General features: G+C 41.7%; 5 protein-coding genes across 5 annotated transcripts; 3 read left to right on the top strand and 2 right to left on the bottom strand.

Moving 5' to 3' along the window:
• Window positions 1-1616: 1616 nt before the first annotated feature.
• Window positions 1617-5984, top strand: LOC307263482 (medium-chain acyl-CoA ligase ACSF2, mitochondrial-like; the record flags this gene model as incomplete). The annotated part of the gene is made up of 16 exons (XM_080044629.1): window positions 1617-1639; window positions 2590-2785; window positions 3029-3157; window positions 3300-3353; window positions 3513-3631; window positions 3729-3891; window positions 4014-4109; window positions 4195-4346; window positions 4447-4538; window positions 4631-4707; window positions 4821-4928; window positions 5002-5153; window positions 5252-5393; window positions 5553-5663; window positions 5752-5820; window positions 5934-5984. The coding sequence occupies 16 exons, from the start codon at window positions 1617-1619 to the stop codon at window positions 5982-5984; spliced, it is 1734 nt and encodes a 577-aa protein (XP_079900755.1).
• Window positions 5985-8240: 2256 nt separating this feature from the next.
• ndel1b (nudE neurodevelopment protein 1-like 1b) lies at window positions 8241-19886 on the bottom strand. The gene is made up of 9 exons (XM_080043372.1): window positions 19750-19886; window positions 16704-16800; window positions 12791-12944; window positions 9885-10033; window positions 9447-9583; window positions 9172-9342; window positions 8989-9080; window positions 8754-8899; window positions 8241-8604 (listed from the first exon to the last, which is right to left on the bottom strand). The coding sequence occupies exons 2-9, from the start codon at window positions 16787-16789 to the stop codon at window positions 8514-8516; spliced, it is 1026 nt and encodes a 341-aa protein (XP_079899498.1). The 5' UTR covers window positions 16790-16800; window positions 19750-19886; the 3' UTR covers window positions 8241-8513.
• A 4008-nt stretch (window positions 19887-23894) lies between these two features.
• On the top strand, window positions 23895-25145 carry LOC307263332 (RING finger protein 222). Its single transcript, XM_080044465.1, has one exon. It carries the CDS (start codon window positions 23999-24001, stop codon window positions 24626-24628), a length of 630 nt encoding a protein of 209 aa, XP_079900591.1. The 5' UTR covers window positions 23895-23998; the 3' UTR covers window positions 24629-25145.
• A 4059-nt stretch (window positions 25146-29204) lies between these two features.
• arhgap44a (Rho GTPase activating protein 44a) lies at window positions 29205-66044 on the bottom strand. Its single transcript, XM_080044542.1, has 22 exons — window positions 65973-66044; window positions 49300-49339; window positions 48540-48659; window positions 48335-48411; window positions 48033-48144; window positions 47753-47829; window positions 47101-47215; window positions 46619-46687; window positions 46371-46452; window positions 45737-45864; window positions 45058-45169; window positions 44501-44582; window positions 44281-44361; window positions 42671-42784; window positions 42475-42566; window positions 41810-41993; window positions 36680-36697; window positions 36383-36574; window positions 33914-34429; window positions 31837-31982; window positions 31348-31749; window positions 29205-29590 (listed from the first exon to the last, which is right to left on the bottom strand). The coding sequence occupies exons 1-22, from the start codon at window positions 66023-66025 to the stop codon at window positions 29436-29438; spliced, it is 2967 nt and encodes a 988-aa protein (XP_079900668.1). The 5' UTR covers window positions 66026-66044; the 3' UTR covers window positions 29205-29435.
• A 15762-nt stretch (window positions 66045-81806) lies between these two features.
• hs3st3b1a (heparan sulfate (glucosamine) 3-O-sulfotransferase 3B1a) lies at window positions 81807-98601 on the top strand. Its single transcript, XM_080043732.1, has 2 exons — window positions 81807-82551; window positions 97013-98601. Exons 1-2 carry the CDS (start codon window positions 82067-82069, stop codon window positions 97629-97631), a joined length of 1104 nt encoding a protein of 367 aa, XP_079899858.1. The 5' UTR covers window positions 81807-82066; the 3' UTR covers window positions 97632-98601.
• The last annotated feature ends 23978 nt before the right edge of the window (window positions 98602-122579 follow it).

Raw genomic sequence — 122579 nt, 5'->3', positions numbered from 1 at the left:
AGTAATTGACCTCTGCTTGAGTTTAGTCCCGCAAATATTTCACAACTGAAGCAGAAACAATGTGTAACCATTAACTAGCCTATACCGAGGCACAATTAAAGGAATGTTGAATACAGTTTGAAGAGTTCATTTACTTTAAGAAATGTGATCAATCTAAGGTAAACTTTAAGTATAGTTTACCACAAGAGTACCTTCCTGGGAATTTAAGATTCTTTTATTATAACGTTTTTTTTTAAATATTATGTAGAGCCCATAAATGTATGTTTTTTCCTAACTAAAATTCAAACAGGAGAAAATTACAGCAACATTTCCGTTTCTGGATTCACTTTAAAGTCAGAATTGATTTTTAAGGGTATTTCTGCTATCTGTCCTCATAACATCTGGGACTAATACTTGTGTTATTTTGCTTGACGTTGAAATATGCATGAAAAACAATGTTACCGGGTCAAGCTCCAACAAAAAAAAAATCCAATAAATATGTTTTATATATATATTTATATATTTATATTTAAACTCTTTATGTTGCTGTGTGAAAAGGCCACATGGCAACGATACTCTTATCCCTTAGCCAATAACGGTGTGTGGAAGCAAATATACTCGTGCTTCCCGTCCAATGAGGGTGAGTGGAAGTTAAAAATTACACATTCAGTTATAAAACTCAACTAACCTAAAGATAAGCCAATGAAAGGCAGGTAAAAAAGCAGCCCGTTTGTTGTCACGACCGAGTATCTTCAAACCAGATATGCAGACAGTATTTAGTTCCATTTAAAACAGACTGTGATACTTTAGACCAATGTCAGCTCTGCTTTCTTCCTCACTACTGAAGTCCTGTACTCACCGCTTCAGATCTTTGGAGGGACTCAAACAGAGCACAACCTGGAAATTATGCAGCACAAGTTTTCTCCAGTGGTGTCGGTAAGTTTGTGTTTATTGGAGATTAAAAGTCTAAAATGGTTGACTGTATTTAGGGGAAGAAAAACTAAACAAAGGTGAGCTAGCAGTTCTTTGTGAGTTATCTAAATATTTATTTGGTTTTCAGTCAATGATTTACAAAACAAGGTTATTGTAAAATGTCAACATCTTAACATTCAACGTGCCAGTGAATGCCATCGTTTCTCATTTGTTGTATGTTGGGAACTTAATATCCAGTTACTATGATGGTCTCAGAAAGATTTACTTTACTGGACCTATTTAGGATTGCACATTTTTTAACCGAGTTAGACTCACAATGGACCAAGTGCACACACTCTGGTTCTTTGTCAACGCCTCGTGCCTACATTCCCCACAGTGTAACTAGGCCTCTGACATGTAACATCACAGGAGGATTGAGGCAATTGTTTCAGCAAAGTCACAACGTTTAGTCGATTTGATTGTGCAGAATACTACCTAAGACCTGAAAAGAGACATTGATGGGTAATGCACTTAATTACGGTGAAAACACACTGCAAAGTTTGCTGAGTAAAACATTTAAAATATAAAAAACGAGAGAGACAAAAATGAGCTCACAATCAAGAAATTACATTTCTAATATTCCAGATGACACAACAATTTTGGTGTTGTTTGGATTAAGGGTCACTGGAAGATTGTTATGATGCTTTTCCCAAGATGACTCTAACATGTTGAAACTCAGGAAGACAAAGTAATTTCTTAATTATGCTTTATTCAGAACGCTTCTGCTCGAGTCCTCACTAGGACCAAAAAAGTGGATCACATTACCCCAGTTCTGAGGTCTTTACACTGGCTTCCTGTCACTCAAAGAATTGATTTCAAAATACTGATGTTGGTTTATAAAGCACTAAATGGTTTAGCGCCAAAATACATTACTGATCTGCTGATACGTTATGAACCGTCCAGAGCCCTTAGGTCGTCTGGGACAGGTTTACTTACAGTCCCAAGAGTTAGGACTAAACGAGGAGAAGCAGCTTTTAGTTTTTATGCACCAAATATCTGGAACAAACTCCCAGAAAACTTGAGGTCTGCTGCAACCCTCAGTTCTTTTAAATCGAGTCTGAAGACTTTTCTGTTTCCATTTTAACCTGTACTTTTTATTTAATTTAAATGTTGTACTTCTTTTCATTCGCTTTTAAATGTCTTCTAATGTGTTTTATGTATTTTAATCTTGCCCCTGTAAAGCACTTTGAGTGGCCTTGTGTTTGAATTGTGCTATATAAATAAACTTGCCTTGCCTTTAATGCATACTTGAGTATTGAGCCAATTTACACTGCAGACTCTACAGTGACTGAAGGGCAGCTTGAGAGTTCATATTCACTCGTCCATGCTGCCTTAGCCGCTAAGGCTTAGCGTATTCTCGTCTGGTTGGATTCTATTCTTGCAGTCCAGCTGACGTTCTGCCATCTAAAAGGAATTCCTTAGCAGACAGATTCTTGAGGCCCTGGTTCACTTGATATTGCTATTCTGAGTATTCTAACATGTGACACTTGCTGTAAGCCTATTTCAGCAGAGCAAAGTGCTCATATAGAACTTACATAAATAATCATCGTATCAAACATGCTTTTAATTTGAACGTAGTCCATACCATTATGATGTTTGACCTCGTGCTTTCCCCTGAATCTTGATTTTCTATGCCAGGTCACTCCACGTGGACAGTCCCCCTCAAGACCCCTCTCTGACCAGCAGCTATGTCCATGGCACCTCCTCCATCTCTCTGCTCCCCCTGACTGTAGGCCAGACCCTGGACTCCGCAGTCCAGCGCTGGCCTGACCGCGAGGCGGTGGTCTTCCTGCAGGACGGCATCCGGAAAACCTTTGCACAGTTTCACCAAGATGTGTGTGTCTAGATGTTGTGCATTTATTCATAAATCAACTCTGTACCTGCTATACCAATAAGTCTCCTATTTAGGTAACAAACACTGTGAGACCATTTGTTGGAGATAAGTGTCAACTTGTTAAATCACTGCTTGATGTAACTTGTCATGCATAGAAAGCTAGAAAACTATATTGTCAAATGCCATAATTTATACTATTGGTAGAGAATAGAGAATTATCTAAGAATAATATTTTTGGTGCAGGTTGACAAGATTGCTGCAGGTCTGCTTGCTTTGGGCCTGAAGCGAGGCGACCGGCTGGGAGTATGGGGACCCAACACGTACGAGTGGATCCTCTTCCAGTTTGCTTCGGCTAAGGCTGGAATCATACTGGTCAGTTTGGGAGTTGTTTATGTATTTTAAAGTCGAATCTTGTGGTCAGACCGACAGTCATGCAGCTGGATGACTGGACAAAACATGTACTGATAGCAGCTGCTACATTGCCTTTAGCCTCAAACTGTCATTATCTTGGCAGGTGTCATTGAACCCGGCCTACACGGTGAAGGAAGTGGAGTTTACTCTAAAGAAGGTATGATGAGTTTGATTAAAGGGTTCTAGTCTATTCACGTACCCCTACATCCTGTACCACTGAGCCAAAGTTAAATAAGAAAGCATTTGTAGTGAAATGAATCCTTACACACAACAATTTAAACATACGAAACCAAAATAACTAATCTTTGGTGTGTAGGTCCAATGTAAAGCTGTGGTGTGCCCTACCCACTTTAAAAGCCAACATTTCTGTGAGATGCTGAAAGAGATCTGCCCAGAGATCACCAGGACACCAGTTGGCACGATGAAAAGCTCCAGGTTTGACAGAGCCAATGTCAGATTGAGTAAACATTCCTTCTCTGTTGTCCTCCCGGGAGTAAGAGACAGTAAATATGTCATGCTGTGGGTCTGCCAGGGTGCCAGACCTGCGTTTTGTGGTTGTGACAGACAGCAGACAGCCAGGGATGCTCCATGTGGACGATGTGATGCAAGCAGGGGAGAGTCGGCACCAACGAGAGCTGATGGATCTGCAGAGCAAGCTGTCCTGCGATGAACCCATCAACATTCAGTTCACCTCGGTAACCTTCAATACTGCAGCTTTCACGCTGACACACATATTTTGTCACTTAGACTTGCCGACAACATAGATAGAATTAACAACAATTGAGATCAAGTCATGCTTCTTGTCTATTTGTTTCAGGGAACAACAGGGAGTCCAAAGGGAGCCACTCTGTCCCACCACAACATTGTAAATAATGCTTACTTTGCTGGTCTGCGAATCGGTTATGGATGGAGAGTAAGTACACATTTCTTGATTTGAAGAAAAACAAAAAACCCTATTATAATGAAGAACGTAATCTTATTTTCCGTATCCCCATCAGCCTCGAGTGCGAGTGTGTGTGCCCGTACCATTGTTCCACTGCTTTGGCTCTGTGCTTGCAGGCATCAGTATGGCAGTGCACGGTATCACACTGGTCTTCCCTTCACCCGGCTACGACAGCCGAGCCAACCTAGAGGCCATTCAGAGTGAAAAGTGTGGCACCCTGCTCTTCACCACACAAGTCATTTTTTGAAATATACAACATTGTGCACTTTAATAATCGATTGCCATTTTTTTCTATTTCCACTAAAAGGTGCAACGTGGCCTATGGCACCCCTACAATGTTCACCGACATGCTAAGCCAACAAGATTTACTCAAGTATGATTTATCGTCGCTTGAAACTGGTAAGACATTTGAAGGCTAAAGACATGATTCATATGTTGTACTGAACTTGGTGAGAGCAAACATCTGAGGCGTCCCTGTCTGTGTTGTCCAGGTATCATGGCAGGTGCTCCGTGCCCTTCTGAGATTATGAGAAAACTGAAAACCAACATGAACATGAAAGATATGACAGTGAGTGCTTCTGTCTTCTATCCTTGCGTTTTCAAATAATGCTGCATACAACTCATACACATGTATAGCTTCTCCAGAATATAACAACATGTGTACACCATGTTTTTCAACAGATAGCTTATGGAACCACTGAGAATAGCCCAGTGACATTTATGGGATTCCCACAAGACAACGAGGAGCTGAAGACAAATACTGTTGGATGTATCATGAGCCACACTGAGGTATGTCCTATTCTTTGCACAAATCTTATCTCTATTTCACCGTATCAACACTGCATGTGTGTATTTACAATAGGCTAAAGTGGTGGACCCTAATACTAGGGAGATCGTCCCTCTGGGGGCCACGGGAGAGCTGATGATCAGAGGAAACTGTGTGATGCACGGATACTGGGAGGATCCAGAGAAAACCGAACAGGCTATCTGTCAGGCCGGCTGGTACAGCACTGGGTAAGATACCATGTGTGGAATGAATGCTGAATGTTTGTCTAAAATAGAAAAAATACAGAGGCATGTATTTCACGCGTTACATGTTTCTTTCTATACAGTGACACGGCCAGTCTGAACAGCCTTGGATACTGCTGCATCGAAGGACGCATAAAAGACATCATCATACGAGGAGGGGAGAACATCTACCCCGCTGAGATAGAGCAGTTTCTCTTCACACACCCCAAAGTACAGGAGGTGCAGGTGAGACTCACAACCACTGGAGGGCGGCACACATCAGAATCAGTCTCCAGGCTGTTGACAACTAATTGTGATCGTCATTTTTGTTGTTGAACAAAAACAAAATCATGAAAATATATGACATAATGAGCTGAGTTGTTAAATGTACACACTGTTTTCCAGGTGGTTGGAGTGAAAGATGAGAGGCTGGGTGAGCAGGTGTGTGCCTGCATCAGGCTGAGGGAGGGCCAGACCTCCAGTGCAGAGGAGATAAGAGCTTTCTGCAAAGGCCAGGTGAGAGTAGATGATAAATACACCTGCCAAGAGCTCCACATACTCAATAGTTTGTACTAGACTGGTATTTGTTTTCTGTCCCCTCTAGATTTCTCACTTCAAGATACCACACTACGTGTTCTTCGTAGACAGCTACCCTCTGACAGTTTCTGGAAAGGTACCAGACTTACGCTCTAACAGTGACATTCCTAAACTATCAAGATGGCAGGGATGATTCACGGGTTGATTAATAGAATGAGACTGACATGGCTGCTACTCTGTTTTTTCTAGATCAAGAAGAACGTATTAAAGGAGGAGATGGAGATGAAATTAGGCCTTTAAAGTTGTGGACCCTGATGGACCCTGTTGGATTGGACCACCTGGGAACATTCTGAATTCCAATCCTCAATACTTTGTTGTTTAAATGTTAATATAAAAGAGTACATTGAACTTATATCATATTTGAGCTGCAAGCTTCATTATTGACCTTATGAATAGCAGTTTAAATGAAATATATTAGCACAAGGTCCATCATCTGGTAATACAGTTTTATACAATACCCCGTCTAAGGCCACTAGAAGTGACTGAAAGCTTTGGAAATTGTTCAGGAATGGGACCTTGTGATGCAACATTTACGGCTGTTAGCCCTGTTAGCTAAGTGGTTACTCCATATCCCTTACAATGCAGATGTTGCCATCATTCCCACCTTTCTCCCCATGTTTCCTAGCCTGGCACCGCCCGCCTACGTACTTCCGCTCAATTGTAATTTCCCTTCAGTATCAGTCTGGGTCTGCGGTATATTCGTGGGTTTTCACTGCCGGATTTGTTGGCGGTCCAATCAGCGAACAGAGGGAGTGGCTGAGAACAATGACGTTGAGTTTCAGTCAGAACATATGACATATGTCACGACCAAACGTTATGGTAGATCCTGAGTGGCACTGGGCAGATCCAATAGTTTCAAACGTCAACAGACACTCGCCTTCAAGTGAGTTAACGTTTGTCAACTGAGCGATTCCAGACCCTCTGTACAAATGAAATGTAGTATGATGGTCTGGTAGGACCAAGCATTCCAGACCCTCTGTAGTACGATGGTCTGGTAGGACCAAGCAGGCTACATGTTTCCTGTCCACTGACAACACAAACGTCAACGGTACGAGTAAAGGTATAAAAAAAAACCTGATTATATACAAGACCAACAACCAACATTTCAGTCTTTGCAATCTTTATTTACTTAAACAATTTTGACACACATTTTGATGTCATAATACAATGGCTTAACCCATTAATTATCTGAACATGCTATACAGAATCTGAAATAAATAGGACCTTAATGCCAAATGTCACTATGTACAAATGTGATAGGCAAAATTGCCATCCTTACGAGCTATATACTGTCTGTAGAACAGGCTTCAGTAACAGGCCCATTGAGTGCCTGACATTACATCTCATATTATCAAATAATCATAGAACACTAAAGGCTTTAAATGTATGCTTGAACATGTCAACATGGTGACAGAGATATATGACAGGGAGAAATATGAGGGCAAAATAGAATCTGTTGACAGAAGGATGTAATATGAATGCCAATTGCCAATATCCAACCTGTTAAAAAAAAGAAAAAGTCCTAGAATCAAGTCAAACTAACATTTGGTTAACACAATAACAGATCCATCTCCAAAATGTGCTGCATGACACAAAATGCCACGATGGACCAATTGAATTCACGTACACCAGCCAACGTTCACAGATGGTATCAAAAAGGATCCTTGGGTCAGTTATGTTTTTGAGTGTCCTTTTGCGAGAGTTTCATGAAGCCAAATTCACCTACTCCTATAAACGAATCCAACGCTGATAATTGCCATGACATTGGTATGAGGTAAATAAGCCTGTCTCAAGATAAACAAAAAAGCTATACATTTAAAAAAAAAGGCAAAAACTGTGCACTCCAAAATGTCAAAGGAGGTCCATATAGGAAAACACTCAAACCTGTGAGGAGCAGTTTGTTTTAAGTGCAGGTTTAACCAGAGGACAGAACCAGCTGATATATATCCCGAGCTTCAACGTGGAGTAACAAGTAGCCAGTAACAAGAGGAACCACTGAGCTAATGGCTACATGGCTTTGAACGGTCAACATTCACTTCAGTCACGAACACGGGGGTCTCACTTTACCTCTCCAACCCCCACATAAGATATGCACACATGCAAGAAATATTGCATTTTAAAGCATTCTGTGAGATAAATTAGTTAATAACATAAACATATCCCTTTTTAAATATAATACATTCTAAATCGAAACAAGTTAAACTGTGCAAAAAAAAGAGGAAAATATAAGAAGAAAAAATAGGGTTAAGATGAAGCTGTGGTCTGTTTAGGACCTTTTGTCAGGGGGAGTCGTTTTCAGATGAGTAGTGGAACTAATAATATAACGTCTCCACTTCAGAGTAGACATCTAGAGAGCAACAGATTTGCAGAGACATTCATACGAGCGCAGTACAGTACGGCTGTAGGCACATGCAACTATGTGGTAGGAACTAATGCACACACCACGGTGCGCCTACTCACAGACGCATTGAGAGCTCCAAACTGGAGACAAGTTCATTGTATAGTCCAGCCTCGCTTCCACACGTTCAAAAAAAAGCGCAATCCCACATAGGCAAACACACACACACACACACACACACACACACACACACACACACACACACACACACACACACACACACACATATCACGCTTCTTTTCAAACTGTTCTCTTTCTCACACACATACACACAATGTAATGGTCTTTTCAAGTGTCCTCTGTGTTCCCACATCACATGAGGTGGACTGAAGCTTCAGCAGAGGTTAAAGTGGGGTGTGTGGGGGCACGCCTCACACACTCACAGGCAGCATGCCTGGTGGAGACACACCTCTGGATGTTGCCATGGAGGTCAAGGAGCTGGGGTCCAATCCATTAACGGTCCTGCAGTTGCAGACATGGACATGTACGATAAAAAACAAGCACGGACACAAGTAAAGGGCAAAAACAAACATACTTAAAACCAGATATAATACACAGAGTATTCTCTGCACACTCTGGGAAGAAACAAAGCCACTTGTTTAAAGACTCACGTTTTTTCAAAGTAAGTTGTGTGTAGAGAATGAGAGAACTTGGAGGCGTTGCTGTTGATGAGCGTGCCGTTGTCTTTGGAATAGTTTTTTCTTGCTGCCTGGTCTTTGGCTAAGTTCCTACAGGCGGCCAGTTTGGACTCCAACGCCTGGTTATAGAAACAACAAGTGTTTAGAGGACACAGAACAAACACTTCATACACTTACTTAATGTGTTGAAAACGGGAATAACACCTACCCCGACTTTCCTCAAGAGGTCACCAACAATATTAAGGGCCGAGATTCTAGCAGACGGAGTGAGGGACGAGCTGCCACAGCCATTGGTCAATGCTGCACAAGAAGAGAAGCCAATAATAGATTACATAACAGTGCATTTCCTATTTCAGATGTGCAGTAAAGAAGAATATGAATTAAACCTGACCTTTTGGGCTGATATTAAATGGGTGCTCCATGTTTTTTCCCACCGGCGTGGCTGGGAGGGATAAAGAGGCCTGCACTGCGGAATCCATCTTGTCCATGTCTAAGGTGGGTGAGCTGGGTGCTGACATCCTGTCTGTAGTGCGCTCCCGTACTGCTAGCTCCTGCCTCAGGTCTGCAGAAGATAAAATCAAACCAATGAATTACTCCCTGCATTAAGCCTTTCACACATGACTTACTGTGCAAAAAAGGGCAGAACTTATTGTGCTGTGCTTTTACCTCGCGCCTCATCTTTCAGCCGCTGCACAGACACCAGGAGAGACTCTTTCTCGTCCAGTTCACTTTCCAGGAAAGCGTTTCTCTCAATGGCCTGGTTTAAACGGCCCTCAAAGTCCTCAAGAGACACTATGGTTGCCCTGCACATAGATGTTGTGAAGCACAGCTGTTAAATGACCAGAAAATCTAAATATATTCAGCATCTCTTCACCACAAAATAATTGAACTAGGCACATGCCCATCAAGCTTTACAAAAAATGTAGTCTTACTGTGGCATCTTGTTTAGTTATTCTTTCAAAATCAACGTTGTAAAAAAAAAGGGGGAGCTGCCACAACATCCCTCGGCTGTGTTACAAACCAATCTAAGCATACTACCTTTACTGTTGTTCTAAAGTGTTTTATAATAATGCTATCGCCCTAAATAAGCAGTGTCAGACCAACCTTTTGGCTCTCTCCAGGTCATCATTAGCCTGCTCGAGCTCTCGGACATATTTGTTGAGCTGCTCCTTGATGCTGCGTGTCTGGCCCAGGTCATCCTCCAGCATAGAAATCTCTTTATAACTCTGAGAATACTGCTGCTCCAGCTTCTCCTGTTAAGACACGTGAGTAGAGAGTGAAGACCAGAAAAGAGCTTAGGAGTGAGTGTGTGTGTATGGAAACAAAGACATCAAACAGTCCTATCGTTCCAGAGAAAAATCCACTTTCATTTCCTTTTGCTGAGGTGTGCAGTGTGAAGGTACCATGTTTATAAACTCTACTACTGTATGTCTTTAACAACATAACCTCTATTGTTGTTTTACACAACCAGCTGAATCATAAGACGGTTAGTAACGACTCCCACGTCATTTCACTTTCAAACAGCCTCTTTATGTACTGGGAGGCCCCCTGTGGTCTTCACAATACAGTTAGTGGAAGGGCAGCAGGTCTGTACTGTGGCACCAGGGCACACAGATATCTATGGTTCATTAACATGGTAAGTCTTTAGCCTTCGCTACAGCAAGCAAAGCATGTTCACATGTTAAGACCATTTGAAAATCACAAAACTTTTCTAAGAGGTTACGGTAATTATCCTGAATACATAGTATTCACAGTATACACAGTCATTTGTTCACCTATAGACAAGACATGACCATCTAACTACCACTCATGCTGTGTTTAGGAAGCAGGTTTCTCCTTGCAGTTTTATACTGCCTCCTTATCCCGTCATCCAATTAAGGATTGCCAGATTACCTAAGGGTGCTTTATCAAGACCTAACATACAATTAAGACATTGGACCTTGGCCTCTGGAATCAAGAGAACTCAGATAACCTTTTAAGTAACCACAAGTTAATGTATTGGTGTCTTAAAGCTTCTGGACACCTGGTCTAAGAATAGTATAACATCCATATATGATATCAACGTTGGGGATCTTAATAATCTTTTACGGAAAAATCTGATTGAAAATAAATGTTCATAGATATACTGTCTAGAGCAGACCTGGGCGTTGTGTGGCCAGCGGGCCACATCCGGCCCGGGTCTTTGACTGGCCCGCGTGAGGTCAATGGAAAATTAAGAATCAAACGTAAATAAGTTTAAATCATGCATGGAATACAACGGCATTGCTTTTATTTTGAAGGCGAGTTTATATTTTGCGCGAGCGTATGCAGCTTACTCTTCACTGGTTGTATGTCGCAATTCAAAAACAGGAGAAGAACCTTGTATGTGCGCGGTTTAAGTGCGCTGCCGTGAGCTGCGCGCTGAAACAAAGTGACTCAGAGCAAGCTACACAGTCAACCTCCGCACTCGGTGAAGGGGGGGGCGATAATATCAGACAGACAACCTGCTTGTACGTTCACTTGTCTGATATTATCACCCCCCCCCCCTTCCCACTCCCCGAGCGCCGATTCCCAACGAGTGTGGAGGTAGGCTGTGTGTGTGTCTCTCCCCTCGCCTACGTGTGTGTGGAGGTGTGGATGTAGGCTACGAGAGGGGTGCGCGATTGTAACGAGCGAACAAACAGGTCACGCAGGACACACCCCTTTATATTTTATATTTTAGTGCCTAATTTATCTATATTCATATTTCTGTAGAAAATCCAGCTCCCAGAAGGCTAAATGATGTCAGCCATTATCTCCAAATTATAGACTACAAGACATGCAGCACACACAGGAGACAGTTCTTTACAGAGCACAAAAATAATCAGATTTAAACTTTCTCTCATAGTTTACCAGATTAAGACATTTAACCTTAAAATGTAAATAATAGCCCAATAATAATAATAATAATAATAATAATAATAATAATAATCAAAATTTAATGGGGGGGTGTGGGGTAGGATCTGCTCGGTGGATAGTTTTATCCTGTACAGAGGATCTACAAGTAATAGATAATAATGAACAAAAATTGTGTTGCAGTGTAGGATACTTATTTTTATTTAATTATTATTTTCAAAGTTTATTTTAAAGTCACTATGATGCAGGAAACAATGGCTTTGAAGCTCAAATTTCCTGGGGGTGAACCCCCAAACCCCTCACTTTGGTTTTGGAATAACAGGTCTCTGTCATCTCTATGTTGGGAAGTATGGCCAAGGTTCCCCTGCTTCTTGCACGTTTTGTTCACAATTGCTATGGTAAATGTTGATTGAATGTTGAAGTGGTATAATGTTGGCATTTTCATGGCTTTTCATGGCTTTGTCTTTGCCATAACATTTACTGCAGCTTATCAAAACCATATACTTTACTTCTTTTTATAAAAAGATACAACTAATATTGACCAGAATTGAGTTGAGCCTTTTGGTCCGGCCCTCCACAACAGTCCCTGATTCTGATGTGGCATGTGGCCCTTTGGGGAAATTAATTGCCCACCCCTGGTCTAGAGTCTATGACAGGACTGAGAGGGCGTGGCCGTATCAAACAGCCTCCATGGCAACAGTCAATGTTGTTTTAGAAAGCTCTGGCAGAGAACTGCCGTGACTGGTTGAAAATACTGAACCATAAGAACCATACTAACCCGCCTCGATGAATGTGACAAACTCTTTTCAGATGCTTTACCCAAACCGTTCATGCTGTTTTGAGGAATTTAATGTACAAATGTATGTGTCGACTTCTAGAGTCAAAAAACAAACTAATAATTGCACTCACTGACACTAAACAGAGTGATACAAGGTTCTCCTATGGGTTGTGGAAACATTGGAATCGATGCTTGTATGTATTTTAATTTGTGTTGTCATGTATTTGTGTTGTCTTATAAATAAAGTATTCATTCATTCATGCAACTATCTCCCCAAATAACATAGTTGGAAGGATTTTGTGGATCTGGGTTTAATCCAGGGAGACAAAAGCATCTCAAATAAGCAGGCCCCAGTTACCTTGAGGTTGTCTCCATCGTTCTTTAACCTCTGGTTTTCTGTCTGGAGGTCTCGAAGGCGGTGCTCGGCCTGGCCCAGCTGCGCCTCCAGCTCTGCCTCCAGCTCGCGGCTCCCTTCCTGGAACTCCTGCAGCTCATCCTGGGCCTCAAAGCAACTGGATGGTACACACGGGGACACAGACAGTGAGAGACAGAAATACAGAAACAATCAAATACCAGCTACGCACTGTTCACCGTCCACCATTCAATTCTATCCAGCTGACTGGCTGAATGACAGCAGGCCTGAGCTCTAGAAAACACTGACTGGCCTATTGTCCTGTAAGATGGGCCAGGCTACAGGCACGTTCTAGAAGCTTTATCACCAATGGTCAGAAATAAACCTGCATGAAAAGCAAGTCAGACATTTGTACATTTTTTTTAACCTTCAGTCCTCCCTCTGCCAAACAGGAAAAAACACTGGCAAGTTAAGCACTCTAAATATACAGGTCTAGAGAGACAGTTGAACTGTGACAGTAGGTGGTTGAGAATAGCTCAGGAAACAACAGGCCTGCTTTCCTCCATCCTCAGCTGTGAGGAAGGTTAAGAAGTCAGAGGTGAAGAGCAAACGAGAGGGCACGGAGATAGGATGTGTGTGTACTGGTCAGAGATGACCCCATGTAGAGAATCTACAAACACACACAATAACTCATTATGTAGTTTGTACTAGTAAGCATTTCAACATGGAACAGGAAAGAAAAATACAACATGTGTTGTTGTTTTTGTCATTTGTTGAGAGTGTGCATACACATGACAACACCATAGTTAACACTGTTTTTGTGCTGGGGTTGATCCACACATACCAACGCCACAGTGGCTGCTTCATCAGCAAGCTAGGCCCTGTAACCTCCCTGTTTAACTGACAGACTGGTCACGCTCTCCATGGTTTAAAAGGACCAACGGTGTATGGCTGATGTAGAACGGTAATGAATAACACACAATGTGTGGATGCAGGAGGTAAAGGTGCATTTCACATTTTAAATCACGTAGTGATATTGATAAACTGTGACGTCCAAGTAGCCAGTCAAAGTTTAAAAATATCACTTCATGGAATGAACTGTTCAATAGGTTAATAACAAACATTCAATGCTGCCACTTTAAAAGTCCTCCATGAAAGAACGTAAGCACAAAAACATTCATCCACATCCACAATATACTTGGTGTTATTTCTTCCTCCCCGTGTACCCACAGCAGGGATTTCTTAGAAAACCACCCGGAACTTTAACCCTCTCTGTGCTGCGTTCTACACTTCCTCTGAAAGCATGATGGGCCCCAACTCGCCACCCCCACTGCCTTCACCAACATCATTAAGACAGAGTCATTTCCTCCTTAGCGAGCCACAGCTGTTCGTGGGCACAGATTTCTAAAAGAAAAAAAGCTTGTCTGGTCATTTTTCCTTAGATAGTTCTAAGAAGGTAATGAGGATCTTTCATGAATACAGACACAACCACACATTCAGCAAATTAGCATCTGTCTGCAACTCTTGAGAGTTTTTTCTTGTTTTGCTGATATAGTGTGTGTGACATTGTATTATTATTTGTTTTAATTGTGGCTTTCTGTGTGGACCCCAGGAAGACTAGCAACCACTTTATGGAAGCTAATGGGGATCCCAATAAAGAATAAACTCCAACTTCTCAGACAGTCTACTTACTGCTTTTTGATGCGTTAGAGTTTTTCCTCCGGGTAATTATTTAATTTAATTTGATTTGGTGAAACGCTGCCATCTGATATTTGGCATATTTACAGGGCAGACCATTAAATAAAATATGAGACATTGTCACATAACCCAGTTTCCAAGAATGATCTTAGTAGGCAAACAGTAATACTCTCCAAAAAGCTGGGACCACACCAGAGCATGTCTCCTACTATAGTCATACATTATGTGATAACAAAATGATGGATACAGATTTTATTCACAGGTCAGTGCACACACAGCAAACAAATTCAGTCTTTAAAAACACACACACACACACACACACACACACACACTAGGGCTGCACGATATTGCCCAAAATGATTATCACGATTATTTTGGTCAATATTGATATCACGATATTTTACCACGATTATTCAGTAATTGTAGTGAGTAAAATATTTGTATTGGATTGTCACGTAAACATAACAGCGCTTTCATATCCATGTGATCGGCTATGCAATATTACTGATAATGTACATATATTTGCATAAATATAATAAATATTTACCTGAAGTCAATGCATTTCCACAAAGAAAATATAAATCAAAATATTGCACCAAAACTTTACTCAAAATCAAATCAACAGAGCACTGCTTTAACTTTTCCTTGTGCTACATTTCTGTTGAATAACACATCTTTGTTTCCTCACCTGACCTCATTGCATCTCCTAAAAGCAAAAATATAAAATATTTTACTCCATTCATTGTACCTGCATGATGGATGTGTATAAAACTTGATTTTGAACTAAATAAAATTGTGCCCACAATGTATAACTAAAATAAGTATATTATGAGCTGCGCCCTGTCAAAATAAATCACAACCTATATGGCTCTACTATGTCGGAATTTAATTTGAAAGGACGGAGACGGGAAGTGGCAGGTAACACTCAGCAACACGTTAGTTAAATGTTGCTGCCTCTCATGCCTTTACTCCCAACGCGAGGTTTCATCTTCGCTTCAGGTCGTGTGTACGCTGAGGCACTGACTGTATGGAGTTATTAGCAACCCTGGGAGCTTGTCTAATAACTGGAATAGTCATTGCAAACCCACTAGGTTCTTATGTAATGAAAACGTAGTTCAATACGCCAGCAAATAGGAACGACCAAGGATACGAACTAGCAACGGTGGAATAGTCTACTCGCCCAGCTAGACTGCTTCAGCTGACTGAAGGCTCCGGCTCAGCTGTTAGCCAACATGCTTAACCAGAGCTCCATCTAGCTAACAAAGCATTATTCCCCAAAATCTATAACAATTCACGGAGAAAATGACTGCCGAACATTTACATGGCGGGCTGCAGCCTGAAGCAAAACGTACTCACGTCGTCTTGCTGGATTCCTGTCGGACATTAACCATGACTCCTGTGTTCCCTGCTCTCCTGATACATGCAAAGACGTGTTGAAAAAGTATTCCATTGTTTTCTGAACGAGTAGCCCTGTTTGTGGACGTCTATCCATCAAAACTATGACGTAGGTCCTTAGGTGACCCGTTCGCTATACATTATACTCTTGACAGCGGTCTGTCTGGCTGGATAACAGACCTGGCAAAGTGTCATGTAATAATGGGTTATAAATCCGGTCCCACACAAAAAAAGAGACTAACAAGGGGATGTATGTGATTTCACAAGCGCAGATGTCTGCTCTCGCTCGCGCGATAAGCAGCAGCAGCTTGCTTCTTCGCGCGGCTCTTGGAGTGCTTTCTGTCTATGCGGGCAGAAAATTGTTCACACTTTGGGGGCGGAGCCACTGGACTTTGATTGACAGCTCTCGGGGAACCTGGGGTTGCCAGGTTGGAGCATGAACAGGCACATGATCAGCGAGTGGTTTGGGGAGGGATTGATTTGCTTCGCAGCTGAGCACACATTTAAAATATCGCACATTCATGTACACGTCATCGTGGGAAGCCAATATCGTCATCGCGATGAAAATTCGATATATTGTGCAGCCCTAACACACACACACACACACACACACACACACACACACACACACACACACACACACACACACACACACACACACACACACACACACACACACACACACACACACACACACACACACACACACACACACACACACACACACACACACACACACACACACACACACACACACACACACACACACACACACACACACACACACACACACACACACACACACACACACACACACACAGCCTACCTTTTCTTATATTTCAGGGCTAGGGACTTCCAGTAATCAACTTCCTCATCCTTTGACGAAAATTTGGGAATCATCTCTGTTTCCATGTCAGGGCAACCTGTAGATTTAAGATAGATGATATGTATATGTCTCATAGCTGTTTCCATTATCTTACAGTACATATGAAAGTGATGCGAGACATAGTGATCGTGAGGTCAAAATAAGGATAAGAAGTTAAATAGTAAAATAGAAAGATAGCAACAAACATGTGACTTTGAACAAACTATTTGCATGGGCATGTAGAGTCAGGCACAGAGCATTCCCTTCTTATCTTCAAACTGAACAACCAAATCAAGACTTTAAAAAAATGTCCGCTCATTCCTGGCGGGCAAAGAAGAGAAGAGATATCTCTTTACTCAAACAAGGCCGGAGCAGCCTGGCTGTGTCATCCTGCCATTCTGAGTTCATGTCAACTACTCATTAATAACCAATGAATCTATGGGGGCGAGGGGGGGGGACTCAAAATATTGAAAAAGTTTGACAAAATGACTTAGTGGTCGACGTGGCAAAGCCTTTCTATGAGCCTGGAAGATAATGTATGTCTAATAATGCATTTATTTTGTAAGCACCTTTTCAAGTCACCCAAGGACACTTTACATACACAGATAACATAGACACAACATTAAATAATACAACAGAACAGATTTGGGTTTCTCAATTCATAAATAAAGAAATACTATGTAGAGGTCTTTAAAATGCACTTTCTGCATTTTTTTAATGATTTTTTTGTTCAGACCTTTTATTTATACTACAATGATTAAATACATTATGAAAGAAAAATATTTAGAAATCTCAAAACGGACCAGTGCTTGAAAAAGGCTGTTTTTGCCTGCAATGTCTCGCGTAAGTTTTCTAACCTTACAGCTCCACTGACATACGATGTCAACATTACTAATTCATTAACCACAATCCCTGTTAATTAAGTGTGTATAATGCCACACATTTCAACACTGTCTGTTGCAGCTAGTGCTGAAGTTTTGGCCAAGTCTTAAAGGGTTTCCTCTTCCGTCCTGGCTGCGGAAATGACTTTGTACTAGAGGGTTGTTCCTCTTTTCTGGATAGCTGGAGCAAATCAACTATTGTGATCTATGAGGACCAACAAGGCAGGTTTCAGGAAGTGATTAAACACATCTGGAGTACTGTTGTGTGTGTGTGTGTGTGTGTGTGTGTGTGTGTGTGTGTGTGAGAGTGCGTGCGAATATGAGATAATAAGGATTTCATGCAGATAGGTCAGACGACCAGTGCATGTAGCACAGAAAAGCACTCGGCTGGACTTAAGGTCAAGCATTATACGATCAATAGTGTTAAGCAGTTATTTATTGTCGCTTACTGTAGCCATTATAAATATTATTATCATCATACTATGACTAGACTAGCCAGGCTTAGGCAAGGAGCAGGATCATAGACTGTAGCAGGATGTGTTATTGTCCTTGCCAAGAAGACAATGGTCTAGACTCCGAGGCCGTATACCGACCGATTTCCCCCTTTTAAACATTCTTTCGAGATGGCGTCATCAAAAATGTACTCGCAGCAGCAGACGGCCCCTCTCGTGTCAGCACACTACTTTGGAAATAACCAAGGAAACTGAAGAGCAAAACACTGCAAGGGTGGAGAGAGGAAAATGTTGCCAAAGCTGCTAGTGACTGACGTAGCACTCTTACATCATATGACCAATGAGAGCCTTCAAATCGTATCCCAATTTTTTTTTTCCTCTGACGATATACAGAAATATACAAACACAGCAGTTATCTCCATTTGTTATGATGCTGCTGAATGGGCCTTAATGGGATTCCAGTGAGTTCTGTTGATCCCTACGGGTCACCGAGAGCATAAGCCACAGTAAAACTGTTTCCATGGTAATTCCGATCAAAGCAGCATGATCAGTATAATCCTCACCCCCTGAAAAAAACAATGGCTATTTTGAGGTTATTTTACCTTAAACAAATGTAAGTCACCCATGTCACGTAACAGGCCATTCTACCAGAGCTGTTATCTCTCATGTCAGCCTTCTTTGGGAGCAGTGTCAGCTTGACCCCTGGATCCTATTTGTCTGTTGCAACAATACCATACAGTAGACAGGCATGGTAAAATGGCCAGGAAAGGTGGCGACGGGGACACTCCACTTATTGTAGAGCCATCTGGAAATTACATACAAGGGGGAGGTAGTGAAAGGAAGTTTCCTCTTCCACATTTTTGTCTCTTCATCCTCTCCTGTTGCGGATGACTCAGTGCTTACTAAGAGTTTGAGTGCTGACAATGAGGTAGTCACATTTAGTAGCCTATATGGGGGGCCTGAAAGAGGGGTGAGACGGATCACACAAATGCTTTTTTCAAATAGCTTTCTGTAGGTCTTGTTGATTAGATCTATTGTGGAAAATGATCGGAGCTACAGCTTTACAAGGTGTGGTGGTGGTGTTCCCCCTAACCTGTGCCCATTGCATGGACCCTTGTGTAGCCTATACGAATTAAAGGCATGAGTATACACAATGTATAGGTTCAAAATAATCGCAATGTTTGTCGAAGGGATCATGAACAACCAACAACAAGTGGCTCTACTAAGGCTACATGACAACTGGTTTGCATCATCATAACTGTCATGTACAGCCAACATGTGTGTAGGCCTATTAATCATAATCTGAAGCGGTCCTTACAATGAAAATAATGACATTTATGCGATCAGGTTATTTAAATAGCTTAGCTTATAACCGCTGCTGTCAATGTGTAGGCTATATCTGATACTGCGTGGTTTAACAAACAGTACAGACGCTTAGCTTAATGCCAAACAACACACTTCATGGTTTTAAAAGAGAACAGAACAGGCCTACTTGAAAGTGAATAAATAAGTGAATGGCGTTAGAAGTGAACATTAAAGCGATAACCTGTCGACGTTTAAAACCGAGCTCGAGCTGTCATCCCGAAGCCGCGGCTGAACACGACAGCGCGAGACCCAAACAGGTCAAACGTTAAACACGTCATAAATTAATATTTTTCAGAATTAATTCGGTACCTGCTCATGTCAAAACGGTGTCCAGATATCCTATATTTCGGGAGGTCGTCTCTCAGACGCTGTTACATCCAACAAACACGACACACATAAAGCTTTCCCCCTGACCCGGCCTCGGATGATACTGAAGTGACTGAGCTGTGTTTAGGAAATTGCCAACGCGACTCCCGGAACCGACGTAAATCCTGACATGGACGTACGCACTGACGTAATTCACGTCGACGCCAGAACTGGGCAGGTCTGTATCTGTCCTAGAATCATTTGCGTCTCTTTTTTCTTTCTTCCAGTGACCACAGAGTGGCATACGATTGCCAGAGAATAAAATACATGGACAAGAAACATGCAGACAAAATACCATAACGTTCCTGACTAGATGGTGATAGGCCCAATGTTAAGGGTTAGGATTTGTCTATATAGGCCTAATTAGATTAGGTTACCTTTTGCTTTGTGTAGGCCAGGGGTTCTCAACCTTCTGCAAGCTGGGCCCCCCCAAAGCTGGGTCATTGCAGTTGGGCCCCCCCACCGACCCTGACAACCCCCCCCCCCCCCCCCACACACACACACACACACACACACACCACCCTACACAGATAGATAGATAGATAGATAGATAGATAGATAGATAAATAGATAGATAGATAGATAGATAGATAGATAGATAGATAGATAGATAGATAGATAGATAGATAGATAGATAGATAGATAGATAGATAGATAGATAGATAGATAGATAGATAGATAGATAGATAGATTTATAGATAGATAGATAGATAGATAGATAGATAGATAGATAGATAGATAGATAGATAGATAGATAGATAGATAGATAGATAGATAGATAGATAGATAGATAGATAGATAGATAGATAGATAGATAGATAGATAGATAGATAGATAGATAGATAGATAGATAGATAATCTATTATTGTTATTATCACAAGGGCTAGGCCAGTGGCGCACCTTTGAGTTGAACATTGGGTTTAGGGTTGGGGTCCGGAAATTTCTTATATTTTAACGTTAAATTCTGGTGCACTTTAAAAGCTAATTATGAGATTGTATCAATGAGACACTGAGGAAATGTTTTTTTTTTTTTTTTAAATCTCCTTAGAAGAGAAGAAAATAGTAGCCTAAATAGAACATACACAGAATAAATTCTACAATAGGTATAGCTGTTATGAAAAAGCTTCACAAAACAAAGTCTATGATCAATGGGAAACACTGCTGTCTGACAACCCAGTTCAGAGAATGTTTCAACTATTGAGTCTTGGATTTGGGAAGTGGCCAGATTTAGCTCAAAATGCTACCTGCGATTAATGTGCTGTGCAGCCTGAACGCGGAGTTGTGTGTGTCTCAGTGGCGATTCCAGGAAATTTTGACTGGGGGTGGCCAAGGTGGGCCACAGAGCTAGAGTGGGGTGACCATCGCACCCCTGAATGAATAGCATGTGATATGCTGTACAACCAATTCAAAGATGATTTATAATCCCAAATGCCCAAATCATGTTAGTATCCATTGTAATGTTTGTCAGAAAACTAAACCCCTGAAGGGGGGTCTGGGGGCATCCCCCCCAGAAGATTTTTTTGTGTTTTTAACATGTAATCTAAGCATTCTTGTGCATTCTGGCGAAGATAATAAAGGAAAAAGTCAGTATTTATTTCAGTTCAGATGAATAGTAAAATTAGCAAGACAACATAACTTGCTAGCAGCCAGATGCCTAACAACTGGACAGAGGGACGGATGACCACTAGCTTTTGACCAAATTTCTTGCTAAAAAAATAAACCTTTATTTATGAAATTCTGCCCTAAGAACATGTTACACTTGCTAACTACAAACTTAAATTTTTTTATTCAGATTTCAAAAATCTGCTGGGACACGTGCCCATACACATGCATGGGTGGCACGCATGTCACAAGCACACTTATGCTGTTTTCAAGACCTTTGCTGACCAGAGACCAGTTCTAGTGGCCACAGTCCTACCATTAATTCAGTACTTGAAAATTGGATTGGATTGGAGTGTTTGTGTGATGAACTTGGCAACTACCTATCAAAAAAAGTTAAGAAAGAAAAAAAATAATATCATCTCTGAACTAGGCTACATATCAGGAAAAAAATTGAAATTACAAAAAAAAAAAATAGATTTTTATTTCAATTTTTTTTTCCATCCCCCTCGCGCCCCCCCCCCCCCCCCCCGGTAGAGTGTCCGCGCCCCCCCGGGGGGGCGCGCCCCACCGGTTGAGAACCACTGGTGTAGGCCTATCTGTTTGTGACCAATGTTTCCTGTAGCCTACATTTTGCCATTGATAAATCAAGTGTTCTATTTTGTTGTTGTTGTCTAACAGCTTAATTAGGCTATAGCCTACTAGGCCTAGGCCTACTATTAGGCTATTATTTATATATTGTAATGTTATTGGAATCCGACCATATCTAGCCTACCTATGTATAATCAATACAATTAAATACACTGATCAAACCGAGTAACATACTAGAATTTAAGCTATTGCCACTATCGAATAAATATGACTCACAGAAGAGCATTGTCCAAAATTCAATAATTAATTGTATAGTTGTCAATGTAGACCTACTCAATTTGATATTAAAATTAAACACCGAGGAAACATTTGACAACCCCCTTTTTTGTTGAGGTTTAGCAAACGTCTTGATATTTTAATTTGGAGAAACTTGACAATAGTCAGCATCTGTGAGACTAAAAATGGATTCATTGTTTAAAAAAGAAGATAAATAAATAAAGTCAGCATATTAATGACATCAGATGGGATTCAGTTGAGCAGAATTAAGAGATTTTGTTGTTGTTGGATTGCACCTAATTGTAAACATTTTAAAATATTAAGAACAACTCTGCTTGAGTAAAACATATAGTCCTAGTCCTATTTGAATAGGAACTGATCTGCATTCCACACTAAGGATGTTTGAAATAATGTTGTAATCAGGAAGTGAATAGGCCTATAGCCTACTTGGTGCAGTTGGTGGCACTGCAGACTACAAAACATGGTAACACTTTACAATAAGGTACACAAAAAAGAGTAGCTACTCTTCCAAAAAAGAGTAGTTACTCTTCCAAAAAGAGAAGTTACCGTTTAAAAAAGTGACATGCAGGAGATGCACAAAATATAGCAGAGTTGTTGTTCAGATGCGGTTGTGAGGGACTGATTAAGCTCTAAGTCAGTGAGGCAATCAGGTTTTGCAGCGAAATTTATATTAGTAGTTATATACAGTACTATACAGGTATGGTTGTTGTGACCCATCATAATGTGTGACCCTAGAGGGCGCTGTTCTTATTGATCAACCCAGTCTCATAGTGAAATATAGGTTATGTAAAATCGTTGGTCCATAGCGCAACTCGTAGTAGTTTCACAAAGTTGGCACTGAAAATTAAGATTGTGTCTTTTTTTGTTTAAATGTGAATAACCAACCCAGTGAAATGAGTAGGCTAATAAATACGTTTTCCACTGCGCAATCATTTACATTTTAATCAGAAAACCAAAACCCCATAATCTCACTATTGCAGGGCTATTTTTGTGAAACTAATACGTTTTGAGCTGTGGACCAACGTAAATATTATAAAAAACATTAGTGTAAAAAACATTTCACTGTGAGACTGGGTTGTTATAGGCCTACAGTCTATTGACATCAGTTAATGAAAAGAACAGCGCCCTATAGGGTCACACATTCTGATGGGTCACTGCCATGACTTAACAGTGATACATTCAAATCTGCAATTAAAGGAAGCCTAGGCTATATGTTTTTGATGATATTTTATTTTGTTTCTAAAATATACACTTTATAAGAAAAATAATATCTAATTGTTCCACTCAAACAAACTCAAAAATATCGAAGCTTATCTAGGCCTACATATTTTAACAATCTCCGTGAAGAACTATGTATTGTGCTTTTTCATGACTACATTCAACTAACACCTTGAAACATATCACAAATAAAACAGATGTGCTAGTTTAGCATAAAGAAAGTCATCATCAAAGTCAGTGAGCAAAAAAAAAGCATTATGAAATGTGAACCAGCTTAGCAACTTGAACTGTCATACATGCCTCCAGGGGACCCTGTCAGTCTAGTCACCGCAGTCACAGGTGGCAGGCCCGGTTTTACAAGGCGCAGTTCTCGCCAACACACACAGGGGAAAAGGCAAGTTCTGCGCTGAGAGAAAGACAGCTTGGAGACACATTTAAAAGCGAATCTACTTTTTGCCTCTCGCTACTGTGATTATTTTTTACTTCCATGGAATTTAACAAGCAAGAAAGCCAGGAGGACGCACGAGAGTGTCCAGTGTGCTATGAGTATCTATCCGGCACAGAGCGGACTCTGAGCTGCGGACATGTCTTCTGCCACGACTGTCTGGTCAAAACGCTGGTCAGCATAAACTGCGGTGGAAAGATCAAAGACACTATTGCGTGCCCTGTTTGCCGACATCTGACATTCATCAAGAAACAACATGACACGCTGGTGTCCCTCGCGGAGAACAAGGATCCAGATGAAGGACAGACACTGGAAGTACCTCTCCCTCTGCCGCTTGGACAGCTCCAGAGCGCACGGCGCGCGTCCAGGGACAGTTTACCGCTAGAAGTCCATTGGGTTGTTCAAGGCTTTAGGTGGATATCTGAACGAGTTCGCCGACAGAGGTTGATCAGCCCCAGCCATAATGCCTCTCAGATCTTTATTATTAGTGGTGAAGGGCGCCCCATGGCCGAAGAAGACACGATCAGCGTTGTGATGACTGTGGTTCAACAACCGCAGCGCAGGCGAAGGCGCAGGATTTGCACAACCGCACGATGCCTAATCGTTTTGCTGTCGGCATTTACTTTACTTGCACTGGTGGCTGCAACTCTACCATGGATTTTGTTGGCATAGCCAAGGGACATGGATGCCTGGATTATCAAGTGCCAATAAAGAATCATGAGGTGACAAGACAACATCATCTCAGCCACGAAATCAAGTAGTTTATCTATCTATGCAATGAAGTGTGCGAAGCAGTTTATTGATCCGAATAATCTGGTGCATTCCAATGAACAATGAATGTACTCAAATGTATCTACCCACGTTTAGTCAATTAATTGAGATGTGCTCTATAGTTTGCAACATGATCAGGTATTTTCATTCCTTTCCCGATTTAAAATGAAGGAACGCTCTGGAAGTTTATGGGCATGCCCATGTCCTTCATGTGTATTGCCAAGCAACAGTCTTAGGCTAAAGTTTAGGAAAGTCTTGACAGCAAAGCATTTAGTTTTGTACGTGTTCGACCGGTTCTATAAGCACACATGCAGTCATTTTTAAAACAATTTCAAATCACATTCAAAGGTGTGTAAATGCAATGGGAGTGGGCACTTTAATATTATAAGTTCAACAACCAGAAAAAGGTTTGAGGAACGAATGCAATAAAAAACATTTCAACCCTAAGTTACCTATTACCCTGTTGTCGATACACTGTTTCCAAGCAACTTGTGGGCAAAAACTGTAAACTGCAGATCAACACAATTGATTTAAAATGAAGGAACAAATTGTGATCGAATGGAAAAAAGTTTGCAATGCAGATACTTAGAGGGAGTTAGTGGTTTTATTAGAACCCTCAGTAACATCCTATACATTGTAAACAGAGCCGCCTTTAACACCTTGAGTTAGAAATAATTGATGCACCCACTGGAAGTCTGAAGGAGATAAACCAGCAGGTAGTGATGAGCTGTGTCTGGCTAGTTGCTGTAAGGAGATACACTGCTGGACTGTAGGATTAGATTACCACTGACTTTAAGAGTCCACATTCGGAGACCTGCGTTGGTTGCCTTGGGTGGAGATTCCAATTTTTTTTTACAATAGTTTCCGAATGAGCCTTGTCAGTATCACCACAGTCCTGACAAACGTGTACACTCCTCCTGCGGTAAGCCTTCAGCCATCCTGCTCGGCCAGTCCTACAGGTTATGCACACACACACACACCAAGAGGCTCCTGCTGTTTAAGACATACCTGCTTGGCTCAAATGTTAGGAGGGGACAACAACGGTTTAATTTAATTAGATGAATCAGACTTCTTTAGGTTATTCCTAGTCTCACATCCATTACTTGACTGTAACAGTAAATTAACCAGTAATATTCCAAAAATATTCCAGGTAAAGTCCTATACTGTAACATATACCTGAAACAGTTATTTAAATTATTATTAAAAACTGATAAACGAGGGGATATGTCTCTTTGGTGGAACTATAACAACTCACAAACATATAAAAACAAAATGTTGTATTTTATAAGATTATCATTATTATTATTATTTTTTTAAATATCAATATCAATTCTTAATCTGAAAAGGTAATAGTAACTATAACTGTCAGATACATGTCAAATGTATTATGAAATGTCCCTCTACAATATAGTGGAGTAGCAGTATAAACCAGCAGAATAAATACTCAATACCTCAAAATTGTACCAACTTGAGTAAATGTAATAAGTTACTGGACATGACCCACTAAAATGGTGAAAATGTATGGACAGAGGGACGTTTCACATTATAGTTCTAGCATCAGGAATAATCAACTGTTTGACTTTCAAACATATATTTTTATCCAAAATTATAATGTAATGAATACTGCAATAAAACCCACACGAACCAGTTGAGATTATTAAAAATGTAGAGTTTTATATATATATATTTATTTCTGACATTCTGATAAGGATTGCAGGTACGTAGGCATCACAGTACACACTGTGTATTCCACATGATATGCTAAGCAGAGAGGAGGAAGGGGTGGGCATGGTGGAGCTTGATAAGCGGCAGGGTTTCCTTTGTACACTAGTGAAAGCAGAAGGAGGCAGTACATCCACAGGCAACATCCACTCCTCTACCGTATTGCTCAAACCCTCCCCCAAAAAAGGACCATTTATTAAAATCCACATTCTCGTGAGTCCATCTTCACATTGTACCCCTCTTACAATCCCTAAAAAGACAGTGATTGACACAAAACCTGGATTATCAAAAGTCTATCTAAGCGCATGCATGACACTTTTTCAGACCCCTCCTCCCCACATTTAAAATCCCCCCACACAAAATGTAAACAAATTGAGCTTTGCTTTAGACCAACATACTCGGTGGTGAGGTGAGTTTGGACATGTACGTAGGTCTACAGTAGTTGATCAAACTATGTAACAGTGGCGTGAAAGGTGGCTCCTATGAATATGCTCTGGATCACGGCTGTGAAGTTACTTCACGGACTGAAATGAGATATGTGAGGAAATTCTAACTATTTTTTTTTCGGGGAAGGTACAGATGTTTTTAGGTTTTTTCTTTTGAGCAGCATAATAATCACACCTATGAAAATGAATGCATGCTTTATGGTGGCTTGAGGTTCCAGTTATGATGCTTTACATTAATACTACCCTGTACTGATAATAATACATGCCAACAGGCCCTAATAAGCCTTCAACCAAATACAGGCTCATATGTCATTATGTAATCCGGTAGCCGTTCTGAGACACATTCAGTGAGAGATACCCATGCCTCCTCGTATAAATGCATGGATCCAGCACAGAAACCTCTAGTATTAATTATGCCTATAGTTCCAAAATAACAACCAGTGTGAGGGCACTTGTCATGTTGTCATACAGTAGAATCACCACAATATAAATATCAACATCACCAGAATCTTCATAAACGTAGTCATTTGAGAACACACACTGAGGTGTACCATAGATCACTTTTGGAGAGAGATCTAGAATTGACCTTGTCAGAAGTAAAATTCACACATAATACTAACTTTAAAAAAAAACTTAATTGCATGGCAATAAAATGAATGGCTTTCTTTCTGTAGGTTTGGGTGAAGGTGACTTTGAACACTTTTTGGACTGAGGTGGAGCAGTAAACACTGTAATTGCACTTTAGTCGACAAAATTATTGTCCAAAGACATTTTTGTATGGAATTAAAAAAGTGACACTGCAGCATCGGTGTGTCTGATGAATTTGAAATACCTCTTATTAATCATCTGCGGTGAGAATAACTACAAAGGACAACATTTTTTGTTTAACTTTAGCATTAGCCTTTCTTACCGAATGAGCACTTGTTTTTTGACTTAGCTAAAGTGGGTCCAACAATATAGTCTTAAGACTACATTTATCCTCATTATGAATGAATTAAAATGGTCCAAGTTATCTAAGCAATCACATTATTTACACAGGAACCTATTAAATAACAGATTAAAAGAAAAAGAAGAAAAAAGTTAGGGCGTCGGGGTGAAAGTCATTAGTGCTATCGCATGTTTTAAAGTTGTAGCTCAGGAGACAGAATTACAACGACCACAATTGATTTCTCGCAAAAATAACATTCTGCACATCTTCAGCAGCATTGTTGTTACCTATAGTGCTAAAGAGAAACATAATCAATCTACAGTAAACCTGTTTCATTCTGTGCAGGGACAAAAATAACATCAAAACTTTAATTATTATATTTTCGACACAATAAATATAAGCACATATATTATTATTATTATATATATTCAAGATATGCATTTTACATATAATTTTCCTCTCAGATTTATATACATACACGTATGTACAGTCTTTGTATTTACACTATGGGGGTCAAAGGTCACCGAACCTGAAGCACTTAGAAACAAGGTTAAGGGAGGGAATCATAAGAACCTAAAGGCAGTGTAGTCATCCATCCAACATCATCCAACCACACCAAACAACACACAGCGGGTCATCTTAATTTACTCTCTGACGACAACAACAGAAACGCCCACACAAAAACAAAACACTGCCATTCTGAGACCCCTTGACTCCAATCTCAAGTTTGTTCATATTGGCTTGTCATGCAAACATGTCAGGGTGCTTTCCTTCAAAACTGAATAAGAGATGCATGTTCAAAACATTACATTTTTGAGTAACATTCTTCTAATACTGTGCTGGTATAAAGTGAGCTAAAGTGAGTTTACCTGTATGGAGGGGAAGGTCCAATAAAGAACGACTGTCGTGATAGGTGATAGAGCAGAGGGAGAAATAAAGCTTGTGCGCGACAATAAGAAATAAACTGCATCACGTGTTTAATCCTGCTCTCCAATCCTGTCTCTGGGGCTCAGCATGCTCTCCTAATGTGCATAAAGAATTGAATACCCTGTGAGCAACATAACCAGACTGCTCTCTTACTCTGATTCACCCTGAGGATGGGCTTTGGCTCCTAACCATGTCAGGCTCTGAGTTTCCCTAACCAAAAATATATTTGCACAACCTACAGTATATTGATTGCATGTTCTAATAAGGCAAAAAAATACAAATTAAAACCAAATAAAAACTCACAGAAATACAGACCACTGCATCAAATAACAAAGATGAACAAAGCAAAGCGAATAAATAAATAAATAAAAGATACTTTTAAGGTAATCTTCATCAGTATTCCAGTCTTTCCTCCTAAAGGCAACTGTTCGTCCACTATGGCATTTTGGTGCTTTTTTTATGTACTGTATTTTTGAAGTCACATTTCTGTACTATAGCGAAGCAACTGCAAAGGGATCAGTTTCTTTGCAGCCTGTAGCAGATGTGTTTGGACGTTCTGGTTTCAGGTGGGCATTGATGAGGCCAATGTTGGGTTTGCATCAGGCCTTGGGTGGCGACAGTTAAAAGTATATGTACAGCCATATGGGGTGCTGGTAAGCTGTGGTGCCTTAGAGAGGGTGATAGGTCATAGAGTGGTGCTCTGGGGCTCCTCCTCAGGCACAGCTTCCCTCTCTGGAGAGTCTGTCACTGCCCGGGACCTCCTGCAATGGCCACCGCTGAACTCATGGATGAGGCTGTCCAGATTGACATTGATGGAGGGGATTTCATAATTGAAGATATCTAAAGGTGGAGCATGGTGGGAGAGGTGAGTGTGAATGAGCAGAAATGGTGGACGTGGTGACGATGAGCAAGAGGAGGAAGAGGAGAAGAGGGCGTATGGAGATGGCAATGAGGTGTAAAAAAACGGAAGAGAGCAGAAATAATATTAATCTTTTTGAGCCTGGACTCTGGGTACCTGCCATTATAATGTCTGCCCTAAATTAAAATATTCAGTAGATTACATATGCTTCACATTCGACACAGGGTTTTTTTTTCAGAGTGTTTGCTAGTCACACCTGGAAAAAACTTAGTGGCGACTAGTAAGATAGGTCAAGATCAGGTCAAAACGAGGTCAAAAGGACTGCACAATGACACATTACTGTACACGTGTACAACAAGGGTCGGATAACCCAACACAGAGGCAACAAGATGTGTGTGGAACTCTGTGGAAATAAATGGCCACGAGACACCAAGTGGGCTTGAAAATAACAATGGATATCTCATGAGGGAATGATACAGTGTTTTCCCCTCTAAATATAGCTATTCTAATGTGCTGCTGCATTTACTGAAAGCAGCAGATCCAAGCAGAGAACTGATGGCTACTCCTGTGTAGGCATGGGATGGGAGCGTGGCAGTGTAGTAAGAGGGAGCAGAGGTTATAAAAAGCAATGGACCTGCCAAAGGAATAGTGGGGGTTACCTGTGCCCCCCCCTCCCCCCCAGTACCGGTGGCAGGCGCGTTAGAGGGGGATGTCTGCTGGCATTGGACCAGGGATAGGCGGAAACGAAAACAAGAGGGCAGGGCTTTATAATGGACCTTTGTAAGCGACGGCGTCTGCAATGTGAGCACAGTGTGGTGCACTCTGGGAAGTCCTTAAGCCATGCAGTATCGGCTGAAACCGGCAGCACCATGCAATAACTCAAAATGATGTCAACCTGCTGAGAGGCAATATGTATGGGAATATGTTCTGATTGAGAGCTAACTGGTTGGTATGTTTGAGGCAGGCTGGCAGGAGACCCCAGAGGCAGCCACAGCACGAGGCCAGGCAGTGAGATGGAGCGCATGGGGGGCGGGGACGGTCTGGCTTACCCTAAAAGTCCCCCTCACAATTAGCCCACACTGAATCTCTGGCCTCACACAGCTGCAAGGTACACAGTAGTAGCAGGGGGAACAAGAGAATGATAAATATAACAGAAGTGACAGAATGATTGGTATATAATGACAGAACACCTCATCATCAGAACATCATACTGTAGCTATAATCTGGGCTTTGTCTGGCTAGGATTCCACGCCCGCTACGTACGCAGTAAAGAGAGACTGGACTGGTATGAACTGCGTAAGCCTCTGACCTTCCCTCTACCGAGTGAGGGTCTGGGTAACAGATAAACAGTGAACACATGATGAATCTAATGGCGACTTCCATACAAGCAGGACGAGCTATGCTTCCCTGATGTTTCCACACATTACCCAGAAACATCATCACATAACACAAGCAATGAATACATAGGTCAGGAGGTTTGCTCACTGCAATAGCACAAACTTGCTAGTATTTACATTGCATCCTTCTCAGGCATCTGTGTCTAAAAGGCAACTTTTATTCATTCAGACAATCGTTTGGGAACAGTCAGTAACTTCTACAGTGACACGTTCTACAGAGTCCTACACTCGTCCACCGTCTCCATTGGACAGAGCTACAGCGAGTCTGAGAGAAGGCCGCTGCAGCCCCACCTGTAGTGGCGGTGGCGGGGGTGTTGTTGTTGCCAAGGGCTGATGTTTACCTGTAGACATGCTCTCCCCGGGAGACAGTCCATCCAGGAGACCCTGCTCCAGGGGCTGGGGAACTGGGACCATGGCCGAGCCAGTGAACCCCGGGGGGGCTGTGGGCGGCTGAGGAGGGGGCAGACTGGGTCTCTGCCTGGGCTTTGGGGCGGGCCGCGACCTGGTGAGCGTTCCAGTCAGGGACGGTGGGGACGAAAGGGAATAGGGCGCCCCCAATGGGGTCTGCCCAGGGGAGGATGGGGGCAATGGCCCCGGAGTGCACACCAGTCCATAAGGGGAGGGGGTGCTAGGAGGTGTGGGGGACAGGCTGACCGGTGACGGCTGACCTGTGGAATGGTCGGACATCCCGCCAGACTGGCCGTAAGGGACCTTGGGAGGCACAGGGGCCAACTTCTTGGAACCTGGGAACACACAACACAGATCTATTACTGTCTCCTGTTAGGCATTAATGAAAGCTGATGTCAGCTCAGATGGAGAGAGGTGCTCACCTCTGTGCAGGGTGTGTGGACTGTGCTCTGTGGAGTGTGGGGACTGGCTGCTGCTCTGAGGGCTACTGCTAGGGGGGACTGTTGGACCTGCCACTTGGATGCCTTTGTGTCCAATAACTGGGGAGAGCTCTTTGCTCTTCAATGAACTGAAAAAGACAGAAAGACATTAGTACCAAAATTAACATATACACCATAACCATAACCATCATCATCCTCATCCTCATCATCATCATCATTTATGAATGTTCAGTTACCAACAATACTAAGTTTATGAAACACAAAAATAATGTCAAGCAGTGTTAAAAGACCAACCAGTGTCACACATTTTTGAACACCTCTTATTTACTAGTACACAAATTGTGCACATACAGTACACACTTATAACTCCTTCTGTTAAAACTACACCAAAAAAATGAAAGAGCCCCTAGTCCTGAATTTGTGAAGTTGGTGCATTACTTGTTGATGAAAGCGTCACTGACCTATCAGGTTGTGAAAGTGAATTTTCATGTTTGGCATTGACATGGTGTACAGATGCAATCAGTGTCATCACTATCATTATAGCCAGATGACTCCAGATGGAGGGAGACAATAACTGGGTTCCGAACTGAGCCTAACCAAAAGCTAAAAATAAAAATAAATAGTGAACATGGTGCACACATTTGTATCAAGCAACAAAAGAAAGAAGAAGCATTCTTCTTTGGCCAGAAAAAATAACTTTATTCAGTCTGAGGTTTATTTATTTTATTACAGTCAAGACAGTGTGTGAAGATGCAAAGGAAATAAAATACAGACACTGCATTCGATCTATTTCAACTGTTAGCATAGATGCAGCCAGTAGAGTGCACTCAATCAAGGTCCAGCCTTATTCATCTTTGCCATGAAAAGATCTTCATTTACCATTGAGTGTACATTTCCTACAATACTGTATGAAGACTCAATACACATGATACATTCCAGAGCGTTATTCATAACCTTGATTTCATTTGCTGACTCCATGTTATTAAATTATATTAAATCACGTTGTACACTGTTAATGGGAATTACATGTAATATATTGTATATTTCCTTCTCTGCTTTTCACAATTATTATATTTAAATGTGTTATCTGGAATAATAATATACTAAATTATATAGGCTGCTACATTACAGTAAATCTCTTATGAACTCATAGCCAGAAAGTGCACCCATATACTGAGCTATGCTTGTCCCATTTTGGATCACGCGACATCTAATTAACTGCAATCTCCTTCAGTCCCTTTGAGCGATCTGAATGGGATGTCATGGCGATACCAAATCACAACAATGAGCGTTATCAAGTGAGCATGTTCTGACCGCTGACAAAGATTTGCCGTAATGATTCACGCTGCCCTGTTGTAAGACCAAATACTTTTTATTTATTTTAAAGATATTTTTTGGCATTTTTATGCTTTATTGATAGTGTTAAGAGACAGAGTTGAAATAGGGCAGAGAGGGGAGTGACATGCAGAGAACGACCGCGGGCTGGAATCGAACCCGGGTCCGCTGCTGGCCGAGGCCCATGGGGGGGACGCCCTACCAACTGAGCTAAGGGCGCCCCCTCAAGTAAGACCAAATACTTCTGAGTCAGGAAACTGCCTCAGCCCCTTTATACAAACTCAGCACCTTGGCTCTCACTGGGAGATGCTGATACTGTAAGAAGATATTCTATACTGTGGATTACCAGAACATTATCCTAATGGGGTCCTCCATCACTAACACTTGAAAATGGGAGGTTTTCCTCCTGCTGGTTAGTAAAAAACAAAATGCTGCATACTGTAGAATAAATACATTCATATGCTATTTGACTGTCCATGTATTTATCTACTCAATACCAGCATGGAACCGAGTGCTGTATAAGCAAGTAACATCTTTAGTTGCTAGGCAACCCCCATGAGAGGCATCCCCTGACAACCAGAATGTTACAGAATCTGATATATGTCATTTGAAGGGGAGTGGGAGAAAAAAAAGCAAAAAGCAAACATGAGCCAGCGAGCTAGAGGAAAGGAGAGATACAGCTGCCTCTCCTACAGTGGCCATGGGTGTGTTGTACAGTATTTACCTAGTCAGCCTTGGGGGTCCTCTCTCTCTGGCACATGGACAGGCAGCCCACGGCGGGGGTGGGGGCACGGACGAAGGGAGGCTAGGGGGGTTGCCAAGGGACTGGTCTTGGCGGGTTAGTATCAAGGGGGTTTTGATGTAGAGCGGCGAAGCGTTAGAGTCTGGCGGGGGGGCATGCGACATGTCGGCGGGCGGGCTGTGCTTGGGGAAGTGCAGGCAGCTGGGTTTGGGGTTCGAATTGATGTCGAGTGAGGAGGAGGAGGAGGAGGAAGAAGAGGAGGGGGGCGGGGCGGGGGGCGTGAAGCCAGACCAGCGCAGCGGGGGCGGGGGAGAGGCGGGGGGCTGGGACTCTGGGCCTGGAGCCACAGGGCGAGCGCACGGCGGGGGCTTGGGGTAGAAGTGGTGGGAGCCTGCCTGGCACAAGGAGGAGCTGGGGTAAGGGGGGGGCGGCCGGTCCTCCCCCAGGGGCGGGTGGGCATGAGAGGTGTCCGGCCGAATGGGCGACACGTGGTCTGAGCTGTAGATATTAAGAGAATAGACAGCACAAAAGACACAGCTCTAGTGATTGAACAAGGGAGACGCACTGGAGCGATATAGGATAAGCTGTGTTGTAATGAATAGGGTGTTAGTTTGTGAGTGAGTTGGTCCGTGTAGCCAAAAACAGAAGAAAAAATAATTGCATTTTAGGGTGGGCGGTGGGCACCAAGCTAAGCACACAGTCAGCTTAGTGCAAATACAAAGACAAGCACAAAGAAACAGCAAAGGAAAAAAACTTGTTATTGCCAAAGGAAAAAGAATAGAGTGTGTAGGACTCCTGTGATCACCTTGTGTCTGCACACTGCATGGAGCTGTGAGGATCTGTCTGTGGAGTCAGTCCTGTTACCAAGCTGAGCCGATGGCTTAGTATGTATCTGCCCTACCTGCCTTAATCCTACAGTATATCATGATGTTTTTGTTGCATTGCAGGTCCTGCAGTCAGCCCAGGGCAGTGTGAGACAGACACAAAACCCTTTCATCGGCTGAAAGAGCCACAGGAGGGAGAAGAGGAGCAAGGCAGCCAAGCCAGGAGTCATATTATCTCTTGTCTGCCACACAGGCAGAGCCAGCAACCATGAGGTGATTATTCATGTGTTGAACTATGATAATCATACCAAAACATGGTGAAGTCAGTCTGAGTGACAACTGAAAAAAAGGGAAATAATTCAAGACGAAAGCTGAGAAAAGCCAAGCCACAAAAATGGGGTATTGGAAACATTAGCATGCTCGCAAAATACTTGCAGATTGAAGCTAAGTGCCACCTTCAGCGTTAGATTCAGAAAATGTCATTAACCTCTTTACAAATTTTACCAGCAGTGACATCAACCTGACAAACCACAAGGGGAACTGAAGGGTAACACTTTATATTAATGGTACATGAATCATTATGAATTCATCCATGTAGAACCATCAGTAATTCACTATGATTTATGGTATCTGCATGGTTTAATACAGGAACAAAACATGAATTAATGCATAGGTCTCTCAATCATCATGATCTTTGAGTTGTTACTGATGAGCATGTCTGTCCAGTCACACCAATACACATGTGCTTTGTGTTTAAATCATGATGAACCAAGCATTGATTTTTAAGTGGTGACCTTGAGATACACTTGGTATTTAACAAAACAAATGTGTATTGGTGTGACTAGTCAGACATGATCATCAAAGATCATGATAATTAACATACCTTAGCTGATGCCTTAATTAATGTATTGTTCCTGTCTTAAATCATGAATCGATCAATCCTAGTGAATTACTGATAGTTCATTAAGTACTACATGAATGAATTCATGCTTTTTCATGCATTCATTCTGACATGAATTCATGACGATTCATGTACCATTGATATAAAGTGTTACCAACTGAAGAAAAGAGGAGGGTGAAACATCCTAATAAGGTGGAGAAGAGCGTGGAGGCGTTGCAAAATAAATAAATATGATTAACAAAGCCAAGGATCTCGATCACACAGAGCTGAGAAAGTTAAAGGCGGAGTCCGCGATTCTGGAGAATGCTTGTTGTCAAGATCACTTTTTGTCAACATCAGTGAATATATCCTCACAATCTGCTACCTGTTTGTACTGTGTGTGGGCTGAAAAAAAATCCAGTGACCACAGCCTAGGCTCTGTTATCTTGCATGTTTTTAGGTACAGTGGACCCCCTTTGTTTACTGTACATACCCTTTGCTTACATTACTGTTTACAAAGCTTTGTATTAGCTACAACACTTTTTTTAGCGTACACACAGTAAGTACAGGTGGCGAATCGTGAGGAGATATTCACAGATTTTTTACAAAAAGGGACTTTGACAACAAGCATTCTCCAGAATCGCTGACTCCACCTTTAATGATGGTGGTGATGATGATGATGCCGATGACAATAAACATGAAGAAGATTGGATGCGCGAGGAAGAAGAGGGGGGGACGGTGGCTTACCAGAGCCTTTCTCCATGCGGCGGCGGCGTGGCGGCGGGCGAGATGGCCAGCTCTCCGGGCTGCTCGGGGATGAGTGAGTCTGCGGGCGAGCCGGGGCCCTGCATGCCCGGGGGAGTGGAAGAGGTCTTGCGTGACAGCGTGGTCGAACCCTTACGAGACACCCAGGAGGTATCCATAACCCTAACGCCCATACTGGAAACAAAACACATAACAAGGGGTCACATACCATACCATGAAGAAAAGAGGTAGGCGGGGGTAGTGAGGAAAGAAGGAGGGAAAAAAGGCATGATACGGTACCTTTGTATCTTCCTAATGCTGCGTTAGTAAGGGGGAAGAGAGGGCAAAAGGGATAGGAGGTCAGAAGTAATGCCGACATGGTTCACAATACCAGAGGTCACAACATAATATGCTCTTGCTTTTTCCGATAAAAAATTGTAATTTGAATCTTTCTGAATCTAAGGGCGTGTTCACACCAGCATTGTTTGGTGCGGTTGTAACGAACCCTGGAGTGTTTAAAGCTGGGGTGGAGGATTTGGGGAGAAAAAGGCAGTTGGGATAGAGATTTGAATCCAAATACCTCAACCGCTCCACTTGTTCTCTTTGGTCCCTCCCCTATGGTCCCTCCCTACACCAACAACGTCGTACCAAAGTGAATGGACAGTCCCAACAGCCAATAAGAACAGAGAATCGGAGCCTCGCTCTGATTGGTCAAAGTGTACAGCTCATGTTAACTTTGACCAATCAGAAATCACATACCCCAGCTTTAAGCACTCGGTTTGGTTCATTTGGGTTGGTTTGGACGCAGCCCGAGACTCTGGGCTGTTTGAAAGTGAACTCTGGAGCGGATCATCTCTGGTGTGAACCCCTTCCGCACTAATCACAGGCAGCGGAGTGTTTACGCATATTTTTGCCGTCTTTTGTATAATTTCCTTTATTGAATGCAAGTGTTATTAAGCTATTTAGCGCACGTTGTCAGAGCATCCGCCCATATGCTCTGCCCGCAACAGTCTATTGTAACGCGGGCTGACAGACAGAAAGTAGCACTACATTTAATAGATTCTGGCTTTTACATTCTCTCGACATTTTTTTTTAGTTTTTAAGGATCAGACTCCAGTTCTCCTCTGAGAAAGCAATATTAAGATCAGCTTCCCATGACAATCTGAGGGCTGACAAATCGTCCTCAGAGTTGAGAAGCAGTATGGAATAATATGCTGCTGCATCATGACCCTTCCAAAAAATATAATATGCGATGCCAGATGTCCAAACTAGTGGGAGCCACAGAGGCCGAACCGAAGGTCTGTATCAGCAGATGTCTCAGCTGCAAGTAACACCAGAACTGATTTTGTGGGATATCAAATTGTCGTTTTATATTTTCAAATTATTTAATTATTCCCTCTTCATACATATCACCTAGAACTTTGATTCCTTTTCGGTACCACAGTTTCCAAAAGAAGGGTTCTTTGTCAATACGAAGTTTAGGATTAAACCAGATTCCTGCATGTAAAAGAAGATGGGGATTGACCCCGTGAACCTGCGCGACCCTCCTCCAGGTCCATTGTAAATGTGAGACAACTGGATGCTTGTTTACTTCTGAGGGCAACTTATTAGCTGTGATGAAATGCACTGGGGAGAGTGGGTCACATAACCCGCTCTCTAAGGCAAACCAGGGTGGGGCTCTTTCTGGGGGCAAGAACCAGTGTGCCATGTGTCTGAGACTGAATGCTAGGTGGTAAAAGCTGAGGTTTGGGACTCCCAACCCACCATGATCCACTGGCCTCTGTAGTGTCCGTAATTTTAGTCTTGGGCGTTTGTTATTCCATAGAAAAATGCTAGAAATTCTGTCAAATTGTTTAAAGTATGTTTGGGGAATTTTTACTGGGAGAGCTTGCAACAAATAGTTAAATTTAGGGGCACAAGTCATTTTTATCACATTGGCTTTGCCCCACAGAGATAGAAAAAGTGGAGCCCAGCGCTCCGTGTCAGTCCGAAAGTTTGCCAATAGAGGTGAAAAATTACTCTTGACTAAATCAGACAGATTTGGAGGAAATGTTATCCCTTGGTATGTTAAGCCTTTTTCAGGCCAGGAGAAATTACAAGACTGGAAGAGAGATTTAGGGCAATATGCTGTCAGGGGGAGTGCTTCTGATTTAAGCCAATTAACCTTATATCCAGATATTCCTGAAACACTGTCAACTATTCTGAGTAAAGAGGGCAAAGAGTGTTCTGGCTCGGACACAAACAGGAGAATGTCATCTGCATATAAAATTAGCTTCTGGGCGGTTTGGCCTATCTGGATGCCTTTGAAGTCTGGGTCCTTTCGGATGGCCTCAGCTAATGGCTCGAGAGCCAGCGCAAAAAGAAGCGGAGACAGCGGGCAGCCCTGTCTTGTTCCCCTACCGAGGTCGAATGAGGGAGAAAAAAAGCCATTTGTGGAAACTGATGCTTTCGGTTGGGCATTTAGAAGTTTGATCCAGTTAATAAACTTACTGCCAATTCCAAAGGTCTCTAGGGTAGAGAAGAGATAGTGCCACTCCACCCTATCAAAAGCCTTCTCGGCATCTAACGAGATAGCGGCGGTAGGGGAGTTGGCATTCTGTTGAGCCCACATAATGTCAATAAGGCGCCTAACGTTATCAGCAGAAGAGCGTGAGCGTATAAACCCGACTTGGTCGGCGTGAATCAAAGACGTTATGACCCTATCCAGTCTGTTAGTGAGGATTTTGGATAATATTTTGCTATCGCATGAAATCAGGCTAATAGGCCTATAGTTTTTACAGTCTAGTGGATCTTTGCCGCTTTTCGGAATGAGAGAAATAAGCGCCTCTGATAATGATGGTGGCAACCTACCCTTAGCCAAGGCTTCATTATACATATCCAAAAGAAACTGGGCTAGTTCTTCCGGATAGGCCTTATAAAACTCAGCTGTAAACCCATCTAAGCCAGGGGCCTTGCCTGCTGGTAGATGTTTAATGACCCATAGTATTTCCTCTTTAGTAATTGGAAGATCGAGATCTTCCATTTGGTTCTCAGATAGCGAGGGAAGTTTGAGGGGGGCAAGAAATTACACTATATTTTCTGTATCAGCTTGTGATTCAGAGGTGTAGAGTTCAACGTAAAATGTTTTAAAGGTTTCATTTATCTCCCTGGTGTTTGAAAGTAAGTTGCCAGTCTCATCTCTGATGGCTGGTATAGTACACATCATACCAAAAAAAAAATTTTTTTTTATGAAATTAATATTTCTTGCAAAATTATGAATGGTCCTACTCGTTCAAATTCCTCGTAGAAACTCAATTCAAAATGTATCATGCTCGTCTTGCACAGGAGCACGTTTCCATAATTCACAATTTTTTCATAAAATTCATAACTTCAGAGATAATTAAAGGTTTATTACACCAAAAATCCTCCCCCTCCGACAGAATGGGGAAATCGGCAAAACGCTAAGCGTTTTGCACTGATTTCAAACACTTCCAGCTCACTGATAATTCATCCTACAAAGTTCATTTCTTCGACCAAATATTCAGCTATCTTTCGTCTTTCATTGTTAAAATTCAACCTTTTTAAAAAAAAGCATAGTTTTCAAATTAATCAGCCATGTTTGACGCATGTAACATCAATTTGAGTGATATTTAGAGTGTGGATGATTTTGGCCTCTAACTGTAGATATTATTGTTGCGGTCGCAGAAATGTTTCTTTGGAGGCAAATGGACATACATATTGGGAGCTGTGAGCTTCTAAGCGGAAAAAAGTCTAACCGAACGATGCCTCCTGCCTCACCCACTCTCTTGTTAAATGAGATTCTACATTCCACGACAGAAAATCTAAACAAAAATTGCTCTCAACTCGAAAGTTTTTACATTAAAGAAACACATTTGACACTGAATATTAATTGGAATCTTCTGGTTCTCACGGTATGTTCATTTTATCTGTCAGACAAACGGTTTGCGAAATAGGAGCAGCAGTTTGAGCTTATGCGTTCAGTTGAAATCGCCTGTGTGAGATCCTCTTTGGGGGAGAAGTGACTGTATGTGTGTACAGTACCAGCTGTTTTCACTTGACACTGATTAGATGTCAGTCACTATGGAGACCTCTGCACCTGTCTGTGACATCATAGGATAATGTAGGTCACAGAATGGGAGAAGACTCCAATCTCTTATGATACATCCAGAATAGGTTAACTCAGTCATTTTTCATCTGATAAACTTCATTCAATATTCTACATGTTCAGCTCTTTCAGGACATTACATGGTAGTATCCTGATTGAGCTGATCACAGGGTTGGGGGTTCAAATCCCCGTTCCAACACAACATTTTAGACTTCACCGGATTTTCTTAAAAATGTGCACTGATGTTGAGTATGACTCAGAGATGACATCAGAAGAGTTTAGAGGTCAAAGGTCAAATTTTAAGGTCACTGTGACATTGTCTTTTGTGACTGCATTATCTCATGAACGCTTCCACGGTTTTTCTTCAAATTTTGCACAAATGTTGATTCTGACTCAAAGATGAACTGATTACATTCTGGAGGTCATAGTTCAAGGTCATAATTCATTCCTCAATTCAGCTAGAAAGTCCATTCAAACTTCCAAATATTCCACATTTTTCAAACATTCTATTTTTCAACCATTCTGTTCATTCAGATATATTCATCCTTCGTTCTTCATTAACATTCAGCAGTGAAGCTCATTCAGCATCAGCTTCAGCTCAGCAGCGCAGCATTCACACCGCAATTTCTTCAGGAATTGCATTTCTAGTTTCTAATTAAACCTGTTGGGTCTTTCAATCACATGGCCAGAGCACTGTTTCCCAAACGTTTAATTACTCTACAGTATATAGGTTAAAGCTATTTTCTATCACCAAACTGATAGTTGCAGATTATGTCATTATGTATCGCACAGATGTACAGTATATACAGTATATTACAAACGTTTCCTTAATCTTTTAGGTGGATTATGGAGAAGGCCCTGGTTCTGATTCGGCCAGTGAATTTCCACTGGCTGGATGTATGACTCAGCCCAGATGTTGTGCCAGCCAGACTGTGAAAGATGAGGAGGCTGGGTGTGGGAGAATTGGAAGATAGCCCTGGACAAAAATGTCCTGAGAAAAAAAAAAGCCAGTGGCCCTCCTTTAGAAACCCGTCACTATAGAGACAATGCCACTCAAGGCAATTCAGCCTCTTCTTCCCCTGATGAATGCTGAAACCAGCGGATGTAGTTGTATGTGCTGGAATGATTGACAGGTGAGATAGACTTCACTTTATACCATGCTAAAACGTTGGGCCACAGGATGAGTAAGTGCTCCACCAAGGTAATGGACTTTTAATGTGCATGTCCTGCAATCAAATCAGACGCTACAGAGGAGGCGTGGGTGGAAATAAAGAGAAGAAAGAGAGGGAGGGGTGGACAGCAGGAGGGTGCGCTTGGCATCATACCCATCTTTCTTGTAAAACTCCAGCATCATGTTGTCAGTGGCGACGCTCAGTGGGCGTCGGCTCTGGTCGTGCTGCTGCTTGCGATCTGATTGGTCCATGTCGGGCGAGGGCATGGAGCTGTAGTTGGAGTTGTGGTTGGTATGGATGGGGCTGCCATAGCAGCCTGTCAAGTTGAATTCAATCTCTGAGGGAGGAGCAGACACACCGTCGGCATACAGTATGCTGATGTTACAGTAGCAGTTACAGGGGTGTTTGTGTGTTCTGTGTTGAGGGCACAAGAAATTAACAATCGACATGCGGTTGGTGTGAACTGACAATAATGAAGGACAATGATATGAACACAAGGTATCGTCATATTAATCTAAGGCTGAGCCCGCCCCCCACCCCCCCGCAAAGAATACAAAACTTCTGATGTTGATACTGTATTCTGTATATCACAATATACAGTATAAAAAGTGACACAGATATAAAGTATTTTACTAATTCACTAATTCACTTAAAACATGCTTTGATGTGTTATTTTGTACAACACTGTCAAAATGTGGGTCATAACCTACAATACAATATAAGATTCCATTATACAATTACAATGATGGATGATCAGTAGAACTTGATATGTCGCCCAGCCTGACCACAATATTACATACATAGTATGAGATCCCCACCTCCAGGGAAGAACCAGTCAGCATGCTGGATTATGGGCTCAATGATGCCAACAATCTGCAGCGACATGGTGGTCATCATCTCTGTCATGTTCCTGGGGAGAGGAGAAAAGAACCCAAGTACAGTGTCCTACTGATGTGATAGTTTTAGGTATAGATTCAAACTCTATAGCTAATTTAAAAAATTAAAGATACATACGGTTCAGTGTGTGTCCAGATTAAGTTAGGGCCGAGGACAATGGCCATGTTACCAGGAGTCATCTTGTTTGAGTCTTGGTACTCACTCAGTTTGGCTAAGAATTTGATTAGATATCTGTGGGGTTTCAACAAAAGACAGCATCTTAAAACCAGTTGAAACCCTATTTATTGCTTTTTGTTGCACTAACAGTATAAACATCTTCTAACCCAGAGATAATAATAGTAATTGCTATTTTTCCTATTTTCCTGAAAGGGGGTGATATCTGAGTGTTTGCATTCCAAACTGTTGCTGTTACTTTTGTTGCCTGTAGGTGGTGCTGGTTGGACTGAAACTGCAGGGCCAGAAACATCCCCTGCGTTCCAATCCCCATACTTCCCAACTATTTAGTATGCCAGAAAAAGATTTAGGATGTCCCAATACATGCATGTCAATTGTAGTATGCTGAAAATACATAAAGGCCCCACTAACTCCAATAGCATTTTGGAGTATTCGTCTTTATTCTTGACATTTCTTGACATAATGAAAAAAAAAAATCTTCCTTATCTGATTTTTTTTCTCTCCTGTGGCCCTAAAACTCTTCTGTACTTTAGTATGTAGTGTAGTAAAAAGAAAGAGTGCGATATTTGGAACGCAGGGTAGGGGTTTTCAGTTGGACAGTATTGTCTGGGCCTGGTTTGGGGTAATTTGCTTCAATGGCACAGTTGTCTTAATGTTGCTCTGTTAGGCCCTGTTTCCACCTGGGATTATGATGATATTTACCCGCCAAATGCTGGTAAATATCATAGATATTATATAAAAGTAAAAACTCTTAGGCAAGTTATTACGCCACTTTGGCTGGTGAAAGATGTGTGCTCGCCAGACGGCTTTTCTAACGTCTGCCTCTGATACACTCTTGTCATCATCATCACCAGACAGTACACGGCTTTATATGCAGTTAAGTTACTGCTTGTGCGAACAGAATATTTCCTGTGCACCTTCACATTAAAAGCCTGTTACTAGCCAAACGCGAGTTGACTTTTATTTTTAAGCAGATAAGAACAGGAAGTCGTTGCCTTGTAGCGCACCAGTCAATAGCCGCGATTTCCGTGTTTTCAGATTTACGCTGTGAAATGAAAACAGAGGACAGAAAGCTTGTCATTTGCAATACTAGCGGATGCAACTAACGTTCATGAGGCTTCTATAAAAGCTGCATGAATGCCAGTGATGCATTTTCAACGTATTTCCGCTCATGCAGGGGGCGGCAGTTAAGTAGGAGGTCCCTGGACAAAAGTCACATAGCTGTTTACACTATTATTTGAATGCGGACACATCGGACACAAGCGACGTAAACCACCTCCGAATGTGGTTTTTGTGATCCGATCTCAATGCGTCTTGAGTGAGTGTTTCCACCTGTAGTTAGAGCTTTATTCATGTGATCAGATGACAAAAATCAGATGTTAATGCCAAGTGGAAACGGGGTCTAAGAGAGCTGAAGTGAAATGTTATCAGGGTCTTCATATCATGTGTGGAACAAAAAAAAAACTTTCTGCCCTTTACATCTTAAAAAAGCTTCCATTTGATATGAGTAGGGCAAATGATAGGACAGAGCATCAGGGTAAAAAACCACCAACCTGAAATTGTTCAAGTTGTCTGGGGGGAGTTGTTCACATGCTGCCATTAAGGCTTGTAGCCTCTTGTCCATATCTTGGATGCTGAAAAAAACAAAAAAACATGATGGTTTGTGTTGCTCCACTTTTAATGAATGTCACCATTTTTTCCCTTCATTTTGGCAATTAAGATCCCATGTGCAAAGCCTATAAAGATGCATGTCAGAAGAAAACAACAACTCACTTGGAGGCCTGAATCCATTCCTCATAAAGTTCAGTGGTCATCAGTGGCTCCGGGAGCTCACGGAGGTATGATTTCAGAGCCCCTTTGGGTCAGAGAAACAGGGAGGCAGTAAAAACTGGTTAGCATTTTTAGAGCTGGGGGGGTTGTTCTTTCTCTTTCTGTCTCAGAGTACAGACGAGGCCATGCCCCATATCTCCACTCCCCTCCAGCAGGCCCTTGCCGCCAGCGCAGCTGCCAGATTGGGATTGCTCAACACAGATTTCATGCTGTATGAACAGCAATACAGAACTAAAAAGCTTCATAATAAGAGACGATGAAGCCTGCTCAGTAACATTTTCTGCCAACTACATGCACAATCAGGCTTACAACTTTTGTCCTTTGCAAATGACCCTTTCCCATCATAGAAACAAAGCACAATTGCAGATGTTGAGTACAAATTGTTGCCCTTACAACAGCCTATAATTCAGTTTATTTTCTCTGAATTTAATTGACAGAGTGCAGGGGTTGTTGTTATGGAAATGGGCTTTGAACAAGACATTTGTGTGGGTGCAGTTCACCTGCGATGGCGTGTGGGTCGCAGGAGTACTCCTGCACATCCATGACTCCACAGTCCAGGGATGCTTTCAGCTTCTTCAGCTTGGAGGCTGACGGAGCCACTCTGAAGAGGCCCTGCAGCCCACACACAGAAAACACATTAGCATGTGTCATTATCAAGTCTAATATGACCTGTGCATGAATGCTACCAAACCTTTTTCATTGTGCGCTTGACATTGGTTTACAATTAATAGCACAGAGACATACTGGTTGTTTTATCATGTTTTAGTTGAGGAACTACTCAGCATGAGGGCTACTTATACAACAAATGAATGGCTATCAGGAGACTTGGTCTAATTGAAAAAATGAAACCATCAATATCCACCAATTGTCAATGACACTAGGGAGTTTAAATGAATGTTGTATTTTTTAATTTGTAATTATCGCATATGTTTTCATTTGTGTGTGTATCTGTAATCACAGTGTTTTCCTGCCCTCCTGGTGTCAGTGTGAACGTCTGCAAGATTATCTTTTAAATAGAAGGCTCGACATTAAAAAGCTCTAGGTGTGTCTTTCATGGCATACATCCTTGTGAGATAAAACATTCAATGTGTGCAATAAGTATATTGGCTTACATCTTAAACACTTGTGTTATGTGTTTTTATCTCTGTGTGTGTGTGCGTGTGTGTGTGTCCTCTATACCTCCTCTTGCATGCCACACTCTAACAGCATAGTGACACAAGCCTCAATGGGAAAGGCTATCTCTCTTCCACTAATATTCAGGTGTTCCTCCAGAGGCTTGCCATACGACGGCTTCTCCACCCACGCCTCTGCAACACAAAACAGCAACTTGGTTCACACACGCGGACACAAACAAACCTCCATACCATGGCTGCATCTCCTCCTGGCAGGCTTCAGAACAGTGACTGTACATAACGTTTGAGACACTGTTTACTGACGACATTCAATAATTAAATCCATACTGCAATTCATTGCAATTCATTTAGTTTTCGATTACATGTCACTGTTTTAAATACATTTGGTGATTTAAGCCCTTCGTTTGGTAGGACATTTGTATATGAGCCACATTTTAAATAAGAGGGGGGATAATCAGAGCTTAACAAGAATATTACGTGACACGTCAGGGCTATTAACTCCTTTATTTCTGATCATAATATTGCTTCAGGTGCAGAATTGGAGCAGATCTCTCTATTTCTCTACACACACTCTCTCCCTCTCTCTCTCTCTCTCTCTCTCTCTCTCACACACACACACACACACACACACACACACACACACACACACACACACTATTAGAACACAGTGTAAGACTCACCTTGGTGAGCTTTAATCTGAGGCAGGATACTGTGAAGAATCTCTAATGACTTCCTGTGATATTCTGCCTGTGTTTCTATCAGCTATGGAAGGAGACAGAGGGAGAATAGATGATAAACAATTCACGACGAAGTGTGTATCATACAATTAAGTTATTTTCACTTCTCAGCGATACTATTTCATTTGTAGATAATAAAGAAATATGCAAAACATTTTTTTCCAACTGGGATGATATAATAATAAACTTACCGTCTGGAAGTAATTTGCATAGTCTATTTCTTTGGCCACAAAACTGTACATATCTGCTGAGAGCTGATCCTGAAACAAAGAGCAGAGAGCAGCCGTCCCATCGGAAATTAAACGATGTCACCTACATAAAAAAATGAATATCACCCTGACATTGTGGCCTATTTGTGTCTGATACAAGCAGGAGGGACATACAGCCCCGGAAAAAATTAAGAGACCAGTCTGGATTTTTCTTAAATATTTATATCTACATTACTTATTGAAAATGCTCTAAATGACAATATTTTTATTGTGAATTTGGTAGAAATGTTGTCAGTAGTTTATATTGTAAAATCAAAATGGTAATTTTATTCAAACATATGCCTCTAAAGAGTAAAACAAGAGACACTGAACATTTGAAGTGGTCTCATCATTTTTTCCGGAGCCGTGTATCAAATGGAGTGGAAAGGAGCTTGAGGAGGGAGTGGCTCTGTTGGTTGTCTCACCCTACAAATCTCCATGCGATTGGCTGCCTCCTCCATCTCTTCTCTAAGGGACTCGGCCTTGGCGCCCGGCTGCAGTGTGCTTGGGTGACTGGATGACTTTGACGACTGCTGAAATCTGTGGGCATTAGGCAATAAATAAATAAATATAATCAATAATTGACCACAGTCATGCTTTCCCACACAGACATTTAAAGCTCAACTATTATGCAAAATAGGTGAGCATAATAGTCCCCTCATTACCCACCTAACTTAGCACAACCTCCACCTGTTATAAGCCACCCCCCTCCCCCTCCCAGATACCCCTGAAGCTAACATTCATTAACACCATTACATTCAAACCAGCAGTAAGATTCAGGGCCAAAGAGAGCAGACTGGGCGTTTTTGGAAGGCGGGGCTTAAAGAGACAGGCCCTAAAACAGAGCGTTGTAGGCGGGGGCTTAAAAGAGAAGATTCAGCAATGGCACTGCGAGAAATATCATGTTTTTTTGGACACTACACCATAAAAACAGTGTCTAGAAACCCAAATACAAATTCTGAAACATGACAATTAGCATTACAGGTGACCTTAAAAAACCTAAACTTTTGTCTTGAAAATGAATTAACGAGAGCAGGTTGTAACCAGCGTGTTTCACAAATGTGGACGTCCCTTCACCTTGTCCGAGAGGAGTCCATGTCCAAGACAAGTTTCGCTAAGTGCTTCCTCTGTTTCTGGATGTTGGGAATATCCACCTACATAGAAACATATTAAGGGGATGATTAGAGTCAGCTCGGGGGAATAAACGTGAGGCACTGTTATGTAAATGAAGTCAATTATCTGCTTGTAATTTTATGTTAATAACATAAGAGATAAAGTAAAAAAAAAGCGACAGAGAGTAATTTATATGATGAAGGTGTTATGGCTTTCAGTAATTGGTGCCATTAACTATACTTACCTCCGCGAGCACGTAAAGAGGCTCCACCACATCTCTCTCTATCTGGAACTCAAACTGGATGAGCTCATGGGCTAACTTCTCCTCCGACTCTCCACACATCTGGAGCATCTTCCTGTTTGGTGAAAGCCACACGGCAAAGTCACAGGCATAGTCAAATGCAATTCAAATGCGGACAAGGTTAATGAGGACAGCTGAGAATTCAATAGCTGGATCAATGATTAAAGATGACTGTGTGTGTGTGTGTGTGTGTGTACGCTAGCGGAAGGGTGTGAGCGAATGGCCTGTTAACTATAGTCACTTACCCCAAGAGGGAGTCATCCCCCAACACTGCAGCCCCCTCCACCATACATTGTGCCAGGATGGCGAGCGGTAGTTTTTTCTAGTAGCAGTGAGGAATAATATGATTAGAGCTTCATAGCAAGATTATAAATAAATGTACTGTATGTTTCGTTATATTACACATCACATCTTCTAGGTTGTCAGTGTCTTAGAGAGTGATGCACTCACAGAGGGGGACTTGACAGATCTCTTCTCCACATCCGCCCCCTGCTGACCCTGCAGACAGGCAGTCAGCTTCTTGTGTGTGCTGTGTGTCACCTGCTTGACCAGATCCAGACGCTTCTCTACCTGGAAGTGCACAAACGTGACACGCACACACACATCAGACACCTTGTTTTTATGTTTCTTGGCGGGGTGTAACTGTAAACAGAATTTCGTTGCTCTCAAACATGTGCAATGACCAAATAAAGTTGATTGATTGATTGTGGCATATTTCATCTTCCTTGCAGCACAGATTGGCTGCAGTACATAAGTTATGTACATGCACAGTTCTTAAACATGACACACACATTTTGAATCATTTCAAAATAAGCAACTTAATGAATTAATACAAAAAATTGTGTATAATGAAAATAATCATTTTCAGCCTTATAGCGTAAAGGTGATCCAAAAAACGATTTAGCTTTAGCTCAAATGAAACAAACAGAAAATTGAAAAATCAATCTGTAATTGAAGTGCACACAGAAACATGTAACCTGTGATGAGACCTGGCTTCACTTTAAGGGATCAGCAGACCATCACAGAGGAACCTTCTTATCTCCGTCATGGTATAAAAGTCATTACATTCATTACGCAGGTTCATTTAACACAGTATGCACAATGTCAGAATTAAATGCAAAGAGGTCATCATCTAATCAAGCACCTAATGCAAAGGTGTTGTGATCACCCTCACTGCTTCCACACACACGTACTCTACACCACAGCTCACCTGAAGAAGGTCGTCGCTTAACACCTCTGTTTTTTCTGCCCTGTAAAGATAAGAAAAGGAAAACGGTAAGGGAATCCAGGGAGACAGCAGGAGTGTTTTTCAGCTGGCGCTGGCATCTAAGCATTATAATGTACGTGAGCAACTTTGCATCTGTCTGTTTCTGTTAAATGTAGCATATATATATATATATATATATATCAGTGAACGTCAGCTTTGTGAACTGTAAAGTCAGGAAAATTATATATATTATAAATATACAATATACACTCACCGGCTGTTGTAAAGACACTTTATTAGGTACAGCGGTTCATTTTCTTGTTAACACATATACCTAATCAGCCAATCACTTGTCAGCAACTCAATGCATTTAGGCATGTATACCTGGACGGAACAACTTATTGAAGTTATAACCGAGCAACAGAATGGGGAAGAAATAGGTTTTAAGTGAATTTGAACATTGCAATGTTTAGGGTGCCAGGAGGGCTGGTATGAGTATTTCAGAAACTGCTGACCTACTGGGATTTTCACTCCAAACCATCTCTATGGTTTACAGAGAATGGTCCAAAAAAGAAAGAATATCTAGTGAGCGGCATTTATTCTGAGGTAAAATGCCTTGTTGAAGTCAGAGGTCAGTGGAGGATGGGCATAGTAGTTTGTGATGATAGAAAGGCAACAGTAACTCAAATAACCACTCGTTACAATAAGGGTATGCAGAATACCATCTCTGAATGCAAAACACGACCAACCTTGAAGCAGATGGGTTACAGCAACAGAAGACCCCACCGGGTGCCACTCCTGTCAGCTAAAAACAGGAAAATGAGGCTAAAATTCTCACAGCATCACCAATATTGGACAATAGAAGATTGAAAAATCTTGACTGGTCTGATGAGTCTTGATTTCAGTTGCAACATTCAGATAGCATGTTCAGAATTTGGCTTAAACAACATGAAAGCATGGATCCATCCTGCCGTGCACAATCAACCACGCCATGTTCAAAGTCACCTAAACCCCTTTATTCCCCATTCTGATGCTTGGTTTGACTTTAGTACATTGTTTTGACCATGTCTAAATGCCTAAATGCATAACATTGCTGCCATGTGATTTGCTGATTAGCTTTTTGTTTTTATAAGCCATTTAACATGTGTACGTGTACCTAATAAAGTGGCCGGTGAGTGTGTATACAGTATACATATAATATATTTTATATATATATATTTAATATTTATAATATATAATATTTCTTTTAAATCACAGAGATCCAACTTTTGTTTGTACATCCTTCATCAGGTCACTCAACAACATTCCCAGCATGGTCAAACAGATGGGTTTTCATACTCTTAAAATGAGAGATTAAATCCTTTTCCTCCCATAGACCGAAAAAAGCAGGTGCCTTTGTCCATATCCTGTTATCGTCACCGTGTTTTTTTCTTAAGACACACATGGGACAAAACTGAAATATTCTTAAAAAGAACGATGAATTACATCTGAACTCATAAAACTATTTTTTTTACAAGCTAGTGATGACATGGGTTGGGGTTCTGTTTATTTTGTATTTTGTCACTGAGCACTCTACAAGTCTCACATGTGTCCGATTGTCTTTGCCAAAATGTTTCACAATGAGGTCCCAGCTGTGTTGCATTGGACGTGGACATTATTTGCACATCATCATCAATGTGGCAGTTCTCTAAAATGGGCGAGCCCCTTCCATGCACCTGTCCCTTCAGAGCATGTGTGGGTGTGCATATGAGTGCATGCTGTCTGCCTGGCTCATGATCTTAGACAGTGCATAAAAGCAACATAGAATTATCCGGCAAACTAGTCATGCTGCAAACTCGCTGGAGTGTACTAACGCCAGCATGACAGAAAATAAGGAGGAGAGCGGCGAGCGAAGGCCACACATTCTATATAATATGCCAGTGTCCACTGAGGAGCATCACACCCTACTGTGAATACAGCAGAGCGGCGACTTAGCCAAAGACTGAAGCAAAGGGCACAGCTGCACTGACGCAAAAATACTCATCCGTAGTACTACTGAATGAGCCATGAGCTCAGGAAAGAGCAAACTAGTGGATAACACAAGTATGGATGGTTTCTGCTGCACTCACACAGCTTATATGTCAAGACCTATTCCAGCAAGCAGATTTCCCGACAGAGCTATATGCCTTTTATAATCTTTCCTGAAAAGAAAAAGCTGGCAGATTCCTACATCCGCAACACACAATAATGCACACATCTTAAGCAACAATCCAGTAACTACTGACACTAAGAGTGGGGGATAACATGTACCTCCTGCTCAAAACGTCTGCAGTCTGACAAGAGGAGAGACTGCTTGGGTAGTTGGAATGTTTTAAAATGACTCAAGACCAGACCTGCGGACCCCCAGCAACCACCCAATGGTGCCACTGCCACATACTCTCTCGCCCCTTCCCCTTCCTGTCTGCACAACCTCTTCCTGCTATTGTCAGTGCCAATTGCGAATAATCGCTTTTTTTTTTGTATAATTTATTTAAAAACTAAATCTGACTTAACCTCACTGTTCACCAAGAGAATGGAAAGGACCTCAGTTTGCGCTCAATTGTTCGGTCAAGAAAAACATCAGCAGCCGCCCCGTTAATAAAATGCTGTTTCCATGCATGATGCCTCATCACCGAGCCTGTCTCTAACACAGGCTATAGCAGCTCTGTGTTGTCCTATGTCATAGTGTTGAAAAAAATAAATAAAAAATAATTGGACCCAATTGTGTTTAATGTTGATGAGTAGTCGTGTGTACATGTGGTATACATTGTTTCGAGCTGAGCTTTTTAATGATGTCAGTTGCCAGCGCCAGTGCCAAGATGTGAGCATGGCGCCATGGGAACTGGGTCAAATCATGTAGCAATGAATCTAATCACAGGCAGCCTCTTGGAAAAACTGCTGTGCTATACTGAGGTAGGAGGGAGATGTGCGTGTGCATCTTCTGCGAAAGAGAGAGAATGATAGCTGAGTTTGTCTGGTTTGTCTGATTTGCAAGGATACGTGTGATCGCAGACTGCTGATTACGTGACAAAAGGGGGATAAAAATAACCCAAGCTGTGAACAAAACATTGGCTCAGTTTTTTGCTACAACATTCCAAGAGCCTGTGAAAAAACTCTAAAACTCAAAGTTCTACATCTACAATACCTTGAGGGCAAAGACAGTCACATGTATCCCATTGCTGAGTGTGTAGCCTGGAGCTCTGCAACACACTTGTCAGTGTCTTCCTGGCCTCAGGTTTGCCAGTTGAAGTACCTCTTAGGAGAACCTGGCAGTTGAGGGAGTCTAATAGGGTCCCAACAGCACAGATGGGACAGGACCTCTGGCAGTGACAGGGATGCGGGGAAGCTACTCTGTTAGCGATCCATTGACAGACTGATAGGCTCAACCATCAAACTTCCCCAACAATATGACAGCTGCAAATGCTGGAAAGTTTAGTCATATAACTCTTTCTAATGTAGCCTGGCACCGCCCACTTACCTACTTCCGCTCAATTTTCATTTCCCTTCAGTAGTCAGTCTGGGGCTGCGTCATGCGTTCCTGCTAAACCAGATTTTTGGCGGTCCGATCAGCGAACAGAGGGAGAGGCTGAGAACGATGACGTCGAGGTTGTGCGCCAGTTTCAGTTGTAGTCAGAGGAAGACCAGGAAGACAATGGATAAGGATTTGTGTTGCCACCCTTCCCGTTTTTCCCAGAATTGGTCTCTTTTTTCACCAGCTGTCCCGGGAAAAGAAAAATATCTTCCGGGACACAATTTGTCCCGTTTTTTGGGGAAAATGCCAAAACCTCATTTGATTTCCTTTGTTCAGTAGTTAAGGCCGTTTCACACGGGCCGAGGCGTTTGTTGCGCCCACTAATGCATTCACAATGGTGAGGCGAGCGGGCAGAGAGAAGGCGCAGCCGCAGCGTTCCGTCAGGCGGCACGAAAAGCGGGCAGGGATGGTCTTAACGATCTCGGTGCCCGTTTCAAGACCCTGTGTCCCCCACTTTTTTTTATTTATTAGTTTTTTTTTTATAAATAATGCTTGTGCATGCTCCCCGCGAAAATAAAAAAAGATTGTGGAAACCAGTTGGTTCATTGACGGATTATGAGATAATGGGCCCAGACTCTTAAAGGCCCCTCCCCCCCACTCCTCCCTTTTGGGATACTGTGGGAGGGAGGTCCCTAGTCCTTGTTGTGGGGTCCGGGGGCATGCCCTCTGAAAAGTTGTACCGTTTTATAGTAAAATGCATCAATCTTGTAGCCTGGCACCGCCCGCCTACTACTTCCGCTCAATTTTCATTTCCCTTCAGTAGTCTGTCTGGCTGTGCGGTATATTCTTAGGTTTTCTCCGCACAGATTTCTGCCGGTCCAATCAGCGAACAGAAGGAGTGGCTCAGAAGCCGGCACATGACATGGTTGGTTGGCAGATCCAGAGTGGCAATGGGCAGATCCAATAGTTTTAAACTTCAACAGACACCCGCCTCCAAGTGAGTGAACGTTTGTCAATTGAGCAGTTCCAGACCTTCTGTACAAATGAAATGAAGTACGATGGTCTGGTAGGACCAGGCTATTTCTAATGATCTCCAATGTGTATTCACAGTATTTGAGTATAGGAGTGGTTTTCTTTAAGGCTTGCCTCGAGTGAGGTAATATATTGCATAGACTGCATAAAGTGTAAAAAACTAAATAAAATGAGTTCACTGCATTTGCTGTTTAAAACAAAGGGAATCCAAATTGAAATGCAGGCATCTGCAGTTCTCACTGACCACAAGTGATGTGGCTATTATGACCTAGACTTCACACAGAGAGGATGCTATCTTCAAAGACAGCGGACCGTCTTGTTCTTTGCGCTTGTTTGTTTGTTTTCAGACTGTGGTATTTCCTCTAAGGAAAGCAGTATCATACGGGGCCAGCCAAAGTGAGGGAATAGCATTGGCTGGATGACATGGGATGTTGAGTCCTTCTTGGCCCTTCAGAACCTGATGTAAAACTCACCTCACAGGAGATTTCTTTTGCAGGTGAGGACATAAATTCCTCTAAGCAAACAGTGTGCAGAATGAGTCCTGGGAGAAAAGTAAACACGTGGGAGAGTTGGCAGCCATGTGGGCGGTGTGTTTGTGTGTGTGTGTGTGTGTGGGGGGGGGGGGGACTCTGCCAGGTTTATGCCAACCATCTGTCACGTTGCAGGCATTCCTTCACCTGGAGCTGCTGATGGACTCAATACTATCATGCACAGAATCACATAAGTACGCAGAATAATCAGCCCAAGTCAAATGTGGGAATGTATCACAACTTTCAGGTTAACCGACATTCATTTATATGAAAAAGTTCTGCACTATAGCTTTAACGCCTGCTGAAACTAAAGGGTGACACATTAGTTGATACAACATTTACACGGAGAGATGAACTAGACAGACTGAATAACTCCTCTTGTGACACTGTTAACACAAAGTGCTGATAAGAACCAGGGTCAGAATCTGTTTACGAAATCTAGGTTTGTGTATTTACCGCTGGCCAAAGGGAGATATGCAATTTTATAATTCCCATAAGACATTCCAAGCAATTGTAATTCCAAAAGGATGGTTTAGTGTGTTTCACCCAGCTGACCATTCATACCTCCGCCGCACATTCCGTACAAATATGACTTACATAATAAATATTTCTACGTTGAGATATGTTAATGTTGAAAACTCCGGTGCTCAGCCCTCCCGCTCTGGCATGGTTAATGAAAGCATGAATAATTACTTTTGACATAATCAAAATGTGAATAAAAAGACCATGTATAGTCCTGAGCTAACTGCAAGTCAACTGACGGCTGTAGCACTTTTGGTCTAGACGCCCACCTGAGGTTTCGTCTGAACAAAAACACAGTGGTCATGCTCTGGTTTACTCACAATGCTGTGCTGCTTTACTAAAGCGCTAACTGTCTCTGAGGCCTGGAGGAGCTGTTCTATATGCTCTGTCCTGTGCTGCAAGGGGGAGTAGTGGAGCAGAATGGTGGCCCTGGGCCTCAGCAGGGCACAACATGCCCTGGAGGGCTGGCAAGACATCCACAGTCAGCCACACACGCACGCACACACGCACGCACGCACGCACGCACGCACGCACGCACGCACGCACACACGCACGCACACACACACACACACACACACACAGCAGTGAGCATACAATGCCCTCCGAATTTCCTCCTCGTGCATTTTTTTCTCCAGACCTTTACTGTGAATAAGCATCTGGAGGCCCACTCGGTTTCCTCCCAAATGACAAGGCGGAGGGCTGATGGGATGTGAGGTTACTAAAACAGAAAAACCCACTTACTGTAGTTGTCCAGCAAACTAGGTCACAGTTCTGTTAAGTATGCAAGAATGACTGTGAGGAGTGTACATACACATGCACACAAGTGTACACATGCACACACGCAAAAAACACACATGGCATGGGTCCGGGGAGTGAACGGGAGAGGAGAGAGAGAGAGAGAGAGAGAGAGAGAGAGAGAGAGAGAGAGAGAGAGAGAGAGAGAGGGAGAGGGAGAGAGAGAGAGGGAGAGAGAGAGAATGCCCACAGCATTCAGCAATGTTTCACTAGAAACACGAGCAGTGAGTTATCTCTAATAACTTTATTCATGGTGAATAGTCTCCACCAGAGACATTCTGCTTAGTCTGCTATGTGACTTAACTGTGTTTTTACACTGCCCACTGCCCAAGCACATGCACGCACACACGCACACGCACCTGAATGATGCTGAATGTCCAGTAGAGAGCATGACGTTGAACTTGGACTAATGAGACATACCAAATGATATTGTGCTTTATTGCCACCCAAACCATGAATGAAAACATACTCACAAGCTGTCATTTGCTGTTTGTTCCAAAGCAATTTTTTTATTTTTTTCCACATTGTCATTTACTGTAACTTCACGTCGGCAAAGTGGAATGAATGGTATACAACAGCTCATTCCAAATGAGTGTTTCTGGGCACCCTACACGTTTACATCACATCAACTATAGAGAAAAAGAAAATCTATAATTAAAGAGCATTATTTTAAATGAAATGTAAGACACTTTTAGTGAAGGTAATGAGAGGTAAACAAAACAGGAAATTGATACATATTAGTGGATTAGTGTTTCCTGTTTTGGCCTATTGGCATTCCTGAATGGAAGGAAGTGGGCATGTTGATAGGGAGTCACCGGTCTCCTTACTTATTCCTAACAACAAAGCCACTCCACTGTAGTACTCACTTACAGCTGTCTATTACTCAGAATATTGTAGTAGCTAAATCATTGAATGTACAGTAAGGCTTTGTCTGGTAGACCACTACAAATGAATAGGACATATGTGAGAATATCTGAAAAGATGTATGCATGTTTTACAGCACTGAGAGTATATACACTGCTTTCAACTAGATTTTTGATTTATTTTGTTTGAATGAAAAGCAAAGATATGTTCACACCAGTGAGTGTTTTATTTCCATAACACACAGTTAATTGTAAAGTCAATTGTCGCATTAAAGTGTTTCCTGGAGTTAATGCAATAAAATGACTTTATTAGGTTATTTAACGAAACAGCACCATTCTCAGTAAGTTTTTTTTGTCAACAGCAGTATCTATGTGCAGTATAGTAAATTCTCCTTAGACCCTGTCTCGTTCCTGATTGGCTGACATCGCATTTGATTCATTTTCTGCATTTCAGTCAGGGTCCTGAGGTCACTTCCTGTTTGAGATGAGATCAGGAGCGAATGATTGGGTCAAACCTCCAACACCAGTGACACATTCTCTGCGTTCCAATACTCATACTTCCATAATATTTAGTATGGCAGAAAAAGATTTTGGATGTCCCAACACATGCACGTCAATTGTCGTATGCTGAAAATACATAAATGCCTCCCTAACTCCAATAGTATTTTGGAGTATTCATCTTTATTCTTGACATAATGAAAAAAAAAAAAACTTCCTTATCTGATTATTTTTCTCTCCTGTGGCCCTAAAACTCTTCTGTACTTTAGTATGTAGTGTAGTAAAAAGAAAGAGTATCTGATTTGGAACGCAGGGATAGTTGCCATGATCAAACCCACTTTAATACCCAGCAGGTCAATAGGGACACAAAGTAAATCAAAGTGCAAATGAGGCTCTGAGTATGATGTGAGCCAGCAGCCGGCCGCATAGCTGTTCATGTGCCATGTTGTTTGTCACATACTGTATGTGCTTTGATGCCATATACACAAGTACAGGGGCTCTTTAAGAGGTTAGTCTTTTGAGGGAATCTGTGACATACTTGAAAGGGAGAATCAACGCTTCTGTCCGATGTTACATCATCTCTCTTTTGATGGCCAAAATGGCCCCTTGACAAAGGCTCTTTATCACTGACTCTATGCCAAAGTATGCCATCTCTGAGAGGCACTGATGGGGTTATGGAAGGGCAGTTGCATTTATAGGTCTTTAAAAACATCTGGGGCTCAGCAAAATACACCAGGGGCTACCTCATACCTTGTAGAGGGGTCTGGTCACAGCCTCCCATCTCCCTTTTTTCTCTCTCTCTTTTACTCACCTATACACAATACACGTTCTCTCTCTCTAACCAAACTAGCTCTCTCTTTCTTTCTCTCTCTCTCTCTCTCTCTCTCTCTCTCTCTCATGTGCACACTACCTTTGTCCACTGCTAATCCTGGCTGTGCTGGCTGCAAGACATCTGCACTACCACTGGCTGTGGTATACTGTATGTGCTGCTACGATCTGGAAATCGATTGAATAAACTAAAACATCAAGACAGCACAATCTGCCAAACGAAAAACAATCATATTTTTTGACATTGTTAAACTTTTAATGAATGTGTTTTTTCATCTGATATTAAACTATGACACATTTAATGCTGTTAGAAGCTTGAAAAGATGTAGTGCCAATCCAAGCCTCACATTGCATGATCTCAGGGCTAACTTAATTACAGGATTACAAAAATAAAGTACCAAGGGATTTTCATTCAATCATAACCCTGGGCATAGCCGAATGAGCAATTTGTGGCAGAACTAGAATGCCTTAAATAACAGCCGAAACAGACACAATACAGTTTACATCTGGCTACAATAAAATTCCACCATAAAAAGTAGGGATGCACCAATCCCTTTATCCAGCTCTGATACCGATCTGAATCTGGGATTTGTTGTGCGTTGAATGAATGAACTGTATGCCCCATTGTGTGGAATAGACTGGGGGCATTTATTTGCCTTTAACAGCCTCTGGTTTGACTATTATTTGGTAAAACTAAATGTTAGAAATATAAATGTACTGCATCATCTATTAAACAATGCTTCACCTGCAACTTGAGCACAATATTCTAAACATAAATCTAAATTCTTTGTCAACATTTATGCCTAGTGCAAATCGGATATGATATAAAACTGTTGGATCTGAGAAACAACGAATAGCCTCACAATGTGCATTTGGTAAAACTCAAACATAAGTTTATAAATTTTTTTCATGCATTTGGTGAGGGCATAATGTGAAAATCTGGGAATACATACCTTACCACTATAGCTTTCTTCACCAATGTGTTTGTAAAGGTGTCTATTAACACATCTTATAAAGTTGAAATTCAACTCCCCTAAGAAAATCCGTGAGAGCTGCTGAAAGTTTAGGTACTTTATATAGTCCATGGGCCAGACCAGATATCGGTACCATCTGGGTGGGGACATTGTAGTTGTGATGTTTTTATATCCCATACATAGTAAAGGCTACTGTAATGGAGGAGAGACTGCAGGTGAATAAGGTAACATTTTTAACTTATAGATATAATTATGAAACTTTGCCAGTTGATTACATTTTCTACATTACACATTTTTCAGAAATGTTTGAATACATTTGGCAATATCTAAATAATTATGAGTACATTTGCATAAATAAAAATAACAATAATAAAAAAACTAAAACTAGGTGTTGAAAATCAGTATTTTATTTTTACAACTTATATGTGTCCAAAGTTTTTACAGAAAAGAATATGGATACAACCTTTTACATTTTATAAAAACCTCTATACCTAAAATCACTTCTGAAGAACTTATATCAACTAAACTTTCCCTAATCATTCCTAGCACTATTCTGAAGGTTATAACAGAAGGTTTTGTTCATATGCTGTTCATTTTCTGATGAAAAGCCAATACTGTTTTTTGGTTGTATTTTTTAATTTATAAAATGAAATCTATATTCTGTTTTTAAAAACTTTGGACACATAAGTTGTAAAAATTAAATAATGATTTTAACTCCGGCTATACAAAATGCAAATGTACACATACATAGTTCATTTGATATTGCCAAATTGTCATATTTATTCAAACATTTCTGAAAAAATTATAATATAAAGATGTTTTGTTTTAATGTGAGTATTCAACTGGCAAAGTGTAATGATGATATCTATAAGTTAAAAATGTTACCCTATTCAGCTACTGTGTCTCTCCTCCATTACAATAGCCTAAACTTCAAGAGGGGATAACCACTAAAAAGCTACCAATATAAAAGGTCTATCACATCAAAACCTCTTCTATGGATGTTAAGGATATTCCCAGATTGGCCAAAAAATCTGATAATATTCCCTCACTAATTTCCTCTTAGTTTTAACTCATTCATTTGTTTATCATTGAAATGCTTCCCACTAAACCTCGTCCGAAACTCCAATCTGAAATATGTCTGTTCAATATTTACTTATTAATTTATCCAAGCATGTAACTGTGGAAACATTTATTCATATTAACCGTGAATAGTTATGGACGCTGCATACATTTGGCATGTGATTAAAGCATATAAAAACATGTGATCATACTAAGCTCGTAATGTTATGAAGCAGTTTTCACCGCTCGATCCCACAGCACAAGGAGTTCTTAAATGAAGTCATTTCTAAAAGGAGTGTTGTATGACGGCTTGGATGCCCATGAAGTACCTCCCAAAAACTAATCCCGTTCGCTCAATGCATTACTATTTCCCGCGGGCTCTGCGTACCGCGTAGCATGGCATAGTTTACTTCAAGCTCCTGGGCAGAGTAAAAAAAAATGTTTTCAGACTAACAAACCTTCAGGCTAGGCTCAAATCTACCTGGGCTAGAGCCCCGGTAAAGTAGTCCTAACAACGCCACTGTGGATGGGTTAACAACATGGATCTGATACAAGCACTGAACTGAATACTGAAGTATCATGAAATGACAGCAATAACTCTTACTTTTCATAAAGGTACACCATTGAGATCACAAGTTATGATGACTCATTGCTGATTGCTGATGACTAACGCCTCAAAATGACTTCAAATCCTGCCATGAAAAGGGCTTGACTTGTTGAATAATATGCCAAGAGTGTACCGTTCAGACAAGATTGAACAATGTGATGAGCAAAAGTATAGAAAAGTGAAGGCAGAGGAGTGAATCAGCTGCCCTGTGAAGGCCACTCTCGCGCTGAGATCTCCGCCAACGAGGTGGAGGAGGAAGAAAGAGAGATGCTGCATTGGTATGCAGCGTTCTCCTCCTACATCTCATGTTGCCTGTCAGCTAATATATGCTCTTCCACAGTCCCACGAGCATTCTTGCCAAGACGTGCACATGTGCTTATGGTGCACTGAATTTAGTAGTAAAAGTACTCAGACAGTTATAATACTCCGTACAACACGTCCTGCATTCAAAAACACACTTACTGTAATGTGAACATTATTAGCAAAATGTACTTAAAGTAGCAAGTGAAAAGGTAAACATTCTTAAGAAATAAAACATCCATCTCAGTGTTTTATTATTATTGCTCCATTAATGTGTAGTTTGAATTGTACTGCTGTAGGTTTAAAGTTGAGCTCATTGTAACTCCTTCATGGGTGGTTTAATAGCAAGGTAACAGATTCTATGAAATGATCATGTTCTTAGCATCAATGTCCTCTGAGAACCTAAACTTTAGGAGAGCAATAAAACAGTCCTGTTTTCAGCTTTGTGAGGAGGCTTTTTCCAGCCAATGGAAGAGGGGTTTTAAATATTCAGCTTTTTTCAGTTTAATTAGGGTAGGATGTAGGAGAGTTTTCTCAACCCGTATAACACTTAATCCCCAACATGTTTTAGAATTAACCAAATGTTGAGATACATGGTTAAACTGGGCAGGAAGGGTATGCAAAGTTGTAAAAAGTAACTGGTAAATTAACCTGTCACACAAATGTTGTGGAGTAAAACGTAAGATATGCCTCTAAAGTGAAGTGTAGTAGAAAAAAGTTGCATAAAAACGGAAATAATGTAAGTCGTAAAATACCTTGGGTTTGTACGTAAATACAACAGTTGACGTATTGTTACATTCCACTACTGGCTGAATGTAAAAACAGGTGAAGATGCTGATCCTGTATGCTAACAATTTACGAGAATATGTCCAGGGATACATGAAGAATTCATGTATAATCTTTGCTTTTGTCAGCAATAGCGTAAAGGATAAATGTGTAAGTGCTCAGTATGCATACACATTAACATGCAAACTTCTCACTTAAGTATGCACAGACATGTTTTGAAAATGTTTGACTTGTGTACTTATGCCCTGTTGGATTCTTGCCTCTGACACTGAACATCGTTTAGGGTCCAGAATGCAAGCTTGATGGTTGTTCACCTACTACGTCACACAAGTCAGATGGAAGCGACAACAGAGTGAGAGGGAGACTATGTGGGAGGGAGAAGGCATCTGCAACTCATCTGCCAGCCCACACACACACACACACACACACACACACACCATTTTCTGATAATGCATCTTGGAGTGGGCAGCTAAAGCCTGCCCTCAAGGCATGAGCAGAAAGAATACTATGACCCTGCGGAAGTGGTGCACAGGTGAGTGATGATTGGTCTGAAGATGGATGGGGGAGGGGGGGGGGGGGGGGGGGGGTTTGTCAGGAGGTTAGGGCTAGAGACAGGTAAAAAAAAAAAAATCCCTATCTTTCATTTGTAATATTTGAATTATTGCAGGGCATGATGACAAAGATGCCAGAGTCTTACAGCCTGTCCTAGACCTAGATAGGGCAGTGAGTTGGGAATAGAGAAATAGGTCAGGAGAAATGGAGGGTGGGAGTTGGCTGAACCAATCAAGCAATCTTTTTCTGTCCTGTTTGGTGCGTATCAAGGCATTAAAAAAATCGCAATGCATATTAAAGACCACCAAAATCATTGCTTATATGTGCATTTTAACAGAATGGGGGGGGGGGTTTAAACAGCAGAAAACCGAGCGTTTTCTTTTCTCTCACTTCCTATAGCAGTGACCCCCTTTTGTCTATCCCACACTGTAACATTTCTTAAAGCTACAGAGTATGCATGGCTGCACATCCTTCAGTCGGAGGTGATTGGCCAAGCTACCATCACATGACATGGCTCGCACCCAGGCGGGCAGCAGCAGCAGCAGCAGCAGCAGCAGCAGCAGCAGCAGCAGCAGCAGCAGCAGCAGCTTTGGAGAGCCAGAGTGATGCTGACACAGCACACCTGATCGCCATCCCCCACTGAAAGACAAGACCTTTCAATCTGTGTCACATATAAGACACACATAAAACAGACTCGCCATTACAGACATGATAACTCAAGCAAGAGGGGGGTGAGAGGATTAACATTAATCTGCAGTTCTAAACAGTTATTCATTATCTCTTTTTTGAACAAACTCTCGTGCTAACGACACACACACACACACAACCACCCACACACAGATCCTTGTCATCAAAGTCATACAGGATCCAACATGGCAGCCTGTTTCTCTTAAATTTGTTGAGTCGGTTTTGAAGGAGGCCGATGGAGGACTGGTCAGCGGTATTAACGGCTCCAGTGAGACTGCCCAGCCTCAGGAAGGTCAAACACTCAAACCAACCAGAGTAACTCTGAAGATGGACGCAGCTGGAGTCAGCAGAATATTATATATCTGAAGCCTCAGTTAGTACAAGACGCAGCAAAACTATGATCGGGGAAATCACTCGTAAAAAGGCTTTTTGACTGATTTGCTACTTTATTCCTTTGGTCTTTGCAGGGGTAACTAACTACTGCAGCAAAATAGAGCCTTGTAAGTCATCTCATATGGTCTCATAGAGTTGAAACCCCAAGCATTTCCACTTCTGTCCAACAGAGCAGCATTACTTTCTCCATGGAGTGTGCTCAGCAGATTAAAACTGTGAGGCGCTCCGGTGGCGTAGTGGATAGAGTGCGTACCATATTGGCTCCGGACTTCGTTGCAGTGGTCGCGGGTTCAAATCCGACCCGTGGACCATTACTGCAGGTCATCCCCCCTCTCTCTCTGTCTCCCCATTTGAACTATGTACTGTCTAATAAAGCTTGAAAATGCCAAAAAATTATCTAAAAAAAAATAAAATAAATGTGATGCCATTCTCCTCCTCGCAGAGTAGGAGCTTCAGGTGTGGTTTAAAGTGTGAAGGTGGTGGGGATGGAGCTGCAGAACTGTAGCAAGACGGGAATGTGTGATGTGCATGTGCAATGTTTTACATTCACACACATCATTAATCTGCGCTCGTACTGTACACGCCATTTGTATGACCCCGACCGCTGAGCCTGACCCAACACACCAAGGGCATGCGTGTGCACGGATCCGAACAGGCATGCACGTAAAGTATCAACAACATAATCACTACATAATATATGCCCACATACTCACACATTTCTATATGTGGCACTATCAAGGGGCATTATCATCCTCCATGGTTAGGACGCACACATGAGGAACGGCCATTCGCAACAAGCCACATACAGTACGTGAACCGTGCCTTAGCATAACACATCTTAACTTAACTCAATTAGTGCAGGAGAAAGTCGTCATACTTCCAAAACAGGATGGAAACAGACAAGAACAACATGCTGACCTTTTGGGAGAAAATACCACCCTATATAGCAACATCAACACTTTGTGTGCCTAAAGACTGGCTTTATTCATTGACATTATCTTGTCTGCATGGGTTGCTAGAGATGGCTATAACTTTGGCAACCTTTCTTTCCACCCCAAACATTGGCTTTGGTTTGTGTCTCCACAAACCAAAGCCAATGTTTGACACTGCTCAAGGTCAACAGAGGGTCAGACCTGTTGCTTCTTATGGTGATCCAAATCTCTAATCAAATCAAATTAAAATCAAATCAGTTTTATTTGTATAGCCCAATATCACAAATAGACATTTGTCTCAGTGGGCTTTACATTCCATACAGTATGACACCCTGCCCTTACACCCTTAGCTCGGCTGAGAAAAAACTCTCAGTAAAAAAAACCTTTATCGGGATTAAAAAAAATTGAGTGTGACCTGTAGGGCCCATTAGCAGGGGGGCAGGACTGTTGGGGGGGGAGAATCCCATTGCTCATTATGGCTCTGCGGACAGCAAACCAGTCTGGCAGGTTGCTGTTGCTGCCCACATACTGCAGCTGACAGACAGACAGCTTCAGAAAACATGTGAGAAAATATTATTGCTAACAGCACTGGCATGAAGCACATGCACATACACACGCACACACACGCACGCACGCACACGCACGCACACGCGCACACACACACACACACACACACACACACACACACACACACACACACACACACATTGCTCCTATAAAGGCCCACAACCTGCCTGCCGAAACACAAATCTAGAACCAAACACACACCCACACTGAGTCATACAGAAATGCCTGAACTGAGGGGGTAACTACAGAGACTGCAAGGTGTGTCCCCTCTCTCCTGCGTGCATGCCACACACACACACACGCACGCACGCACGCACACACACACACACACACACACACACACACACACACACACACACACACACACACACACACACAGATGTTTGGCAAATAGGACTGGGTATAGAAGATAGTGTTGGGGAATCATTCCACATTAAACACTGGCTTAGTTTTCTTTTGATTCTGATTTGTAGGCACTATAGTGGCCTGATAGAGAATTCTGCAAAATTATTCTCAACTGTTCACACACAAAGCCTGTCAGATCGATGCCAGGTGCGGAAGGCGACCTTCAGGAATACACGGAGTTGATAACCTACGCCTATAGCCTAGGTCCTAGGAGGTGCTTCCCTCATCACAGTTATATTATACTGCGTAATGAAAACATTGCGCTTTTTTTGCCCATTGTCCCCTCACGTCGCAGCCCAAACTGCATCACGTTCACCTTTAACAGGTTTGTGACAGGAGGTAGCCTATGTCTAATCACACTATAACTTCACGATGTTGTTCATGCTCCAGGGGTGGTGCCCTGTCACAGAGAGAGAAAGAGAGAGAGAGAGAGAGATATAGAGAGAGAGAGGGAGAGAGGGAGAGAGAGAGAGAGAGAGAGAGAGAGAGGGAGAGAGAGAGAGGGGGGTTCGCCCCTGTGTGATGTCTGTGATACTGCGTTTGTCTATATTTAATGTATTTCCGTGGGCAGGTGGTACGGGGGCAATGCGCCTACACGCTGCCTATGCGGTAGCCTCTTCAAGTGGACATTACGCATATAGCACCAGCTAGTTAAAATATTTAAACATGGGGGTTTTCTTGTGTTGCTCGGAAATTAGTATGACTGCACTGACGACTGTCTCTTCCATATACCAGGCTAATTACATGTAACAGAAATGATGAATGGAAATGATTGGCATCCTATTGGGGCCATACATGGGGGTTTCTCCCTTTCACTCGGCTCGGCGAGAATAGCGCACGGAGAGGGTTTGCTTACCTTCCCACCGTTTGGTTGGCGAGCTGTCGCATCCGATTGAATTGCTTCTTCATCTTGTATTTTCAACGTTAACACCTACGGGGAAGGAATATTCCGCATTATTTCTCCCAATATAACGGTCCGTGCTCCACAGAGGCGCATCCCACAATCCAGTCTGCCATAGTCTCCCTCCCTCATCGCAAACTGCCAACGCCGAAAACTTAACTCCGCGTTTACATATTTTCAAACGATATTTTTTTTTCTACATCTACATTTGCCCCAATGCCTGCGCAGGGATGCTGGACCAATTCACCGCGGGCACTCACAGGCAGAGAGAGCGACAGCAGTGACAAGTAGCGGCTGCGCAGCAAAGCAGTGTGGGAAATGTAGTAAATCAAGGCTGATGCGCGATAGAGAGAATCCAATCTAGCCGGTTTCCCAGAGGGCTATGCGGCGTGATCAAATGGGGATTTATGATTGCATTGTCATATTTTCTTTTTCATTTAACCTGTATTTATACTCGAGAGATCATTGAGGGCTGACCCTCATTTTAAGATACAGTATAGTAGTTCTCTGTGGTCATAAATGCTCATCGAATTATGTAAAATACTCATCTTTTAATAGAGAGGGTTTTACCCTTATAACATTTTCTTTTAACCTGTTATCAGTGATGATTACACTAACGTGGTATAATTTCCTATTAAATCATATTATAACTCACTAAAAGAGTGGGAAAAATACTATATACACAAAGGGAGATAATAAGTGTTCACCAAAACCTTCATTGCTGAGTCAGCCTGGCTAACATCGCCCCCTAGGGACCTTTATGTGCCAATGCACTTAAAAGGTACAGCATGGTTGACTGATTATTATCAAAGAACAAGTTAAAGAACACATTACAAAACAAATGAAAATAACATACTTTGTTTAAGCTTTTTGAGCTTATTATGACATTCTTTTTAAATATCTATAAATACTAGTAAATAAAATCATTTTTGTAATACATTTGTCTAGTAATTACATTATATTGCTCAATTGCTCCTTTCGTGAAGTGAAGGGTTATGTTAACTTCTGAGTTTGTTGTGATGTGTTTGTGGACCCTGTGCTGCTGCTATGATGTTGACTGTCCAGAAGGGTGCACACTTGTGTTACTAATAACCTCTTCAGCAATACAACGTACAAGCACCAGCTCCTGCCTCATGATCTGGACTCTTTCCTCTATCAACATCAAACACATATGACATGCAACATGTAATGCCATGGCTGCACTTGTCTTGATGTAAGTTATCTGCTAGGTTGATCCAAGTTTTTTTTCGACAGCTGTTCAATTAAAAAGGGTGTTAATTTGTCACATGGCAGAAGCTGCTATTGCTACATTTTAAGAAGTGAACATTTTCGATCAAGCCTAAGAGATTCACCAGTGAGCGTAAATGTACACATTAAAGGTGGGGTCAGCGATTATGTAGAACGACTGATTGTCAAAATCACTTTTTGTCAAACAAAGGGACCCACACAGGGGTTGGTTACTTTGTTTTTTTTGCAAACTAACAGAGCCTTGGCTGTGTATTAACACTTGATTTATTTTCCAGTACACAGTACGGACAAATAGTGGATTGTGAGGAGATATTCACTGATTTTGACAAAAAAGTTATTTTGACAACAAGCATTATCCAGAAGAGCTGACCCCCCTTTACTGTTAAGGTCCAATCTGAATATAACACTTAGGAAGCTGTTGGGTGGAGACAAGACAACAATAGGTTGTCTGTGCTGTGAACAGGACAGAGCGGTTACAGCCTGGAGTCAGTAGGGCGACCCTCTAGTTCAGTGTCACCAGGCCTTTATAGGCCAACAGGTGGGCTCCACGCCACTGCCTTGGGGTAAGAGGCTTCAGGGAGTAAATGATACTTAGACATGGCTGTTCTCCGCCCTCATTAATCTCCCAAGTTGGAAAATTGAGGCGGGCAGAGGCCTTGATCTCAACCTTTTGACCTTGTCTGATCATTTCTTTTCATTAGTCCCCACCCCAGACGAACTGACCAGTCCCAGTCCAGACACCCGCCCTGCCCCCCCCCCCCCCCCCCCTAGAGGCAGGGAGCATTTCTGAGAGCATCTCCTGGGGTCTTCTCTGTCCATAAGCCCCCCCCCCCCCCCCCCAACAACCTACAGCCCTAGACTGTCCCTGGACACTTCTAAATCAGCATGGATGATTCTTCACATCCGCTGGCCTGTTTCATAAACTCTCACACCAGACGTCCCTACACCTTGAACAATATGGCCTTGTGTAGCCAAACAGCAGAGGCTGAACACAAAGTCATACTTCAGGGTAATTGTGAGGTGGGTTCCACGGTTTACACTCTATTTGTAGCGTGCATCTCATGAGAGCAAAGCTAGAAGAACATGGGAACCACATTAATCATGTGGTCTCCTGCTGTTCCTGTTAGAGTGGGGTGACTGAGTGTTCTTCCCCTCCCTCTAACGCTCCTCTACTTGGCAGCTGGGGGCTAATTGGCTCCCAGTTCATCCAATGAAGGATCCTTTTAGGTTGTAACCTCTCCACCTGATGACCCATTACTGTTACTGATATGTGGGCTGCATTTTGACTGTTACCTAGTCAGATCAACGCCCCAGAGGTTCATGCACTGAGGCGTGCTATTATAGTCACTCTCACAGAGCAACACTTAGTATAGTGCGTAACCTTTTCATGTAAATGAATGTCAGTTACATTCAAGCCATTGCCAAACAAGTTGACTCAAAGTTGATCAAGCCTATCAGCTCCACAAAACTTAGATTTCTCAGTATGGCAGCGTTTAAAAACTGGTGTCACCGCCTGACACTGGCGCAGGAGCTCAGAAAAATCCCAAGAAGAAACCAAGAAATGTTTCAGTTGTTGATTCTGCAAAGAAAAAACCTTCACATACAGCAGAACGTATTAAATTCATGCACGATCAATGAAGGCTTACCTCATATACTATAGATGCTCACACAGTGATGTTGTTATTCCTCAGAATTCCTCATAGGAGTAAAATAAGTTACACACTATAGCTTCAAAAGACCTTTGCATGCTGTAATTACAGGTGGGCTGCACGCCAACATGGTTTCGGCCTTTGCTGGAAACAACAAGATGTTGGTGGAGGCATGTTTTAGCCTTGTTCCAAACAAACAAGGGTCCATTAGCAAGGACCTAATGGCATGTGATGTGCGCTGCTCACCTTACAAGCTGCCCAGATGACAGAGATGGCCACGCACATCATGCTTGTGTTTTATCTCCAGACACGCATCATCCTATTACTCAGATCAATGGGATTGGGTGTGAGGGGGTGGGTTCCTACAAGCCTTTGGTCTGTCATTAGAGAAAAAGTGTGACATGCGCGCAAGGCAACATGCAAGCACCGTGAGTCGAAACACCCCGTGGCTAAAACTAAAAGTCTCCCCTTTTGATCCAGGTGGATTCACTTTTATGTTAACATCACTCCCAAATAGAATCAGCCATTAATCACTGTTATTCCAATTTGAGTCAAACAAGCTGCAGAGAGCAGAGGTGTGCGCTTCTCTTTGCGGTTGATGAAGTTAATGTCTCTTGAACACTGGGGTGTGGAAAAGCTCACCATAGGCGTTAACTTCAGCCTTTCAGGTTAAGCCCAAGCGCCAAGGCCAGACTGTGAGGTGTGTCTTTAACAGGGTTATCTCAGGGCCAAAACAATGGGCCCCAGCAAGCCCAGCAACCAGGCCCTAATGAAAACGCTGTGACATCTGAGGGGGAGAGATGTTACAGGTCTAAAGTGCAGGGGGGCTGTTTTAACACGCATCGAATGACAGAAAATGATGGTTATCACAAACACCTTCCAGACACTAAATGCAGGTCTACTGGCGAGTATGGAGCCCGGAGTTGAGAGACACGAGTTCAGCACTAGACAGTGACTGGTGGCATGTTGGACACTCAAAAACAACAACAGGAAGGAGAGGATGACGAAGGCTTCAACACTTGAACATAACTCCTTGGTTCTATTTATAAGGTGTGGACTTTGAATTGAGAATTGAGTGTGCGTTCATGTCAGCTTTTATTGAGGTGTCACCTTCCACAGCACTAACTGTCATCACCTGAATCTTGGAGCATGCAAACATACTGTAATAATAGATGATAATACTACCTGAGAGCTCAATGTAGCTGTTAGATCATTAAGGACGACTGATAACTTGCTTCTTTTATTACCTGTCATTTGCTGTGAAAATTGAACCAAAACAAAGGTTATTCACCGATATTCTCCTGCAGAAATCTATTCCTAACTTTTATTTATACAGGTATATCCCATCGAGACCGAAGACTCTTTTGCAAGGGAGACCTGTTTTCCTTTCCCACGTTACCATTCTCACACATAGCAGGCTAACTATCGACATTCACTCGAGGCAAGGTGGGTTAAGTGTCTTGCCCAACTATGACACACGTGGCAGGGCGGGGATCGAACCTCCAACCCTTTGATCATCGGCCAACCAATTGCTTTGGGTTGGAGGCAGGAACATGTTGCGAAATTCACCAAAAAGGCAAAAACCCATCACATGCCCAAAAAATCAACATGAACCCCAGATAACCTGTGCAGCTAAAGCTAACCACTGAATGTGCATCACAACAAATCAATGGCAGCAAGTTTATAGATTTACCAAGACCATATAGACAGAATTTATAGCACATCAGACACGTTAATAAGTCAATTTAGGGCGTGTCAGTAATAACTATTCTATATTACACAAAGGGCCTCATCGCTACCATATACACAGCAATGATTCACAAAAGTGACAGGTATTAGCCTGTGGCAAAACCCATTCATGCGTTAAGTCTCCCAATAAATACTGTGTTCCTAGCATGCTACTCTCGGCCACTTCTTCTTGAATAACCAACTGCTTGCCGGGGCGTGGTGAGCTCCAGCTGCAGTGTATTTTGAATGTGTTTGTGTTGAGAGACAGAGCGTGTAAATACATGCATATACATGGTGTGTTTTTTTGCCTAAAAGAGAGCATGAAAGGGGAAGAGAGACGTCAGTGAGAAAGGATGTACTCTATTATACTATTTGGGGGGTTCAATATGTGGAGCTTAAAGTTGATACAGTTTGAAAGAGGTATACATCATGATGTCATTAAAGATCTGCTGCCTGTCACTGAGTTTTATAGAAATTATTTTGCGTCACTGTTTGTGTTTTGTACTGTTTTGTATGAACTTACTTAGGCTACTCGTTTTGTGTATTTTAAAGTATTTAGGAAATATACATTTGCCCTATTTATATTTAAATATATTGAATAATTTAATACAAAGAGATACTTTTATGTGTTTGTACATGTGCTCCCTATACGAATAAACATTAAAAAAATATATAAATGTACCGCTGTACCTGTGTGTTGCTTGTGCTTGAAGATGACACCTCTCAAGATTGCAAATCATAGAACTACGATGAGAAATGCAAAGCAAAAGTTAAATATTAATTGCTCTCCGTACCACTCAACAATGTTAAAACAACTGAAAAACGGACGAGTCAGAGAATGTTGTTGTTTTAGAAGTGTATGCTGTTATATTGTAACTGTATGCAACAGCCCCACATATTGACATTGTTGCAGGATTGGATGGATGGATTCACACCTTGCCACATACCCACACACACACACACACACACACGCACGCAAGCACACACACACACACACACGCACACACACACACACACACATGTGCAGCACTTTTGATGAGACCAACGAAAAACCAGGGCCTTGAGGTATCCTTGGCATTTCATGGATCTGAGAGACAGATTGAGCTGAAATGGTCTAGAGGATTTACGATTTGCGGCGAGCAACCTGAGGGACAAGCCAACTCCTCCCTGGGCTAGCAGCCACATGTGATAGAGAGATTTACAGGCGGGGTGTTCCAGCTGATTCCTCATAGACCATGGGAAAAGGGAAATCGACATGGAGCACACAAATACGTTATCGTTGCAGCAGGCTGTGAAGCTGATGTAGAATGGTAGGGTGGTAGGGTGGCCAAGAGGAAAGGTGGCCGACCAGTACGCTGGTTCGATCCCCGGCACCGGACAGGAGGGTGTTAGTTGTAAAACTAGCAGAGGCCAGTATTACGTCTACGGTGTCCACCATCACTACCATTGTGTCCTTGAGCGAGACACTTAACCCCAAAATGCTCCAGGGGCGCTGTACTGCGGCTGACCCTGCGCTCTGACCCCCTCTGGAGTGTGGTAACTTGAGAGGGGATATGCGAAAAGACACATTTCAGTGTAACCAATCATTGACTAATAAAGTAACTTTAACTTAAAAATGATTGAATGCTGGACTCAAACTGCACTTGTTCTAAGCTTCAGTGACTCAGGTCAAGAATTTCTCTGTCAAGCTGAACTCTGAAGCGTCCGTAAATCAATGGTTCGGAGAGCTTGGCAACCCTGAGTTACTGTAAGACCTGTGTGGTCTGTACTTGGAAAAACTTCCCTAAAACCCGGATTATGACCTCAGGAAAGCATGTAGCATACCAAAGGTGGTTCATGTGATGTGTGGTGTTTGCACGCCCTTGCTTACTTACAGTAATATGCATTGTCAATCTGGAAGTGATTGAATTTTCAATGGAAAAAGACCTAATGAAATATGCTCACACTAAACATGTTTTTCCAGTGTTGTTTATGCTAATGAGCCCCGTTAGCCCTGCAGAGAAGGGTCATAATCTTCACTACACTGTTGAGCTTGGTTTCGTACGACTTCTTGTTAATGTGGAATTATCATACAAATTGAGGGCTCCTTTTGCACAGAAGGTACAACCAAGTTAAGTTTTTTTTGTTCTAAAGGTTGAACTTAATGTAATAGCCAGCCTTCCTGTTGACATTGGTGTTCAGGAATGTAGGAAGCGTCAGTGTAGGATCTTGGATGACTGACTGACCTCACTTCCCTCAACCCTGAGTTGAACTCCATTAAGGGCTGCCTGCAGTCTGTCATTTCACCAACAGCCTCTTATCATGTATGTCTTGTCTCTTCCTCGGTGTGTGTGTGTGTGTGTGTGTGTGTGCGTGTGTGTGTGTGTGCGGGTGTGTGTGTGTGTGTGTGTGTGTGTGTGTGTGTGTGTGTGTATGTGTGTGATATATGAATAATACAACTGTAAGACTGACACATTTTTCTTTCTACAATTTTTAATGAGTGTGTTGGAGTATTGACTAGATATATAGTATACGTATTGAGTTAGTTACATTTTATTCAGAGCATGCTTGCATTCTAAACAAACTTAATTTTTTTTGCAACACAGAGGCTCCTAGGATCATATACTGTTCACAAGGAGGATCAGAACCCTGTCCACAACAAACAATGAAGTACTTAATTAAGACACCTTAAACAAACTTGATGAAACATTTGTCAAACATGAAAATAACTTTGTGCATATGATTTTAAATGTCAAAAGAAGATATTTTTCTACAAATAAAATCTGCAACTTAAGAATGTTCCCCTCTAAAAATGTAATTATTTTTTTGATAATCAATCGAGAGGTAACCAGTTATAGCAGAATGTATGGACACTTTTACTAAAACTGAATAACACAGAATGGATTTCACCTTCAATTTTAACCTGTATGCACTTAAGGGTCTGTTGTGGAATTGAAATATCAACCATGCATACATACTATCTTAGTTATAACAACCTGACTTTCTCTTACACACGACTAAGGTCAACAATGTTTGGTCTATTGTATGAAGATTCACAATTTAGGACAATACAATATTCTAAAAATATATTTCATATATTCACACACTATTAATTTCCTTAACTGGTACCTGCCTCATTTAGGTTCCCTGGTCTTTGACAGCATTGCCCCCACCCAAACACTTATACAGGTAGACTGGAGAAGATCCAATGCTTGGTACCTCCGCCCTCCCCTGAGTTAACTTGTCACAAGTCTTGCCTGTCGTGACAGAGGTGGCCTGGGGGCACTGGGACCACACAGCCTTGTCATCTCCGGCCAGATCAAAGGGAACCTGCTGTGGTCTGACAGTATAGCCAAGCCCCTGGATGAAGGCTCTAGTGAGATTGGCACTAGAGAGCAGGGCTTGATGGACACTGTGGCAGGCCAGAGGCATATCTCTATAGGTAACCCCTCAGCGCGGACGCTTTAGTTCTGTTCTCCTAACTTGTCTAAAGAGATGCTTAAGATATCCGAGTAGGGCAGTAGGATTGGTAATTAGATGTAATTTTGGAGAGATGAGTGAAATGAAAGGGAAGTGTGAGAAGTAGCAATTCAGGAATGTTAAAAAAAAGCACGAGAAAGGATAAATGCTGGAAAAGTGGAGCATAGCGTGTATTTGGAGGACCACCACCCAGACGAGGCTTCAGTTTCAAAATTGTTCTTGGCATCAGTCCTGTTTTTCTTGTGACCTCAGAGTATTGCTGACATGCCCGACCTCTCCACCGAACAATACATAGTAGCTGAGAATAAAGATCAAGTAATTAAGACACAAACATGAAGTAGATTATGAACTGTGTGCTACAATATGTTCAGTTCACTTTGCTTGGGCATCGAAGCAGAATAAAAAAAGAGGATTTTAAAGACCTTGGAAAGAACTCTAACTTAAAATTGTATTTATCTATCATTTGAATTGGTCAAATTATTGTCATACAGTACATTATAATTACAATTATGAATGCCATGCATCAGACACGGAAGATATAAAACAACTTCTTGACCAACTCGTAACTGTAATGCATGTTCCAATTGACCTGCTTTATTCCGCTTGGGTTAGGAAAACTCTCTTCCATTCCTAATTCATTCATTAAAGGTTCAGTAAGCGGAATGGTCAGTTTAGCTAACTTCCTGTCAGTGAGTGCAGTTAGCAGTCCCCTCTCTCATCCCCACGTCACCACATTAATGTACTGCGGTCTTCAAGCAGCAAGTTATCTAGCATCATCTCAGATCCGTACGTGTGATAAAATATGATAAAAAACATCAAAACAGACATTGGGAAGGATTTTTACCTGCTCCGCCATTGTAGGCACATACACATTCACCCATCTGTCGCTCTGCAAGTGCACCGGCAGTGAGACGGGTGCCGGTTTGTAGCGTTCTTTCTTCTGATTGGTTATCAGTAGTGGGATCCCGAAAAGTTTATTTGCCGAGTGACTGAGAGATCGGCTTTATGAAACGTGCACATTATATAATTGATCACTGTATGAATAAAGAGCGATTTAACACTTATATTAACATACGTAAATACATTGCTTACTTCACCTTTAGGAAGCATTTCCTTGTTTCTCTATCTTTATTCTATAATGGCTAAGCTGGTTTGACTCAAATCCACTGTAACTGATCTGAAAGGCCACATCGTAAATTCCTGGACCTTGATATGTTTCCCTCCTTTCCCACAGGGCCATGATGATGCAGGGTTCTTTGTTGAAAGCACCTGTTCCCAGCTCGGATAATGGGCTACATTTCCATCAAGGAGATTCTCCCTGAGGGATGCTGCCCAGCCTCCAAGCTTTCCACTTGAGGGTATCTTGTTGCTGCAGCCGCCCAACGAATGCTCACCGCAGCATTTTGAACACCATGCACCAGTCAACATGTGTTTTTTGACTGGTAGGATCTGTCTCTGGAAATGGTCAAATGGCGAGGCTGTGTGTTGTTGTCTTTTGAAGTTATCATCACTGTAAATGATAGCTGGCAGCCCTTAAGATTTAAAGTTTTGATTTGAAAAATTAACTGAAAAAAGAGGGGATTAAAGCTGGGGTATATGATTTGGGGAGAAAATGGCAGTTGGGATAGAGATTCGAATCCAAATACCTCAACCGCTCAACTTGTTCTCTTTGGTCCCTCCCTAACACGCTCTACACCAGGGGTCCCCAAACTACGGCCCGCTTTTTATTGGCCCGCGGCCGATTTAAAAAATATAATGTAATTGAATTATTATTTATTTATTTTTTTTTTTTTAGTTAACCCACTAGTGCAGGGGTGTCAAACACTGATTGATTGGCCCGTGGCACATTTTAAAAATATAATGTAATATGGCGCTTTTAATTTTTAAATAATTTAAATGCACTCATTATATTACAGAGAAATATGTCCCACAAAAGAAAATGAGCAACAAGCCCATCCCAGAGGACCCTGCATAATATTTTATTTTAAATTAATATTATTATGGAAAATCTATGCGTCCTTCTCCAATAGCTTCTAATTCATCTGACACAGTGTCTCCATTTTTTTTCATACAAAATTCTTCAGATTTAGCCTCTTAATTTCCCTCTCAAAGTGCACCAGATTCATGCATTTCGCTTTAAAAAATTTAAAAAATCTCCCGGGGGGGCATACCCCCGGACCCCCCTAGGAGGGTCGGGACCTCGGCTGGATACTATTTTCACCCTGCTGGACATTGGACGCAAAGGCAGAAAACACTGGGTGTATCATTGGCATATAAACAAGAGGGGAAATGTGTCTGTTTAATGTGCAAGGAAAGTGTTGCCGTGAAGAAGGATTACAATTTACGAAGACACTATGAAACTTAACATCAGAGCAGCTACATGTCCTGATGTGGCCCTCAGTGAAAAAAGTTTGGAGACCCCTGCTCTACACCAACAGCGTTGGTGCCAAAGTGAATGGACAGTCCCAACAGCCAATAAGAACGGAGAATTGGAGCCTCGCTCTGATTGGTCAAAGTGTACAGCTCATGTTAACTTGTGACCCATTTGACTATAGTGAAGAAAAAGAATAAGCAAAGACCAAGCCTGATTTGACTTTAAAAAAACCTTTGAGACAACTTCAGTAGTCGGAAAATCACTTTTCACTGTAAGCTTCTTGTCGATATCCATCTGTTGCCGTAATTAGTTGATTGAGGACTGGAGAAAATCAGTGCTACACAAGTGCAACAGTGCAATCCAAGAAACATCCATATAGGGTAAAAGAGGGCAAAACGAACGTCCGCATGAGGTCATTTTCTCAAACAGACACAATTACGTGTGTTTAAAAAGATTTAATTTGCTCTCTAGCAGATCCTGCTTCATATTTTATTAGAATTGCGTCCACATGCCACTATAATTTGACAAGTGCTCATTCCCCAAAACTAAAATCACAGTGTATATATTTCAGAAAATGATAGGGATCCCCTGCTTTGCACTCAACTATGATAAACAGCTCACAGCATTAAATGTATTGTTCAGCTTGTGCAAGACTTGGCAGGACAAGAACATCTAAGCCTGCTTGGGCTTTCAACCTGCCACAGGGCTGTGTCCATGTCCAGGTGGACAGCGGTCAAGGGATAAGACCTTTTTCTACAGGATCAAGTGAGGAAATCCGCTCAGGCTATGCACGGCTATTCCTTTAGCAGAAGATAAGATGACTCTTAGTCCAGCTACAAAGACATTTATAGATGTTTTAAATGGCTTTAGCCGGAGTTTAAAACCTTAAGGAGCAAGAGCTTGATGTTTTGATCTGCCCCTCGGCTGGCCTAATAACCCTGTCATCAGATTGAGATTGAGGGCTTTGCGTGTTGTTAAGACCTCAGTCCGTCCTACTGTTGTTTGCATGTGTTTTGTTCTTTCTGGGACAGAGCAAGCGGTGAGATCATCCATCAGCACACTTAAACCCGCTAATGGGCCCAGATCTCTGACATCTGGCGGTTGCTCCAAAACAAAGTGATGTTTGTATTGTGCACATTAGATACTACAGCTGATTGTGATTGTGACACACAAGCATGCACACAATGCACACAAATTCACACCAGAATACTGCCATCAGTGTATGAGTGTGTGTATGAATGGGTGAATGTGGTAAGAAATGTAAAGCGCTTTGGGGCTGAGAAAATCGGCTAGAAAGCGCTATATAAGTCAAGTCCATTGACCATTTACTATATGTGTCCTCCTGTTTCCCACTTTATTAGCGTCTTTGAGTGACCTCCAAAAAAGCGCTATATAAATCTTATCAATTATTATTATAATGTATTCACACATGGGCATTGGCGCGGAAAAGGGAATTGTCGAAAGAACGTGTTGACAGGTAAAGGTGGAAAGCAAGCACAGGTTGCTAGCAGCAACATTAAAGCGACAGTACAGTATATGTCCTTATTAGTTTAAAAAATAACACAGCTTTGGGCTTTATGCTCCTGTCAATGTAGCAACAACAGTGGTTTGAACACTGAATTAGAAAACGCCACCACAATGGCAGAGTGAGAACCCAAACACACAAAGGTTGGATCAGGTTGCATGTGTGTGGACTGTGGCCAGGTAGAGGATACGCGCCGACATGGTAAATGGACTTGACTTAGATAGCGCTTTATAGCCGATTTTCTCAGCCCCAAAGCGGTTTACATTTCTTACCACATTCACCCACTCATACACCGATAGCAGTGGCTGCCATGTAAGGCGCTCTCTGAACCATTGGGAGCAATTTGAGGTTCAGTGTCTTGCCCAGGGACACTTCGACATGTGGCGGGTAGGCAGGGGATCGAACCTCCGACCCTGCACTCCAGCGGACGACCTCCCTACCCGCTTCGCCACTGCCGCCGGACATGCCTGACTACAGTATCAGTGTACGTCCCAATGCAATGTGTTTATTCAACAGCCTGGCTTTCATGTATGCGCTATTGGATGCTGTTTATGTCATCTGCTTAGGATGCAGAAGAGGAGTGAGTGGACACGGTTCAGATAGTGTAATTGTGCTGAGGATGTGTAGAACAAGTCAAGCACTTCCTTTAGTGTGTCCGGTTGTTTACTTGTCTGGAGTCCTTGTGAGATGACACAGAGTGCACGTGCGTGTGTGTATGTCTATATGTGTGTGTATGAGGTAGTGGCTCTGTGCATCGTGGAGCATAACAGATGGAACAAATCAGCACACACAGTTTTACAGAGCTGTGAAAAGTGTGTCTACTTGTGTGTGTGTGTGTGTGTGTGTGTGTGTGTGTATTTGCGTGTGTGTGAGTGTATGTCATGTGATGTCCCTCAGTGTCTTATATTCTTTTATAAGTTCCATGCTTCCATGACCCAATTCTGCTTTGATATCTGTCAAGCCCCTCCATGACCACTACAATTAAACCTCAGAAAGAGGTAAAACATAAGACAGATCTTCCCTTTTTATTGTGTGTTAAACCTTAATTTATCTAATCTATATGATTTAATGTGCTCTATGTTTATATATCTGAATATTTGGGAGACTATATAAAGTATATATGGATGTAACTATATAAATGCCCGCTAAGTTTGATGAATATTGGACTAAATCATTTTGTCAGTTCTTTTTTTTCTCTTAAAGGAGAAAAAGTCAACCAGCTGGTGAATAAACTAGTGAATATATCAAACTTTTGGACATAATTATGACTGTAGTAAGGTGATATATTGCTTGAATACTCCCCGGATGCTTTTGTCTGTCGCAACATTTCCAGACATAATACAATTTGATCTCCTATAAGGAGAAGTGACTTGTTTATAGCATTATTACTCGGTTCTCCTAGCTGTGCTCCACTCTCTTGTTCCAGTGAGCTTACATTAGGCAAAAGAAAAGGCTGAATATGTCAGAAAAAATGCCAGGTTAGACAAACACAGGCTTGTGTTGATTTCCTTACAGTCATGTTCACTGATAGTCTTCTCATACGGGGAGCTCTGTGAGTGAAAAAAAGCTACATGTCCATGTATAAATGGCTCTCTCCTCTTCAATTTGCACCATACCGGAAAGAGTTTTTTGGTCTTCAGAAGACATTCTTATCTACTTTTTACTTTCTATTAGTTTATAAATACTGTTTTATATTGCATAGAACATTCATTTGCACTACTTAGTATTTAGAATTGATCTTATGTCAATATTGTTTATGTTTATCTTGTTTATCTTATCAATATATTTTTTATTTTATCATTCCAGAGATAGACGATTCAGATCGATTCTGATTTATTTCTATATCAGAACTGACGATAAAAGACTTTGACTTGACTTGATACACAGTATACTAACAGCACTTAACTCAAACGTTCAACTTCCACGCAGAGTGTCGCGAGTACACATTGCAAAGACAAACATGGTCTGTACACAGAGCAGAGAGAGAGGTCAAACCATGACTGTGTGTCGCCCCAGCCCCCAAAAAAAAACCTTGACGCACACGTTTTCCCAAACAGGTTATCGGGTGCTCACATACATATATATATCATATAGCGCTGTCTGAGGGGTGAGATAAGGGGCTTAGATGAAGGGGGCATGGTTGTCTCTGGTGAAACTCTGACTGACATGGCAGCTCTCTGGGCTAATCCTGCTAATCCTCTGCTTGCTCAGGGGTGCAATGGGACTGGAGGCCTTTGACCTCTGCGTCCAGAAGAGGTGACAACACACCCCAAACCAAACTTTTCTGTGGCCATTTTTTTTTTTAGAATTCATAGTCAACACATCTTTGTTATGACTCAAACCTGTCAGTGGATGCAGCACCACACCCCATCCAGAGTGACTTATTAACTTGTTATGGAACCCTACAAACTGCTGATAAGGTTTGTTTATGCAGAACGGGCATGTTCACACTGTTTAGCGATGATTTCAAAGGTCATTAGGACGGATTATGATGCCAATTAACTCTGACTCACCGGACCAGGAAAAGTGTGAAGCTGTTAAAGAAAACAGCTGATTCATGACACACATATTTTTTTCAAGGCTCTTCCCTTGTATGTCTGCTGCTGTCTAAAGCTGATAGGCTATACATGCTGCCAAGCCAACGTTACTTGACAGATACATGGCAGAAAAAGGACCTGGGGCTTGATATGAAATTGAAGTTAATTGTGCGGTATATGATTGATTTCAAGTTTTTAAAATTTCAAACCACTCTAGGCTATGGTAAAGATTTCTTCTCTTCACTTGTGCAACTTTATTCCATCTCAGTAAAAATAAAAAAGAGCCACATGTTACTTCACACAAGGGCCTGGTTTGTAACGCTATCAATTATAAAAGGCTGTGATCTGTTCAGTTCTGAGGGATTCTTCCCCTGCGTTCCAATACCCATACTTCCCTACTATTTAGTATGCCAGAAAAAGATTTAGGATGTCCCAATACATGCACGTCAATTGTACTATGCTGAAAATACATAAATGCCCCAACAACTCCAATAGCATGTTGCAATATTTGTCTTTATTCTTGACATTTCTCGACATAATGAAAAATCTTCCTTATCTGATTTGTTTTCGCTCCTGTGGCCCTAAAACTCTTCTGTACGTGTTGTAAAAAGAAAAAGTATGTGATTTGGAACGCAGGGTTTAGCTCCTCCAGAAACCCCCCCGCCCTCCTGAGAGCTGCATCTAGAAAAAAAGACCGGACAGGACCGGAATCTTTAGCAATTTCAAAATGAAAGTCGCTTGAGTGAGCCTTTTCTATAAAATGTCAATTTGAATGCAAAGAAAATACAAATAAAACCCAGTGTCCAAAATCCAGAGAAGAAACCTGATTCATCAGTTTAAGCACGTGTTTGAGCACACTTATAAATCATTACGCAGCGCAGCAATGCAAAATAAACCAAATATGTTGCATCGATTACAATACCATTGTTATTATATGGAATGCATGCGTATTGCGTACATGAAAACACTATGAAACAAACATGCTGTGTGATATTTTCATATAGCCTACCAGTTATGAGTTCGTTAAATATGTTTCAAATACATGCTTTTAAGCTTACTTTATTGCTATATTTTCAAAAGCTTTACATTGAAAGGTTTTACCGGAAGTACATGTATCATATTCAACCGTGCTTGATGCTATTGGCTGGTGTAGATAACTCTGTGCTTCTGTGTGGAGCGCTCACAAACTGGGAGCAAGTGATGGGAGACAAACTGAGATCCTGACGCGCGTATCGCTCACCTGGCGATATAGCCTATACTTATTGCCTGTTTTGTACTTTTATTTTTCCTCATTTATGTTTCTATTAAGAGTAATATATATATATAGGCTATATCTATAGTGTTCTCCAAGATGAACTGGAGTGGGAGCAGGAGGTGAACGCTACAGTCCAATATCAGTTTGGCAGTAGCCTAATCTGTGTTTTGTGAATTTGCGCAGCGACTGTCCGGGATTTGCGTCATGGCACAGGGGTGAGTCGCCTCTGCCACCATGCCTGTCGACTGGAATATAACTTTTTCAAGGCGGTCCTATGGAATATAGTCCGATTCTACACAGTCTACATGTTGTGCCATCATCCCACGTGAAAAACAAACTCTTTGTGTTCTGCATAATGCTGTCCCTTTGGGTGTATATGATTTATTGTTGCGTTGGCTACTGCTCCACTATGCCAAACCTGACGTACGGCTCCGTGAACAGACAGGAGAAGGACGCAGCGGTTGACAATCAGGAGAAGTCCTCTCTCGGCGCGTCCAGGGACTTACTGAATAACGAGAAGGACTTGGACAGCAGAGGAGAGGACTGGGATGAGGCGAAGGCGCTGGATGATAATGCCATGTCGGCTTTCGTCAATGAAACGGAAAGTCAAAAGTTGCCTCAGGCGATCATCATCGGGGTGAAGAAAGGAGGGACCCGCGCGCTGCTGGAGTTCCTGCGCCTGCATCCAGACATCAGAGCGGTGGGAGCAGAGCCGCACTTCTTCGACCGCAACTACGACAAGGGCCTGAGCTGGTACAGGTATAGCAACCGCTCTGTTATTCTAAATCTAAATCATTCCTTCACATAGAGAGAGAGAGAGAGAGAGAGAGAGAGAGAGAGAGAGAGAGAGAGAGAGAGAGAGAGAGAGAGAGAGAGAGAGAGAGAGAGAGAGAGAGAGAGAGAGACAGTCGAACGAGCTGTGCTATGCGTACTCTTTTACATTCACACACAAGTGGGCTTCTCTGCATTGACGCGCATGGTGTCTTGCTCAAAGGCGTCTCATGAGTCTCTGGAGGCATAAGCCTTGGCCGTGGTTGTCCAGAATAAACTTCATCCACTCATTTATACACTTCCTATCGTGATAAAAACCAAGACATGCAATAGGCTACTGCATAACATCTGATTGTGACCACTACGCATAATTGTGTAGGAGTTAAATAAAGAAGATGCTCCTTTAAAAGTCCCCTTAAGTAACCTTAAACTTATATAAGACCATATAGCTAGTGTAGAACATTATCTTCACATCACATTTTCTGCAAAGTAATTGATGTGTCATCATAATCTGCTGTGAAGTCAAGTTTCCTTAAGTTTCCAGACAGGTGATGAGAACAGAGAAAGTGCAACAAAGAAGTACATTATATAGGTGCAATTGTGGAAATGTATAATCACAAGCAAGTTACATGAAACGTAATGTTAGATTTTCAAATCATTTCCAGTGAGTAGGATAAGGAATTTTAGATTAGTTGTCCATTGATAAAAATGGCGATGTTTCTTTAAATTCATGTTTATAAACTTTAGAATACAAACTGTTGGTATAAAAAAGCAGGATCAGGGTATTTTAACATCTGGATGGGTGCACCTTCGAGTATTAACAATTGCAGGTGCAATCAAGTCCAGTAAAGTCAAGTCCTCTTTATTTATATAGCACATTTATAACAGCCGAGCCTAAATAAGCAAAATACATTACATCCAAAACATCATAAAGACACATAAAAGCAATAATTTAAATTAAATTAAAACACAAAACAATAGTAAAAACGTCTAGGAGACAATGAAACCTCTCATGTAAGTATACAACAGGCCAATATACACTATTTACCCAAGGCTTTTTAGGCAAAACTTCTCAGCCATGTTACAAAGTTTACATTTACAAAGCAGATCAATGCCCTGCTTGTTTGCCTGTCCTGCACTCCGAGCTCCTGGACTCTCTCTACCTCTGTCCTTGGGTGCCGACTTGCTGTTGCTTTCTGACGAGAAGGAGGGCACCAGGTAGAAGCAAAGATAAAGCCAAGCTCCCATTTAGATTTGAACTACTGTACTGTACAGCTGCAGATCAAAAGGAACAGCACTTATTGTGAGGACTCAGCAAGTTACATCATGCCGTCACCTTTTAGCTGCCGGGAGCGTGATTCAAGATCATGAGTTCCAGGGTATTGATTCAGTAGCAGCGTTAATGTGTTTTGATCTTCAATCCAAATAGACATCAATGCACCACACATTAAACATTGCGCAACTTCACATTTTTATTGTATTCCCTGGCAACGATAGTCCTTGCACTACACCTGACATTTCTCATGTGCTGGCTCTTCATTATTGACTCAGCTGCACACTTACACAACCTGCTTCTCTCTTTAAAGAAACGACAAACACGCTTTATTCGTGGAAATGATTGATCCTTCTATTTACCCCAAAATGTTCCCGGAAATGGCTGGGCATTAAATGATCTACATCAGAGCAAGCACATTGTTAATGAGAGATAATAATAAGAGATACTGCCGTTTCAAGTGTCCATTTGACTGAGCCCAGGGGGATTACCAGGCAATGTCAAAGGATCTAGACACTGTTTCAAAGCTGGCTCCATAGAGTTACAATAGGGGAAGCCAAGCATCGTTCAAAGGACTTCTAGTTTAAGCTCCTTTAAGAATTTCCGGACAGGTTTAGGGACATTTTTGGATGATCAGTCCGCAAAGAAGAGTGGTCTTTTGTCCATCTCTACAGACTGAGCATCGAGAACAAATTGAAATATTTGACTTATGTTGCACTCAGCCCTTCTGTTTTTTACAATCCACAAGTGATGCACAAGTTGGCAATGCATGTTATGAATGTGCAAAAGTCTAAAAAGGAGAGGCTTTGATTAAAGATGGATACAATGCACTGTTATATACGTAATGTAGAAGAAGCAGTTGTGTATAATTGAGACCTTCCCTGCGTTAAAACACAGCGAGTGTGTACGTGGGAAACTCTTTCATCTTGAGACGTGTATAAGGAAGGCTTCTTTTTTCCCAGAGAGATGCTCTGGCTAATTAAAACAACTCTGCTTGAGATGTCAGTCAGCGCACTGTGCCACAGATTGACCCCATACAGCAGAGCGCCATGACATCCAGTCAGCCCTTAATGATCATTTTGTTGGCTTTGCAGGGTAGCACATCGCTATTGGAGAAATTAGCATTTTCACACTACTCCGTGCCTACTTGTCGTCTTAATAGTCTAATATTCTTATTTGCCATTTTAGCTGTTATGAGCACCTTTTTTAAAGCCTGTTTAAGGTAGAGTCAGCGAGTCTGGAGAATGCCTGTTGTCAAAATACATTTGTTGTCAAAATCATTGAGTATCTCCTCACCATCTGCTACCTAAACATGTGTGAGCTGAACAGATATCTGGTGTTAATACACAGCCTAGGCTCTGTAAACTGGTGTGTAAACAAAGGGGGCCCACCATAGCAACATGCCTATTTATAGAGCTTATGCTGTGTATTAAAAAAAAATTGTTCAGGGCACACACAGTATGGACAGATTGTGAGGAGATATTCACTGATTCTGACAAAAAGTGATTTTGACAACAAGCATTTTCCAGAATTGCTGAGTCCACCTTTAAAACCTTTAGTTATGCGCTCCGATGTCTTGTTTGAACTCTTGAGGGATAAGCTGAGAGCGTTAAGCCAGACCAAGGTGTGTGTTGGTTTGTTGTCCCATACGTTTCACTTCATTGCCTCCAGACTAATGGTGCGCAGTAGCGTGGGGAGAGGAGCGGTCCGCTGGGTGGGCTTATCAGCTCCTGTGGTGGCATTGAGTTGTGGCCACACCATTTATCTACTGTGATTGGTGTGTCCATTCTGCTGGAGCCCCACATTGACAAGAGGAGAGGCCCACATCCCGCACAGCAGGACCCCACTACCACAATACAGCACATTCTCACCAAAGAGAAGCAGCCAGACAACTGCAACTCTTTAGACCCTCCTTTTATCAATACTAGCATCATACCAACATCCGGTACGTCTTATCCTGACAGGTTAACTTCTTATCTATAGAATGCATGCTCAGATCAAGGTCTTCTGTGTTCTATACAGTGAATGTGAATTAAGAGTATATAGAACAATGACTGGCCTTCTTACTAACTCACTGAGGGTGTCAGAGAAGACCTAATGCTCCTCGAGCGCTGCTGAAGCTTATACTTCAGGCCAGTGGCAGATAGAGGGCAGTACATTTTAAGTGAGTCTTTAGAAAGTGCAACGGTATTATGGAGCTCCATGAAAGGGGAAGTTGGAGGACCCCCGAGGTCTGCATTAACCCTGACAATAAAAGAGCAGACAATTAGTGTGAAACATGTTTTCTCTGCCTTCACTTTGTATGCAAATGTGCTCAGAAGGGTGAAAGTGCCCTTTGACGAAGCCCGGCAGGGGGTTCATCAGAAAAGCGCATTCATTGGAACCTTCCCCCAGAAAAGACTCGCACACTGCACTTAAGCTTTTTAGCTCCGAAAAGTTGACTTTCTGAGATCTGTGTGGAAAAGTTGCGTTTCCCCAAGAGGAGGTTCGTGCGAGTCAGTCCGCTGGTGGCATTTTGCCTCGCCAACACTTTCAGCTCTTTGCAGGGACACAGGAGGATTGGTGTAAGTGGGAGAGCTCTCGATGTAGCTATCGCCCAATGCTTAAAGTAACGCGTCAGCACACTGACAAGAAAAGAAGGGGAAAACTGTGTCGATAATGAGATGCTTCAAAGAAAACAATCTACAGAAACTCGTCGTTGTTTCAAATATTCCTAAAATACTTCCACAAACCGTAGATCCTTGCTCCTTCAAAACTACACCTACTGAAAAAAGAAGTCCCTATCTGCCTGTGTCTTCCTATAGATGAAAAATTATACCTGAGTTCCTAAAATGTGTCCAGTAGCTTGTCAATACTGCTAATGTGCAACCCCCCCCCCCCCCACCTCATCCTCTTCCTGGAGATTGAAGATTTAATTTGTGTGCAACAACCCCCTGGGATTTTGCTTGAAGCAATTTGTCAAACCGCGGCACTTATTACAGCACTTTGGAAACACCGAACCAAAACAAGCTCACTCCATTATAGCCCCTTGAGTTGTTGAATTCCTCATCTCTCTCTCTCTCTCTCTCTCTCTTTTGTAGTATCTTCACAGAGAATGTGTTGTTTCCTGCTTCTCTCTCTCTCTCTCTCTCTCTCTCTCTCTCTCTCTCTCTCCACTGCAGGGACTCCCTGACAGCAAGTCAACTTTAGAGAGCACCAATCTGCCTCAGCCATCTTCGTATTTCTTCTTTGAAGTCTTGTTTGCTTCTGCTGCTGATCCTCTCAGACCAGCATGCGTCTGGGGGGAATTATCCAATTGGACCGGCCGCTACATAAGCTGGAAACATACATTGCTGCTTGGAAAGAATAGGTTTTATTATCCCACTTAAAGGAAAGCCTGACATCATGGCTTGATGTGGCTGGTTTGACAGAGTAGCGTGCTATGGTTTTATTATGCATTTTTTTGTTATGTTTCCCCTTACAGTCAGGTATTAGCCATTTGTTTCTTTCAACCTGTTATGATATTTCTCAGTATGTATTGCAGTAATTCTTTCTGACAATACCAGCTGTTGGCCAATATACATTTAGTATCTATAGTCTAATACATATTTTTGCTATTTGCTTATATGTTAGCGTGACATTGTTGCTCAAATAAGTATCAGAATCTAGCCAACAATGTAATAATAGCATGTTATTGTTATAGGATTATTTCTGTCAGATTGTTTTATTTTGCTGTATAAAAACATGTTCGGTTACATGGTCACTTTCACTCTCTTGTTTCTCTTGGCTGACACTGCTTCTCTCGGTTTTCCTCCGAAGGCGTTTTCTGTTCCTTTTCAAACAAAGATGAGTAGCTGGCCACAAAGATCTGGTAAACGCACTTTGCTTTAACTCAACAGACCCATATTGTCTGATTTTGTATACCCTCTGGAGTATCGAAAGGCTCTACACAATTAGTATAAAACAATTAAAATAGACTCCAAAAAGTCAAATTGATCGGGTTCCCCTTTAAGTTAGATACTGTTATTAGTTTGCTGTTGGCTTGTGTTTCTTTTGCGGTTGCAGGATCCTCCTTTAAGTTCCTAATCAGAGTAACATATTCTAGCGCATATAAACAACCTCCATGTCTGTTGGTTTTAATCTTTTATTTCATAGTTAAAGTCATAGTCAAACCTGTTGATCATCAGTCCCTCTGGCAAAAGAAGAATAAGTCAAAAAAGAATCCTGTTCATTGCACATTGAGACCCACTCTTGTCTGTTGGAGCACACTCTTGGCACTATTTGACTATAAGTATCCCTTTATTTTGATACAAATTGTTTCCCAAATGACCGATTCCGATTCTGACCGTAAGAGTGTAAAAGCCTCCAGCGTGATTTGTATAGCATTGTTGGATTACGTTTTGTTTTCCAGCACCATCACCCTGATACAATAAAAAAAGCACTTGCTGGTTCTATAAACAACCTCACTGTCAAACTTGCTATATGTTAATGGACGTCTGACAGTTGTGTGAGGGAAGCCAGAATGGCTCACGCAGCTTCCCTCCTCCTCTCTTCTCTATCCGACAGCCAGGTGGCCTTGAGTTCTGCATAGTGACAGTAATAATGGAGGATGGGGACATTCTCAGGAATGCTGTTAAGATACTTAATGCTGATGAGTTACTGAATGCTGTTGAAAGTCATAAAAGCACGCCTTGAGTGTATAAAGCGTGACAACACTGCTGACTTTCTTTTTTTCTACTTTAATTTTTATTTAGTTTTTAGCATATCACAGCTGCACACAGTCAGATCAACTTACAAATGTTTATTCTGTGCAGATAATACAAAGAATTAAAACAAAAACAAGCAAAAATAGAGCCTGTGGGAAAACGTGATGTAGACAAAAAGACAAAAATACATAGGTGTTGAATGGGTGGACTGTATAAGGCTAATGGGTTAGAGCAGAGTGTCTTCCTGGGGTGTCGGTAAGAACACACAGTAGATGGTAGGATGCAGTCATGGGCTTTAATAGCAGACTTTGGTGGTTTACAGCACAGCACAGCAATGCACAGGTTAATTAACTTAGGCTTTGTGGGGTTAGGTCTGTATAAGTAACAGAATGTGTGTGTGGTCTGAAATGAAATAGACAAAGAAGCCACATTTGCATTAATATCAAATAATATAGGCTATACAGTATGTTCACAAATATGATAAAGGGAATAACAGTATTGCCTGTGCATTACTAGGTAGGCTAAACAAATATACTCTTTCACTAACACAGTGTTACAATGGTGAAACACAAACCAGTGTTAAGTGGTCAAAGGCGGGAAACATATAGAACAAAGGGCTTAATGGCTCATTAACGTGACCGTTACACTATAAACGACCCGCGAATTCACACACACAAAAGATCGCCGAAATTGCACTATATGTAGCGAAACAACATTAATATCAGGAGCTTACATATAATAGTGTGACACCAGACTAGTAACTTCAACTAAGGATGCATAAATTAGGATAATGAAGTGGGCAAAATCACCGTTTTCTACATAACAATTAGCTTAACACAGGCTGTGACAAACAGGTAATAAACTCACTTTAAACACTCATAAAGCTTAAGAAATATACAAGTCACGGTAGGCTTAACTTAAAGCATGTTATGTGCCGTTCACAATGGACAAACTCACGTTTTGGTCAATAACGCACACAAACAGACACTACTCCTCCACTGAACTCTCTGCCCCTCTGTGCGCATGGAATGTCCAAAAGTAATATGAGCGCGGGCACGGCGAGTGCGGGTGCATGAGGGAAGCGGCCTTTCCAACAATAGGCCTACATATGTAAAGATAAGCTCAGTTCAAGTAGCTGCCTTACACTCAAATAAGTAAATACTGTGAGCCATTGTCCTTATAGTTTTTCTAAGTAAAGTATCCACTTCTGCCATCTCTTAGCATACAAATCTACCCTCAAACCTAACACACAAGTCAGTCGTTCGACACTGCTGATTTTCACATGACACAGTGATCTGCTGCAGTGGCCAAAGAGCACCTTCCCTAAAGGTGCTTCCCTCTGCCTGGAACTCATCTCAGAGTATGTTGCTCTGATAATTACAAGTGGCTGCATACCACCACCTCGCATTCTGTCTTTGAGAAGAGGATTCCCACAGTTAGCTCAACCCCTCTCAGAGCTGCAGTGTAAGATTAGTAACCCATCATGACATTAGATAATAGTATGTATTTGTTTCTGGAGCAGTCCCTTTCCACGGTGGTGTGAAGCGCTGAAATATACATTGCCCGGCCAAAAAGAAACTCAATCATTCAAATATCTATCCTTAGCTTTGATTACGGTACATATTTTACCGCAACACATTTTGATAAGCTTTATTTGGTACATAAGGTTGCTTAGAACCTAGACCTGACCAACTGAAGCAACCCCAGATCCTACTGTACACTGCCACACAGGCTTGTACAGTAGGCACTAGGCATGATGGGAGCATCACTTCATCCATCTCTCTTCTTACCCTGATGCACCCGCGATGAAACATGATGAAAACCATCAAAATAGACATTGGGAAGGATTTTTTTTTACCTGATCTGCCATTTTAGGCGCATAAACATTCACCCCTCTCTCGGTCTCTGCACGTGCACCGGCAGTGGGACGTGCCCGTTTGTAGCGTTCTCTCTTCTGATTGGACATCAGGTTGTGAGATACCAGAAAAGTTTATTTGCCGATTGACTGAGAGACCTGTGTTATGAAGCGCGCACACTATATAAGTAATCACTGTATGAATTTAGAGCGATTTAACACGTATATTAACATAAATATATTGTTCACTTCACCTTTAAGTGATTTCCCATCATGATCATTAAAGTTTTTTTCCGACCACATTTCTTCCTCAAAGATGACGGTTCACCACTACCTATCCAGGTTTTAATAATGCTTTGAACAGTTCTTAACACGATCTTAGTAGTTTCATCTTCTCCTGAGTAGTTTTCTTCGTTTTATGCAGGCCAATAGTTTCACCCATCTAAAACAGAGTTACATCTTTTCCACAACCACAGCATATGTCTTCTGACATGGTTGTTTAAGAAAATAAGAAGCTATTCACTGCAGTGAGTTAGGGTTAAATAACTTGTTGCCAACTGAAACATATTAATCACTGCAGTTTTTGACCGATGGAGGGCTCTTGTAGCCTGGCTCCGCCCGCCTACCTACTTCCGGCCAAATTTAATTTTCCCTTCAGTAGTCAGTCTGGGGCTGCGGTGAATTTCTCAGTTTTCTCAGGAAAATCTACAGCCGTCCAATCAGCGAACAGAGCGAGTGGCTGAGAACGATGACGTCGAAGTCGCGCTCCAGTTTCAGTTGAATGCTGCGTTCCTTTATACTCGGAAGAAGGAGATTTCCCGACTTGGTAGTTCCGAGTTCCGACCTCTGTGTGTTCCAGTGCATCTGCTCGCAAAAGTATATGGACGCCGACAACCTTTCTCGTCCAAATAACTAAACGTTAACAAGTTACCGTTGCCAGGTAGATCCATAGACCACAATATGTAGTGAAGTCGGAAATTTCCAAGTTCCCTGTCCAACTGGAACGCACCGTCAGAAGCCGGCTCACGACCAAACGTTATGCGATTGGTTGGCTAATCCAGAGTGGCACTGGGCAGATCCAATAGTTTTAAACTTCAACAGACACCCGCCTCCAAGTGAGTGAACGTTTGCCAATTACAGCACTTCCAGACCTTCTGTACAAATGAAATTAAGTACGATGGTCTGGTTGGACCAGGCTATTTGCTTAGTAAAATCCATGTGGTCACTTTGCCGATTAGAGACACTAAAGCAGTATACTTCAGGCCGAAAAAAAAATGACATCAACAAATTGTGTCTGAGTTTTTCTGCACCGTACTTGTTCCTTACTTTAGTAAACTCATTACAGAGGGCATCACCCAGCAGCCGAGCATATTGCCACACTCAGCCTGATTGTAAATTCCTACCATTGAATCTACTTTGTGATAGCAGGGAATGTAAACAAGGCACTGTTTTTTTTTCAACACTCTCTCGCCAGCTGCCAGTTTTAATGGACACACCTGAGACTGGCCAAGAAGCCAGGGGAATTACACAACACAACACTCCTGGATTGATATCAGTCTGTAGGTTTGTGTTGAGGTGGATACACCTTGGGCTACAGCTGCAGGAACATGCAGACTCAGCATCTAAAGTGGCTGGAGAAACCAATGTGGTCGCTATATCCTCCAACGGTGCACCTGATAGCTCCCTTATTACTCCTTCAACTCCTTCCTCTCTTGCTTTATCTCATTCTCCTACCAGTCGTCATCTGGGCCTCCCTCTGTTATCTCCTCAGCCCTTCTGTTTGGCTGCAAGTTTAACAGATTCAGATTATAGGGGCAGAGGAAGCTTATGTGAATGGGCAAGCATATATATTTCTTTTTAGTGTTATTCTTTAATGCATAGGATCTTTCTTTAGGACTTTGAAAGTACATTTGCAGCCCACTTAGATGTTAGAGTTTTAGAGTAAAGCAGGGTCGTCTTAGCTGTATGAAGTCTAACAGAAACATGCAAAATTTATAAAGGAGCAAAAGTCACCGTGCTGTTAGTCTCGCGAAGCCAGACCAAACTACAGCAAGTAGTATGGTCTGGAAGCACACCGTTTAGAGCCGTCTATTCAGGGGGGAAACTGGGCTGGCCTGTTTTTATTTCTTTAAACCAATCACAATCATCTAGGGCGGGGCTAACCCCGGGAAACAGCAGCGGTGTCGATGCAAAATAGTGCCGGGGGGAAACTTATTCTGATGGAACATCTTCACGTCCAGAGGCAGTCAGAGAAATGGCTAAATCTAACCCGCAAACGCCACAAAAAAACTATTAAAGACAAAAGGAATACACAGTGTGTTGCTTTCTAACCAGCATGTCAAGACACCATACACTTTAGCCCCCGAGGAGCTCACGGGATAACTTAACCGGAGTTAACTAGCCACGTAGTCACGCAGTGTTATCTCTGGTAACATCATCATCGGCGGCCCGTTGTCCTGTAAATCACCAAAGAAAGGGAACGGCGGATCTTAATCTAGCTGGTTTTAAGGTCCGGTGCTCAATCCAAACCACCACGCTTCATTTTCCAGAGTTTATGAGGGTATTTCTGCCTGATATTATTATCCCAAAGTATCGCCACACTTTATTTCTGTCTACAGTAATGTGACTTCTCACACCCTGTGTGTGTGTGTGTGTGTGTGTGTGTGTGTGTGTGTGTGTGTGTGTGTGTGTGTGTGTGTGTGTGTGTGTGTGTGAGAGAGAGGGAGAGCGCTGCACAGAAGCACACAGGTTGACTGTGAGCAAATTGTTTCCTAGTTTGAGGGGGAGCTCAATACGCGAACGCCAGCAACAGGAAATGGAGGCGAAGCGCTGTGAGCCGACGCCAGCGCCAATAGACGCCAGACTACCATGCTGTATATATATGCAATTTTTTTTATCGTCTTTTTGAAGCATAATGTCATAATGATTCCTTTGCGTGGCTGATTGATAGATGAGGATGCAGTGAAACCTATTGGTTCCAGGCAACATTGTTTATTAAGCAGAACACATTGTGAAAGCTTGCTACATCTGCCACCCCAAAGGCAGCTCTCTCTCACTCCTCGCTCAGTCCAAGATGTTCGCCCCTGCTCTATCTCTGCTAGGATGAATAATGCATGTTCTTCTCACAGTTTGTTTTGCTCGGGGACTAAGTGGAAAGTTTGATTGGTAGTAGGTATTTGTGTCCCATTGAGGCCCCCCCAAGAAAGGCCTATAGTGCTTTGCGTGTGTGTGTCAGAGAGATGCATAAGATAATTGCAGGGGGTTCTGATAGACTTGTGTGTGTGTGTCTCTCTCTCTCTCATACCTATTACCTTGATTAGGTTTGTGGGTTTTTCCACCACATACAATGGTGGCTTAAGCTCTCTGGGAAGTAAAGGACACGTGGAATAAACGCGCAAGTCCTAGAGCCTCCATGGAAAGGAAGAAAAAGAGCAGGTGACATGAGGTGAAATTGCATGAGAAGCCCTTGTGTGTTTGGATGGCACTAATGAGGTATTACCTCTTGCCAGCGCATTGCACAGCAAAAATCTTGACGACCATTTTCTGCTCTTTCCCAGCACATACATTTGTAAGATGTAAAGCTGCAGGGTTTTTGGAGAGGGATACTGAAGCGCCTTGTGCGTGTACCAACAGATGGTTGGAAATTATTGTAATCACTTTAATGACATGGCTCCCCTGCTTTCCCCGTTGTTCCAATGTAAATCCACCACTCACAATCAAAGCATGAAGATATTACCAAACACGGTAATATTTGAAGATTCACAGTTTGACTGACTTAAACCAACGGAGTCTGATGCTCATCCTGGCTTATATTTATTTCACGCTGTACAGTTATGCAAGTGTTCGTGTGTACGTTTGTGTGTATCTATGTGTATTGGTATGGAGTACAGATATGCAAGTGTTTGTTTGTACGCTTGTGGGTATCTATGTGCATCGGTATGGTGTACAGATATGCAAGTGTTGATACATAGAATTGATATCATGAAAATTTGAAATTAGTCTGAAGGAAACATGTAGTTTTGAGTTTTGATTTTGATATGACCTGTTAATATTGTTTAAGGAAGTGGGGTGGGATTGAACAAGTTTTTACTTCTTCCCACCCCTTTTCAAATATGTTGTGGCATTTTTATAGAGTGCTTGGCGGCCTTATCAGTGCAGGAGTCACTAGTGCTGACTCCTGTTGATGCATTTTTAATATTGTATTGTTGTTGCATATTTGAAATAAATCATTCATTCATTCATTCATTCACACATATTACAGAGAGAGAGTTGTGCACACTGCCCTTACATGCATGAGATACTATACTCGGACGAGGGACTGCAGGGACCAACATGTTAGTTTGCTGTGGTTAATAAATAAATCTCTTGAATGAAAGAGCAGAGGGTCTGAATCTCATTTTCTGCTAATACACAAGGCTACCAAAAACGGTACAGGAGTGTGTGTGCCCATCAATGCATTTCTTCATGTATTAAGCGTATTTGTGTGTCTAAAAAAATCCTATCAATTATTATTCTTACTAAATACTTACCCATTGACTGTCATTGCTGGGGCCCCGTATCACCCTCTCACTGTCTCTCTCAAGAGACAAGGCCAGCCACCAGTCAGCCAACAAGGCAGTCAACCAGCCTCTAATGCTCTAGCATGTTTGGCTTAGTCCTAATCCCCCCATGGCTCACTTTAGCCATTATCCAGTCAGGGCTGCAGTTAACTGGCTACATTATGATCAACCAGAGCTGCCCAGGGTCGAGAGGAATATGCAGTAATGGGAATAGACAGCTCCCGACATTTGCATTTCCTTCTAAGGAATGCGGTACTTCTCCAAAATCGTCACATTTTCCACGGAATTACTGGCAAATATGAGGAGAAAGGTGCAGTCACAGTCATCTGTCTTGACTTGACATTAAGAAGTATAATGCTCCCTATTCACAGCTAAACCATCCTTTGTATGATGTCAGGGCAGTGTGCTATTTTTAAATGTGATGATTGTGGAACTCGAAAGAGGATTGAGGTGTTACGTTAGATTAAATGCATTGAATGTCTTCCTTCAGGATTTTGTATTAAGAACACATTATGAACTGTGCATTGTGTTCACATGCAATCACAGATGACTGATTGGACTCATGCCCTACCTTCTGTCACATGAGGTAGGGGAGAGTGGCCTAAGTTGTGCAACTTTTCACTCAAAGTGACTTTAAAGTGAGGCCTTGACAGTAAAGTCTCCAACTCAAATATGTACATATATTTCAGGGTGTTGTGCATCTCTGGCAATAAAAACTTTGGATCTGGAATAAACTGTTGAATAAATATAGCTTTCAGAAAAAAAGTTGTCTTGATGCACAACTTGCCCCCGGTGTGGTGTAAGTTGTGCGGTTGGAGATAATACCATGGGGTGAATTGTGCCATTGCTATATATCTCATAAACTGTAATGCAAGACAAATCCATTTGACAATCACTTATTTAAGGTGTATTTAAAGTAAATAAAGTAAATAGTTGACAAAGATTGAAGGACAATTTTCTTAAACAAGGCCTAGCAGATCTAATGGTTTTACCTGCAAAGTCAAAGTCACCATCATCATCTTTCTGGCCATCTGAACTCTCATCAGTTGTGTCGTTAAGTGAAATTGAGATGTCACTCTCTTCTGAGCTACTGTAGACAATCGCTTTCTTTTGGTGACCAGCGTATACAGCCATGCCACTGGCACAACTCTCAGAAATGTACTTTGCACTAGTTGCTCCGTGCTTGTGGAACCAACTGCCACCTGACAAATGTGATTCCCCTACATTTCTGACAAAAACCTTGATCATGGAAATTTTACTTTGAAAGGCAAACACAGTTTTTTGAGCTCAAATGTGCTTATATCTTATTCCTTGTGTCTCCCTTCTTTACAGGATGAGTCAAATGGATGGCTCTTCTTAAATATGTGGTCACATTTCCAATTTCTTCCACGGTTTTCTAGAAACAAGGGGTGGCACAACTTCCAAAATGCACAACTTAGGCCACTCTCCCCTACATTCACAGGCTCTGCTGCCCAATGTTGCCCATGTTGTCTACAATTGTTTTCTTGACGATGATTGACTTCCCCCTGACAGTGCTTTAAAGCTGCCGAGGTGCCACTTTGTCAATGTTAATTTCATCTCCTCTGTATGGGAGCTTTCATTAAAGGTGCACTACGCAGTTTTATTGGAGGGGGATTGGTTTACAGGGTTAGTGTTGCAGGGCCTGCAGGTAATTTATAAAGCATACTTCTTAAAATTGAATAATTCTATCATCATGAATCAATTTTGAAGCACCTGGAACTATACGTAAGACTAACATATATTTGAAAAACAAAACTTCGGGTCCTGCCGCTTTAAACACCAACAGTGAAACAGTAACTTGTTGGGTAGCTTTCTTACTTCAGTGTTCCAGGGATCCAATTTTCCTGTGAGGAAAGTTTGTTTATTCACTTGTGGGAAATTTATCTTATAAAATGTTCACTTCTCTGACACATCCAAAGTAACATAGTGCACCTTTAAGTTGTGCTCCTTAAAATGGTGGCATTGCAGAGATGATTAGAGTATTCAATGTCACAGAGTAGTTTGTTTTATATGCCTGCAGCGCAAATGTTAATCATTGTGTTTGTGTTCTTTGCAGGGAATTGATGCCCAAGTCATCAGAGGGCCAGCTGACCATGGAGAAGACCCCCAGCTACTATGTCACCAAGGAGGTCCCTTCTAGGATCTACATCATGTCTAAAGACACAAAGCTGATTGTGGTCGTCCGGGATCCCGTTACCCGGGTCATCTCAGACTACACCCAGACTCGCTCCAAGAAGCCGGACATCCCGTCTTTCGAGAGCCTGACCTTTAAGAACATGTCAGCGGGTCTGATTGACACCACATGGAGCGCCATTCAAATTGGCATGTACGCAAAGCACCTGGAGCGCTGGCTCCAGTACTTCCCCATGGAGCAGCTGCTGTTTGTTAGCGGAGAGCATCTGATTAGCGACCCCGCAGGTGAGATGGCTCGCGTCCAGGACTTTCTGGGCCTCAGGAGGGTGGTCACGGAGAAGCATTTTCACTTCAACCCAGCGAAGGGCTTCCCCTGCCTTAAGAGACCCGAGGGGAACAGCAAGCCACACTGCCTGGGCAAGACCAAAGGCAGGACCCACCCAAATATTGACCCAGAGGTGGTGCGGAGGCTAAGGGACTTTTATAAACCTTTCAATAGCAAGTTTTACCAAATGACTGGTCATGACTTTGGCTGGGACTAAGGGGAAAAACCTCTATAACAGACTGGTTTCTTGTCTGTGCTTAAAATATATATAATTTCTTAAATTTTTGAGATATTGTTATACCGTGTATGTACAATATTTGGTGGATGTGTAAAAAAAGTTCAGAAGTCTATTTTATGATAATTTATTGTTATGATATTAACTCACTAGATGCCTAACCAGGTTAATTCATGATCCACCATGCACTTAATGTTCTAGTTTTAATTCTCATCAGGTACGTGAACATTTTTGCAAAAGCACAACGTTTTTACGGGTATTATGAGCAAGGGTCAGTCTCCTCTTTTTTTCAGTTGGAGATTTTAATGGTTTCATGTGGACAACCACCTCTCCTTTTTTCACTTCCCCAAGTGATGCTTTTGATTCACCTTAAGCTAAATGAGATCCAACTTTGCAAACAACTGGTAATATCCCCTTAACATTTGCCTGACCCTCAAAGGTCCCTGGACCCACTTAGAAAGGTCGATGCAGGCCCCAGCTGATCCAGTGCCACTTGCCAGGTGGATCAATACAGCTCATCTTGTCAATTAGACCTGAGTGATGGCACGGCCTCCATCTCTCCAGCACCGTAATAAAACACGGGTCCATTAATGTTAGTATATGCATGGTTGACCCTCGAGCCAACCTCATCATAATATAATAATAAACATTTCCACTGCAATATTTGGACTCAACCACTATTTATATATTTTCTGCAAAGGAATGTTGAATAGGATTCAATAGAGGTTCTGTCATGTCATGATACTTTTGGGAGGTTTTTATAATTATTTTAATTTTTTTTCTGCTGCTCAGGTTTTATTGATCTGTGCAGAATTGGCTCTCATGGTCTGTACAGCTTTGTTTTCTTCGTTTTACTACAGGTGACAGACCTACTAATGATGGCCTAGATATCGACTGACACAAATAAGCATTTCTCTGAATATTTGCAGTTTATGAAATCAAATAAACCCACCTTGGGTAAACATTTCTGATTAAGTGTCGTGTATGGTTGAGTTTTATTCAACCTTTATAAAGATACATTTGTCAGCATTTGAACAGATCCACAATTATGTACTGCAACCCCGCTGTTGTAGAGGCACTATTTTGCTGTATGCTTTGCTTTACAAACGTGGACATGAAGCAGGTCAGAATGAGAAGTTGATTAAAAAAGGTGCAGTCATGTCATTTTTATGAAGTAAGAAATAAATATGTTTTACCAAAATCATACATGGTCTCTCGTCTTTGCCTTTAGTATTTTTTAAATGATTTTGCTGTAGCCTTTTGTTCCTCTGTAATTTGTTCTACTTGTTAAAAATGCTGAACTTGTGTTTAACTCACTACCCCCACCTTACTTAGGTCCGTATAGATTGGTGGTTCCCTGCAGGCATACGTTTGCTGCTGTCCTTAATTCACCACCTTGCACATTATGGTGCTAACTGGCTAATTAGCACAGCTCTGCTAACTAGCTTTAGCTGTCTCAGCCCCCCTGCTGCCACCAATGAGAGGCTTTTGTTGCCATGGCCCCCACAAACAGCGTGTCAGGTTACCTATCTGGAGAAAAGTGACTTATGAAAAAACACTAGTATTCCTTTATGTCCCATGCTGACACTTAACACTCAGAGCTCAGTTTTCAGGAAGCCATTTTTAATGTTTTTGTATGGAAGGACTTTGTTTTGTTTGTGTTGGCTGTATGAGCCATGAAATGAGGCAGAAGTAACTTCGTTCAGCTGATTATGCTGCTGCTGATGTAATACTAATACAAATACTATAGTCAAAGAATTACAGTCTGTTGTACACAATTGTTTATATTCAAGAAACATTCTGTCAATATGCGCTGGGACATTTTAGGGAGGCACCACGGATAGACACTCTTTGCATTTGGCTCAAAGACCCTGTCCCATCCATCATGCAGCACTGCAGAGGGCAGGTTATATGGTTCACGCCAGTCAGATACGGATCACACAACGCTCTATTAACAAACAACCTTTATTTAACTCTGTAGCCAAACACACTCACTTACCTTAGGTGATGGAGCCAGTCTCCCTGGTGGCAGGCATATAGCAGTCTGATCACTCAGGAAGCAGCTCCCTTTGCAATTACTGGAGTAGAGGAGGGGTGCCTGTAATTGCTATTCTCCCAACTGGGGAATGGCTGGTAGCACACATCCCTGCAGGCTGTTGTAAGGGAGGCTGCTGTTGTTTGAAGGTTGGAAAGACAAGGAAAATAGACACCTGGCAGCCGTGAGCATCGAGCTATACTACACACATCCCCTTGGCAGCAGATACCACCGGGGAATAGAATCAGACCCACTTAATAAGGGTGCAACACAATAAAACAGCACACAGCAGCTGACTGTTTGGTTTAGAGGACAAATGTTCAGAAAGTCAGAGTGTGGGTGCTGACAGCAGGATGAACTGTAGTAGCCTCATTATGATGTCCAGGAAAAACCCTTGTGTTGTGCCAAAACGTCAGTCACGCAAGATGTATGAGCTATATGTTTTTGGTGTAGCCTATGTGCCTGCAGAATGAATTACAAGTCATTCATCCACTTTACGTTTGACTTGGGCTGAGTCCCTCCTGCCAAGTCAGTGATTAAGGCATTTAGTCAAGTTCTCCAAATGGTTAAATCATTTTTCCTTTATGTGACGTTAGCAGTGGATGCAACAAAGTGTTTAAGTCACAGAAAAGCCGAACGCTGAGTCCTGCATTGGAAAATGACATCAGTCATGTTCTTACTGCACCTTGCAGGGATTGAATTAGCTTTTATTTTTATTTTTTTACTTGGATTGCTGACCTTTTCACTCTCACATGTATTTAGTGAACTCCTATTAAAGGAGTCATTGTTTTAATCCCCACAGCATATTCTTTGAGAATCTAAAAAGGACCTTTAAAGTTTAAAAGGTCTAAGAAAAAGCTTAAAGGTGAAGTATAAACTTTTCGGGGACTGGCACCTGATGCTAGATAACTCGCTGCTTGAAAACCGAAGCACATTAATGTTGTGACGTTGGGACAAGGGAGGGGACTGCCAACTGCAGTCACTGACCGGAAGTTAGCTAAACTGACCATTCCGCTTACTGAACCTTTAAATCCCTGTTCCAATGCATTTTAAGCTTTTTAAAATACTGGAGTTATCTTTCTCTAAGCGCTGTGAAAGCCTGCGATCTCTGGAACAGAACAGCTAAAAATCAACCGAATCATAACGGAAAGAACAGGGAGACAATCACTCTAGGTACACTTTGTTTCATGGGTGAATTAGACAATTGCCTTCCTCCCTGGCCCATAATCTTTTCTAATGCATTGTCCAAACGCTTAATCTTAATCCGATAGGAAGGGCAAGCTTTAATCTGAGACAGTAGACTTTGAGTTGAGTTGACATATATGTGCTGACATAGCTAATCCAAGTGTAATCTCTCATCTGAAAGGGCTTCTTAGAGTTGTGAAGGGCCAGTTTGATGTATACTTCAAATACAACATGGGCATACATTTATAGTGGAAGATGACACATTTCTCAATATCACAGTGGGCTTGTAGTGTCAAATCTCAATTCTGAATTTCACTGCTGTCACACTCTGAAGTACTTGAGCTCCTCATTGGCAGGATGTAGCACCGTGAATGCTCTAGTGCATCTGAAAGCAACTTGTCATAACACATAGCGCAACCAAACATTTCTCAACACGTCCGTGAAATAATAAGACAGGTTGGCATATGTTCAACTATTATTATCAATATGCAACAGAGCATGTTACTGTAATTCCCAAATTTGATTTAGAACACATTAAGAAAATTAATTTTCTCCTGTGAGTATATATAATTTCCTCCGGACTCAGTGTATAAAAAATTAAAAAATCAGTGTGAAACAGAAATGTCATGGCATGTTGTACAAGCATTTTATTCAACAGCTGTGTGTTTGAACAAGCCTACAGGGAGGGGTAACTCCCATCTGATTATTAAATCAAATGACTTAGGTTAAAGTATGTTGGCTCTTTGTAGACATATTAGCAATCATTTCAGTTTAACATAAACTCTAATAAAAACTTCAAATCACATTATATTTGCTTGATTTAGATTTTCACATTGGGGCCGTTAAACTTTTTGGTTAAACATACCTTGTTGTTAAACATACCTCACATTGAAGCTGTGAATGTAATCAAGACTCGTTGACATGTTGTCATGCTGCATGCATGTTTCACAGTGTTTCTGATGTGTGGCTTATTTTTAGCTCATCGTGAGCTAAAGAAGATGGGTGAAAAGTAATCAGTCCATGTTTTAATCACATTTTCAATTTAGTAATTGCCTTGACTCTAATTAGCCTCTAAGCATTAACATAGCTTTCCTACTGTTGATATTATAATGCCACTTGAAACCATTGTGTCCCCATAGAGGACTTAATGCTCTTGATTCCGTTGTTGCAGTGTATGTGTCCAGAAGACAGAACAATTTTTTTAGTCTTTAAGCCATTAACCTTATGCAAAACAGCTGATTTCCCCTGTGCTTCTAACAGGGTCGGGGCTTTGGGCTTTGTCCAATGGGATTATAAGACTTCACATATGGCACTCAACCAAGCTTTGGACCTTTGAAGTTGCTAAGATTTTTTCTTTCATCATCGCTCTAATCATTCCGATCAGGGGAATATTTCCTGACACACTTCATTTTGATCAGATGTTCTTATGGTAACAGAGAGCTTATCGGTCCATATTGTTCAGAGGGACAAACAGACCCTGTGATGTTGTGAAGACTGGAAGTTGCATCACCCTCAGTGAAATCCATGTGTTGTAACCAGAGATTCCCCTGAGGACAGGGATGAAGGCAGAAGTGCCCTCTAATCAAACACGGGTTGTTAATGCTCATTCTGTAGTGTCCCAGCACTATTTGTTGCAGTCGCTCGCCTGCCTGGTACCACTTTGGACTCTCCATTAGGCCAGACCAGTCCTCTCCAAATCCCACAGACATGCCGTTATAAGGACATTATCACTCTACCTCAGCATAGCCGCTCATTGAGACCCTGATCGCAAAATGATTTTGGCTTTGGAATTGTGGCGCAAAAATCACTATCCAACCAACGCTGTACTGTAAACACATTATACAAGCACAAGTAGCTTGTTTGGTTTATCAAAGCGTGTTTTTATATCCTTTACATCACATAATCCACATGGAACCAGTTATCAGCATAAGTTGCTCTATACCACCTGTGACCCTATACCCAGCTCAGACAATTCTAGTGCTTTTCCAGCCTTATCCTGCTTTCTCTTTAATGAAATGTGCACAACCCCCCCACTCTCTACGGACCGATGTCACCTTCATAATCCAAGATTTGGACTTTGAGGGTTAAGGGATGTGGAAGACCCCGAGTGGGATTACTTACTGGATTGTCTGTTGCATGGTCTGTCATCTGTCTGCCACCTCCAGAGAGACCTAGCACGAGGATCCTGACCCTTGAGCATGGTGCTAATCTGAAGTGTAAGGAACTGTCTGAGATGGTCTCGGGGCCAGACAGTCAGATTTATCTGTATGTTTGTGTGTCATAGATAAGGATATTTTTAGAAATAGAAATGGTGCCTAAAACAAAAGCTCCTTTTGGACGTGGCAGACTCATATGGAATTATATCTAATAAAGTAATGTTGCCGAAAACATTTTATTATGAGTACAAGGATACAAAGGGCAAATAGTGGGAGTTCATGAATCAAGGACTTGTTGGCCTCGAATAGAGATTTTACAATAAAAATTATCCAGCGACAATAATGTGTGTGCCTTGAGCATCGAAGAGACACTTTTTAGTGATTTAATCTGATTTTTCAATTAAATTGTTCGTTAAATTTCTGCTCCTGGGATTAAATGGAAATGAAAGCAATGTCGGAATGGAGCAGGAAATTTCCCTAGACCACATTCTGTTTATCTCACATCTATACAAGGGCATCACTTAGCTCTCTGAGGCTGATTAGGACTTTTCATCTTTGTTACCATATAGGCTTCAGATTTGTGCCAGATATGCCAAGTCAAAAAATATATATAATCAGCATTTTATTTCTGGTGATCATTAAAAGAGCTCAATCTTAGAATCAACAATTGGTTGTGCTATCTTCAGCTGACAGATGCTTATGGTTGCTTTCACAACGAGAATCATTGTCCTAGTAGGATGTGCCATCTATAATTGGAATCATTCTAAAGTTTACCTTAAAGTTGCTGCCATGAGTTATATAATAGGGGAGAACGGGGTAATTTGTCACATGGGTTGGATGTCACATTCGTTATATCTCGCCACCAGGGCGCGCTAGCTCTGAAATGTTGATATAAAAAAGGTCCAGAATTGGGATCAGAGGTCACATACATAGACTTCCTTGGAGGAAGACAGCTGCATTTCAGGTGAGAGGATGTTTTGTGTTTTTCATGTCAAATTCAAAATATTTTGCTTCTCAGTATTTTTCTTCTAGGCTTTTACACAATGGGTTTATAACAAAACACTTGTTACCCTCAGAAATTGTGAAGGGTAAACTATAGTTTAGATTGTGGTTAGCAAGCTAATTAGTTGTCAGATGGTTGTTGGCTTTGATGCTAGCAAGAAATTCAAGTTGGGGTTGGTCGTCAAATTTTTTGGGGGGTTGGTTGTCACATGTTATCTCAAGGCTGCAGCCAGAAAAGGAACCCAATAACGAAATAAATTGTCAAGCTGTATCCTCACTGACACCCCAGAGAAGGAAAGAATAGAGCAGGAAAAGGCAGCTAGCAAGCAAAAGAAAAAAGGGCAACAAAATCAAAACAACCCAGTGCATCCCAAACTAGACCAGCTGCCAAGGCTACAGAACGTTATGTAGGCCTATTTGTCAACTTGACAATGCAATTAAACATTAAAATTTGGTTCTGCCTCCTTGCCTTCTTTTTAATATTTTTCCCATTAAGATAACATTGTGACAAACAACCCCATAGTGTGTGACAACCGACCCCTTGATGGGGTTGGTTGTCACAATGTGTCAGAGTGTCTTTGATGGTAAATTACTTCTTCATTACAATAAGTTGGAAAAAAAGAGAGACACAGATTTCTAGCCAACACCTTAAGCTTCAATTTAATGTAGGAATGGCTATTGGCAGATGTTTTGGTGATGAGCAATTCTCACTAGAGTAAAAAGTGTGCCTACTTACCCCGTTCTCCCCTACTGCAAAAACAATTCAACGCTATTTGAGTCTGACAAGGCTTCACCCTGAAGTTTGATCCTTGTGTTATGCCTTCACTTAATTGTTTCATTAAGTTGAGGATAGTATGTGGATAGAGCACATACCATATTTGCTCTAGCCTTTGTCTCTGTGGTTGCGGCTTCAAATCCGACCCATGGACCTTTACTGCAGGTCATCTCCCCTCTCTCTCTGTCTCCCCATTTCAACTCTGCACTGTCAAATAAAGCTTGAAAATGCCAAAAAATATCTTTAACAAGAAAATGAATGAATTCATCCATGCAGTACTTCATGAACTATCAGCAATTCACTAGGGTTAATAGTATCTCATGCATTAATTTTGGAACAGAAACAATACACATGAATTAATGCTTCAGCTGAGCTTAATCATCATGATCTTTGAGTTATTACTGATGATCATGTCAGGCTAGTCACACCAATACACGTGTGTTTTGTTAAATACCAAGTCTTGAAATCATGATGAACTAAGCATTCATTCTTCATGACTTCATCATGTTTGTGGCCCTTAAAATTTCTTATCGTGGTTTAAGATGTATTTTATTCAGTGTGGATAACATTATAACTGTCATTTAGCGGCCGTGACGTCAGTTAGCGGCCGTGACGTCAGTCAGCCGGAGCATCTGTTTAGTGAAGTTTCTTTTTATTTATCTCTCTGTTGTGTGAGCGTGCAAGTTGCTGCAGTAAACTATCATTCCACGGTTGAAACGTGCTTTCCATGAGTTTTTTTGCATCGCCCTTGTGTGTTTATTTTTGTTTTCTCTTTGAAACATTGAGTATGTGCTTGTTGTAAGAAATGTCCTATAGAAATACACTTGATAGATTAAGGTTAGGACCAACTAAACGAGTAGATAAACCAAGTAATTAAATCATTACAGTTTTTCATAATGCTATACCTCTCAGATTATCCTTAACATCTACTGAAGTACAAATGCATTTCTTGACAACATCAACCACACAACCGATTACACCTGGTGTATGTGATTTCTGATTGGTCAAAATTAACATGAGCTGTACACTTTGACCAATCAGAGCGAGGCTCCGATTCTCTGTTCTTATTGGCTGTTGGGACTGTCCATTCACTTTGGCACGACTTTGTTGGTGTAGAGCGTGTCAGGGAGGGACCATAGGGGAGGGACCAAAGAGAACAAGTGGAGCGGTTGAGGTATTTGGATTCGAATCTCTATCCCAACTGCCATTTTCTCCCCAAATCCTCCACCCCAGCTTTCACCTGCAAATTCCTTTAACTAAGTGTATCTTTAAAAACCAAATATTCATGTCAGTAAATATGTCAATGCATGATAGTCAGAATGCTGGAAGATGTTATTGTAACAGATTGATGTTGATTGAAAATTCATAATACTGCACTTTTTCTGTACAACATGTTTTAAAGTAACCATGAGGAACTTTTAAATATTTCTGAAACAGTCTAATTTTTCCTCTTAAGATCATGAATTACATGCAACAGCAAACAAGACCATCAGTGCAAAGAATGCTATTTTTATATAGTTTTTCTTGGGTACATTCACCTAGGAACTATAGCTGGCGTAGGAAAAACACTACTGCTTTTGTCGAAAGGGGGCGCAAGAATTAACACACACTGAAAGTTCCTCAGAGCACCTTTAAACTCTAACAGTACAAATGTTCACATTTATACGGTGAGATTGATGACAAGAGATTGGACAAGATTCAGATGTTTGCCTTTAATTGTTTTTATTGCAGAAAAATCAAAAGACAAGACAAACAAAATACAACAGTAGGAATGTTAATGTAGGAAAATGTCCGAAACACAAGGCAGGTAATGGTGTAAAGAGATAAGGGAGTAAGAGGGTAAATAAATGGTAAATGGTCTGTGCTTATATAGCGTTTTACTAGCCATACTTCACCACTCAAAATGATTTTTTCCCGGGATCTGTATGCTGCTGTGCATGTTAAAGAAGGAAATAAATAAATCCATATTCCGCCTCTCATCGTCTCATGCTTCATATTCTGACGTTTTTGGCTTTAAAGCTGGGGTGGAGGATTTGGGGAGAAAATGGCAGTTGGGATAGAGATTTGAATCCAAATACCTCAACCGCTCCACTTGTTCTCTTTGGTCCCTCCCCTATGGTCCCTCCCTGACAAGCTCTACACACCAACAAAGTCGTGCCAAAGTGAATAGACAGTCCCAACAGCCAATAAGAACAGAGAATCGGAGCCTCGCTCTGATTGGTCAAAGTGTACAGCTCAATCAGAAATCAGCACGGTACATCCAGTTTCCTTTACTACAAAGGTGGAGATATAAGCACTAGCCTACTTCAAATTCATTGAGGTCAAAGAATGTTTACTTTTGTTGAGAACAAAATACTTGAAGTGCAGGATAAACTTCTTGCTGTCTGTTGATGTGCAATAAATATTGAATGTTATGTGGCCTACAAGTACTTGTCTGTTCTACTCATTTCAACTGACTTGTGAAAACTGCTCAGAAAAATCCAAATTCTTTGACATATAGCGATATTTTTTTACAGTAACACAAATAGTTACTTTCCCTGGTGAAGTTACTTATATTATAAAGTAATTCAGTTACTAACTCAGTTACTTTTTGGAACAAGTAGTGAGTAACTATAACTAATTACTTTTTTAAAGTAACGTTCCCAACACCGGTCACGACCAAACGTTATGCGATTGTTTAGCAGATCCAGAGTGGTACTGGGCAGATCCAATAGTCTTAAACTTCAACAGACAGCCGCCTTCAAGTGAGTTAACGTTTGTCAATTGAGCTTCTGTACCAGGACCAGGCTAACAAACATGTTGAAGTCATGTTAAATTAATGTTTAGTTCATCATGATTTCAACACTTTGTACTGTGTATTGGTGTGACCAGTTTCTTGGCCTGCAACTTTAACTGCAGACTGACCCATGAAGAAGACATGATCATCAGTAATAGCTTAAAAATCATGATGATTACCATACCTTAGCTGAAGCATTCATTGATGTATTGTTCCTGTTTTAAATCATGCATTAGACACTATTAATCCTAGTGAATTACTGATAGTTCATGAAGTACTACATGAATGAATTCATGCTTTTTCATGCATTCAGTCTGACCTGAATTCATGATGATTCATGTACCATTGATATAAAGTGTTACCTAAAAATAATGTCATAATTAAGTAATTGATCAATAAAAGCTAAGTGTTATTTCTATTGAATGATTTGTAGATTTCTTGCTTTCTTCACTGTAAGCGAAACAAGAAAAGTCTGGAGATTGCACGTACCTCAAGGGAGTGTGTAAAAGGAAAAAGAAAATCTAACAGTCATTCTAAGGACTTTTGAGGTATATTACTGTAAATAAGCATTAACTTTCACTTTAAGCTTCACCATTGGCGATAGATGTACTTTTTTTTATGAACATTCGTATCACCAGAATGATCCTGAATTATGAACTACAGCAATTCATATCTGAAATCTTGATTTTTTTTCCTTTTCTTTTTTTTGCGTTTTTCCATTTTCATGACTGACTGGGTAACTGAATGAATGAATGCGCAGACTGTCTATATACTATTTGATTATTCCCTTGCAAAACCTGTAGCAACACCAGTGCAGTGCTATAGTATTCCTGGCTTGAAGACATTCATTATAGTGCATTGAATGCTGTAAGATAAAAAAGAGGGAAAAAGTAATTTCGCGATATTAACTGAAAACGATGTAGGTGCCTTCTGTGAAAGCACTTTTCTTTGCCTTGGTACACTCTTCACACTTCCAGCCACTAAATTGTGGTAATGATTCCCTGACGCGAGCCTCACATTGATTCCCTGTAGGGATGGAATCCACTCCTACTTCATTTCTTACATAAAGCCTGCAAATCTTTCCTGATCTGAATGAGTCCTATCCTTGATCTCCCTAGCCTGCTGTAGTCAGCTGGAAAGCAGTGAACATCAAGGTCCTGATTCGTCATGGGCTCTATTGAGTAGAATTCCTTGTGTTGCCATGGTATCAGGGGAGTGCTGTCACTCATTGTCACCGAGATGACAAGCTCTGCTTTCTTTTTCTGCTGCTATATTTGCTTTTTTTTTAGACAAGTTGTTGCTCCGACTGGAAACTGAGAAACTCAGGTGCTGATGGTTCATTTGCATGCTACCAAACTCTTCTCATTAATGTAATGTTTGTGCCAAAGAATGTAGTAGGCTATAGTTGAGCTTCCCTCACACGAGGATTCACCAAACTGTCATGAATATGCCCTGGTATCGTCCCACCCTTCTTTCTCTTTCCCTCCATACCCGATGCCTGTGCAGCATCTTACCACATCTAAAAGCCTTAGCAATTATCCTGTAATTCATTCAAAACCTTACTCTCCGCTGCTCTTCCCTTTGATGACTTCCATTAAGTCAAATTGTGAGACAACAGGCTGAACCCCAAAGCCCACTTTTTCCATTCTGTGGGTGTAGACCAGCTGGTCAAAGTTATGTGGAGGAACCATTTAAGAAAACCTCCTCTGATCTTCTCTCTTTCCTTCCTTGCGGCACAATAAAGCTGCTTTGCTATGGCTTCACAACACAGTCATTAGCATATAATATATAGAGACGTGTATGGGGTTGTTGCTGGAGGTTTTTGCTAGTATGCCGGAATCTACCTTTTTTCTGTACATATTTGTTCACCACTGGTTTACCTTGGGTGGCGTCGCTATGGAGGTGCAAAAATCATGATCCTCCCATTCTCTCTGCCTTCATTCCAGCCAATGCCAGACGGTTGGGACAGGAAGCTTGTTGCACCAGTGAAAGAAGTTCAGACTTGAATACAGGAAAGATTGTTATCTGGGCCATCCATCCCCTCCATAGGACACACACTGTCTCTATTCCGTTGTTTTCCTTCACACATCATCCTCAATTTAGCTTTTTATGACATAGTGTTAGTTCCTGAGGGCCTTCACTGTGTGCCTTCACTGTGCCAGTTTGAGAAGGTGATGCTCCAGACCCTTCAAGGTTTGTTTCAATCATATACCTCCGATCTGGTATAAATGGTGACCTTTTATAAAAACCCTTAAAAACGTCTTCTCACCTGTCCGAGCCTGTGTAAGGAGCCATTAACAGTTCAGAAGAGAGTACAACATTTGAGTTGAACACCACATGACAAGAGTAGAGGAATATAAGACTCTCTTCTAGACAACGTTTCCCCTTTAGATCTCTGGATACAAAGTATGTTACAACACCCTTGAACATGTCAAAGGGCAGCTCACAAGCAACATTGTAGCATTTTACATTTTTTTTAAGATATTGTTTTGGCATTTCTATGCTTTATTGATAGTGTGACAGAGTTGAAATGGGGCAGAGAGGGGAGTGACATGCAGAGGACGACCGCGGGCTGGAATCGAACCCGGGTCCGCTGCTGGCCGAGGCCCATGGGGGGGACGCCCTACCAACTGAGCTAAGGGCGCCCCCCACATTGTAGCATTTCTGAGTAGCCACAACAACATATTCCAAAAATGTGCCTGCCTCAGACATGTTTTGACTATGCATTAAAGCAGCTCCGAGTAACATTTAAATATCTTTTAAACAGCCTCATGTTTCCTCACATAATCATAAATGACCTTTAACAGCAAACGAGACCATCAGTGCAAAGAAAGACGTTTGGTCTGGTCGCACACCCAGTCCGATTTTCGGTTCGCTCGTGCAGGCTCTATGGTCACATAACCGTATTGGTCGCAGATTTCAGTGTGACACTGCAACGCGATTTGAGAAGCCTATCCCTCCAGGTGAGGGAAGGGGAGCGGGAGCCTTGTTTGAGACAGTTATTTGTCGTCATAATGACTGATAACGGGGCTGAACCATCAAAGAAAAAAAGAGAGAATGCAATGAAGAAAAGCTAAAAGGGAGAGTGATAGGCGGGCGGGAGGGCGTTGCCAAGCAACGTATACACAATTTCACGGTAGCGAACCAGACTGCAGTGTTTACTCCTAAATGAATGAGCGGTAGCCTACTAAAACAAAGTTTACTTTGCCTCACCAGCATCATCAGATGACCATTATTCATCTGAAATAGTCATTATTTACAACAACATAAACCTTACCTCATTGTGATCCATACTAACTGCAGTCTCTCGTTCATTCGCTTTGTGTGAGGACACGTAATCTTTCAGCTCCGTGAGAGAGAGTAGTTAGGTGACACTGCATCAACTCATTGCAATCAGGTGTGTGTGGCACTGACTGGCATTAGTTGATGCTGTGTCACTAACCACTCTCACGGAGCCGAAAAGAGTCCGGTGCCCTCACACTTTCAACACACGGACATGGACTATATTGCTTCCTGATCATTTGAATCTCGCACGCCCGTCACGAGCTAGAAAACAGCTTCACGACAGCTGGCGTCGTAAAAATACTACCGCTTTTGTCCAAAGGGGCCGCCAACGTGCCATGTTACTCGTAGTGGCTTTAAGTATAGAAATAAAGAATCATTGTCCAGCTTGCGCTAATGCCGAAACTCTATATCAGAAAGAGAATTAAAATAGTGTATGATTCTCCAAAACATTCAAAGGCTTTCAAGGCCATATTTTTTGTCCACCCACTGCCAATATGTTTCTCATTTTTTTCTTTCTACAGTAACTGTGCAGGAATCTATGGTTAATGGCAAATATATACTATGTCTACTATATAAAAGTCCTCCACTCTTGTACATTCTGCTTCACTACATAAAGGGCTCAATACTTGACTTACTGCATTGACACTGAATGTGATGTGAGGATTTCATCCAATATAAACTTAGTTCACACCACATCTGGCTAGACACTTCATTACCGTTCCCACCCTTTTTTCTGAAATATGTCAGCACCTGACAAAAAACAAATCCATCACACATGAAAATATAAATACAACTCAAGCGATTTTCATTGCATTGTTATGGGGGAAATACTATTGTACTACACAGCACAGCACCTCAAAGGTGGAGAAGAAAATACGGTTTGAAAAGTATTTGATTCAACAGAATTTTTTTTAGCACAAGGCCAAGGATATTTTTCCTAACCTCATCATGTACTCAGGGATGTTTTATAGAGTGGGACTGCATAGGACCACCCGTTCGCTACGGCTCCCTGCCCTGCTCTGGCTCTCCAGAGTTGGCCACTGCTGCTGCAACCTTCAACAGAGAGGAAAGGGTGGGAGGGATAACAATGTGGGTAGGTGGGTGGATGGTTAGGCTTTGTAACTCGTGTCCTCGTTGCTCACACACACATACACACACACACACAGGGGAAGACAACCACATACACTTTCCAGTTGATGTCATCCCACATTTACTGTACAAGCACATTACCCCGCGCTCCTTCCAGTTATTAACGCCACACAGTTAAACAGTTTGCGTCGGTAAGAGGGAAGCATTTCCACCAACCAGTGACCCATTGCTCAGAGGACTGGGAGTTGTCCTATATTAGGAGAGACAAGGCAGACTAATTCAATTATTTCTGCAGTATTACAGTTACGACAATCACTGTAATGACTGCATCACATTCAGAGAATAAAGGCTGCATGTGGCTATTTTGTCTGGCTTACTAAATAGTGTTTTATGGTCTCACTGTCTAACCCTACATTTCTCTTACTGTGATGTCACAGTAAGAGAAATGTAGGGTTAGACAGTGAGACCATAAAACACTCTTTCTGCCTTTTCTCAGGCTAGGATGAACCAATTTAAATTTTTTTTGCACATTTATACTACATAGGATCTCAGAATTCAATACACCTTCATATTCCCACCGGTGAAGTAGGCCTTTAAGTATTCCACCTGGAACATCCTGTGTTTGCTCAGGCTTGGCTTCAACTGAGATCTTTATACTTACTTACTTACTTGATTTGATTTGATTTAGTTTATTTCAGACATCCACATACAAAACAAAATGAAAAGCATGGAAATACAATAAATATGCCTGAAAAGGAGCAGGAAGAAGTATACACTTATTTAATCCTACCCCTTTCCTTAAAAAAAAATAAAAATCAAAATATTTATTAAAATTAAAAATAAAATGAAATAAAACAAAAACAACAGTTATATTTGTTTCTCTTATCTATATTCTCTGTACTATTGGCGATACTATATTTGCCAATTACATACAACTTAATATACTATACATTTTTTATATTTTATATATTTATATAATGCATATATCTATATTTATATTTATAAACAATCAATATATCCATATATACATACATATCTATACAATCAGTATATCAGTATATATATATATATATATATATATATATATCCATATAATTATAATTACCCTCTTACTTCACACCCTCATCCCTGTACCTTATGAAAATCATTGCTTTGAACCTTTTTTTAAACTGGATCATGTCTGGACATTGCTTTAGCTCCGTGCTCATCCCATTCCACAGTTTCACACCCCCAATTGAGATGCAATGACATTTTAAAGTTGTGCGTACCGCCAGTGTCTTAAAGTTTAACTGTTGCCTCAAATTGTAACCCCCCTCTCGGTCAAAGAAAAGTTTTTGAATGTTACCTGGTAGCAGTTTATTTCTAGCTTTGAACATGATTTGTGCAACTTGATATTCAACCAGGTCATTGAACTTTATGATACGGGAATATAAAAAGAGGAGGTTGGTGTGATCATAATATCCAGCTTTATTGATTATTCTTATGGCTCGTTTTTGAAGTGTGACTAGTGGTTGCAGTGAGCTTTTGTAAGTGGTCCCCCAGACCTCCACACAGTAATTTAAATAAGGTAAGATCATTGAGCAGTAAAGAGTATGCAATGATTTGTGATCCAATATATGCTTTGCTTTACCCAGGACTGAGATGCTTCGTGACAGTTTAGATTTAACATGTTTTGAACACTTACTTACCAAGGCCTTTAAATTCCTTTCGGAACACAGGCCATTGATGAATCGTTTCCGCCCTCGTCTGTCTTGGGCCATCCTCTCCAGCTGTTTCCACGTCAGTCCGATCTTTTTCAAATCTATCTCTGTGCTCCTTCTCCAGGTGTTTTTGGGTGTCCCTCTGCTCCGTTTGCCTTGTGGGTTCCATGTTAGTGCCTGTTTGGTTATTGCCATTTTGCTTTTTTCTTAGCGTGTGACCTATCCAGCTCCACTTTCTCCGTATCAGCTGTGTCTCTATTTGTTCTTGATTGGTGCGTTCCCACAGGTTGGTGTTACTGATGCGGTTTGGCCTAACCCTTGGTCAAACCGAGATATTCATACACTGTGCGGTAAATTCTCAGTGTAACTACTTTGATAGTAACTTAAACGTTATTTTGCAAATTATTTTTTCATATGTGTTTTTCTATCCATTTTGCTTTCAGGGTGACATTTTTCCTTTCCTTCTTCTTCTCCAAAAAGAGGAAAACAGGCTGTGTTCCCCGTAGTGTTGGGATGCAGTTTATTTTAGATTTTTTGATTCTCTCTCTTCTGTCAGTGCTGTGTGACTGTGTTGATACAGGGTTGAGTCAAGGGATGAGCCTGTGTAGGCTATGTGTGTGCTTGTGTGTTAACATGTGACGTATCCACATGAATGAAAGGACCAAAATCCACATTTATCAGAAACAAATCATGGCAAACTGCAGGAGCAAAGACATGTCAGCTTTTAAAGATGGCTGAGCGTGGCCCCACAAACTTTGAAAAATCGAAGAACTCAACTTCCACCCAGAGACAGCTCCTTTCACATGGCTTTCTCTCCCTCTCTCCCTCTCTTCTCTCTTCCCCTGCTCTCTCTCTTTCTCTCTCTATCCTTTTGCACATAATGAAAAGGCTGGAATAAAGCTCAATATCTGACCTACATTGTAAGAGCCCGGTTTGAAGCAATTACTCTTTCGAAAAAGCTTCTTAAGACAGAAAGCAAGTGCACCCCAGCAATTTTCTTAATTTAAATTGAAGGGAGTATAATAGCTGACATGGCCTCCACTGCCCTCGTCCTTGTCAATGCTACTCACCGGCTAGTCCAGCAACCTAGACACAAATCCACATCCAAAGTTCAGCAACATCCCCAAGTTCACACAGTACTTTACAATAGACATATTATAGGAAAACGTGAATAAGGAATTCACCATTTCAACCAACACAGATTTTTCATTTCCCAAAACGTTGATTTCTAAATTAAGTGTTTTCCTGCAATACCTTTTAATTTTTTTATGAATTAAATGTATTGATTGCAAACTTAAGGGTTAAAGATATCCTCCAGACATGTTTTATGACATATAAAGTGAATACAAATAAAAAATAAATAAATGTGTTAAATAATCATTTGTGTCAGACATGATTATTCTACAAAAAATAATGAAAACATGACCATGTTTTTACCTTTTACCTATAGTAAAAACAGTCAACGTTGGTATTTGTCAAAAGCTTCACAACTGGACACAAGATGTCTTCTATTTCACTGATGTTCAGGTTTCCATAGTAAAAAAAAAACTTGGTGGTTTCTGTTGCACTATGTCCCCATGTCATTGAGTGTTGAAATTAACTTCTCGTGGCCCACACCAGACATCCTTGCAACCTCCTGCCGCACAGTGTTTTCAGCAGGCTTGCATCGAAGATCAGAAAGCCTTTGGTTGAGCCACAGCCGTCAGGGTTGGCCAGCTCCGACTCACCACTCATCTTTAGCAGCGGTTGAAGGGAACCTGTGAACCCTCAAAGGGCTTTGGCATGGGGCTGCTGTGGTCCCAGACATCTGGCTGTGCAGTAGCCACACACTGGATATTAAATGAGACATGGTGTATTTCGCGTTTACATGTGAGGTCGTTACACTGCTAACACACACACCCTGCTCGTTTATTAATAGGAAGGTTATACCAAGTGTTTATGGGAGGTGTTATCCATGTTCAAGCTCACATTCACACCGGTCATGATAAAGATACGATTTTTTTGTTGTTGCTGTCGTAAGTAATGTGTTTACGTCTAAATGTTAAGTTTTATGGCCAGATCATATTTATGATGTGTGTTGTGACTGTGGGGAATATGGGGCAGAGGTAGGAAAATGTGACATATAGTCCTGTCCTTGCAAAGTCCTCCTGTCACACACTTAGAATCAATGGATCTCTGATCAAAATGTTTTACTGCACTGTGCTGTTTTTAATGTGCATATGTTTGCAGTGTATAATAAATGAGCTATTCTCTTGACAAATCTCTTTATAACATTCCAAATGAATTGAAGTGTGTAACATGACCCATAATGACTTATTAACTGTGTACCGGTTGTTGTTCTTCAATGGGATGATGCACAGCTTTGAGGCCATATCAAGTCCACGTTTGACTGCTGTGCTCCACCACGGTTCGTTACAGCGGACAAATCCTCACCTTACCCCTGGCTAACCCAGAGCTTCATCCCATGAATCCTGCTTTTATATGACCCCAAAGTTCACTGTGGATTTTTGCTCCACCACTTGTCATGTGTCACAGGGGGGGTGAACTCGGAAAAACGAACACACCGTGCACTTTGGAGCTGTCATAAGACTTCTTGACACCTTGACAGCCACAGATGGAAAAGTCTCGTTACAGTGCATATGCAGCCTTGAGGTGACAATTGAGCCGGTAAGAAAAAAAAAAAACTTGCTACTTCTTTCAAAGACATCTAGTAGAGGTATTTCTGACAGAATGTTAACAATTTTTTTATTTTTTTCATTAATGGCCAGGTTTTCAGCGAATTGATGAACGCATGGAAGTCCTAAGTAAAAATTGTTAATGGAAGACATTAACACTATATACTGCCAGCACTGACATTATATACTTGCACAGCACAGAGATAATCTGCTACTAGCGGACGAAGAAATATTACAAATTTTATCTCCAGCCAAGTTGACCAACTTCCTAAAAATAATGCTTGAAACCATGCTGAGAGTTTAAAGAGAGGGGAATAGTAGTAAAAGCTGAAGGATAGGGATTTCCACCCAGTCTCACAGTTAAAAAATGTGTAATAGCTATGATGGTCCACAGCGCAAAATGTAGGAGTTTTACAATAAAGGCCTTGAAATTGTCAATTAGCTACATTTGTTCCCCTCATTATTCGTACATGTCACGTGACTTTCAAGTCCTCCCGGACGAAACTAAATGTGAGCCTGGGTTGGGGGTTTAGCAGATGGATAATGCAAAACTACTGATTGACTTCAAACATTCAAATATGTTTGTGCGATGCCACTTGACGCTCTGTGAAAGCCAGCATACGCTTGTCTTCAATGCCGAGAAGACAGATGATTGTCCACATTGCTCTGCTCTTCTCTGCTGGTTTGATGGCGGTGACACAAGGCTTCATGCTTGACCTCATTGGCCAATCAGGAGCCCCGTGGCTGCAGGTTGAAAGGTTAACTAGCTCATTAGTGGATGCCCTTAATGATGTGGCCAATGGTCACCATTGTTAGCCATTGCCACTTAAGGCTTTGAAAGATTTCTTTTGAAGTCTGGCATTTGAAAAAAAAGAAGAGAATAGCAATCAAGCTTGTTTTTTCAAGGATAATATTTGATTGATGAAATGCATTTCAACCATATGATGTTTATATAAATAACAGATGTTTGGAGCCATATCCCAGTAGCCAGATATGTATCGGGCAGTTATGAGGTACATGGCAGATATGCAGAGGGTGTGCCTGTTTTTCCTTTGTTTTATTTCTTCAGAGAGGCGTATTTGAAGTGTTGAAGTGTTTTCTTGCTAAACCACAATTCAATCACCATTTCAGACTTTTTTCCAAAACATGTTTATAGGGTTCACAGCCTTGTGTGGGGGCCTGGGGCAGTCTCTCAGCTTGACACTGACAATGAGGAACTTAATAGGTGGCTCTTACAGATGTTTGAATTAACCTCTCTTGTCTCAGTTATTTTGACACTAGTTGCATCAGGCAAAATAATTTTTCCCCCAAAGACCCTGAACGATATCTCTCCAGGGCACAGCAGCGGCTTGCAACAAATCACTCCTCGCTCGGAGGAACTGTGAGCAAATGGTCGATCATAAACTTACCTCACTTTCAGTCACGTCAGTGGCAGATTCTAATTGCTATGTGAAATGCGAAACTGATTGAGTTACACAACCCCCTCTACCCCAATATATCATTGTGTTGATCTTATATGAATTGAGATACAATTATTCAGATAATTAAATAATGTCCCTGCCCAGACATCATAATATCATAGAGATACTGTTACATTATTAAAGTGAGATTATTCCTCATGCTTGATGAACTAATCAGATGTGCAATCATATGTAACCGTAAGTCTCTGGTCTCCGCTGCGGGCATTCTGCATGATCATAAGCGATTTGGATCTTGGTACATCTAGTGCTGGAGCTATTCAGTTGTAAGATTTACTTATAAAACATTTATTTAGTTTGTTGGCTTGATATAAGATAATTGATCATTTTATGTTTATTTTCTCGTTTGCATTATAAGTTAAAGTTAATTTGAGTTTGTTTATGCTTTTGTTTTGCAATTATTGGCCAGCTGTGGCACACCAGGTGTCTATATATCGAGGTAGGTGGGCATGGGTAAGACAGGCACTAGGTAGGGTCATGGTTTTTTACCAGCTGTACGAGAGAGACAAAGGAGATGAGGCGGCCAGTTCCACGCTGTTGCACATTTGTTTTGTTTGTTTTTAAGATCGGAAAAATAAACCTTCAGAAACGCAAATTCCCGACTGGACAGTTGACTCTTTTCCCTACCCTGCATAAGATTCGTCCCCCTGGTGCCTCAGTGGCTATTTTGATTACGTTGCTTTATTTGATTTCTTTATTTTCAGGTTATTGTTTTATTGAGGACAAATGGCCACTACATCTATACCTGGCCTGGATTTGCTCAGGACCGAAGCAATCACAGAGCAGCTGTTTTGAGCTCTTTAGTCCGTAAGCGACGTGGCCAGACGAGAGATCAAGACGTGGGCCCGGGTCATTAGATTGAGACGATGGAGTCACTGTCAATATTTGCACAACGCAGACGTTCCAAGGGAGAAACCTATTAACCCCATCTCAACCTCTGTTCTCTGAGCATGTGATTTCCCTCCCTTCTCCTTGTCTTTCTCCCTGGGCATGAATGTTTAGGTGTCTGAAAAGTTCTCGCTGACAAGGGTTTACTACGCGGACAGCAAGATGTAGACTGAGTGCTTACAACTGGGATCCCACAGTGTTTACAGGTTTATGCCAGCAGCTTTAAAAAGGTTTTCTGGCCTTCGTGCATGCTTACATTGTCCACATCAACACTCTTTAAACACACCTAATTGGGATTTCTTACTCATGCATTCCTATGTATTTGCAGATTGGAAGAAGTCTTCTCTTTAGTACTTGAAATCTCATCAAAATAGACTTGTTTAGGTCCAATTGAGATACACATAATGTTGATACATTCTAGACATTGTTATAAAGGCCTTTCAAACTGTTTTGCTCAGTCAAGTCATTGTATTTGAGTCAATATGTCAGTCACCTTGAGAGCAGATATACAAACGCACAGAAGCAATTGAAACAGACAATAACAAAGTCTGTATCCTGTGGGGTGGTCCTAATGCCGTACGAGGACCTGGCCTTTTGGAGTTTTGAAAATACCTCGGGGCTCTCTGCCAGTATATTTAGGCCTTAGCCATTTTTCGATGACAAATGAGGATGAATTGGTGTTAACTTAACCTGGCTTGTAGTGATATGGAGACGGCGAGGAAGCAAGCTGTTACATCCAATCAGAGGATGCAGGCAATCTATGGGATTTCACATCCGACTAATCGATTTACGGAGCCAGGTAGATAAGAAAAGGTATCTATCTGTTTGAGCAGATACAGTCTGGGAACTAGCAATGTTGGGAGTATATGTGAAGCTTATAGCCGGTGCAAACAGCAGCAACTTTTATTTGGGCAGTGGAGTGTTTGCGAAAGGTGTCATTCTATAGCTCTCCTTATTCCAGACTTTAGCAGCCACCAAGACTCAAGATTGAATCATCAGTCACCAGAGAAGGCTTTGCAGGCTGGGAAGACAAACAAAGACGCCCACTCCAAACAACCATACACCTTGGCATGGTCTCAACTCCTCATCCACTCTGAAACCTATACTGGGGAGACTGAGGCCACTGGCCAGGGTCAGTGAGGTTGAAATAACACAGCTACTTCAGTTTGACCCCTCAATTAGGCCACAGGCCGCCATCCTTCATTTGATCTGCCAGCAGATATCACACCCGCCGCCTCTCAGACTTCTTTAGCACACTGACAGATGAGTGGCTGGAAGTGGATCAATGTATGCATGTAAATATGTACTTGTATGTCTGCATGTATTTAAGTGATGTACTGGGAAATGATTGTGCTAACAACATAAATGATTTTAAAACTAGCAGCAAGGAAACTAAATATAAATATACACAAGATACAAATGTTTGGAAGGATTAATGTGCAACAGTCAAAATGATGTACATTCTCCAGATACAGAGGGATTTCTTTCTGCCACCCTCTGACTCACCGTCATAAGAATCATGCCAAAAAAAGTTATACTTTCAGTATAAGTCAAAATTACCAAAGACGTTACTTACCATCATTTCTTTGGAAGATCGCACCATAACTTCAGTGTGAAGAGAAGCCAACACTTAACTGTGTCGTTGCACTTTCGGTGCCACCTTGTGTATGATCTTCCTAACGTGCCTGGTATATGCAAGCTCACACAAGCTCTCTTAAATTATCTTCATATTTTCATCTCCAACTCAAATGTGGGAAGCGTTTTTTTGAAGCCCCATAAATGGATCAGCAGCCGTGTAACCGCCGCTCCATGTTTCCCCACAGTGATGCATCTCGGCACTCTCACACTGCTCTCTAATTTGGAGGGAATCTCTGCTCGGGCCTGACACACCAGAGAGCGGCAAAAGACACTCTACGACGCACTCTTGTATAATTACAGGAGACATCTTTGCTTCGGTGGCCTGGTCACACCAGTATAGAAAACCCTTGTTAGCCACCAGATCTGGATTAGAAGGTCTTTGTTTCTTGCTTGTGGCCACACAGCTTTTTTGAGTGTGTCTTAAGTATGCATATGAGGTGTGTGTCAGTGTGTGTGTGTGTGTGTGTGTGTGTGTGTGCGTGCGTGCGTGCGTGCGTGCGTGCGTGTGTGCGTGCGTGCGTGCGTGTGTGTGTGTGTGTGTGTGACAAAAGAACAGACAAGCAGAAATATGGAAGGGGAAACACCATAATGAAGCACCAAATGTGTGCGCTCCTTCCCAGATCCCTCCTTCGTATGCATAGAACCAGATTGAATGTGCTCAAGACAGAAAGAAATAGTGGTGAATAATTGATTATTTTCCTGGTTCTTTTTCTCTCCATGCGACCACCTCCTTTCTTGCTCAATGATTATGACCGGTTCAATCTTGCTGATGGCAATAAATTGTTAACAACATGTTGTTTTAATTAAGTCTCACATTTCAGTGAGATCATATCATATCTCCAATCTCCCAGTAATAGTGTCCTATTGTGGCAATGTTGTTCTTTTTTTTAAACTTTCATCCTGACAGCTGACTCCTCCTGTGTCAAATTGTTTCACATCTGTGCCCTGCTCTTCACTGTGAAAATATATAAAAAGAGCACAAAGCTGTTGTGAGTGATTAAGTGTGGGAATTCATTCACACTCATAATTTCGTTAGAGTGCGTGCAATAGGGCTGGGTGTGTTTTGTGTGGGTGTTGCGTATTGCGTGTGTGCAGTCATGTTCATCTGTGGCCACTAGTGTGTACGTGTGTGTGTATTCATTTGAAGAGGAAAAACCACTTCCCTTTAGTCCATCATCGCCCTTTCTCATCTTCATCCTAGTGCTCTTCAGGAGACTCCCTGTGATTTTGTTTTGGCAATTCTAAAGCAGGAAATGGAGCCGGGAGATTCCGCTGCATGGTGGGGGTCTAAGGCGGACGTGAAGTGGCAAGATTTAACGGCAGGGGTCAAGGGGTCAAAGGTGCCTCCAGGTTTTTCTACATTTGCAACTCTGCCAGGGATCCTGTCCGGGGCTACTGTCAAAGTGGGCAGCCAGCCACACTCTAATGCATATTAGCAAGACAAAGGGGTGAGGAGAGGGGTGGGCATGGGATTGGCTTTGATTTCTGCTGAGATTTATGGGCGTGATGAAATCAGCTTTGAATAAACTGGGCTTGCCCGTTTTCTCTGTCGTTTAGCTACATCTGAAGGCTCCGGGGTTTGTTCTTGGAGACAGACACCCTGGATAAAAAAAGGCGACAAATCTAAAGAGAGAGAAGAGAGGAGGGCTGCAGCTTCCTCTGAAGTCCTCGTATGTCCCATTCAGGGAGCCATCAGCTGGCTGCCGCCCATTGTATGTGCTTCTTCACGACCATTACGGACCCACCAGAGACATTCCCAACCGTAGACTTATGGAAATGATCCTGAAGAGTTCCTGGGATACCAAGGAGGCACTCAGGCTGCTGACATGTACATTGTATTTGGCTGTTGTTTTGCAACAGTTCAACCCTAAGGAGAGGCAGACATGTCAGTGAAATATCCTGGTCTTTATCAAGTAGTTAAACCTTGTTGATGTATGCATACATACAGCCACCAGAGTACCCAGTGGATAGTGATGAGGGTGGCTTCCTCTGTTTCCCCTCTCCCCCATCCTGCATGTCCTGCAGTAAATACTAAGTGCCCCCCAGTGACCCCCCCAGTGATAAATAACCCTTAAGGTTAACCACGTTTGAAATGGAGCTGTGAGGCCATTATAGGCCTCCGGAGTTTTCTTGACATCTCCAATATGTTATCTGTATGCCCAGGGACTTTTACCAAAACACCATTAACTGTCCTCTCTTTTGTTTTGGGACGCTGATGAAGTTTGGCTTGGAACTCTTTTAAACAACA

The sequence above is a fragment of the Ammodytes marinus genome (genome assembly GCF_949987685.1).
Source record: "Ammodytes marinus genome assembly, chromosome: 16".
Classification (NCBI taxonomy): domain Eukaryota; kingdom Metazoa; phylum Chordata; class Actinopteri; order Uranoscopiformes; family Ammodytidae; genus Ammodytes; species Ammodytes marinus.
The sequence above is the reverse complement of the archived record's forward strand: the minus strand, read 5'-3'. Positions and strand labels throughout refer to the sequence as shown.

Excerpts from the sequence above, each read along its gene's own strand:
- LOC307263332 (XM_080044465.1), top strand. The coding sequence starts at position 23,999 with ATGGAATTTAACAAGCAAGAAAGCCAGGAGGACGCACGAGAGTGTCCA.
- hs3st3b1a (XM_080043732.1), top strand. The coding sequence starts at position 82,067 with ATGGAATATAGTCCGATTCTACACAGTCTACATGTTGTGCCATCATCC. Across the intron at positions 82,552-97,012 it reads AAGGGCCTGAGCTGGTACAG|GGAATTGATGCCCAAGTCAT; the intron begins GTATAGCAACCG and ends TGTTCTTTGCAG.
- ndel1b (XM_080043372.1), bottom strand. The coding sequence starts at position 16,789 with ATGGAAACAGAGATGATTCCCAAATTTTCGTCAAAGGATGAGGAAGTT. Across the intron at positions 10,034-12,790 it reads ACGATGGAGACAACCTCAAG|GAGAAGCTGGAGCAGCAGTA; the intron begins GTAACTGGGGCC and ends GTGTCTTAACAG. Across the intron at positions 8,605-8,753 it reads ACAACTTACTTTGAAAAAAC|GACCGTTAATGGATTGGACC; the intron begins GTGAGTCTTTAA and ends CTGCAACTGCAG.
- arhgap44a (XM_080044542.1), bottom strand. The coding sequence starts at position 66,025 with ATGAAGAAGCAATTCAATCGGATGCGACAGCTCGCCAACCAAACGGTG. Across the intron at positions 42,785-44,280 it reads GACAACTTGAACAATTTCAG|ATATCTAATCAAATTCTTAG; the intron begins GTTGGTGGTTTT and ends GAAACCCCACAG. Across the intron at positions 31,983-33,913 it reads GGACCCCCAAGGCTGACTAG|TTCATTGAAGAGCAAAGAGC; the intron begins GTAAATACTGTA and ends TGTCTTTTTCAG.